Raw genomic sequence first — 144179 nt, forward strand, 5'->3', positions numbered from 1 at the left:
AAAATATAAAATAGTTACATATTCAGATTTGTCTGCAAACAGAGCAGTCTTTAAAGTTAAGTAGTAGGTACAAACCGTAGTTATCCCTGGCTCTGAGGGAGGATGACAGCATGATGCTTCAGAGGTCCAAAACAGTCAAATAAATACCTCAAAAAAATACAAAAGAAAGAAAAAATCACATTACCTTCCTGACCTAACTTTTCGCTCCCGACTCTGTGATAATATTGATTTGACTGTCCTTAACCTCATGAAAAATCGAGATGAAAATGTCATACATTAACATTTCCCATGATCCCAGTTCACAAACCACATGTTCCGTAAATCCAAATTCAAACACCACTATGTGGTTCTAATTAATCAATGTTACATGCACTATCAACACAATGATCAAATAATAAAAAAAAAAATCACAATCAGAATCTTTCATGAACGGACCACACGTATTCATTGTCTTTGAAAACCATGTGGGGTGCATTATCATACATTAATGATACTTCCCTGGAATTAGTTACGACTTCAGACGTGAAAGAAAGATTGTGTGCTTACTAGCAGAGAGTCACAGCAGAGCAGCATATTTAAAAGTGGCCGAAAAAACTCTGGGGATATTGTACCTGAAATAGCTGTTTCCCATCAGTGGAAACATATGAAGGTTTCACTTCCATGATAAAGGTGTCCATTTCTGAGAACTCATTTTGGACCTTCTTTAAGATGAACTAGATCTATTTACAACAAATTAAATCAAACAAAACAGATCTTTGAATTTATAAAGTCTTATGTTCTGGAGGGAAAAAAACACATCCAGAAATCACCACAGAGCGGCAGCAGTGAGCGATAACTGGAAGGGAAAGAAAAGGGGAAGGTAAAAGATCCATCCAAATGAATGAAGCACATTCGTAAAAATGGCACGTCATCATTCATTTATATCGTCCTCTTAAAAGGAAGCAAAATTATGTCTGTACAATTAACGGTCATGCCAATGAATTTCAGGCACCGTCTCTTGCGCTGACCTTACGTTGCAGTGTCACTTGGCAGACTCTGTGTCATTCATCAGCTTTTCTGGCCTCCTGTCAACAAAGTCTAAGTGACGGCAGAGTAACAGCATGTTACGGATCAGAAACAGCAGTGCATCTGAAAGGGCTTGTTCTGATCCTTTCAAGGTCTATGGTCACACCTATTGAACGAATGTTAGGTCGGCATGAATGTTAATGTTGTTGTGCACTCCAGCTCATATAAATAGACCATTACAGGGAATTCAGATAGTTAATTCTGGCGGATATAAATTGTATGGATTCACATTTGTATTATATTTTTGTATTCCTGTCGGGAAGAATAACAAATGAAAGCTTGTCCTTTTGTTATGGTTGCTTCCATATATGGTATAAATTCCTCCAAAACCAGGTACCGAGAGCCCAAAGGGGAGGGCTAAGATGTTTGAAGTATAAAATGGAACAAGGATCTTTAAAAGGAAGAATGTGCAACATTTCACTCATAAATACAGAAGAAATCAAGTACATCCTCTGTTTTTATCTAAAGCAGTTAGCTGTATTATTGTCGGATTGTCATGTTGTTGTGTTTACATCATGTTTACTTAGTCAAAAGAAATTAAAAATTACATCATCTCCTCCCTGCTTATTTGGATTTCACGCAATACGAAGCTATGAGTTAACCAAAGTGTGCTAACATTAGCCTGCTAACACAACAATTGCAGCTCGAGCAAAGGACAGGATTTTCTTCGCCGCTTGTGTTTAATGGTGCTTTGTTATGATGTGTTCTAATTTTTAACTCTTTCGCGCGAGTGGAGACGGGTTGGAGGAGAGCTGAGGCTTCGGAGTAGCGGAGGAGTCACCAAAACAGTAGTTTGTTTTGGTTTCACTCTTTTGCTCAAGAGCGACATCTAGTGGATCAAGAAAGTAGCACATCCTTCCCTTAAGCCCAGGGAGTTAATTAGAACAAGCCAGAATAGAGATGCGGTACTCAATAACATCTTCTTTACCCATTTATTGTTGTCCAGGTAAAGCTGTGGTTGTGTTGGTCTCCTCACTGATTGTTTTTTGCAACACAACCATGGTTAAGTGTTTACCAAACAGAGACCTAATAAACTAGAGTTACTGTATCCAGTGAGATGACCTGAGATTACACTTAACCAGTCAATACATTTTTCATGTATTGAGTTCTGATTGGCTTACAGTGTTTAAGTAAAATTAAAGTCCAGTGATATTTTTCTCTTAAAAAAAGATGTATACATTCCATCATATAGGATTCTATAGTGATTTCACACATTTAATTGGTTCTTGGTTCTGTAATTGAAGTTAGGGGTGATACATAAATTTTAACATAGGACATAGTCGCGCTCAACTTTTTTTGTTACCTATGCTTGTCTTTTGTTTTTTTAAATAAATGTAGTGATAGTTTGCTTTGTAAGCTTTAGACCTTAACAAAATTAAGAATTGAATGTATAACTCCCTCTTCCCATTGTGTGATTTAAAAAACAATGAAACAATATTGTTTTGTCCTAAGCTCCCTGGTCCACCCCTGATAGTCGAAAGCCTTTGAAACGTCTTTTTCATTTAGACTCTTTTATGCGCACACGTCTGAAAAGAATACAGCTACAATCTAAAAACGTCGAACCACCACATGAGAACAGCATTTATGACTTTTTTATATGCACTGGATCACTAATTTCACAGTATCACGCCTTCGGAGAAGTTATGTGTTTAAAGCATGGAGGCTGAAAGAGAAAAAAGCGGACTATTTGTCATAGAGTCCTCGAGCTAAAAGTAAGTTGTATTATGTTAAAAACACAAGTCCTGTAATACACAATAAGGCCGAATATACTGACACATAACTGGTGGACTTTGAACAAAACTTCAAGAGCACTATAAACACTTTTTATGATGTTTATCTGCTTCCACTTCAAAGCAAAACCCAAAATGAAGATTTGACTAAGTACATCTTGTGTCCTCATCAAGTCTATAGTTTGATAGAATGAGCTTGATGTCTGAGCTCATTCGTTCAGTCATGCCATGTTGTGCATCCAAACAGACTCAAAAAGAGCCAACAATCAAAAAGCACACAAGTGTGTTTGGTGACAGCTCAGTGTGTTCAGCTTTGACTGTCAGCAACATGGCTATCTTCTCATCTGTGTATGGTATAGATATGTAGTCCCAGAAACAAAAAGACTACCAGGGTCAGAAAGCTTTTGTTCCTCCCACTTTTGAGGGGGTCTCTTAATCTCATTGAATTTGTTCAATAAACCGGAAACCTATAGTTTAGGAGTCAGGCCTGTGTCACTTATCGTTAGAATAATGAACCCAGATTGGCCATTTTTCTGTGCAAGCCATGTGTGAATCTGCAACGGAGCCATAGTGGTTCACTTGTGAGCAAGAACCTCAATCCCCATTTCCACTAAGCGGTCCGGTATGGATCAGTACAGTTTGATACGGTTTGGTTCGGTAAAGCCTGATCCTGTTTGCATTTCCACGGCCAGCTGTGCCCTATTTAGTAAGCCGGATGCAGATAGCCGAGTCAGCTACGTAATAGCGTGATAATAGCAGCGCGACACAAGATGTACACTGCCAATAAATAAAACAAAGAAAAAAACAAGACACAGTAAACAAAGAACAACATACAGCAATTCATCTACTTTGTCATTGGCATGTGTTACAAAAAACGCAATCCAGCTTTGTTTCAGAGAAGGCTGTGAGCCGCGAGGAGAAATACAATAAACAATCGACTAGGTAAGTCGGGAAGTGACGATTCTTTCGACCAATCAACAAACTGCAGTGTTTAGCTCCACCATTTAGGGTCAGATCGTTTTTCTTGGCACTCCAACAGAAGAGTAGCGAAAAGTAGGACGGTACTGGTGTGTAATATGGAAATCTTTCCCGGTCACAAAATGCGTGCCGTACCGAGACGAACTGAACCGAACCGCTTGGTGGAAACGGGGCTTAGGATGAGTTAAGGTGAGGTATTAGGAAAGGGATTGTACTGTAGCCTGAAACACAAATCAAACAAAAAGGCATACTGTGACATTTTGAAAAATAGTCTCTTATGACCTCTCAAAGTTCAGAGGTTACTTCAGTTAGGACGAGAGTCTACTGCTAAATTAAGAAAAAAATGTTCATCCTGTACAGTCCCATAACGCTGGGATCAGAATACTGCTTCGGACATTATAAAGTGGTTTCGTACTACAAGTTTTCCAGCTAAAACGCAGCTATCACTGTGTTACTGTGAGCTAACACAACAAACAGAAACAGCCCTCTATAAAAAAAAAAAAGTAAAGTGCTAAAAAAAAACCCACACACAATTAAACAACTTGTTTAATTTGCCAGTTTGAACCGTGGCAAATTCAAAACGATGTATGCTGAAACCAAATGTTTAAAAACCTACATCCAAGTGCGTACCGATAAGGGAATATGTGGGACTCCACTTTGCTCTCCTGCTCATACAGTTGCAGCAAGGTTAAGAAGAGATTAAAAAAAGAGAGGAAGAAGGGGAGCTGAAAGACTAGCTGGCATTGATAGCTATGCTGGTTTAATGGAAGAGGCAAAAGAAAAAAATCCAAACAAGCTAAAAAAGCCCCCCCTGAAAAACTTTAACAAATCCCCCTACAGATTTCTTTTTTCTTTCATTGCCTCTTTGTCGTCTCCTCCTTCCCCTCCCCCCTTGGTTCTTCTCTTCTTTTCCCCTCTGGGCCCCTTCTCTGCCCCACCTCTACTTTCACTCCTCGGCTGTTTTGAGGACAGAGTCGTCTCCCAGGATTTTGCACAGCTCGTTCAGGCGATGCTGCATCTCGGGAATGCCAGCCAGCTGGGCCTCCAGTCGCTGTTTCTCCTCGGTGAGGGAGAGGCGCGTCGCCGTGTCCAGCTGCTCGAAGCGCCAGCCTCCCTCCCCGTCGAACTGTAGCAGGTGGGTGTGGTACTTCCTAGAGGCAGAGAGAGGACGAATTAAAGCAGGACAGTGCAAACTCTATCTGGTGCACAGAATTAATTCTGGATTAATGAGGAGTTGAAAGGCCGATCTTAATAGAAGTTGTACTTCACTGTAGCTTCTTTGTTAATAACTGTAGAAAAGAAAGGATTGAAGGATTGTTCTTACCACAGTGAAGGTCTGTGCGTGATGGACAGCAAAGAGATGCCGGCATCCTTAGCAGCCTGGAAAATTTTTCCCTCCACGTCAATACTCACAGCGCTGGTACACTCATCCAACAGTGCGTACTTAGGCCTGAAACACAAAGAGGGAGGGAAAATGTTACTCTCTTACCACCCGATCTCCAGAACTCACTCCCCAAAAAAACATCACAGACCCCCCTTCACTCGCCACCTTCAACAAATCCCTTAAAACTCACCTCCTCAACATCTCCTTTAACAGCTAACTAACTCTGGACTCTCTCTCTAGCGTGGATTGCAGACGACAAACATGCTGTATGTTCTTACCTGTGGTAGAACATACGGGCCATGCCCATCCGTTGCTTCTCGCCTCCTGACAGAACATCCTTCCAATCCAGTTCAGTGTCCCAGCCTGGATGCAAAAGCAGACACCGATGCGTGATATGATTTGCTACAAAAAGGTGTTACATTTTTGGATCACAAGTTTTAACAGTTGACATTTTTCCAGTTTTATCCAGCACAGAACGGGGATCAAATCTCAAGTATTTCAGTACTGGATATCCTGCAGTACGTTAGGTCTGAACATTTAAAATGAGAGTAAAATACATTCTGATCAATGTAAAGAAGCAATACATTTGAACAGATTGGGTTTGCAGCCTTTCACAACCAATTCAACACCAATGACCGGTGTTTCCTAAAAGGTTTAGAGTGTGACGTTTTTATAGACGTAACTGAATAAAAAATCAAAGCAGTGCTGAAACATGTGTGTCTACATGACTGATGATCACGTGTGTGATCCTGTTTCATGTGCAGTCAAGACCTTTCCCACCTTTTTAAGGCCATTCATTAACTAAACCCACTTTAAGCCTTACGCTTGTACAGTAGTTTGAAAGCAAAACAAAGGGCCTCTTGATTTGAAACTGAGAGGAGAGCGGCTACCAATTAGCCTCAGGCTAAAGGTCAGCAAACACAAGTAATAACCAATTACATAAGATGAAGCCTCTTGTATACCACTTGCAGCTCATAATGCATCATCCTGCTCTTCTTGCTTTTGCAGAAGTCCCAGAAACTGAAATCACTGATAGCACATAAAACATTGGATTGTAGTCTGACCACAAATTCCACCAATCTTTAACGAGAGTTTGGACATTTGAATTATATGGAATGCTATCGATATAAATATTTATGATCAGAAAATTGTCCAGGTGAATACAAAGACATCCACTCCTCAAATTGTGTTTGAAAACTCAGCAACAGTAACATAGCATTGTCACTGCTATTCACTGTGTGTAAACTACATTTTAGTCAGGAGCACTTTGTCAAAATGGATACTTTGAGGCATTTATTTAGATTTGGCGGTATGACCTCCCTGCGACTTCCACGTGCTTTTATGGAAGAGCTGGAACTCCTGGACTCATCTTTCATTTTTCTTCTCTCACTTCTCCTCCGCACTGCTGTCCTAAGAGTCAACGTCTAGTTGGTTATTTGACAATCACTTTATTTTTTGGCACCTTTCATGTTTGGACACTTTCACAACAATCACTTTAATTAACCTTAATGTCTGCACTGACTGTTTCATGTCTGTTCTCACACCTCTTGCAAAGACCCCCACCTTAAACACCACTGTACATGTATAGACAAAACATACTTTCAGAAGGTCAACCCTCTTCAGTTGTTATGCACAGGTCTAATAACCAAGGTTCGTTGAATGTTTAGTTTAAATCTCTCTCTCTCTCTCTCTCTATTATTAGGCAGGGAGAGCACACATCCCTGCCCTTTCCGTGCATACAAAGAAAGCTATACAGCAGGGAGATAAGCAGCAAATCCAAACAGAGCAAGCATCAATGACAAGCATGACGTTGATTAACTACATGACGCTATTTTATTTGAGACTATAAATATTTGTATTTTTGGTTTTACCTGATCATGACTTAAACCCGCCGTTAACTTTAGCTTTCTGTCTGTCTGTCTGTCTGTCTGTCTGTCTGTCTGTCTGTCTGTCTGTCTGTCTGTCTGTCTGTCTGTCTGTCTGTCTGTCTGTCTGTCTGCCTGTCTGCCTGTCTGCCTGTCTGTCTGTCAGAACGTGTTACCTCATTTTTATTTGCGCATGTCATTCGTTTCCTTGTTTTCATTTGAAACACAAATGAAAACAAACACTCCACACCTTTAAAAAAGTGTCTCCCTTGCTGCCTTACCTCCCTCTCTAGTGACAATGTGTTTCAGGTTGACAATGTCCAGGATAGCATCCAGGTCCTTGTCACTGAGGCCTCTGGCAGACATGTCCTCCACAGAGTCTGGGTAGATCACCTGGTCCCGCAGTGAACCCAGGGACATGTACGGCCTGGAGGAGCACACAGACACATCAAACACATCAAAGCGTCACTCTGCTAACTGCTCATTGCATTAAGTGCTCTGGATGTTATGAAGCTGAACCTGTGGAACCTGGACACACTCAAAGAAAAACATGCTATGGGACATCCATTAAAGCCTCTATTCTTACTAATGAACAACGCATTGGATTCTGTTACAGCTGACAGGTGGCTGTGTCATCATATATATAAAATATTCACCACTCTGTAGGAGGGAGTCTGCAGCCTTAAGCAGCACCTGGGTAAGATTACAATGGACACTCTTTGAGTCATTCTGTGCATTTCTGTTCAGTTAACAGGCTGAAGTGTGACATAAATGGTGCTTTGATTTCCTAAAAACTCACGAGCAACACTTTGGAAAGCCTGAGACCTTTAATCCTTGAGTAGAGAGTTATCATGATTAACTTAAGTAAAAGATGTAATTTTGGGAGACACATTTTTTTTTTCTATCTGAGCTCTCTCTCCGATAAAATAACTGTTTACCATCAGACATGATGTCAAAAGGTAAATAAAATGAACTAATAATGCATTTTATTTAAAAGTGCCTTTAAAAACGCTTAAGTTCACCTTAAAAGCAACATAACAAATACATCAATAATCAATAATAAAAATCAATAAAATGACCATTAAAAACATTAAAAAGACAAATTACAGGATGTAATATGAGACGGGAATGATCAGACTGAATATGCCATTTATGTCGCATTCCTACATTTTTAGAAATCCTCCAGGAGAATAACAAAGCATCGGATGTAAATGAAAGTATTTCAAAGCTTGGGTGGCGGTGGTGAATATTTCACTGTGGCCAAGGCTCTGGTTTCCTGCCGTCTGTCCCACACACACACTCTGCTCCTGTTACAATGGATTCTGTTACTGAGAGGGAACGAAAAACTGAACCCTCCAGTCGGCTCTTCTCACCCGTACGGACCATTGGAATAAGTTATGTGTGAGGAGTTGTTTGTGTGTATTACCTCTGAGGGATGTAGAACATGTGTTGAGGAGAGGGTTTGTGTAGCTGCCCGCTGTACACAGGCCACAAGCCGCTGAGGATCCTGAACAGAGAGCTTTTTCCACAGCCATTAGGACCTGTGATCAGCAGATGCATGCCCTCTTCTACCTGAAATAGAGAGAACATGCATTAAACCCCCTTAATCCAAGTCACCCCTCACTATAATCACATAGTCCTGCAGTGATAGAAAGCATCAATGGACATGTAGCTTAAGATTAGCAGCATTTGCCTGGTATTAAACGCATGAAACTGACATGTTCAAACTGGAAATCTCCAGGGAGATCCTTGCTTTTTGAAAAGAGTATGTGGTGTTTTAGTTTCTGAGCAACAGCTAAACTCAAATTTAGAGACGTCACTAAATTGACGTCTCTATTGTAGAGGGAGGACAATGTGGTCAGAGTCAAAAATCAGGGAGAGAGCGACGGGGGAATGACATGCAGGAAAGAAAACACAGGCCCCCGACGCCCCGTCATCTATTTGCATTTGAAAGAAATTAAGATGTCTATCTCATCTGAACACACTGTAACTGTTTAAGTGTAATAATCACATGTGCATAAAAGGAAGAAGTAGCTGATCCATTGATGAATAATACTTAGCCTTCTATAGGAATACGATTGTTGGTGTAGGCAGCGTGTCAACATATTTTTGCCATCTACTAACTCAGTGAGTCTGTTGACCTTAAATCAATGTTTAACTGAGGTCGGTCAGCATGAACTGCTAAAATTGAGGGAGCTTTGAAATATCAACAAACATTCTTTCTTGGTACATCTTAGCATAAAAGGTAATAAGAGCGGTTTAACATGAACACACCAAGTTGAGATTGGAAAAGAATTGAAATGTCAAAGCACTTTCACTTTTTGCAAATTTCAGCTCATCGCTCTGGCAACAATTTTAAGTGAACTTTAAATCCAGCTTTGAGGAAGTGAAAAAGTCCAGATATTGGCCAAACGATCTACAACAGCAGCAGGACAACGCAATAATCCAATGGAAAGAATATGACACTGGCATCTGCAACCTCCCTCCCAGATCATGCAGTGAGTTGCAACTCGTCAAAATGAGGTTTGCAAATTTCTATCCATGAGGCTCACGAGAGCCAAGGTATAACTCAAACTGCAAATATGAAAATGTATCGTCGTAATGACAATGGAAAGGTTGAAGAAGTGATGTTTTTCTCTTTGACATCATTACAGTGGACGGTAAATGGAATAAAATACACACTCTGATGGCAGAGGTTGCCATGTAACGACACCATCAAAAGTAACTGATCCCGTTCATAGCAGCAGGTTCAGTTTGGGGTTAAGCGTCTTGCCCAAAGGCAGGAGCTGGGGATTGAACCTCTGACCTTCTGATTGAGTGAGGACGACTCTATCGATGGAGCAACGGCAGCCCGCAGAATGAGGGGTTTAACACCTTGACACCCAAGGGAGATATCTGATTCATAATGAGACTGCAAAGGATTTCTTAAAGAACGCTAATAAACACCATATATGGACCATAAAGACACCCAGGGGTGCTGTTGGTGAAGTTGGATTCGGAAGCACATCTTAAACGGTAGTCAAGCAAATATATATGTTAACACTGATGGGTAATACTGAGCAGAGTTTGATGATCTCAAGAATATTGTGGGGCATTTTTTATTACCAATTATTTGATTTCACCAATTAATTGATTTTACTATTTTTTTATCGTGCAGACAATCAACAGACAAAATAGCAACGGTCAGTCTTACCTTAAAATTCAGACAAGACACGACCACGTCCCCATTCGGTGTTATAATTGGAACGTTCTCACACACGATGCCATTTTCCACATCTATCACTTCACCTGAGAAAACAGAAGGGAGCAAAAGCACAATGACAGAACCAAACACGAGATATTACTTGTAGAATCATTTCTGAATGGGTTCAATTGGGGGTAGGAATTAAAAATATTTTTTACTTCTTCCTTCTCCTTTTTGAACATGTGTACTTAAAATTTATTTAAATACATATATAAATGTATATATACATATGTGACATATGACATTCATTGTTCTTTTCATTTAATTGTATTTATACAAACGAATATATATGTACATTTTTGATTGTTTTCTTGTGTGAATACTCTGTTCTGTACACATAATTCAAAATAAACTTCAAACTTCAAATGAATGTTCGTTCAAGATTTTTCATCACTTTTCATAAAATGTGATGTTGGGGAAAATGTAACAAAACACCAACTTTGACCAGAGAAAACGTCAAAACTTGAACTAGTCTCTCACTAATTGAGATCTTTTTTGGACCTTTCACCAATATGTCGATGACAGAGTATAGAATAGTAAGCTGGGGATTACTTTGGTCCTGTTTTGTTGTTTTAAATTCAGTGGGAGGTGTAAGTATGTACAATAGAACAGGGTACCCTGTATCTCCAGTGGTCCGTCTATGTGCATCTCAGGCTTGCTCTTCTTCTCGGCTCCTGCTGTGGCTGATAGAGAGGAGCGTTTGTAGACGCCCCTCTGGACATCCTCAAACACCAGAAACATGTTGTGAACCCGTGCAGTGTAACCTGCCAGCTCTGTGACCTGTCCATACAAACACACAGGGATGAAAGGTCATCACGAGGTAAAGACAGACGTACGTTAAAAACAATCTCTTTCAAAAAACGTCCAGTACTGAGTCACATGTTGACACCTGAGCACTACCTGTTGTGATTGACAGTTTGTGTAAACAAGTAGAAACATTAAGCAGAGAGATCTTCAGTATTGGCAAAAAAGGAAAGTGAGTGAAATAGCTTGCATTGTTCCTAAATTAAACTAAGTATAATTTGGCTCTTGAAATAGCCCCAACAAATATGGATGAATGACTGAAATACTTTAAAAAATGGAGTGGATAAGTCATTAAATGATTAAAAATCAAATAATTGATGAAAATAGTGAAAAATGTTGAAATACTGAGCTAAATGTAAAAATGGATTCACAAGCCACTACAAACAGTTCCTATCGTTAGCTTAGCTAGTTAGGGTTTATCTACAACCTTGAAGTATTAGATAATAGAAGTAGTAAAAAAATAATCAATTCATGCAGATATAGCAACAAGAAATTCAGCTCGTCTCACAGGTGGCTTGAGTAGATCCTGAAGTATGTACCGATCTAAAAACAGACTTTTACTCCATGAATCAAAAAATCCAGAATCGTTTTAAATCAAAAATCAATTCTGGATCAGAATCAAATGATAAATAGTTACAATTGTAATTAATAAGTAGTTGATACGGTTAGCTTAATAATGGATACGTTTGGATGATTAGCTTAAAGAAATAAAAGGATGACTGAAGCACATTTTAAAGTAAGGGTCGTCTCTTTTTACAAAAATGTTTAAATGTGCTTTACTCTTTTGGTTTCTGTATCAAAGATGCGATTTTGATAAAAGCTGTTCTCAATGAGTTTAAATGCTGTGGATTTATTTGATTGCATGCTTGCCATTTTGATTCGCTTTTTAAAAGACTTCGGTAAATGTTTAATAAAGTACCTCGTCATCTCTGTCTCTCTCTTTTACCACGAGTTGGGATCGGTTTTGACTCGGGGTGTAATCGTGAGGCAGTGAAAAAATGGACTCCAAAGGTGTCATGATTGATATGGGCTCTAATATGGTGAGCGTCAGCTTGTTTTAACAAGCTTTGTCTCCAGACCAAGGACAGCAACAGTTCTTCCTGATGTCTGCAGGGATGTTTGGGAAGACGTGTTAACTCCAAGCTCCTAGACATCACAGATTAGTCTAGGTGGCTCAATGTGACACTACCCTGATAATGATAATATCTTTCAGAATATATATGCACAGCCTTAGCATGACGTTGAATCATGTCTCCTACCTCAAGTATTATAAACTTTCACCAACGTAAACCATCTGAGTCTAAGGAGTCTTATTGTGTGGAGTCAGGTTTTGATGATTTCCTCCACAGTTATCATAGCAGCTGTGGAGGCCAAACCACAGTCTATGATACTGACAGCCACACTCGCCCAAGCGAGAAAAAAAAAAAAAAAAAGAGGCAAAGAGATTACAAGATGCACTGGTGTTTTCATAAAAAAAAGGAAAAAGGAATCTTTTTCAGTCGTCTTATAATTTGTCATCAGTCTCATTTTGTGAAAAAAAATCATTAGCGAATCCCACCATGAATCCAGTATCGTATTGTGAGTTGCTCAGGGATGCAAAGATTAATCATGAGGCGGTCAAAAATCAAGTCCAAGTCCAGGCTTCCCCAATAAAAAGGAAATGAAAGAGGGGGAGAAGACGACGGATGAGACAAAAAACTGCGTGCTCATATTCCAACAACGCAGAGAAGTACAACCAACATGATGCGGCATTTCATCAACAGCACAACGAGAAGCTCAAATCCCCTCTCGATTCTATCAAAATACTTTATAGAATCGCATCGTGCATGGTCGCGTGAGTTGAGTGAATCGTTATATCCCTTATTTTGACACAACCGAATCATGAACATACAAAATGAACTCAGAAATGGACAGCAGAGTAAAACAAAGCAGCATGTCGAGAAGTCTTCTCACATATCAAATAATGAGACTCATCAGGACAAATGAGGATAAACCACAGGGGGAAGTTCCCTCCTTATCCCCCTGTTGCACCCTGCAGCGAGGCAGTGCAGGCTGTTGACACAGCTTGATAGTACAAAACAAACATTTCTGGGAATTCCACATCCTCACGTCAAGAGCTTCAGCAGCATGTTGCAGAACTGTATCAGTCATCTGAAAAACATCATCATCCCTTTGATAGAGATTTGGAAAACCTAACCGAACCCTAACACCTACACCTGTCACAATGACTACCTCAGTGTCCTCCTGTAAGCATTCTAAAAACACACTTTGAATGAATGCTTTAGATTAACAAACGATACAAAAAAGGTGCTACGTTTATGTATATCTGCTGATGTTCCAGTGCATATATGAAAAGAAACATTTCATAGTTGTCCACTAACGTTTGCCCAAAAAGATTTTGAGTGCGTGTCTGAGAAAAAAAAAAAAAGAAGAGAGAGAGAGAGAGAGAGAGAGAGAGAGAGAGAGAGAGAGAGAGAGAGAGAGAGAGAGAGAGAGAGAGAGAAAATGAGAAGGAGACACAGAAGTGCAGCGGGTAAGATCAACAGATGGAGGATTATTCACAGCTCGGATAAGCCCTGAGGGAAGGAGTGCTGAACACACACACACACACACACACACAACACCAGGATCCACTGCTGGCTGACCTACACTGAAACAAAAATGGCAGTAGATTGAATCTTCAGGAGGACTTAATGCCTATAAACGGTTTCTGTGTTCACCACCCCCCCCCCCCCCATGATTAGATCTCACATCATCAGATAACACTCTGCTCTGTTGTGTTGTGAAATCATAACCAAAAGAAAATGGAAAATAAAAAACAATAGTTACTTTTAAAAAATACTAAAAAAGTTTAAATGTTCAAAAGTTAGCTCACTTTTTCCACACTTCCTTTAGAACATGAATACTCTTTTGAAGAACAATTGTTTCTTTTATAGCTAACAACGACAAGGCGACTGCGCCATACGTCTTAACTTAACCCTTGGATCGCGTAGCTTCAATTATTTTTGACACATTTTGCAGAAAGATGTATTTAGCCGTCGAGTAAAAAGAGAAAAAAAAAGCGTCAATTAAAACGAGAAAAAGGAAGGGCACATTTCCAAAACTGGATAACACCGGCATTCCAAAAAAGACGTTGAGCAACAAACACCAGCTGTGACACGTCATAAGGCTCTAAACACACACACACTCATAACAAACAAACACACACACTGTACACCGTGATATGAAATGGGCAGAGCTTCTCGAGGCGTGAGCAGGGCACACTGCCTGAGGAATGTCCCTGTTTAATTGCACACACACACACATTCACACACCTCTCTGCCTCGCATGCAGTGGCTTGCTGCAGCACGCAAACGCTGTAGAGATAGTGGGCACGAGCTTGTATCCTCCAGGAGAGTTATTTTGAGCCAAAGTACTGTCGTGAAATCCCAACAATCCTTTGCGCCAAAGATGGTGCCCTCGGGCCTCCCGTCTCAAACGTTCTTTCTTACACATATGAAAGACTCTTTTTTTTTTTCTTGTATACTTCAATAATCTTTGGTTATTAGTCGTGCATGTCCTTGAGAGTTTAGTGGTAGAAAAAGGACGTGTTTTAGAAGAGATGACTCATGCAAAGAGAAGGAGGAAACCTACTCACTTCTCTTAACAGAGAAGCAATTTGCACTCCTCACTACAGCACTGCAGGCTGGGAAAAAAAAACTCTCCTCGAAGAAACGAGTTACACAGAGACTCACAACATGCTCTGGGAGTTCACCTGACTCTTTCTCAAAACACATGTGTGAACATATGATTTAAAGTAGACGAACCAGCTGTATTGTGATACAGCTTTTACCAACAACCACGCTGCAGCCAAAATCCTCTTACAAGGCCTCGAAAACGAAGGCCGAGAGAGAGAACGCATGAATGGCTCTGGCTATGTTTTTCTTTCTTTTTTTTTTTCTTCTTTCGGATTAAAATGCAAAGAGAGATCAGGGATTTGGCCCTCAATGAACAAGGCCTTTCATTCACTGATTTCTTTCTTTGCTTTTTTTTTTTTTTTAAGTCAGGACTAAAACTGCTGAGCATGCATGCCGAGCTTTTCATGGGGAAGTCCTGAAAGATGAATCTACTGTTGCATCTGCCAATAAAGGAGTGGATCTGTGCAGTCTTATACCATCCCATCTGTTGGAACACTTGTACATTTAAGCCTCGACCATTGAAAGGCCGGATCAAACATGCTAATGCGTCACATGTGGATATCTCAAAGTGGAGCCTGAAACGTATGCATTCTTTAGATAACACTGTATAAAATGCCTCTTCTTTAGGGAAGCTTTAAGAAAAAGATTGTCAGGTCAACAGAATGTTTTTTTTATTAAAATGTGTAATTTATTGTTAATGTGATTTATTGGGTTCATATCTGTTATTTCAGATTTGGTGGAGTTGTGCACTGGGACTCTCTCCCAGTAAAACAGAGATGAGTACAAACCAAAGTTTCAGGTATTCAAGTTTCACTTATGTTGCCAATTTTAACACCAAATATCTGAAAGTCTCTGCATGTAAGTGAGCACAGCTATAGAAAATGTACAGCTGTCACATCACACCTGTACAATCTACTGGAATATATAGCACAGGTATCAGATTGTTAGTAGGGAAGAAAAACTCCACGGTCATCATGTTGTTTCAATTATAAAAAAATGTACAGTTATGTACGTCATAAAAAAATAAAGGAACCAGTTAGATGCAGAGGAAGTGAGAAAGAGCGTATTGCTCTTCTTTTTTTTTTCTTTGAAGTTTTCTACATTGAGTTCAGGTAAGACCATTACCACACTATTTGACCACGAGGCAGTTGACACATTACCATCACACTCATATTAGCTTTTTCCACCTCCCGGTGAAGAGTTATGGTCATTAACACGGGATTAAACCCTCTTTGCGACTTCAACAGCTGCCACTCTTCTGGAAAGGCTTTCATAACAGTTTCATGGAGTGTGTCATTCAGCCAAAGGCGCATTTATGAGGTCAGGCACTGCTAGTGAAAGAGAGGGACCGGCACGCAACACACGTTCTAATTGTTCCCGGAGGTGTTCAATGGGGTCAGGACTCGGTGGAACCCTGTCTGTCCGTCCGTCCATCCATCCAAGTTAGCTTAAATGTGGAGCTAAACTTGTAGCATCCATACATTTCTTCACAGACACCAGGCGGCCTTTTTCCATTGCTGGGTCAAGGTGGGATATTAAATCCCCTGTAATTCCTTGTCTTCAGGGAACGACACAGACGCGTAACGGTGCGACCGCCAAGTCCTCCAATCACATTCGAGGTAGCGGCGAGACAACGTTAAAAGGAGGAACTGCGAGGACGGTGTGTTCATGTCAGAGTGAGTGTGTGTTTGAAGCTCCCACGATGTGTTTACATGTTGTGCATCTCGCTGTACTGCAACATAAAAATGCAAACTGGGACGCCGACATTACGCCATTAAGAATGGATAAAAAAAATGATAGAAAGTAAAAATACAAAGGCCTATGGAAAGCAGAGCTTCGTTACAGTGCTGTTGCTGAATCCCTTTCTATAACGATTGAGTCATTCATGACCTGCTTGCTGCCCCCATTTACACACACATCAACTTGACTCAGCTACTCTCTAAGCTGCCAGTTCAGTGGCAAACTGGCACTGACTTCTTTTTTTCATCTCTGTAACTTTTATTCATAAAGGCAAGGAGGAGTAATGCGGGGGAATAGTTGTTCTGATTCTTTCAGGCAAAGTCGTAATGACCTCCCAACAGTTCCCTCACCTCCTTATAGGAAGACATGATTCTCTCGATAGCATCGGCTCCTGAGGCCAGCAGGTTACGGGCGGTGGTGAAAGCCTCTGTCCTCTCACTGACCATCACGTGTGTGCGCCCGTCTGCTGTTTCTACGGTTTTGGAAAGAGAGAAGAAAGAGTGTGAGACATCTGATTTAAGAAACTGTAATCCTGCATGTTTACTCAAGAATAAAAAAAAAACTGCATCAGCATTTGTAATGTGACTTTAGGTGAGTGTATCAGTACTGGGAGACCGCAGCACACGCTCTCACACTGGCACCTGTGGAAATTAAAATAGCATGGAAATAAGTTATTTAAATATCAGGAGTTACAATGGCGTGTTAGTCGTACTCAGCAGGAAACACAAGGATCCGTCTGTGCTTTCTTTTTGATGCAACCTGAAATCTCCTCAGGGCGATGTGGGAGGCAGCCAATCACAGTTGCTCATCAGCCCCTGCTTGAGCAGGAAGCAATAGCTATTGGTTTTGGAATTGTTAATGAGCCTCATGTGCAGCGAGAAATCAGAGAGAAACTGTTACACTAGCACTGTGCGGTTTGCTACGAATCCAAAACAACATGATACAGTAAGTTTAACACATCCAAGAATTATTTAATCGTCTTCCAAATGTTTAACTGCTGCCTTACCATTGTCTGCGAAGCCTGTGGCTGTTATGATTGGCACAGCCACCATGACGAGCCCACTGCTGCTCCACACGTACTTCATGAGGAACTGCTCGATCATGATGTACCAGAGACGTTTGGACAGGATCAGGTTCATCTGGTCTGCCAGAGCTCGGTAACACTTCTGCAGCTGACGCATCTCCACCTGCCAAGGACAGTGCATCAGAACACAATGCAACCCATTAGTAACTGCACGTTCAGTTCCTCCGAGCTTGAATCTGTTCTGACTGAAGTCAAATCTATCACCAAATGGCCCGTTTATGTGTTTACCACCAATCTATGCATGTTATGATATTATGAAAATGGAGTAATTTGAGCTGAAATGGCAGATTTATTATCAATACTATTCTGATATCGGAACAAAACACTCAATAGATTATTAATTATGAGCTATAATTGGCTTTTACCCAATGTTTCACTGATAAGAAAATGCAATACAAACTAAGGTTTGATTTCTTGATTCTCCTATAGTGGCCTATAATATCTGAAAACAAATACTTGTTAGTGCTTGTTTTCAGTCAGGATTTAGAATCTCATTTTTGTCAGTCACTTTATTTCTACCACTAGAAATAAAGATTGGAAGTGTGTTGAATTGTCGTGCTTTTTTGTATTTAAACTATCAAACATGTGATCTATAAATAAAGAATGCAGATGTACTTTTATGGTTGTTTACATACATGTATATGACATTATGTCGTCATCCTCCCCCTGCATACCTTATGTCCCCTGTAGAAAGCTATTTCCTCAGCATTGGCGATGATCCTGGAGTGCACATAGCGCAGGTAGCCTTTCCTATGAGCCTCCTCGGCCACCAGCTTGCCAAATTTTGGCGAGCAGGCACGCAGGATCTTAGCTGTGACAAAGACTACCAGCCCAGCCAGTAAGGTCGGCCCGCTGGCGTTGGCCCCTCTGGACCTGGCGGTCTGGATCAACGTGTAGGAGGTCAGCATCACGTCCAGTATGGGCTTGGTGAGGTTAGAATAGAGGTGGGCCACCGACTGGGAAAACATCATGACATCTTCAGTGAGAGACTGGTCCGGGTTGGCGAGCCTCCCGTCCATGTTGCTTACTTTGTAGTAGGTTTGATCGGTGAAGTAGGTCCGGTAGGCATGGTTCACTAACCGGGTACGAAAGGCTAGAGCTAGTTTGCACTCCAGGTACCGGATGGCGCTGTTGACGAATGTAGCCGGGATGGCGATGAGGAGCCATTTGATCAGCTGAAGGATGAAGCGCTTAGGTCTTTTTTCAACGATCGTTTTTACAATCTTTCCGTCGAGGCTGGCCACATAAATAGACAAGAATGTCCGAGATATCAGAGCAACCGAGTGCAGAGAGAGTAAGCCGAGCTCTTTGGAAACAAGCTTGGGGAAAAGGATTTTACCAAGTTCGAGTATCTGCTTGAAAAATTCTGCATTCACCCCCGGGGATGTCTTCTTGAGATTCGCGACATCATTTGACGTTTTTATCAAACAGGTGGAACCATTCTCCGCCTTTGAAAGCCGTCCATTATTCCTGGGATCTTTGTTTTTGCTCAGCTGCTTCCAGATGATGGGGTACAGTGTTTTGACACCGTAGGCAGCAGCCGCAAGAAACACGGCTCGCTTCGCCGCAGTCGTCCGGTCCCATCTCACTTTGGACGCTGCATCGAGGATGTTAGACATTTTATTTTTAATGTTCGTCGTCTCTGCTGACAATCCCTACTACAGCCATCTTTCAAGCCCCAATGCAATCGACACCCATCGACATTAAAAGCAAGGTCCTCTGTTGGTTTGATTGATGTGAAGCAAGCCCCGATGCATGTACCGCTACATCCTGCTTCTTTTTTGTACCAGTGTCAAAGAGGCTACTCTACATTAACAACACTTCCGGTTGTACTTGTCGAAATAAAACTATCAAGCCCACCTACCCCAGCGAAACCACGTGAAAAACACGATAACCGTTCAGGGCAGTTTCTGGTTTTATTTTTTTAAAAATTGATCGCGTAGCATCTGAATCATTTCCGCCTACTGCCCGCTTGACGTACTTGTTTCCGCCTGACGTTAGTGGCTGTCTCATTGGTCGCACCCCCGGTGAAACACGAGCGGTTGGGAGATAGGCGTCTAGCAACACATTCCGGTTTATAAACCAGTGTAATACGTTTTATACCCAGTAAAAAAAATTATTTGAATATATATACATTTAACAACAAGCGACATAAACTGCTGCAGCTTTAACAGGGTGCCTGTAGACACATTTAACAAGTTTATAAAGATTTTAAAAGGGTGCTTGAAAGCAGTAGTGCTGCATTTAAGTGTTGCTCAGGTGATCCAAGATTCCAAATGTGGAAGTTGTTCTTCCGACTTGTATGTTCACATGATTTCAGTTGGCGTGTTCACATGATTTGAACATCACTGAAATGTAACTGTTTAAAGTTGGAGTTAATGTTTTGTTCCCCACTTGATGACGATTTCGACGTCAGCAGGTGTTCGTGTGCATTTTAAAACTGGGAGAGTCGTTTTGCTGTTATGTCCGACACCACTTGAATGCACCATTGTTCCTCGCGCATCTCTACATATTAAAACATTTAGGTAGTGAACGTTAAAAAGCTACCCAGCTAAATGTTTAGTTAAGTAGCGTGTTTTTAGTCCACTGTTACTCTGACTCAGTTTATATTACTTCTCGAAAAAGTAACGTTACAGCCGTTCAAAATGAACTGGGTCGGGGGCACAAGGTAAGAGGGTTGAAGTAGCTATTTAACGCGAAAGCATAATTGTTTTATATAATGGCAAATTTGAGCGAAACTAGATAACGTTAACATACTGATTCATTGCAGAAATCGCTTAGTGATGAGAAATGATGCGAAAAAGCAAAAGGTAAGAGCCTATTTTATCCTATGATGCTTTACATTACAAGTAATAACACTTGCTGGTGTTACTCTTCTTCCAGGAATTCTTTGAAAGGAGAAAAATGCAACAGAAACTGAAAAACTTGGGTATTGCTCTGCCAGCTTCACCTCGAGGCACCACCTCCGGTAGTATGGACCTTGTGACTCTGTTTATCGTCAACCAGATTGCTGCAAAGAAAGAACATACAGGTGATGAATAAAGTTTGAGTACTGGGAAAAGGAAATAAGATACAATTGACATAACGATGATCAAAAACTATTGATTGATGGAAGGAAAAGCTTCATCAGGTCAGGACAACAATCCTGTCATCATTGCTAGTACTATATATATATATATATATATATATATATATATATATATATATATATATATATATAATAAGATTATATAATTATGGTAAACAATATATGATTAAAACTTTGTAATCACTACTAAAGCGCTGAGTGCTCATGTTCATATACCTCTGTGTGACAAAATATGTTGATGTGTTTCAGACCCTCCTAAAGTGGCAGTTCTTGGCGGCTATAAAGGAGGATCTAAGTACAAGAGGAATGAAGCGCTGGTTCTTCCAATGAGTCCCTGCTCGCCATCACAGCTGGAGCTTGTTGATAGTCAGTCTCAGTTTAGGTACAGTACAGTTGGAGGGTTTTTTTCTAACAAAAGCAACGTCAGATCCACTTGTCCTGTTTTTGAACAATTATTTTAATAACCGGAGTATCGACCAACCAGCAAAATGTGAAATAAACCCATCCAGTCCTTTGTTTGTGGTATAAGTTTTAGAACACAGAGAAAATGCTCTATTTCAAATGTGCTCCCCTTGTGATGTCACACAGGGATTTGGGTATAAAATAAATACCCCTCTCTTCTAGACTCTTCCTCCAGCCTAGAGCAAAACTTTTGCACATGTCTGCCACTTTTATTCTCGTTAGTAAAGGAGTGATGCCTACCGGGAAAACTCAGCGGGACTCATTGCATTTAAAGAGACGCAAGAGAGCTGGTTTCTACAGGGTCACAAACGTCCTCTGCTGCTTGAGTCATGTTATATTTTGACCAAATTAAAGCACAGATGCTTCCATTCAGACCACATGGGACTGTTTGAAAAGGGGGATAAATGTCCTCTTTAAAAATCATAATCTTGCAACCCATAAACTCCTTGATTACCACTGAATACCTTTTTCATCAAGCGCAAACTTGCAACATTTATTTGATGTATTATTTGTCAATGTGTAGCATTCAAGGAACAAGAAAAGGAAAAAACGTTATCCCTCAAGGATTCAAAAGTCGACAGGTGAGTCTCCTCAAAGCCACTCATATGCACCTTTTTTTCTTCAAAACATTTTTGTCTATGGAACTTTTGCCAATCATGGATAAATGGAAAACAATGAGACTTTATATAAGACTATTTATGTGGAACATTTCTTTGAATCTTAGTCCACAATCCTATTTATAGCCATAGATAGATACTTTATTGATCCCGAGGGAAAATTCAAGTATCACAATCTATAACTTTGTTATGGGCCAAGGCAGGATTGCTCCTTCCCTAGCCCCTCAGAGTATGCTTCTTTATTGTCTGCTTTCCTCTAAATGGGAAAGTAATTTACAGCATAAACATTATGCTGCATTGAATAAGGCTTTTAACTAGCAGTTGAGATCATCAACTTATTAAGAAAATGTTAACTGTGAGGAAAAATCAAGTGAGAAGCAAGGTCAATTACGAGGGTCAATGGTTCCTTACGATTTTTGCAACCACTTCAGTCCCTTCTGAATTCACTGAAACTAGACGCTGCATCCACTCTTTTAAACAGTTTATGGTTTGGACCCTTCTGCTCACTTTCTTTCGCCCCCTCTAAGCTGTCACCAGTGCTGGAGTCAGCTTTCTCAGACAACAGTGCATCCGACTACCTGCCACCCACAACTGACCCGTTCTCCTCAAGCTCATCAGCTTCCTCAGGTCAGACCTCCTGAATCATTTTTACAACGGTTCCTTCACATTGTTTGGTTTGAAAAGTCAATCAATTGAGGCCGATCGGCCATGGTTTCCCCAGGAATGTTCTCACTGCAACAGGCTCAGTTACCTCTGCACTATTCCTCTCCGACCTGGGACAAGTCAACGCTGGAGCAGAACAAGGTACAATGAAGAAAATAAAAATGTGTTGAAGAAAGGTTTCACGTTTATACAAGCATTATAGGCTATGTTTACAGTTGCAACTATGACACAGGCATTTAAAGGCAGGGTTGGTCATTCCCTCCAGATACACATTTAAAGATTTTGGTTGAAATTGTCTTTAGGGCCTGACAGTAATTAATTATTCATGTGTCTAAAATTATACAGGAAAAAAAATCTGTCATCTGTAGCAGCTGTAAGCCAGTTGATGGGAAATATCTGTGAGCTTTAAGGACGCTTCGAGCCTTAACATTGACATTGTCCTTTAAAGAAAAATGATTAGCATGATATTTAATCTGAATATATTTTGCTAGTTTCAGCCTTTTTCTCAGGCCAGAGGCATGATGGACAGAACCCCCTGGACCAATAAATCAAACCCACCCCTCTACCAACTGGAGACACCCACAGTAGCCCAAGCCCTGTTTGGAAGTCCAGAGAACTTGTGAGAAAAACTACAAAGGGAGTTTTTTTTCCCCTTCCTGTGGTTGAATTAAAACACTTAAAGCATACGCATGTTATCGCAGTATCCCAGAGGTCAGAGACCGTGCAGAACAGCAGGCCACCTTCTCTCTAAACCAACCGAAGGAGACAGAACCCTTGCTGGGTTTCACTCTTCAACAGGCAGAGACGGAACAGCAGTTTCAGGAAGACTTCTTTGGGGGCTTCAGCACTGAGGAATGTGGAGGAGACGGTGAATACTGCAACTTTTAAGTAACCACAGTGACCTTTTTAAAAAAAAAAAAAAGATTAATCGAAAGTTTGATTTCAGTTTGTCATGTTGGGAGGGGAACATCAAAGATCTATCTCAGAGATGAAACACCTGTCACAGATTCAACACCACAGTAGGTGTTTGTCCATGAAAATGAATGTATGTGTTTATTATCTTTTATATGTTATGTTCTGTGATTGTGTCCACATGTTGTTTGTTGACCTCACTTATAGAACTGTACCTGACTCACCAGACATGGAAGTACAGGTAAGCTGTAATGAATTGTGTGTGTGTGTGCGTGTGTGCGTGTGCGTGTTAGCCTTCAGTGACCACAGATCAGGAGAGTTTGTTTTTGTCATTGAATAAACACTAAATTTGAAAGGAAGAATATTCACCTGGAAGTAAATGATTAATAACATTTCATCATCATCATGAGGATTATTAATGGGCATGATGTGCTTTTGATGTATGGTTCATGTTGTTGTATCTACAGCTCTCCAACTGCACAGATGTTAACTGTTGTAAGTGTCTGAAGCATCACTGCTTATATATATTATTATTATCAATTCATTCATGTGTACATGTAAAACTGCAGTAAAATTAAGAGATGTTTGTCGTTTCTATATAACAGCTTGTCTTCAACACAACTATTGTCCAATGAGTTGCTGTCACGTGTCACCAGGTTACCTCAGTTCTGATTCAGAGGAAGTAAGTTTGGGATATTTTGCTCTTGTGTTGTATCTATAAATGTAACACAGTCAAAGTTTTGTGTGAATTTTGTAACTCGTATGACTGTTCCTTTGAATTATTGCAACACCCTGAACACATACATGCACACTGCTTCTCAACAAGTGATCTCACAGTCCCAATCAACAATTGCCAGAAATATGCAATGGAAGATGGCAAATGCGCATTTCACAGTACCATTGAGAAAATACGTTTCCCGTGACACATCGGATCACCCTGGACAGATTGTGAACTGTGCAAAAAAAAAAAAATTGTTGATGTTGAATATTTTTAATCAATATCCAATATTAAAATATCAATTTGTTGTTTTTCCACTGTATTTTAGGCTCAACAGTGCTATCATTCTTGTCCCACTGCTGTTCATTCATATATGGATCAAATCTTCTGCGGGGGTTCAACCCTCGGCTTACATGACGATGAACACATCCATCCAAGGCTTCCCACCCCTTCTTTAAAACCCCAAACGAACCTCCTAGATAATCAGGAAGTTATAGAGTATATGGCTAGCTCAGATAAAGGTGTAGGAAGTACTGGACAACAGACAGGAAGAAGCACAGATCGCTTTGGAACGGAGCTGTGCAAGTGCAAGAAAACATCCAATGACAGTCAGGATGTGGCAACTCAAACTGATGACAAACCCATGGCTGAAACATGCGATGCCTCGACTCAGTGCAGCTTTGTTTTACACGATGTAAGCAAAGCCACTGCTTTCAACTTGTTCCTGCCGCCTTTGGATCTGTCAGTAAAACATCCGGCCACAAGGAGGCAGACTAATACTACTTCAGAGCCAAATACACAGGCAGTGTCAACAGGCAATGGATGGAATGGAGGGAAGCACGTGCCCTGGAGCGACAACATATCCAGGACTAGTTCCCTATTAAAAAACAAGATTATAAACAAATTCCCTGCTGTCAACAGTGAGGAAAAAGGGATCCCACAGAGACCCAGAAACCCCTTTGGAGATGTGCTGAGCATGACTGATGGCAAAGGTATAATGTCAAAGAATAAGAAATAATAATTAGTGGAATTAAAGTGATGCAGATTCCTCTGATAAAGACAACAGATCCTGGATGTTTAATTGAATTCTCATCTTCTCTCTTATTTTTACTGACTTAGGCGAGGAGAATAGAGAGGGCAAAGATGAGAGAGGGCTTGAAGAAGATGGCCGGCTGATGAGGGAGGAGGTCACATGTGCCACAAAGGTAAACAGACTCCCAGAACAGACCGAAACACTTCAGGAGATAGCCGACATTTTACTCCTGCTCAAGCAGAGGAAAGACGAGTGACGGTGAGAAGGGACGAAGTAAGCAAGGCAGAGGAATATTTCTCCATCACATTATTAAAGTTTATTGTGTACGTATTTAACTCTTGGTGTGCTACGTTTTTGAATAAAGAAATAAAGCGTTACTATGATTCATCCGTTTATTTCTTTCCCAATATACATATTCAAGTGTCATGAAGATTTATTTTCTTTAGAATATAAAGTCTAGCAAAACATTTACAGCTTGAACATTAATCAAATATACTATACATCACTTTTTTGTTTTTACTTTTGTAACAGTAGAAACACACATGGTTGATTCACATTGAAAAAAATTGCAACCTTCCACTATAAATACACATTTAATACTCCCTCTGCCGCAGAGAGGAGGAGTTACACAACTTGTTAACGGCTGAACAGCACATAATATCTTGACAAGAAGCAGCCTGGAACAGCTATACTAAATATTAGGCCAACACAACTGTCAGTGAACTATAGTGTTATGGAGATTTGTCTGCGCGTGTTAACTATAGTCATACTTTGAAGTATTAAAGAAGTTTGTGTGGTGTTTACAAAGCTCAACCTGGATGGATCATTCCGACAGTGGAAACAATACCTTCAAACGGAATTGTTTAGAGCTACTTTTATGAAGCTTTAAGCTAGACTGCATTTGTATGAAATGTAAACAAGCCCATTTTAGGACATTTGAAGACACTGTTAAATCTTTAAAACTAACTTATATCATGAAGAAATTATGTCAGTCTCTATGTCCATTTCTTTTTTCTGATGGTTTCAGACAGAGCAAAAGAAATATCACAATCATTGATGCTAGTGCTTCATTCTACTTTGAGGAGTTACTACATTGAATAAACCGTGTATTTAACATTGGTATTATATCCCACCAGTTTATCATTGATTGAGACCAGTTTGCCCACTTTAAGAACTGTCCATTACGTCAGTGGTTCTCAACTGGTGTATCCTCAGGACCCACCACCAACTGCTTCATGACAAACGTGACATATTTCTGATATTTTTCCACCAATCAGATTACCTAATGAAACATTGTGCAGATTTGTCCTTAACACGGTACAAAACATGTGACATAGAGCTATGAAATGAAGTGATACAAATTGACTTTAAAACAGTTTTTTGTTTTTTTTCCAGGCACACTTTAGGGACCCACTACACAGTTCTGCCACCTGCTTTTGGGTCCTGACCCGCCAGTTGATAACTACTGCTTTACATGATATGATATGTTAGAGAGACCAGTTTATTGGACACAGTTACAGCTCAGCCTGATGATGCCTTATATACCTTATCTGTATTGTTACACAAAGGTACTGTGTAGTCTAATTTCAAACGTTTTTGGGACAAAGAAACATGAATATCTGACTAAAAGATGTTACCTCACAAAGCTATACAAATTTACAAAACAACATTGCAAATTACCCTAAAGCTTACTCCTTGAATTTCTGACACGAAAACCACGTAGATATGCTTTGCTTTTTGTACATAAGGCTATGGAGGAAGACAAAACTCTAAAAACATGAAATCATGAAATCATAGTAAAAAAATAATATTTCATCACACATAAAGTTGCATTCATGTACATGTCAAATAAATATAAAAGCTATGTAAACACAATTCTCATAACACACAGGACATATCATGACATAATACATCAACTTCAGGGATTGGTACTCAAAAAGCGGCCACTAGGCACCTTCACAATACACAGGCACTAATATTATAATGTTTAAGGTGTAATGAAATACTAAAATACAAGTCTCAATCAGGGAAAAAAAATGGTTTAGTCAGTTAGTCAACCACTTTCTTTGCTGGACATCCTACAATGTATCCTGCAATAACAACCTCCAACCATGAGTGGTTCATGACATATAGAGGAGTCTGACATGGGTTCATGATATAACACAAGAACACTCCATCCATCGTATGAGGTTAAAAACTGACAAAGGGGTTAAAGATCTAACCCTGAGAAATCTAGGGTTAAATAGATGAGTGATTTGTTGCAAAGATATCATATAAATAACACTTTTTTTTTTAAATAGACGGATAATAAAACCAAAGCAACCAACCCTGTTTCTTTCAGTGCTACTAGGTTGGTGAGTGGTTTTGCTCAGGCACCAACTAACATTTCTCGTTTTCTAAACTTCATCTATATACTGTACATCTCTGGTGTTTGCTTTTCATGAAGAAATATCAGTGACCACAAACTACGACTGTCATCAGATGAAGAACTAACATTAGTGTGCTAAACTAAAAGCATGATGAACATTTGTATGTGTAATGTATTTCTCATAGAAAGGCATAATGGTAGCTTAGATTAACCGTAGTCACAACTTCTGTGGATGCACAGACCTGGTTTTGAAAGACTGCATTGACCAACAATTTTTGGATGGAGCTCTAAATGGAAACATTCTTAACATAACGCTAGGATGTGTCATCTTTCAACTGTTGTAATGCATGTATAGAAACATTAATAAATCTAAGTAGAGCATATTATCATCTGTGTTCAAGAGAGAGGGAAGTGTGGTGTATACGTGTACATCAAGTTTGTGTTCAACAGTCATGTTTCCACTGTTCGACAGTTATGGACTGTAGATATTTGATGAACATGGCTGATCAATGATGCAAAATCTGGAGTCAGTTTGCCCTCAATTTAAAGAAAATACTAATAAAATATTCATACTCATTCTACTAGCTGATAAAAGCATTGTCATTGGATTTGAATTCCTGAATTGAAAGTGAACTCACTCACATTCCTGATACAAGCAAAATGCCTTATACACTGATTCTTTAGCGCATAATAAGAGTGAGCAAGAGGAAAAATCAATCAGACAACAAATTAGCATGTTTCAGTAATCACCAAAGTGAAAGAAACACCCACAAGTCTATTGATACGGAAAACACTCTAGTCTACATCAGATGCATCGTTGTCCGATAGATGGTAGTTTGAACCTTTGACTCTAATGTATTCAACCTGCCGTCCCTCGTCTGAATCTGAGGCGCCGCAGGAACAAAGCTGGTTTTCAAAGAGTGCCTCAATCTCCTCCAGACGCCGGCCTTTTGTCTCCGGCAGGCACCCGAACACGAAGAAGAAACCCAGCAAAGCCAAGCTGGAATAGAGGAAAAAAGCTCCTGGGGAGATGGAAAAAAACCAAAAAAAAAACAAGAGCACACTTGTCACTGAGGACAGCCACCCACAAGCAGAAGAAACAAATAGCTGCAGTTTTCAAGAGCAGTGTCGCTTGTTATTTACAGGATCTGTAGTCATTTCTCGAGAGGAAAGGAAACACTGGTGGTCACAGCAGATCCTGAGGGCAGCTTATATTGGATGTTGACTGCTCATGAACTTCTATGGACAAGTGTGCACTTTCAAACGGAATTGTTTTACCAATCTGAAGTATTCCTTCCAAGCTGCTTGTCAGCACGTGTTAAATAGTAATATGCGTCCTGTCAACATGCCATCATGGCAAGGTTAACGGGAGATGGATACACAGAGAAAAGCTAAGAAGAATTCATACAGAAACATTCTTGACAGAGGTTTAATTAGATTTCCTGACCTCTGTGATCTCTATTTGCGACCCCTCAAAGCAGAATGGTATTTGAAAACTACAGCCAAGTATGCTAACGAACATAACCTTTTCTTTTACATCATAATGTTTCTTCAGCTCTAAACCTGTTTGTCATTGTTGGTGAAAATGTTTTGCACACTAGACGAATGGATGATTAACTTAAACAGGTAATTAACCTGCCGCATCTCTGGATGGCTCCACAATCACCCCTGATGGATCGATTACCAGCTCTACAAAAGGTCAGTTCCTTCCTGTCTGAGGAGAAACCTGCTGTTGTAGCCCATTGACTGAGGATGTATGGAAGAGGGTCTGGAATAAAAGGTTGCTAACACCTCAGGATATCCGTCACCTTTTCTCATGTTATGAAAGATCTGATGGGGGGGAGGGGGGCGTCATCAGAAATTGGATGATGATTGACAGCATTCATTATTGGAAGTAATTGTTTGACCTGAATGCAATTAAGTGCAGATTTCACATTGGGTGTATAAAAATAGTTTCCCTGCTTTGTCTTGATCCACAATTACAATAAAGATAATTTGGTTAAGTTAAAAAAGCAGACCCTGACCATAGTAAGTGAAGTACTGTGCCAAGTGGAGGAAGGTGACAGACACAAGGATGTTGAAGGTCCAGTTGACTCCGGCTGCACAAGCATTCCCTGTGCTCCTTGCCCACAGAGGGTAGATCTCTGAATTAATGGTCCAGGGCATCGGACCCATCCCTGATAGAAAAATCAACGATTACATCATGAGGACATAAAGACAAGGACAAACAAATGGGCCAGCAGTGTAGTTCTGACCATGCCATTTTCTCATGATATAAAGGCTTATGCTCATATGTTTGACATGTGTTTCTTGTATAAATAGAAATAATGAAGTTAATGCCTATGTATGTTTGCATTCCTTTTCAAAATAAAACTTACATTTATTGTTTACCTTGTATTGTTTTATACCTACAATTATTCAAAAATGTGGAAAACAATAAAAACAAAGAAAAACCCTTCTTTTAGTAGATGTGCACTACATACAGCTTACACTAGCTATATTATAATAATATAGTATACTGTATCATTGATAATGCTGTTATTGTCGTGTGTCCAAACTTTTCACTGGTAGAGTATCTTAAAAAACACAAAAGTTAAACCTTATGCTGAAGAGTGAAAAGTATGATCGTAAGATATTTCATGCTTTATTGTCAATATACAAGTACAATGAAGCACTGTTAGAGCAATCTTGTAAATGTCATCAAAAAAAGTATATTAGAAAACACTATAACCCAGAAAACTCTAATGTCAGAGAACTAAGGTGTAAACACCCACCTGGAGCAAAAGCAGCCAGGTAGAGCACAAGACCCAGTAAAACCAGCCATGAGAACGAGGTGGGACAGTAGTTGTAGGCCCAGTACGTCTGATCTTTCATCAAGCTGGAGTTGGAGCATCTAACAGAGGGAGGCACACTCATTGTTTTTATAGGTCACATTTGTAACTCCCAATTTAATCTGAAAGGTGTCGTTTCCCATCAAAAGCTTTACCTTTAACACAATTCATTCATACATACAACGTAATCCGAAGTTCTCCCACTACATTCAAACCCCCCTCAGTTGCATCCTTAACAACTTCACATACTCACACAGCATCCTGTGACTCACCTGCCCCATGCTGCGTGCTCAGTGGTGGCCTTATTGATTGGAACACAGGAGGAGGTGAGGAGTGCTGAGCCATTCTCACGGTAACAGAAACCACACCTCGGGTCCAGCATGCAGGGCTCACACATCCTGCACGCAAATCAGCGAAAAGAACAAAATGAGCTATAATTTAAGTGAACACAATCATGATGTGTAGCAGCCCTCCAATTCACATTGTATTGTTGTTTTCTTTCTTTTTTTTGCTGATTTCTAGACTAATGACAAACTTTGGAAGTATAGTATGATGTTGTTGACACAATCAAGCCTATTTAATACAATTGCACGAGATGATAGATAGATAGATAGATAGATAGATGGATACTTTATTGATCCCGAGGGAAATTCAAGTACACTGACAGAAAAAAAACCTTTTTAAATCCCCATATAAAGACTTTCATATAGAATTGCCTCATTACCAAAAGTAGTGTTAATGAATGCATGGGACGTTCCCCACGCTCTTGACAAAAATGTGAAATCAAAAACAAAACTAATTCAATCGAATTCATTCCACCTTCATCTAGTTTTAAGTCTTTATTCATTAAAGAAAGAACATTTTGTCAGTTAATTTACTGGGACATGTGAGAGGAATGGGTGTGAAATGCTGATTTACTGATCATCATTTTTAAAGGAGCACACTCAGTGTCACCGTGTGTTGTTAAAGCGCTTGTATGATGTGCAGTGATTGTGTATTTTCAGAGGTCTATATGTATGCAGTCTGCTGACATTCTGATTACAGGACACCTTTCTCTGAAAAAAAAAAAAAAAAAAAAAAAAGCTTCCACCAATATCAGAGGGTGGCAAAAGCAAATACTGTAGCATGAAGAGAAGAATCACAGATACCATTCAAACAATGCAATTTTAAACAAGGGTGAATATTCTTTACATGCATTTCTTCACCAGGTATAACATCAATTTAAAAAAAAACAGCAACATAAAACATAATAATAAAAAATGCATCACTAACAACACTAACAAAAAAACAGCATCTTGTAGCGTCTTCCTTTTCTCGATATGAAATGGTATAAAATTGAAACTCTGTCATATTTAACTCACCTCTAAACTGCAACACAAATGATACTTTCATGTCTTCTTCATCTTAATGGATCATTAACTAGCAATACATTTGAACTGTTTTACTTTTTTTCCACATGCATTTCACATTTCATTATCCATCCACCCATGCATATTCTAGACAGTTTTGGTGCTAAAATTGTTTATGTGTAGGTCAGTGAAAAATATGGAAACATAACGAATAAAATAAGGCAGCAGCTATTATTTCAGCTGGCAAATTATTTCTGATGGCCTCAACAAGGGGCCGTGCTTTGATCTCTTTGTGTCTTCTTAGCTGCAATGCATGAATGGACATTTTATTGAGAAGCAACCCCATAAGTAACATCGTAAACTCCACTGGAGACATCTGAAGAAAGAATTCTACTATGGTGCGTCAATCAATGGACTCGAGTGGCCTGTGGTGGCCGCGATGCTTCCATGCAGCCTCGGTCAGTGGGACAGTGTGTGTGGGCTCATGTGAAATAAAGTGAACTCAATGAAACCACTACAGTACAGTGTGGTAAAAGCTCTCATCTCTTCAAATTACTGCTCTGTTTGTGTTGGTGTGGTGGTATGTGTTATAGTGAGTGGGTGCTGGGCAGCCAGTCCATTACGTGCTGTTTGTTGTCATGATGAAAGACCGTCGATACACACAAGTTTCAACTTGTGTATGTGTAAGTGATAATGAACTAGGTCACAGAGTTACATGAAAACACACTCAGGGTGTCTGCGTGTGTTTGCCCTTTGTTGCCAACAGAGACGATAACGAGAACTGTAGTGAATTTAGCCTTAAAGCTCGAGAGGTTAATAGATAACAATATAAACACAGTAATGCATCAATGGCAAACCATTGCTTTAACCCTCTATCGCACCTAAGCACTTTTTGGTGTTTTGACTTTTTATTTCTAGCATATTTTATCCTTTTTTCATGCATATTGTTGATGATTTCTTTAAGGTTGTGCATTTTTGAGTGTTCTATAATTTTGTCATGTATTTTCTATTTTTAGCATTTTGTAAAAAATATAGCATGAAAAACTCATTTTACGCATCCTTCGCACATAAATGTGCGCATTGAAACCCATTCAAATCATTATTTTTGATCCTGCTTGAATATAAAGTATAAAACATGCATCTTCTCATTCCTCCCCTTCATTTGAAGCATGGGGCTTTAAGTGTGTGCTCTGAGGGATTCATTTCCTGATGATGTCATTTTTACCAAATATGGTAAATACTCACAGTGTGAGTATTTGACGCTGAACAAAAAATAATAATGCATATAAATAAATGTTGCTGCGAATCTTTCACATATACCAGGCTGCAATGATCAAGCCATAAATAATCAAGTTTTCATTAAGTATATTGAAAATTAATCAGTTATTGTGAATTTTAGATCATAAAATAGGGTTGCATCATGACAAAAACATGGCAATTTAAGGGTTAAAAAACAAACTAATTCATTAACATTTAATATGTATGATTAGGACTGATGCAGATTCATAACATTATAAAAAAAACACTATAATTTATAAAAAATTTATAGCTTGAGTTTTTTGGTGCGAAGGTTACATAATGTAAATATTTTAAAGGTGCATCTAAGGGTTAAATAACCATTGATATTCAATTAGGTAAAACAAGAAATAAATGTTGTCTTCAATAATATGATTCTAATTCACAGATGCATATGTTCATAATGGTATTAAAACACAGAGAACATATTCAATATCAAACCTGTCATCAGAAAAACTTGGCATATTAGTGCTGGCTTACAGCTGAAGTAGTGCACCAAAAAAAGTTTAAACATAGTAAAAGTGTATTAATGTACAGTATGTGTGAGTGCAATATCTTCAACAAAATAAGATTTACATCTCCTGAAGCTCAACGTCACTTTCTTCCTGCACTCTGGATTAATATTCTGAGATTGCAAAATATTAAGGGCTTTACTCAGAAGAAGGGTAGAGTGAAAAGACTCATACACAGTCATCAGAAACTTCTCAAGCTGTAATTTTTCTTTAACCCTCTGCAAAGTCTTTTTTTGTATCGTGCAATTACAATTGGGAGTTTGAGGGCTCAAAACAATAAACTTAGAATGTGATATGTAGCATATAATGGGCTCTAATTAACCAATATGTTTTGCCATGTTTAGCAATAAAGGCAGGCCATAAGGACTAATACTAAGCCTTGTGGTTGCTCAGCACCCATGCAGGTTAATGAACGCTTATTGGATGCATTTACTCACTGGTATTTGGAGCAGGTTGTGTTGGCCAATGATGGGTCCAAGGGATGGAAGGTGACAGGAGGACTGTACTGGGCAGACATCAAAAAACCGATGGCCAAGAGACTCAAGCTCAAACATGTACCTGTCAGAAAACATGTCAATTTGTTGAGAATCAGAATGGTTGCTTCATTACTTAAACAGTGCATCTGATTCATCCAATGTAATTGTGATGTTCATGTCGAATAAAGACGGTTATTAGGATTTGTAAGGGTGAAGACCTGATGTGGAGCCGATTACCTATGAGACTGCCCAGGGTGAGCTTCCTGCGCCCCACCCTGTCCACCATCCACACTCCCAGCAGGGTAAAAAGGAAGTTGGTGAGGGTGGTGAGTCCAGCTAGCCAGATTGCAAGCCTGTCGTCCCGCACTCCTGACATCTGCAGGATGGTGGCACTGTAGTACCTATGGGAAACAAGGACAGCAGAAATGTAACCACTTCACTCCCTCAGGGAGTGCATATAATTTGGCATCAGCACACTGAACATAAAATCCCATATGAAATGTTAATGCTGTAGATGTAGTTATTTATTGTAGATAATGTGGATTATTTTAAACTATCTTGAGCACTACGTTTGTGAGAACTTGTAGGGTGTAAGGGCTCCTTTCACGTGGACGATGTAAGGAAACTGCTGGGATGTGTTTTTGTTTTCTTTCTGGTGCAGGTAAACAGAGTTACCCAGATATCTGTATGCAGGGAAACCTGTGTAATTCGCAAGCTGCTTCAACATTATAAAAGAGCAGCAAGGGACCTGTTATAATTACAAGAAACCTTTTGAACCTATGGCATGGGTGAGCCAGTGTAATGTGGCAACAATGAAAACAAATGTTTGTGTGCCACATAAGTGAACTTAAAGCTTTCCATTTTTTTTATGTGCCTTTAAGGCAGGCATATTTGGCACGCTTCCCTTTCACCATAATATACCATTCTTAATATTCAAGCTGAAAAGGAGTGCAACCATTTAGGTCATTTTACTAGGTGCAAACGCAAATCTTAATCTTTGACGCAAATCTTTACTCTGCCCAGATTTGCGTCTCCTGCAGGTTAGACAGTCATGCAGGCTAGCCTGTTAAGCTGCTTTCTCAGACGTTCATTGTCAGTGCACATCCTAGGCAGAGTGAGATGTGTGAGGTGGTGTCCTGGTCACCTGATTGCATCATCTCAAGGCTTGGTACATGCAATAAATGGGGACTCAGAGGTTGCTTACATGTCACTTTGTCAATAAAGCATGGCCGTCATTCATGCAACAACGTGTGACAAACCTATCAGTGGCAGAAGATGTATAAATATTATTGACATTCACAAAACATCTTCTGTATATTTGCAGTAATATAACACATAGGAAATAATATTAATGAATGCAAAACATTGTCAAGAGAAGTCAACCATCCAACAAAAACTGCAAAAATTCATTCAAAGTCCACGGAAATGTAGCTTCTCCTACTCCTAACATGTAACACTCGTCCCTCGCCCCCCTCGTTGAAAATGGGTTTGTGACATCACAAAACCATGATGTCACTGATACAAGCCCATTGGCTCATTGTAGCAAGCACAACCTCCCTTCGAACTGACTGTAGCATTCCAAATATGCTAAAAGGGGCTGGAGATATTGAAAACAAAGTCAATCGACTGGCCAATTACGAGAGAGCAGATCGACCGACCAATAAGATCAGACTTGGCACAGTGGGGACCCTTTTTTTGTTGTTGTTTGTATTTTTCTTCGTGGGGGATTCTGAGCATTAGAAACACAGGCAGATGAGAGCGCCTGCATGGGAGTGATTGTGAACGTACTTTAGCAGACATACAATAGATAAATGAACCCCAAAAAAGGGCATCACATTGGACCTTTAACATCTCTTTTTCTCTTCTCACACAGTATATTTATGCTTGCAATCCTGGCACCATGTTGCTCATATAGGCAGATTACCTCCAATCACCATCAACATAGCTCTACACAGGCTGTGGTCAACAATACAGACACCTGCATGGGGTCCATTTCCCACTTCATTATAATTTGATGCGAGTATGATCGAGGGAATTACATGAACACATAAGATGGCAACACCAACGCACCTGCAGGACTCTCTATAAAGTGTGATTATGGAAATGATATGATGAAAGATGGAATTTAAAGAAACACTTTCTCTCACACGTTGCAAAGCAGCTTGTAAAAAAAAACCCAAACTTCAGCAGATTCCAAAAACCCACAGAGAATGCCACACAAAACAAAGAAGGTATAACTCATTAAAGAAAAAAGCCAAAATAAAAAAAGTGTCCCGCATTGTCTGCCTCTCTGTGTCTCTACAGGCCGCTCAGAATAAGCATCCTGCTTTTCATCTTTTCAAAGGAACTATCTCCCTCTTGCTTTCTCCCGTTGCAAAAACAAAGACATCCATTTAAGGGATTTACATAATAACTCTTTATTTTCGTTGCCTTGGCATCTAGGGAGACAGAGAAAGAACAGGAGAAAAAGAGATTTTTTAAAAACTTTTTGTTCAGGTTTTGGCACTTGATGTACCATATGTATATTAACAGAATGTTTTATGAGTCATCAGCCAACTTTGTTACTTAAAAAAAAAAGAGATGAGCAGGCACAAAGGCAAACATGCCTTGGACATAATCAAATACACTCAAAAAGAAAATAGTTGGTTTCAGCATCAGCAGGAGTAAAAGCTCTATTTTTGTTCTTAACAGTGCAGCCTGCTGTGTTCCATGTCCAGCCTGCACTTACTGATTGTAACACACGCTCACAAGTGCGTGCGCACACACACACACACACACACACACACACACACACACACACACACACACACACACACACACACACACACACACACACACACACACACACACACACACACACACACACACACACACACACACACACACACACACACAGAGAAAAACAGAAAAGACTATGTTCTGTCTTAAAATACACTTTCAATAACAGCCGGCATGAAATTAAGTAATCACATTTCTGACTAATGTGCCAAGAACTTTTTTTGTGTTAAATAAAAGAAGGGGGAATCTCACACTTCCAAGCCTGGAGTGTGCATACAAAAAAGTTGAACATGAATACGTCTGTCTACTTCTTTAAAAACTATAATTATCTGTTCCATCGAGTCCTCCTGGAAAAAGTACCAATGCGATATATATTTTTAAAGATTTAGCTTCTTTGAGCTTTATTTGAAAGGACAGATATAGAGTGGAAAACGTTGGAAGAGAGAATGATACGCACTAAACAGCGTCAGGATCAAGAGTGAAAACGGAACATGGGGTGGCTGCTCGACCAACTGAGCTAAAATGGCAACCCACCATGCTGTTATTCTAATAACAAGAAACTGAAGTAGCTGGAGCAGAATTAAAGAATGCAACAACAAGAAAATATAACAATGTGTCGTTTCATTTCTGCCTGTGTGAATTCCTTGCGTCTCCTTGTAGATCTACAGCTTTGGTTCTGCTTCCTTGCTCGTCATCTCACTGCTAAAGGGGAATATACACTCAACAAAAATATAAACGCAACACTTTTGTTTTTGCTCCCATTTGTCATGAGATGGACTCAAAGATCTAAAATTCATTCCAGATACACAATATTACCATTTCTCTCAAACATTGTTCATAAATCTGTCTAAATGTGTGATAGTGAGCACTTTTGCTTTGCTGAGACAATCCATCCCACCTCACAGGTGTGCCACATCAAGATGCTCATCAGACACCATGATTAGTGCACAGGTGTACCTTATACTGCCCACAATAAAAGGCCACTCTGAAATGTGCAGTTTTGTCTCACAGCAAAATGCCACAGATGGCGCAAGCATTGAGGGAGCGTGCAATTGGCATGCTGACAGCAGGAATGTCAACCAGATCTGTTGCTCGGGCATTGAATGTTCATTTCTCCACCATAAGCCGTCTCCAAAGGCGTTTCAGAGAATATGGCAGTACATCCAACCGGCCTCACAACCGCAGACCACGTGTAACCACACCAGCCCAGGACCTCCACATCCAGCAGGTTCACCTCCAAGATCGTCTGAGACCAGCTACTCAGACAGCTGCTGAAACAATTGGTTTGCATAACCAAAGAATTTCTGCACAAACTGTCAGAAACCGTCTCAGGGAAGCTCAACTGCATGCTCGTCGTCCTCATCGGGGTCTTAACCTGACTCCAGATCGTCGCCGTAACAGACTTGAGTGGGCAAATGCTCACATTCGATGGCGTCTGGCACGTTGGAGAGGTGTTCTCTTCACGGATGAATCTCGGTTTACATTGTTCAGGGCAGATGGCAGACAGCGTGTGTGGCGTCGTGTGGGTGAGCGCTTTGCTGATGTCAATGTTGTGGATCGAGTGGCCCATGGTGGTGGTGGGGTTATGGTATGGGCAGGCATCTGTTATGGACGAAGAACACAGGTGCATTTTATTGATGGCATTTTGAATGCACAGAGATACCGTGATGAGATCCTGAGGCCCATTGTTGTGCCATACATCCATGAACATCACCTCATGTTTCAGCAAGATAATGCACGGCCCCATGTTGCAAGGATCTGTACACAATTCTTGGAAGCTGAAAATGTCCCAGTTCTTGCATGGCCAGCATACTCACCGGACATGTCACCCATTGAGCATGTTTGGGATGTGCTTGACCGGCGTATACGACAGCGCGTACCAGTTCCCACTAATATCCAGCAACTTCGCACAGCCATTGAAGAGGAGTGGACCAACATTCCACAGGCCACAATTGACAATCTGATAAACTCTATGCGAAGAAGATGTGTTGCACTGCATGAGGCAAATGGTGGTCACACCAGATACTGACTGGTTCTGAGTCCCCAGACCCTCAATAAAGCAAAAACTGCACATTTCAGGGTGGCCTTTTATTGTGGACAGTCTAAGGTACACCTATGCACTAATCATGGTGTCTGATGAGCATCTTGATGTGGCACACCTGTGAGGTGGGATGGATTGTCTCAGCAAAGCAAAAGTGCTCACTATCACACATTTAGACAGATTTATGAACAATGTTTGAGAGAAATGGTAATATTGTGTATCTGGAATGAATTTTAGATCTTTGAGTCCATCTCATGACAAATGGGAGCAAAAACAAAAGTGTTGCGTTTATATTTTTGTTGAGTATATTAATAGACAAACGGAAATAATCATGCATCTTATTTCATGGAATCATGAAAATGGTTACACACAGAACATCCCAGAAATGTCTTTCAAGGAAAAAAGTGCTGAGTGTATTTTTCCTGTAGTGACTGTAGTGACTTGTCGCATTGTTTTTGTATTTTTCCCCCCATTATACAGAATATTGATGAGCATTTCATTGAAGTTATTTTTTTTGCTGTGCTGTGGGCCTGAAAAGAAAGGTTTAATCGGTCACCCCTGATAGACAGTGACACCTCCTTAAACACCCCTTGCTTGTCAAATATGAACACACACTGCAAAGTGACAAGTGTCAAAAATGATTGGAAGCAGTCAAGCAGAAGCTGAGTGAAAAAGCACTAGAGGTGGTTCTGGTCTTATACTAAGCTCTATATATTTTACCTGCAGTTAAGTGTTTTATCCCAACAACAGTGTACACTAGAAATGTTACTATTGTTTAGTGTTTTAACTGTTTTTAAATTGGCTTTTAAGTTTCTTTATGATGATTGGATGTAATTTGTTGTGCCAAACTTACTGTACAGCACCTTGGTCTGCCTTGGCTTCTATAAATGTGCTATATAATACAGTTGACTTGACTAAAAGGTAACTTCAAGCTAACAGGATATGAGAAAAAACATATATTAGTACATGTTGCAACAAGGGCCCTTTAAATGCAATGAGGCCCTCCTGAGTTTTTTTCTGGGGGTTGAGTCCATGGGAGGAGATACCAGGGGAGGGGAGGGTATTGTCTTACCAGAATCCAACTTGTGATGTCACAAACTGAGAAAATCTGAAACTGAGCATTTTTCTCTGTGTGGTAAGACTTAAGACCACAAACAAAAGACTGAATGGATTTATTTCAAATTCAAATTTTGTGAGTCAAAAGACACTCAAGTTACCCAAATAAATGTTCATGTTTTCACAATATGTCCCCTTTAAGAGTTAAACTTAACTGGCCTGTAACTTGCTGCTTCTGACTTATTTAGCAAAATACCTGAGTTTGCAAAAAAGTTTTTGTTTTTCACCATTACATTTCTCCAAGTAAATCTCTGTGTGGCAGATAGCTCGCTTACTTTTTATCTGACTGCATTAAAAGAGAGTAAAAGCATGGACAATTCACCCAGTCCTTTATCAAAAATGTTGAATGTTTGCAAGCTGAATGACCAAAGCATGGCTTATTTTTTTTTTAAATCATTTTTTAATTAACTGTGCAGCCTTTATTCAGGGTCTACCCTTTATTTTTTTTATTTTTTTGAATGGAAGCATGTCACTATGACCCAGGCATAAAGCATGTATCTAGCTATAAGTAACAATGGCACAACCTTCCACATTTTTCATTTTATACTCCATTAAAAGGAGAGAAAAAATGAGCTTTGAATCCTAGTTTTCCTTTCACACAGCAACACAGTGTCCTTGTCATAATCCACAGTGTCCTTGTTTGATGACCAAACTGAAGTAATTTTAGCTTGGTTTAAAGACCTGTACAGTGAGGATTATACAAGTAAATGGGGAGTTTTACAGTCTTTTACAGAGCTGTGATAATATTTAGTATGTGCTTCTTATTTGATATTTTTCCTGAAGAGTTCTGATGAGCATTTTATCACAACTTCACAGTTTATTGAGGAAAAATATTTTTACCTTGAGAATAACTGGCAGTTATATTGATATGAATACAATCATAAATTGTAGACCTTCTCCATTGAGTGCGCACACATTATTGAGACAGACTTAATCTTTCTGTTCCTCAAACACACACAGACACACCCACATGCTCAAACCCACCCACTGTGTTTTACATAAGCGACCCTGTGGAGCGTCGGTGCAAAGCAAACACAGGATGGTGTGATCTGGCCCTGACCCCAGTCTGAAAATGGAAACATGGATCCACACTCCTGTCACGCTTCTAGTCCCATCTTCACATTAAAGCACAGCCCAGCTTTCTCACTTAGGGAGTGAGAAAGCTGGAAGAGGAAAAGAGAAAAGAGAGACACAAGAAGAAGGCAGTCGCGAAGACAGTGACTGAGAAAGTTATTTCTGTACAGATAGTCTACGTTTTATCTCAAGTTATTCTGTGTAATGTCACCAAGTTTTCAGGTAGTTATTCACACCCTTCAACAAGTACAGAGGAATAAATCTAATGCCTGAACAAGACCCAAGAGAAATCTTGCATATTTTGTGGAGGTGTTTAGAAAATGTCACTCTTTCTTCTTTTTTTTTTCAACTTTGTGCAGAAAACTAGTGCACAAGTTAAACACTTTCTACACTCTCCCTCTTGCATTTGGGCTCCCAACTCTCACTATGGGTGTCGGTGAGAGGAAGCGACTGACTCATTGTTGACATTTACTTGCACATTACTGGACCATCTAATGGTTACTAACTCTTGGGTGGAAACAACATATGGTCCAAAAGGAGGGAACAATAGACTTTGTGGGGTTTTTTTTAGAAAAATCCCATACACGACATTTCTGCAGTCTGCTTATCAAAGTATCCCGTATTTTATTCGTCCACCATTCAAACCAAGATGTTTGACATTTGCCACCAGTTCCGTCGGAGTGCCGTACGCAACAAGTTCCGGCAGGGCGCCGTCAGTTCAGGCCGCCCACCTGAACTGCCAGGACCTTTCGCCTGAAGCTCCTCTCAAACTCCAGGTCTAAAATAATTTCTTATGGTTAAAATACAGTCACTACTGAGGGAAGTGGAAGTGCCATAAGCCAACTTTACATCAATATGGTACTGCGGCTTTAAAATGATTGTGTTTTAAGGTCATGATGTTGCTGGAGCAGATAACAATGAGTGACCACAAATCAGTAACAGCGTGTGAGGGTGTGAAAGACAAGCTGGGAAGATTTCCCTTGCCTATAAGATGGTAGGCTCTAACAGCATGCTACTAATTGGCAAACGGCTGATTTAATTAGGTAACTAAATGGTAGAGGTTGACGGCAACAGAGAGAAGACTCAACAGTAAGGGTCAAAGTGAGAGAAGTCAATCGAGAGAGCAAACATGTTTCAGGGAACGTGTGTGAGCGGGCATGGAGTAAGTTACTGGGTGCAGATAAACGAGCAGACGCTTGCGTGTGAGCGAGTTACCGACTCACTGAGTAACAGACTACGTGACAAGAGAAAATACAGAGAGGTAGAAGAACAGGGAAGTAATTGAGAAAAGAAGTGAAATAAGAAGAGAGAAGTGAATGGTTGAAGTAAACAGAGAAGGAAAGGCGTGGGTGTAAAAACGAGATCGAGTGGACAGACAGAGAAAGATGTTGCTATAGGGAAAGAAACAGACCGAAAGACATCTCCACGGAACTGGCCTATTTTTCAAATGAATGCATATGAACACTGAATTTCAGTTTCAGCACATTTATGCACAAACAATCTCAGCCTAAAGAAGTAAACTTCATCCATTTGCATCAAGCTTTGTATCATTAGCAACCTGGTAGTATTTTTTAATTGTTCATCTTGCCCTCACTTTCCCCTACAACAGGAAAGCTCTGTATTTCTTGTCTGAAAGACAGCCTCTGATGACGCAAAAATCACTATTTTCCGAGGCTGTTTTGATTAGCAGGGGTTAAACTACATTGTTAGTTCCTCATATTTTCAAAGGAAACTTATCGTCACTTGAGGTGCTGCTTTAGTGGTCCAAGTTTCCCAGTTTAGAAGAAAACTTGAGTGTTCACGACTGTGGTAACAGGCAAAGAGGTAGAGTTAGGGTCTTTAGTTTCTGGCAAACCTATAATCAAAACAGATAACTTAAAAAAAATCCCTGTCCATACTGTGTGTACAAATTGAGAACAATGCTATAGAGACCAACATATATTTGTACTAGGCCTCAAACTTGGATTTGTTCTGTAAAAATATGCATTTTAACATGGGACCTGATGGGGATTCCTGGACTTTTGCAGACAGCCTTCAGTGGTCACTGGAGGAAGAAAATGACAAATGGACTTCAACTTGTTTAGGGCTTTTATAGTCTTCAAACAACTCCAAGCGTTTTTTACACCTCAGGTCACATCACCGATTCACACAATGATGGCAGCAGCTGCTATGTAAAGTGACCATCAGAAGAAACTAATCTCATGTGTACACATTCATACACCACAGAAGAATCAGTGGAAGCAACTTGTGGTTAAGTGTCTCGCCCAAGGACACATCAGACATGTAGCTGTAGGAGCTAGGGAACTGAACCCAGGTGAGGAAATGACCAACTCTCCCAACTGAGCCACTAAGATTTTATTTTGGACAGTTGTTCCTTGACCTAGCAAAGGTTGGAAACTCCATGTCAAAATCAAGCTGTATTCAGAGAAATTGTATTATTCATGAATGCCTTTTTCAAATCCCCTCTTTTTTTTAAATCCTTTTTAGGCATTACACAATTAACATTTAAAACATCTGTTAAGAATGTATGCATATTTAGTATTAATGTACCTCAAAAGAATTATTTTCTAGATTTAATTCCCAACGTGCTTTATATTGCTACATAGTAAAATTAGGTATTTATCTGAACATGTGCACACAAACATATCAGAGAAGGCTTTGCCAGCTCCTCGCAGGTCTACAAGCAGATTGAGCATGTTAAAAAAAAAAGTGTTTTGTGACATTTCCAACATGACATTTGTCTGTGTCCATCTGTGAGAGCCAACTGGCCTGTGTCCACTGCCCAATGACAACAATACATACTCATCATATCACATCTTTGATTTTCTAGTATAAATAAAATAATCCTTTTTTTTTGTTAAGATTAACTTTGAATGTTTTTCCTTTTCATCATGTTTTTTTAATACCTTAAAAACCTCACTATATACTCCCCTTGTGAATTTTAAATGCCTTAAAAAAGGTTAGCGCTTTGCTTTTTTTTATTGCGTTTGAAAAACAGACTTTCTTCTATGATTCAAAATTCAGTGAAAACAGTCCACAGATAAAGAATACTTTCATTCTCATACTCAGTATATTTTGCAACTTTTCTCCTCTATAAATCTATCTAATCATCCCTCTGCCAATCATATTCATTGGTCCCTCTGCACAACTGCCTCCACCTCATATCCATCAATGTCTCGTCTCTTCAACCCCATCCGTCTGTTTTTCCTCTCATCTCCTGCTCAATTTTTCTCTTTCAGTCTTCTTTTCCTCTCTTTCTCTCCACGGCTTTGTCATCATAGTCCACTGACCTGCCCTGACAAGATACAAATACACACACACACAGCAGTCTCCACAAGCCCACAGTGACCTTTACATGCTAGATTATGTGGCTAATTGAATCAAAATGATCCAGTGGCTAATGGGGAGGGATGATATCTAATTTAAACCACTGCTGTATCACATTTTTTATATATATTTATGACTCATACACAGAGAATGACAGGATCATGAAGAAGAAGAAAATGTAAAAAATGTATTTATCTATGTGAAATCTATACATCCATCCATCTGTCTGTTGGCAGGCAGTCAAGGGGGAAGGAATCAGGGACACTAACTCAAGCAGGCAGAAAAACAAGCAGACTGGATGTTTTATTGACAAACTCATCCCTCATCACACAGGCTTCACTGACAAGCCCACCGTGTGTGTGAGCTAAAGGGCAGGGAGGTTATTCATATAACAACCAGAGTGAGTGAGTCTGACATATGAACTCCTGCTGAATCAACCTGCTGTAAAAAAAAAAAAAAAACAATAGCTGTGTGATTATTTGTATTTTCCCAAATGGCTGTCATGTAGCCTATTATTCTGCAATTTTGAATAGAGACCATGTGGGTAAAAAAAAAATCATTTTATGTGCATGCAAAGAGCTCACTAATCAATCCTGCTGTTTCTTCAATGATCCCCTCAATCAAAGATCCCATATGAGGTTATCCAGTGACCTATTTTTCTTTTCTTGCAATGAAATGCGTTACACACATGGCACAACTATCTCTTCATAGAGCTTCATCATCAGACACAACTATTATTTTGTTTGTGAGCTTGGTTTTTCTCCACATAATGCCTGCAGATTGAATAACATTGTTAATCAGTAACGCTTTGGAAAATGTTTACCTTAAGCCCGATTTACAGATTCAGAAAACTCCTGACAATTTCCTAAAACCTTTGTCTTTTTAGGGGACAAGGGGAGGGGGGACAGCGGGTGTGTATTGTAACTAATGTCTTGTGTAACTAATGTCTTGTGTCCTGCCTGTCTGTATACTGCTACTGGATGCCTTGAATTTCCCTCGGGATCAATAAAGTATCTATCTATCTATCTATCTATCTATCTATCTATCTATCTATCTATCTATCTATCTTGTAAAAGCACTTTGTGACCTTGTGCTGTGAAAGGTGCTATATAAATAAACTTTACTTACTTACTCCCTCGGGATCAATAAAGTATCTATCTATCTATCTTCTATAAAAACAAAAGAGTTTCTTCATCCGACCATAAAAAAAAAGCCTTCTCTAAGAACTTTAGTTATGTTGTTTTAATAAGCTGCTTTTTTCTGCTGCTTTACAAACTAGCTGATGTATCTCCTCTGATGTAATCGTGGCTGTAATCTCTGATGTAATTCAGATCATGAAAACTCTAAACATGAGAACACAACCAACAAGTGAAGGTTTCAAAGGTTTCATTCAGTGGCTGTGGGGTTTATTGTGTGTGTATCAATGATAAACCAAAAGATTTTGGATGTTGTTCTTGTCTGCATAAATGAATGCTTATTAGACAGTACCGCCACCACTGGGGAGACTAATTTGCATGCGAGAATGTGATGGTGCCCTGCCCTGAGTGCAATTTGCAAATAAGTTGCAGCTGAACATGCCCTGATCAACTCACCAGCACGTTTGAGTGAGTTTTCTGTTAATTATGTTGGGCTGAGATTAAGTTCATGAAGTTCAGCGGCAATATTTTGAAAGCTCATTTTGGTCAAATGAGCTGTATGTTAAATCTGAGAGAAGCTCAGGACCAGAGGAGCATACTTTGTGATAAGAGGCAACCTGATTCAAATCAGTTCGTGCTCTTATTCCAAGCCTCTTTGTCACATCTTTTTCTCCACCAGCCCCTGTGCACCCAATTAAAAATGTGTGACCTGGACCGAGAATCAAACGTCCATTGAACTTTAAAAATAGCTCAAAGTCTTTTCGAGTTTGTGCAAACATCTAAATTAACTTCATGGGGTTTCACATTATGATTTAGTAACAATTTTGTAGATGCAGTATTTCCGCAACAACTCTTAATGGAAAACCAATTCCAAAACCATTTCATATTAAAACATTTCTCAGTCACTGAAAATAAGGTTTGGTTGCAAAGCAAACCAACACTTTATCATTTAGCTATGTTCATATTGTTAGTTAAGTTAACCATCAACATGTAAGTAATTTCTTTAAACCCGCTTCCTTCCTTGCTTGACTAGAACTTTTTCCAAGGCTGTATAGTGGGACAAAGTGCTAATATAAACTCAAATTGTCCCTTCAGCTGGAGCATATTTGATTTAGAGGGGGAAAAAATCAGTGAAGTCCATCATTCCACTCCTGGAGAGTTCCCAAATTTAGAGAGCGGCCTGTTAAAGAAGAATGACAGACAATGTGTGCTTCTCCAGTATGGTTTGAATTTTTTTCTTCTATATTATTCGCCAGTCTTGCCATCTTCTCTTTCTGCCCTTTTCCTTCTCTCTCCGTGCCAACATGCTGGTTTAATCAGGAAAAGCAGCTGGGGACGAGAAGAGTGGCGCTTGCCTCTAAGCCCGGCTGATTTAGCGGCTGCCTAGACCTCCTTTATTGCTCACTCGCTAATAGGGCTGGACTGGCAGCCTCACATGGTAACACACACACACAAAAAAAACTGATGGTAAATTCACAAGCTCGCAAAGAGGTAAGAAGCACAAAGGATGAGTGACATTTCTGCTGGGAAGGAAACAGAAAGCTGTTGAGGATAACTTAAACATAAAACAGCGACATAAATGGGAGATTACATCGTGAAGAAAGATCACTTGAAAAGCAAATTACTTTCCGTTTATGTTATTAATTTTCATTGAAAAACAGCCACAGTCAAATGCTGTTCCAGTCTCATAATGATTTCACTAGTTTTACACAGGGTAATTTTGCCTTTTGAAACAATTTGGGATACTTTCACATGGAGTTCAGAGGATCTGGAGATCAAACGTCTAAGCTAGTTTGGCTTGAGGACAACCCCCTTCATGTTTTAGAAACAGCTGCTTTATTCACTAGGATTGGGTACATTGATTGATGACCATCTCCTATATAATATACTTAGACAGCTGTTCTGTATTGTTGAGATGAACAGCAGAATTATTTTAAGGATCCTTTAACTTAACACACTTCAATTCAGGTCCTCAGAGATCCTAGAAATACATTTAAAAAAATTAATCCCAGAGCTATGGCCAGAGGCGCTGCTTGTCAACAGGCAAGGCCAGCAACTGCTTGGGACCCCAGGCCAGTAGGGGGGCCCCTAAAAAAACTAACAAACTTTAAACCACAGCATTGCCTCAAATGTGCAAATTTTGCAATGACAGTAGGAAACTTCCCTTAAAGCACTTCCTCTCAAGCGTTGTGTTCATTATTAATGTGAAAATAATAATGGTTGGAGGGGCCCCCGATGAATGTTTGCCTCGGGCCCCAACAGACCCTCAAGGTGCCCCTTTGGTCTTATTGTCAACCTACCACACGGTAATTGTCTTTAAAAACTGTCATCTAAGCTTTGCTGCCATATCGATTCTGTAACATGTATTTGGAAAGTGTTCATGATCTTAAAACCATATTGATATTTTGAGAACAGCCCTACTATCCACCCTGCCCAACTGTGTGTCTTCTTGTCCTGGTATTTAGATGTTCCCAGGTCTGCCCCTCCATGGCCAAGCTGTCTGCTGCTCTGTACCTGTATAATTGTAACATTGACACTCAAATATGATAAGTTTCTTGAAATAAGACATTTCATCTTAATTGAAAAAAAAAAAAAAAAGCACAATATCTAGAAATGAGATGCTTTTCTGGACCTGTCAGGTGACTGTGGCATATATCAACGGTAATAAGATAAATCTGACTACAAACACTTTGCTGCATTGTAAACGGATCCAACTGAGATATTATTGTCAAAAATGGATTTCCAGCAGGATGAGGCCTTTGTGCCGATTCTGAAGGATGCAATTATCACCAAAGGAAGCCATGTTTCGTATTTCCTGAGTGAAAGGGCAATCAGATTCAATTTGTAAATGGTAGACACATTTTAATGCCAGGTGTAAGCATAACACGATCATCTTGATCAAAGACTTTGCTTCGTGTAAATGGGTCACTGCTGACAGAGATAAATGAGCATGCAGAGGTTTTCAGACCTGTAAGAGAGACAGAAAGACGGATGGAGAAAGATCTGTGAATCTTTGCATTCTCATCCTTCCATCCGTCTGTTAAAGATTCAAGCAAATATGTAAATGTCCTTCTCTGACATACTTCGCCACAAACTGACTCGCAAAAGTGCTCGTTAGCAAACGTGACACACGCCGACAAAGGTGCATGCGCATCAAATCACACATGCGTGTACACACACATTCACAGAAAGGGCTACACTCGCTCACACCGATCCTATGGCTCTCATCTCGGTTGCTAGGCAACAGCACATATCCACAGATTGTTTACAGAGCTTGTAATATAGTTCATCTCAAAGGGGAAGTGAGACAAAGACACATGACATGATCGTCCAGATGGAAAGATAAAAAGAAGAAAAAGAGGAAAGGTGCTCCGTCCCTTCACAGGCGAGTGAGCGCAGTAATGCGATGTGAAGGATCAGTCCTTGGTGTATGATGCGCTATGGAAGGGGATGGCAATGTTTTGTGATTTAATATTGTGTTGCTGAAAGTAATACATCTGTCAAGATCTATGTGATTTTGAAAGTGACAGCTGGTGAGGCAGAGATTCAGTACCATGTATCATCATTGTTCGGATTATCTGTAAGGGGAAGAAGGGATAAAAAACACATTTCATATTTACGCTTCAGTGGTAATGTGTTCTATATTAGAAACAGTGGATCTGTGCAGCCTCAGGGGGCACAAGTCTGATTAGTGATTAATAATAATAATAAATAGTAATGATTAATCTGATTGGATTCATTAATTCATAAGTGACTCAAAAAGGTTCAGGGACCAATATAAATAATCAGTTAGTTAAATATTTATACAGTCCATAACTCTAAAAGTCAAGCTATTACGAAAAAACACTTAACCATTTCTTTCTAACACTACTATGTGTCTCCCGTCTGTCTACACACACACCAAATGTAAAAAAAAGTTTATCATCCATCCATCTTTTGCCTGCTCCACTTTTCAGAAGATGTGAGTTCAAACAGGCTGTTTGGTGATTTTTCCTTCATGACATCACAAAGGGCAGTAACCATACCACATGATGGTGACACTCCCACAGCTACTGTAGGTGTTTGTTCTGTCCTCTGAGTCTGCCTTCTTAACAATAAGGCACGGTGCAAATAAAGCCCGAGCCACCCAAGCCCTTTGAGAGAAGGGCCCAGCTCATTCGCTGCATTTAAAGCTACAGGCACATGATAGGATTTTGGCTAATGGCCTCCATCTCATTTTCATATTCAGTTGAATATTAAGATTCAGTTAACAATTAGTAGGCTCCTTTTTTTTAAACGAGCTGCTCCGTGTGATTATGGAATTAGAGATGAAAAAAACTGCCTTAATGGAACACGTTTTCCCATTTTCATTTGCAACTCATCTCAAGTAACACCATTTAGATGATTAACTTAATGAGAAACTACTAACCACATGTTGCTCTTGTTTCTTAAGAACTTGTATTTATTTAATGACTGACCATGGCGCAACATTCAACAGAAGTTTGCTTCCCTTGCCAAATCAGGGATTACTGTAACTGTGTTAGGTGGCAGAGGTAAAGTTGAATGGATGTTTTCACTCACATGACTGTGTTTATTCCTGAAAGCTGCTGGAACATTTGAAGGCCACAGCCAACGACAAGGGCTCGCCGAGTGGGGGGGTAGGTCAGCATCCGCCAGATCACCGGCCCTTCTGAAAAGAGAAGGAAAGGAACGTCAGAAAATAAATTTAAACTCAGCCTAACCTTACACGACAAAATATAGAGGCATGAATAGAGCTCCTTTCATCCCAACATGAGTAAAACAGCCCAAGGTAAGGCCACGTTACTGTCAACAACATTTTTCATTTGGGGGTTTTAATGTTATGGTAGCTTGTTTCTGATATCTTACTTTGAAACTTCCTCTTGATTCAATGAGCCCCCTTATGAAAAGTTTATTTGATGGAACATACATTCTGAGAAAAATGAAGATATCCTGCACAGTTTGGTGTTTAAGTAACGCACACATTCTTACAGAGATTTGGATTAAAGAATTGGTTTTGTCTCTCCACTCTCCATTTTGTCTCTCTCCAAATTCACTGTACATGACATTATTACAATGATGATAGTGTGCTGATAATCACATCTAACTATAAGCAAGACATTGACTGATGGTAGATCGTGTCATTTAAGGAAAAAGAGTGCTAGGACCATGAGATGCTCCAAACTTTATAACAACATCGAGTGGCAAAAACTCTGGTCTCAAAAAATGAAAATAAAAGCAATGCAGAAAACTGCCGTTCCTCAAGGGTCCACTTAAGGCTGGCAGCAAAAGATAAGTCCTATGGTAAAAGGCTCATGTTATAAACAACAACAAAGGTTTATAGCCAGGTTTAAAAAAACTAATTGGAACCAATAACTCATATCTAATTGGTTCACATTGTATGGGGGCAACTCATCTGTTACTCAGGGTGTGGTTAGATTGACTGACATGTTGTAGCTGTTCGCCGCAACTTAACCTAAGTCTGTGTGCAGATTTAAAGTTATTGGAGCAAGTGTTTCCAATATGGTAACCCCCACTGTAGGGCTCCTCTTTAGAAACCAATTGACCAGTTGATGTCATTGAAAACAAGTCCATGTTTCATACAGGTTATGGTTAATATTTTAAAAGTAACGAGAGAGTAACTCATTTTGTTTCATTCAGGCCCAAGCTTCTGGCTTAATGCGTTACACTGTTCTCACATTGGTAAATTAAGGTTCTACGGTCTGCAACAACAACTGACTGAACCATTTAAATCTCTTTAAACAGGACTCTAATAATGTGTTTAGCTACTGATGTCCGATGTTTTAAAAATGATGTATTCTACTCTCAGGTTTCAGGAGTACAACTTGGCTTGGGAGCAGACTGTGATCTCCAACATACACGGACAAGCAGGTCCTTTAGTGAAATGTTAAGTCATAATAGGATGAGAGAGCAGCTGGACAGACATGGAGAGGTAGAAGAGAAGAGACACAGTGCCAAGAGATCAGACAAACAAGGCTGAACACACAGGTAAGAAATGTACTGCAGTGTGCGAGGACACACAAGTGACTTTGCAAACACAAGCACAAAGAATCATATCACACACAAGTAAACATGAGCCTGCACATGTGAGATGACACACAGGCAGGCTGGTTATTTGGGAGCAGCTGTGTGTGGGAGGACTCTGGATCAGTGAACATCTCATCTAGTTGTTTAGTTGAAAAAGCAGAGCAGACTTTGAAAGTAAGCACCCGCTGACACACAAATAAACTAAAGCCTTCTTTTTGATGACTACTCAGTCTTGCTATAGGGAGACATGATCATCTTAGATTCCTGTTGATTTGGAAATCTTGAGAAAAGCTTTTAAACTTTCACCCATATTGCACAGCAGCCACAAATTGTGCTTTTTAAAAGATAAAGAGGCAATGTTCCCAAATCTCAAGCAGTCAAAAAAAATACTTTAATTGGCCAATAACGCCTTGTTTGCATTTACGTACGTGTCCGCAGAACTGTAAATACTGTATATGGCCTGTGCGTTTCTTTACAGATAGATAGAAACCTGATAGAAACCACCTATAACTATGGAGGAAGGAGCAGAATCAGACTCATGTTCAACAGCCACCTGATGCTACTGTGTTGGGTTTGGAAAGTGGGATAGATGGAGAAACAGAAAGAAAAGACGGAAAGAGTCAAACAGCAATGGGGAGTAATTGTAATGATAATCACAGCAGGTGAAAACGAGCAGCTTATAATAATGATCATAGATGTCAGGCTGATATTAAATGTAGCAGTTGGAGTCAGGTAGCTCGCTGTCAGACAGTCTAGCTGAAATCCAAAAAGTTCCTTTTTTTTCTTTTCGTATTCCAGGGCAATTTCATGGCTGAAATATTACAAAGGAGAGGAGTTTTGCATGAACCAAATATCATGGAGATTCTCTTCGGTGTGGAAACAAGGCCTTAGGAAGTCAATCACAACATATACTTGCATTCCTTATATTCTAAGCCAAGCTAAAACACAATATAGTGAAACATAATGTCAGTTAGGTTTATAACAGTAATTTTCCATTTATTGTATTTTAAAGACATACTTTGACTGAGTGGTTGTGACACGCACACGCACACACACACACACACAGTGAATTAAAACAAATCTTTTTCCCTCTTGCTCTCTTTGGTTTCGAACAATAAAACATATATAACACATATATGTCCACATTTTTCCTCAAAAACACAAGCACACTAACTCATACAATAAATCAGTCTCACATATGTGTGCAAAGAAACAGACAAGCTCACAGAACACCCAGCTTCATTTCCTCAGCTGAACACCACCCAGCTGTAATTTAATCAGATGAGATATTGAGGAAGAAGGATGGTGATGAAAAAAAACAGACGAAAAGCTAAGAGCTAAGTCGCAGGCACGATGACTAATCCAGAAACACTGCAGTAATTGCACTTCAACATATTTCACAATGAACGTCACCAACCACTTCTGCCTCATTTATTTCAAGATTTGATTCAGTTTTATTCAGAATGCAAAGATCCTGAAATATGCAACATAGCCAGGTTTCACACAGATTCATATTTACAAGTGTCATTAAATAGCTCAGTTGTGCACTTTGTTTAGCAGGACTACAACCCAAAGAAAATTCTGTACTACAATTCAATACAATTGTTCTATTAATCTATATTTACAAATTCTACATAGAATTCTACACAGTCTGTGTGAACATTAAAAACAAGTCTAATGCAAATGACACGTTCGACTTGTTGTGTTGCAATGTTAATCACATTGTTTTGCTAATTGTGTATGAAATGTGCTATATAAATACAGCTGGAGTTGCTTTGACATTCCAGCTTCCATTAGCAGTAATGTCTCTATAAACAGATATCTGATGTGTTACCAGACCTGCCTGACAATGTCATTCCCCCAATTTGAATACATACGTATATGCATATAAATATATGAAATAAAAATAAAGAACTAAAAACCACCTTTCTGAATTGAATAGCACACTACTAACTGCAGGGCTATTGAGGCCAAGCCCCCTACATGGACTGTGCGTCATAGATATGTATAAACACTAGATGACTTACCCGCACTTTTCGTCAATGGGGAGCGACATAGCAATGTGGCGGCCATCTCACCACAGGCAGCTGGCTCTGCTTATGACATTGACGTCAATGGTGCATGTACTATTCAAATAACAACAATTTACAAACGTATTGATTTGTTATAAACGTCAGAGACATAGCTTTCCATTGTCCTGTTTTGGCCGGGAAAGTCCTGTATATGTACAAGCATCCTATGTCATTCTATGTATACTAAGGGTTGTAATAAAGCAAACCGTTTGTGAATCAGTCAATATTTCAAGGAGTTATGGGTATTTTTGTGGAAGATGATCGCTGGACTTTGTCACGACTAGCGCAGAAACACAGGGAGGAAGACCCAAGCGCAGAAACAACAAGATTTATTTAAACAAAAGGCAAAACTCACTAACAAAAAAAAAACTAAATCCAAAAAAGATGAGGAACAGAGAACAGCCAAACAATCCAACAGCAAGGCACATGAGACAAATGACAATGAACCAACACAGTAGTTAACAAAGACAGAGACTAAATAGACGTGAGGTAATTAGACACAGGTGAGGACAATCAGGGCAATCACACAGGCGGGAAACACAAGGAACACAAGACCAGAACACTTGAGGACAAGTAAAAAGTAAAACCCAACACTGACAACACCACCTAAACCAGATATTACAAACAAAAACAGGAAACACTAAAGACTAGACTTAAAACACAACACAGGAAATAAACTTACAGGTAACATAGGAGGACATAGGGAAACACTAAAGACTGACGTAAACACAAGACTATGAAACATTAAAACACACAAGGAAAACAACACCATGATCAGAGATGACAAAATAATACAGGTAACACTACACATCAAACTAGGAAATATTAAGACAAGAAAAACAGGCAACACTAGGGAAGAATAAAATAACAGAACTCAAACTCTGAAATAAAACATAAACAAGACTTAACAATGACAAGATTCCCCTCACTCTAATCAGCATTTGTCCCAATGTGTTGCCATCAACAAGAGTTTTACTATTACTCTATTAATTCGTAACATTCCCACAAAGTTCATTAGGCAGGAAGCATGTTAATCCCACTATTGACAGGAAGATCAACAATGCTGAAAAATAAATGAAATAAAACAAGATTCAGAGAAATAATCGAAAGAAGAAATCCTTTTAAGATGATGATATACAACACTGTTGATGGTCTCCTTTTTTTTGGAGTAAAGAGCGGGAAATCAGAGTACAGTATGGTTACTATGGTACGATAGGTGTTAGCTGGCATGAACAAAATATTTTTAATTTTTTTTGTGTCTTACAAATACAATTCCCATTGTTCAAATATACAGCCCACTTTCACTAGCTCCATTCCAGGTTATATTTGAGCTTAGCCTGATATTTCCAGTCTTTTAATAGTCTATTTTCTGAACTACTTTGAATTGAACTGACCACATTTTTTATTTGGATTTTGTCCAAGCTCCATTGACTTGTCTAAACTTAGTATCCTTGTTTTATTGTAAGTTTGAGGGTTTCTTTAGCCTTTGAACTGTGACACCCCTTGATAAGAGAGATGACCACTGAATCATCACCACTGAATAATCTCTATGACACTTTTACTGGTTAAATAAATTTCCAACAAAGCAAAGACAACAACAAAGCTCCCACACAAAATCACGACTGACTTTTTTTCTTTTTCTTACATCCTTCATACTGATTGATAGGGATGTAACGATTAACTCAACTCACGATACGATTCACGATTCTGGGTTCACGATACGATTATTTTTTTTTTTTTTAATAAAATGAGACAAAAATTATGACAAAAAAAGAGATGCCTTTAATTTTTGATGAAAGAGCCTATGCACCTCGTAATCTCTTTGGCTCTTAAACATGTTTGGTTGAACAGGGCTACAAACCTGCTTGCAGTCTTTGCAGCTACCATGGTAACGCCTGCTTGTTACAACCAACCACCTCTGCTCTACAGCTGCTGACGCTCACCACATTACTGACAGAGTCCCAAATAAACTTTTTGATTCACTGGTGAAGGTGGCAGGTAGATGAAACATACAGGCCAAACACGTTTTAATGGCTGAAATAACAAATAGTGTTTTTGTGTCACCTACACACCTGTTACAGTACATTTAATTGAGAAAGCATTATGTTCCGTTTTATCTATTACAGGTTTAAAATTCAATAATTTTATCAGATCAGGAAATTGAGAAATTTCAAATATATATTTGCCTTTATTTATTAAATGGGTAGTTCGCAGAACCCCCTGCTCTCTGATCCCCCTTGCATTAACATTACAGATTATTATTATTATTATTCCACTAAACAAGTTCTCTACTGATTTAGCTTTGACAACATTAGACCCTGCATAGAATCAGCCTGTTCATTATCAGACATGTATCTCTGGCTGCTCGTGCATTCAGCGAGACTACAGACTGTGAGAGGACGTTGCTATCGCTCTGTTAGCTGCAGACACGGAGAGAGTGAACTCAGAAAAGCTGACCGTTTGACCGGATCACGTGTTCCTGTCTCTGTCGTATGGGTCACGGATCAGCTGTGTGTTGATATAGACTAAAAGTGAAAAGAGGCGCGTAGGGCCTGTGTATGTGTGTCTGTGTGTGTGTGTGCGTTAGCGCTGAAGTGTTTGGTGTGTCAGACTCAGTGTGCAGCAGAGAGAGGAGCGGATAGCTGCAGCTACATTAAAACACGTTTAATTTTTAGGACTTTATGGTAACACAGTTACCTGCTCTGGGTCAGACAGCTCTCTGAAATGAACTCACGGAAAATCTACCTGCATTTGGCGCATTTCGGAGGCTGTTACTGCGATTAATGTTTTAAAGTAGCAACTTTGAATCGATTTTTAACTGCCCCCACGATTAATCTTTACATCCCTACTGATTGATGTTTTCCACTGTCATCAGCTGCTCTTCTCTAAGATGTAAAATCCTCTTTGATTTGACATATTTCCTCCATTCAACCTAGCATATACTGATAGGCTCATATATAAAACCATGTGTTTGCACAGTTAGCAGGGGAAGCATTGGATGGTATTTTAATGAGAACAAGGTCCCTGTGCCTTTTTATTCTGCTTCCTATCCTCTTTGATATACATGAAAAGAATTTCCAATTAAGTCTTTTCTCGAATACCACCTTTCAGGAAAACCCCCAATATCTGCTTCTGCCAATTAAAGTGCCCGTTTAGCATTGACACTACTGTCAGATGTGTCTCTTTTCCCATGTTTGAAACACATGCCTCTGCCATCTAAAGAAGCCCCGGCAGGAAGAGATAGAAGTATAGAAACGGAAGATCCAGACAGTAACTTGCTTTAAGGAACATTGGCAGACATCCATTCGGAGCACTTACGATTACTAATTTTCATATTGAATTCTCAGTCCGTTGAAAATCAGTGAACCGTATTTCTATCCATGGGTCAATACATGGTCAATAGTATCAAAGGAGGACATGCTGGTGCTGAAAAATAGCCAATCAAGAAAACAAGGAAGGTGGCTGATGGACCCACTACAGGGATTATAAAGATAGAAGTCACTTCATAGAAGAATATCTCTCTCTATCCATCTAATCACGGTGTCCTCTAGAAAATAAGTGCCTGGAAGTGGGCTTCACTTACATAACCAGACTGGCTGCAATCAAGGATTGAAGACTGAAACAGGCAAACCTCAACCCCCATCACTCCTCTAATTATTTCTTCTGCATATTTCCTCTCTTCTCTTCTTTCTCTCCTTCACTTCCTCATCAAAGGTGGCTCACTATACACTTGACTCTGTCAAGATCTGAGCAGAAGGTCAGGATCAATGTATCACTGCGATGCGTGTATATTTCCGCCTTTAATCAATGGGTTCTCGAGCCTTCAGCCGTACAGCATCCCATCCTCTTTCCCACAATCCATCTGACATGAACTCGCTCCCCACCTTCAAATCACAGCTCAAAACCTTTTTAGATTAGCACATTCTGTCTGACCGTGGACTTCTTACTGTTGCTGTTTTTGTTTTTATACAGTTTGATTGGGTTGTTTTTACTCTAATGTAAGGTGACCTTTAGTGACAAGAAAGGTAGCCACAAATAAAACATTATTTACCGTATTTCACCAAACACAGAGGTTATGTGATAATATTAGTCCCGTGTGAATCGGCATCTGGGTGATTTAGGGCCGTTTTTTTGTTAAAGGTTTTTTGTGTTCTCTGCGCCTTTTTTCTGCCTTCAAAAATAAACATTTTGACAGCTTTTTTCGATGCAAGTTCAGGAGCCTTATCTGGCTCGACAGCATGGCGACCCACTCGCAGAAAGAGCGAGCTCAAATCCATCAGAAGGGTTAACTCTCAGAAGATGATGATGGATTACATGCATGGCAGCATGCAGTAAGGAAAATATTTCTGTCTTTCAACAGGCACAACTGTTATGTGGTAACGTTAGGCAGATAACATCAGTTAGTTAGTTAGTTAGTTTCATTTATTATCCACGGTGTGGAAATTTGTCTTTGGTCTCATAAAAAACAACATGCAGAACACCAACAACAACAACACTTACACACAGACATCTTCAGGGCAAAAGGCAGGACAGCAATGACAGCTACATTACAACCCATAAACGGGATATGGTGTTCAGTGCCCCAATTGCATTGGGAATAAAGACATTTTTGAAAATATTGCAATTTGCCCGTGGCACTTTGTAACGTCTACCAGAGGGGAGAAGTTCAAACTCCCTATTGAGTGGATGGGAGGGATCGTTTGCTATTTTAACTTGCTTTTTTCCTCTTACATACAACTTAATTGTTTCTGTCTTGTCCCTATGATCTATATCAGCTAGCGATCAGGCACTTTCCAATCAATATTTCTGCATTGTGCTGTTCCAACGAGGGCTACACAGAGCCTTCATATTCAGGGGATCATGTCAGTAAATGAGGGTTAAAAACACTGACTTTGCTTCTCCCTGGCAAACGCGCCGCAAGAAAACAAAGATGTGGTGGGGTCATTTCTAAGTCACATGTGGTCCCCATGTAGTACTAGACGGTAGATAAACGTTGATCTGGAACTCATTCAGTTCAATTTCTAAATAGTTTCACATTCATGGACCTACTCATCTATTTATCTTTTCATGCATGTGTGTTTACATTTTTGATCATCAAACTTAGTGATAGATGGATGGATGGATGGATGGATGGATAGATGGATACATACATACATACATACATAATTGATCCAGAGGGAAATTCAAGCATTATGCCCATAAAGTTTAGACAATGTTTTCATCTGCAGATGAAATGTGACTCCAATTAGATTTGTAAAGTAAAGTCTCTTCTGGATGCTTTGGCCTCTAAAATCTAATCTTAAAATGATGAGATTAAATAAAGGGCGACGGAGGTGAGTCAGAGTAGCCGGGCAGTACAGAGCTGAATCCAGCAGGGTGATGTCGAGGAAGACAAAAAAAACCAAGGTGTGATTGAGAAGACCCGCTGCGAGACTTGACAGCACGATTGTTTGGATGGCAAGATGATGGATCTGTATTTGTTATGTCTCCGCGTCACCAGCCTCTGCAAGTGCTGACGCCTGTATCGTTGCCAAAGTAACACATACGGATAGGTTGGTGATGTCCGGCCAAAAAGTCTGTTCTCATCACTCAAAAAAAAAAAAAGTACAGTCTGCTTAAAGATCTGATTGGACAAATACCAGATTTGACTGTTGTTTGAACAAAGCCAAAGTACAGTAAGGGCATTATTACAGTAAAGGGAGAAGATGAAATACAAATAACTAAGGGAGGGGATGTCATGTACTTGTAGGAGACTTAGAGTTAGGGTTAGAAACTTTTTTAATAAGTTTGATGTTTTCATTCTACATTATTGATACCATTTAAGAAAGGTATTCTAGAGATTTAAAAGTAATTTTAACAGTTTTTAATGACAGGAAGGATTTCATCGCTTATGTCCTGAATGATTGAGAATCTCTCTGGACATGTAGCATCTGGAAAAACAAGCATTTTAATGAGAGCAAGATCAAATCTAGTCAGCAAACAGCCTTTTTGGCAGATGCAGGGGAGCAGCTGTGTTTATCAAAAAGGGCACAGGGGGGGTCAGACGCTCCTACGAGCCTCGCATGAAACACACTGAATGACAGGATTCAAACACAACAAAGAGACTGAAGCCTATACTATGTGTAATGTAACTCAGTTCACAGATTTCACCAACATTTTGCTCAGGACGAGTTACAAAATGAACAGTTCACCAAACAAACAATCAGACATAGATAGAAGGAAAACCAACAAGTGGAAAAATTATAATAAGAATAAATTATGCTCAAAGTGCTGTACAGAGCACAGAAAATACAGTTTAAAAACATTTCAGATAATTAAAACAAAATTAAACACACACCTGGACTCTGAGGGAAACAGACAGAGGACTCATACACAACAGTAAACAGTAATCTATAGCTTTGCTTTAAAAGCCTCAACAGAATAAGCCTGCCTGATGTCTAGAGGTAAACTGTTCCACTATGTCGGTGAGAAAAAAACCTGTCCACCAGGTGTCTTCATTTTGACCTTTGGGACACTCAGAAGACCCGTCTCCTGAGAATGCAGGGCTCGAGCAGGCACAGGGCCCCACTAGCTCTTTATGATACAATAGTGAGCTGCCATTAAATATTTCATAGGTTAGCAGCAATACCTCAAAGTCTGTCTCTGGCATGAACAGGGAGCCAATGGAGAGAGGATAGCACTGGCGTAATATGATCACATCTGGACATCTGGTCAGAACACGAGCTGCAGCATTCTGAATAGCAGAACAAGAACACCTTGACCAGTTGCTGTCTTAACAGTAAATGGTAAATGGGCTTGAGCTTGTATAGCACTTTCCTAGTCTTCTGACGGCTCAAAGCACTTCTACATCGCATGTCACACCTACCCATTCACACACTGATGGCAGAGGTTGCTATCTACTTTCTATGTAACTATGTAACTAGTTTCTAAAGGTCAGCACTTTGTTTCTCAGGCTCTTTTACTGTTTACAGGTCTCTTCTAACCAACACATGTTTTTCTCTCCTCACAGGTTATGTACATTATGCTATATTAGTTTTAAGTCTAACTGCTAATGCTAACTGCACAGGTTTAACATATAATTATGTTTATTCTTAGTCACATAGGGGCTGCTAAATCTTGTTTGGGGGATTATTGTATACAGGGGGGGCGGACAGCGGGTGTGTATTGTAACTAATGTCTTGTGTCCTGCCTGTCTGTATACTGCTACTGGATGCCTTGAATTTCCCTCGGGATCAATAAAGTATCTATCTATCTATCTATCTATCTATCTATCTGCCGGTTGAGATACGTCCACACTACCAACTGATCCACAGACGCCCATCTAACAATGTTCCACAAAGCTTAGAAGTCTTGGCGTAAACATCAACAAACCCCTATGTTTGCCTGTCACTTCCTTTTCCATAATTGCGTTTCATTTTTGTCCATTCCTGCAGCTTGGTGGCTTTAAGAAGCGTTTAATATGAAATAGGGGCAGAAAAAGCAAAGGGAGCCATTATTCGTTTTTCCCTTTTAATTAGAAAGTATCGAGAAGTCAGTGTTATGCAACGAAGAAATCAGATCACATATTAAGATACAGATTGCTACCTGAAATTTAGGGAAGGACAAGACGGAGGCACGTTCATTGTGCGACTCAGATTTGTTTTGTTTTGCAGTTTGACAGCTTTCACTGCAGACACAAAGCCTGTCATTAAATGTAAGTCTTACTACTTTTAATTTGTGAACATTTTCCTGCTCTCTTTGACTTCTCAGTGACCAAAAAAAAAAAACACCAGCTAAACATCCCCCCGTGCATACTAAAACAAATGTTGTACAAGAATGAGTTGAGGGGAAAAATTGCCGTGAGGCACGAGAAAAGAAATGTGTAATAGAGAGGAAAGGCGGCTGATAATCAAACTCATAAACACAGAAAGTCATTTATTTTCTTTATCATTATACAACAGTATTTAACTGGATACAAACATTGTAATATGCATGTTTAAAATAGCTCCAAGATGTGAAAATCTGTTTTTTGACTAATGAACAAATTGCACATTTACTTATTGTATTGCTTGTTTTCACACTTCCTGTCTTACCTGGCATGTGGGTATTTTCTTCAACAGACTGAGCCAACGTTAGCATTTGCAGAAATTTCATTATCACATTTTTTAAATCCAGCTGCCCCCCCAAGTACTGTGTTTGAGAGTGTGAATGAGGCTGATTACATCCATCTATCCTCGCAGGGCTTGTGACAGGTGCAGAGGGGGGATCGTCATAGATCTGTCATCACATAACTGCCCGGCCTCAATTATTAATAAGCTTCTTGAAGCCTACAGGGGGAACAGCGTAGTCGTGAGCTCTGGGAAAGAAGCTCTTGTATCCTTTATTTGCCACTGTTGCTTTTCCTTTGACCCACACAAACTTATCAGAGTTAATTCTAAGGTTCTTTACACTGGTTTGGAGAGGAAGAGGCAACACCTTGTTATGCCCTGATTCACTATTACTCATTATATTTGATTGCAGCATTCAAGCTTGACAAAGTATGTGCCAGGTTATAAGGTGAATTCTTTGACCTTCGTTTTTGCAGTGCTTTACGACTCTTGCTACAAAAAAAAGGAAATTATTTAAAATATCAAATTGTGTCTTTAAATGCATAAAGTGTGAATAGCTATGCTCCACGTTCCAACCCACCAGAAGATAACACACATTGACAAGCTCAATGTGCTCTCAAGGTTCATAGGATTTATTGTACCTGCAGCTGAAAACAAATCCAGGAGAAAGCAATGGTTCCTAGACTCTACTGCATGTCTTCTGGATTCATTTTCACAGTTTTATCACAAGTGGTGGTGAAAAAAAAAAAAAAAACATCAAGCAGATATCTACCCATTATTTTAATCCAAAATATTACATTGAAAGAAGCCGGACGACGTTATGCAAGCAGCCTGATTTGAATACACAAACCCTCAGGTCTTCTAAATCCATCCTTCCACCATCTGAAAACATTGGTTTGAATAGACCTCTTCTGTTGCATGGAGATTTGTATAGGCCTGGTAATTTGCAAAATATAAAAATCATACAATGACATTGGCAAAGCCATAACGCTCATTTCAGTTTTTTGGGTATGACGGGGCTTTAAAGATAGACTCGATGGACTCGTTTAGGAGTGTTTCTGTAGACATAAGCTAAAACCTCTGGGCCAAACACAGTACCCACCTGGGTTCCAAACCACATTTAGACAAAAATAAAGGTTATTAACACATTCCCAACATGTATGTACACTTGTTGTGTGTTATTTTTTTTTACTTCACCTGATACTTAACTCTAACTGCTTTTGGACAGTTCTATTCAACCCACCATCCAAAGTATTTGCAGCTGGTAGTACTTGTGTTATTATTTCTGCTGGCAATGGCCTGAAGAAGAGCACTTCATATCAACTGAGTCATTAACTTAGTGGAGCTGAATAAAAGTTCAAAAAAAAAAAAAAAAAAAAAAAAAAAAAGAATACAATTGAAACAACAGGTGGAATATATAGCTGAAAATACTTTCTAAACAGATGGCTCATACTTACTGAATGCAGACAATGGGTCCAATTTGTGCACCAGTCTGTGCAGAAAAAAAACACCAAAACACTTACTGAGTGATCAGTAATTCTAAAGGTAAGAGGGTCTGTTAAACAGCTTGAGCAAATATTCCCCATCCCATTTTCTCTTTGGTAACATAACAAAGAGTCAGGTCTCTTACCTGCTGCTTGTGAAGTTTCTCCAAATAAAAATTGTTACGACTTGGCGCTGATGAAAGATTGATTGATTGAAAACCCCCCCCACATTTTTAGCTTACATTAATGCAGTTTCACACCTACAGTAGTTTATCGGGAGGCTTGCTAGTTAATTGCAGACTCAACTAACGATACAGGTGTAACACTATCATTCTTTGTCCCAAACTGTCCTAGTTCAGAGGTCACGGTTTGATGCGTGCACGAAGACAATAAAAGGCAGTCACACATGGCGGTATGGGGATGCAACAATACAGTCAACTCATGGTTCAATACGTACCTTGGTTCAATATCAGTTTGGTTCGATTCTGTTAATTCTAACTTTGGATTTCTTTGTTTCTATCTTTATCTTGTTGTTTTTTTTAAAAAAGCCTCTCAATGTTACAGTAGAGACATTAAAGAAGCTAATGCATGTTTTCATATGTAATAGGACTCCGGCCTCAAGAGTGTATTTAAAGTGCTCAAGCCTTGTTGTATCCCGTCCCTCCCCTCTGCACATAAGCTAGTCCGTGGTCCTTTACTGGAGTTCAAGAGTGGGGACTGAGCATGAACCAACTTGCTACTGACAGCAGTAATACATCAAAAGAAAATCGGCTACCATGTGAAAATATCTGACGAGATGAAAAGGAAGGGAGAGATATTAAGAGGATTCGACTAAAAAGGAGAGAAAAGGGAAGCCAATCAGAATACAGAAAATAAAGGAGGGAAGCAGAGAAAGAAAATGAGAAAAGGGGAAACAATGCTGGTATAAAACTGGGTTAAGGGGAGAGCCACAAGGGGAAAAGGGATCTGTTGTCATTGGAAACAGCAGATGGTCCATCAACATAAAACCATGGCATACTACGCTGTTTTAGTTCAAAACAAAAACTGCAGGATACAAAAATGATCACGACTGAAAAGTTCACTAAAATTAAGAAAAACTTATTTGAGGCTTTTAAAAAAAAAAGACTTTAGTGACACAGCTGCTTTAACAGACGAAGCACCTCTTCCCTACCTCAAAGTGTTTACCAGGAGGCAACAGGAGGTCAGTAGAAAAAAAAGAACCTCTCACATACAATCTTGTCAAAATCTTTTAAATAAAGTCTGTGCTTTGAATGAGTCACTTTTCACCTCTTGTTTCAGCAGCCTTGAGACAAGCTGAGTGGGTAACTTGTAACAAACAGTATACGACACAGTGGAGAGATGCAGTTCAGTTTGTCGACTTTGTTTGCTGAAAAAGAAACTAACATAATAAATCAATGTTTGTCCATGTTTACCTATAGACACATTTTTTCAGGACTATAAATGGAGAAGACAAAGTGGCAATGGATAAGGAGAAACATGATTGTGTTATGATGGTAGCAAAAACACCATATAAAAATCTACAGTAACTGCAAGCTTGAGTGCGAATTAAATACTATTTTCACACCTCTCAAGTGCAGTGATTTGTGAGAGCCTGCAGCAATAAGATGTGAATGAAGAAAACAAAAGTGTGTTGAAGAGACAGCGAGATCTTCAAGAGTCCTGCAGGCAATCTATAAACTGCGCTACTGTGATGGAAGCGGTGAATTAGAGTGCGTCAAGATGAAATAACAAGGCAGATACCAGGAGCCTTAGGGAATTGTTTGAATTTCCTTAGATGTGATTATAATGAATACAGCTGAATGGGCTTTTTTGTTGTTTTGTAGCTTACTTAAACAGACTGCTGGAAGACACAGGCCTGGAGTAGGCTGTCCCATCCAACTTACAGCCTTCCTGACTGCATCTGATGATTCCAAAATGATGATTCCAAAATGATCCGGCATGTTTTTTTTTACGTCTAAAGATAAATATTATTACAAACAATAGCATGCAATCCACTTTGGATCAGAATATCCTTGTTTCCTCAATTAATCATTCATCAAGAAAATATTTCTCTGACATTGCTCCAAAACTGAAACCCTGGAAAGATGAACTGTACTACTATTTAAACATGGATAAGGCAATTGCCACTGAAAGGAACAAAGTAATGCAATTTGAAATCACATGGTGAAATGTTAAACAAGCACTAAAATCATCATTAAAAAAAAATCAGCTTGACATCTTGACATTTACTTTGCTGTGCAACACATTTTGTTGTTTCCTCAAATTGCCAGCGATGCTATAAAGAAACACACATGAACTGCTGTAAGCCATTTCATTTTATGGATGTCGAAATAAGAGTGGACTTATTATCTAATTGGCTTAATAGGATGAGTTTGATGGATTGGGAAAAATTATGACGTTGAGCTTGTGGTTTTATTTTTTGTTTTGTCCAAAAATATATGATTTTTTTCTTTTTTTCCATTTTTTTTAATGTTGATTTGTGGTGTGTATTATACAAAAAGGATTTTGTCACATTTCATGTGTTAGCATCCGCTGTTTCTTGTAAATTGAACAATTTATCATAAAAGGACTAAGGGCTGTAAAATGAAGACATTGCTATGGAAGACAAATAGACACAAGGTTAAATAAATAGCAAAGCTAATTCTGCATATCAAGTCATATCATGTGATCATGTCATTATAGTAAAAATGTTTGCTGATGTTCCTCAGGGTTTCATGTCACACCCATTAACCCATTCACACACTGTCGGCAGAGGTTGCTATGCAAAATGACGTCACATCGGAAGTAACTAATCCCATTTGTACACAGCAGGAGCCATTTAGGGTTAAGTGTATTGCCCAAGGACACGTCGGAACATGTTACTGGAAGGTTTGGGGGTTGAGAGACGACTGACTCGACCAACTGAGCCGCAGCCGCCCCGATCAGATGCTTTGAAATGTTGGTCAGATCTTGTTTTTCACATTTTAACACAATGGCAGATTTTCATTTAAAGCAGTTTTACATGAGTTATGACCCTTCCATTTAATAATCACAACACTCTCCTTTATCCTAACAGATGGTTTATCCAGTGTCTGCAGTTAGTTTTATATACGTTAAAAATAGAGCAACCATTCATTTCTCTTTTTTCATCATCGTCACAATGTCTCGTCCATCCTCTTATGACTGTTTTTAGGCTCAATGTCACAATCTCTTCAGCAAAATTGCTTTTTTTAAGAAGATATGTCTTCCCTGGTCATTCCACCAGTTGCAGTATTTCTGCTTGAGGTTGATGAAAATGTCGGCTGTTACGCTTCCATGTCACGTGTAAATAACAAATGATGAGGAAACAGATCTGATGTTTGATCACTGATTCGCATGTATTGCTCTAAGCCGGTGAAATGGAGCAGTCTTAACGAGTAAATTCCTCCTGCCATCGTCCTTTAAAGCACATACAACCCTCATCCATCCTCTTTTCCCAATGACCAGGTAATAAAATCTCTAGAGCCATTTTGAAGTCTGCATGTAATCAATTTTCTGAGTCATTGAGATTCATGACTTCCCAGTTGCACACCTGCTCCAATGCAAATGACAGCGGTATTCCTGAGGGAAACACACACGCACACACCAGAGATAGAGCCTCAAAGAAGCTTGTGTCAAATAGACAACAGAAGCGTGAGCAAAGTCACCTAGCTCATAATTGTCTCATTAATCTGGTTCTCATTAGGGATAATAATTTAGCCAAAGATAATTTACTGACCTAATAGACCCACATTTATGGATGAGTCATAGCCATTGCTGCGCTTGTTAATCTCACTCAGGGCATACACGTAGAGGCCTCTGTACCTAAAACATATACATTCAACAAGCATATTTTAATTGGATAATGCAACCTCGGAGGATTTAAAGGTTTATTGCTGTCTTTTCATGTGAGCACTGAATACTTTAGCAGATGGACATTGTTGCATGCGAGGAGGCTTCATTTCAATAGATGATAGTCTAACTGAATTAATAAAGGTCTCAGATGATTGGCAATGTGTTTAAAATCAAATCAACATTTTGGCTGTAGACTGCAAAACTGTAAATACATATTTGTACATTTAAAACTGAGAAAACTTGTAGACGCTTTAATTTCAAATGAAAAACTTGTGCTCACCCTTCTTTGGCTTGTTGAACTACAGAAAGAACAAGAGAGTCTGGAGGTGTGAGGAACTAGACAATTGGGTTCTAAGAAAGGCTGAACATAACAAACACACACACGGTCCAATGCTAGAATTTAATTGCCCCCCGGGGATAAATAAAGTTTTTTGAATTTGAATTAGAAACAACGAATGATGATAGTCATTATGCGTTGTCATAGTTTACAGTCAAACTACTAACTTGAGAAAGGACAAGGGAGGTAGAGTTGAGAGTTAGGCGGGGGGGGGGGGGGGTTATTAACTAAATCACCATTGAGGATTACATTCTGCCTGCTCTGCCCAGAAAACAAAAACTGGAACACATCCAACAGCAGAAATTATGTCATATGACAGTGACAGTCTTAATTTTAGATACGCATTTATCTGTTAATATCATTTTCGTTCAAGTATAAAAGAGTATTTTCCTCCACCTGAAATAACTGGGGTTGTCTTTACAGTGCATTTAAGATCTAGAGGTTTAAATGCCATGATACCTTTACAGCAATAGAGAGAGCATCTCCGTTTATGGCTCATGACTGCAGCCAGCTGTCACAACCTGGGGAGGCACGGTCACGGAAAACTGCATTTAGGCTGGCAAAAGAGCTCTGCAAGAGGAAAATTACAAAGTGACCAATAGCAGTTCTCCCTGCATGGTACAGTTGGCTAAATGAATGGCTGAGAAACATGTTAATTAATCTGCTCATCCAGCTGGTTGTCGGTCTGTGGGAAATACCAAGCCTGAATTTCATTACATTTTGCTAAAAAAATTTAATAGGTGTTAAAAACAACAACCTGCCTTATTTTATTCAGTGTGTTTTGTGTTATCCAAATGAAAATGTTTCCATTACATAACATTTAAAAGTGATGGGATTTGGGGTAAGTGTCATCTTGTAGTTGTGTCATCTAAAATTCAGACCAAAAGGGTAGACATAAGTTTAAAATTGATGACTCCACATGGGGAACAAATCGTATCATTATGTTTGACTTCAACTACAGGTGTGCTAATCTTTTTTTTTTTTGTTTGTTTAATCCTTAAACGAGCTAAACAAAGGCTTGTTTAATCCTTTTTGCAGTGCAATAAGCCTGCAGCTTCTCGTCCCTTTATGTTGTTGTTTCTACTTAACTCAAAATGATTACCAGGTATTCACCCTTTTTGTATCATCAGCAGCTAAACCTTTAATATTGACTTTAAACTTAGTGTGCTGATTTGTATTAGTCTACCTTTGCTAAAATAAAGAAAGTGTATTGATTTTTTAACAAAAACCAATCAACACTGGTGACACCTACAAAAGCCTGCTAATTAGAAGAAGCTAATCGACATTTTGCACCTGATGAATAATCACCTATTTGCAGCAGCAATGAAACATTGGAAGACAAGAATCAACAGCTGCATTCATACTATTTCATGTTGTAGTTGTTGCCTCACTTAAAGCAAGCTGGGCTATGTGGAAACCAATTACTGAAGTAAAGAGAAAGATAATTCCCTGGTCTCCCTTCTTTGCTTTTGTCACAAGCAGCTTGCCTAGCTTTGCATCCTCTGCTAATGCAGCCTCCACAATAATTTCCCATATGGGAATTTGGTCTCATTTCCTGCACTCCACCCTGCAACCCCCGCCAGCACACTGATGACAGCAAGGGCAGAAATCTGTCATTTCCATTAGTCTTATAGCAAAATATTTGTTCAAATTAACCATGTGAACATAATTGTCAGGCAGCTCATTTGGTTTGTTGACTCATGATACGAGAGGAGGAACAAGTAGTGGGAATAAAAAGCACCAGAGCAGAAAGCGCATTTATTGAAATGTTGATTAGCAGAGAAGACAATGCCTCTTGCATGTTTTAGATTTAATTACGTCTTCTATTAGCAGGAAGCATTGAACCAAGCTTGAGTCAGTAAAAAGGGATGCTTACAATTTTAAACCACTTGGTTTGACCAAACGGGGGCTCGAACCTTCAAGGCCATGGAGACAATGTTTAATGACAGTGATAGTTATTAATTTTTCAACAATAAAAAAATCTTTTAACTTTTTTTTTTTGAATGGATAAAGTCCTGCTTAAATGTGAAGCTACCTAAGAGGCTATAGTTTGGTGATTCAAAGCCCTTTTTTCCCCCAGCATAAAGCCTTGGTCCCATTACCATTTCCTAGTGGACTTAAACAACCACAGAGCAGCCGTGGAGTTTCATGAAATGTTCAAATATTCTGAATTATTAATGCTCAGTGGGTGTATTAGGACTGCAGTGGTGGTGAGCTTAAACTCCCTCAGACATCCACCAGGTGTGTGAGCCCTGTGTGTGTTTATAGGAAGAAGGAAACCAACCATTAAAAAAAAAAAGTGTCATAGGAACATGTACACGACTCGTCTGTTGATTGCCTTCAAAGTGAAACATTCAATTATCTGGGAATAAAAAAACAAGAAAGAGCTTAAAAGAATAGGAGGTTACGAGATGGCTTTTGGACTGCAGATGAATACAGGCAGAAATATAAATCTTGAAACGAACATGAATACAATTATAAAACTGGCTCTATGGAACACAATTTCTGATGCTGGGATTGTTGCATGAAATGGTACAGGGTCTTTCTGCTTCAAATTGGTCCGAACATTCTCTGCTATTACTGCTTTCAAATAAAGCCACGCTCATTTCTGAACAATACCCCCATTCATCTTGATTACCCACTGCGCCTGTTTGCCTACCAAGACGTTTTATGTAATGCAATGATTTCGTTGTGCTACAATGATGTCAAAAGTGCTTGGCATTGAGCGATTTCTTTCATCTTTCCTTTTGAAATCAAAGCTCATTTGTTCAGACTGGGTGAGCAGATTGACAGCACGCTAGTTTAAAAAAGCTGCATCCAAATTTCCAGCTTTATCATGCACTTTTTTTTAAGACTTTAAAATGGACTAGTGAGGCCGTTTACGATTCAGTTTTCCCTTCTTCAAAAAACAGAACACCAAAACAAAGCTGCAGGTGAAGAATATTAAACCTAACTGCCAATCAAAGGCGCTTATACTATGAATGGCTTGTGGCCAATCACCCACTAAGACAAGCTAAGTACCCACTTGGACCAGCATTCAAGAGTCTCTTATTCGCAAACAAACTCTCCCCCAGCTTATGAATGCATAGTAAGATTTTTCCAGCCTCCACATTTGATACATCAAATGTATCTGCGGCTGCCGAATGAACTGTGTTGCTATACTGAATCACCACAACACTATTACAAAATGGGAATCTGGAGATCATAACAAACCAATTCATTCAGGGCACGATTTACAAGAGGCGAGACTATTTTCCCTGTTTGTACAATATAGTATCTGTGTGGGCCTTTGTGTTGATAGTTAACTTGACAAAGCTGTCTCATTTGAAACTTGGTCGTGATCACTGATGCCAGATTATCAGGTTCAGATTTTGAAACGAATAGAGCGGCTGCAGGAGAAGTACATAATGGTTTACTGAGTTTCAGCACCATGGACAGCTCCACGTTCACCTCGGCATTCAGGGGGCCGTTCCAGTTGAACTGGGAAGTGGGAAATACCGAGTTCCCAGTGGGAGGTGTCAGCTGGAACACCCCCTGAAGTCGTACTTACTGGTTGAAAAGTTGGACGTGCATGAAGCTGTAATTATGTTTATTAGCCGCTTGTTCCTCTTTTTGTGTGAATAAATCAATCACACCAAAAGTTTTGTGCAAGTTCTCTCTGTGGACTATCACGTAGTGTGTTGCTATCGTCTGGTGTTAGCTAACAAAACAAAGTACTCCTGGGGGTGTCCATGTTGCTTTTCGGACTTCCAACTGGAACACGCTCAAGTCGTGTGTGAAGTCATTACCTTCTCTGTGGAAAATATAAGACAGATTAGGCCTACTGTATATTCTCTACTTTGGACTATATATCTGGTCTCTGTGGTTTTGGATGACAAATTACGTCTATGCTTTTGGTTAACGTGAGTCGTTGTCATTTATATGGTACTAACACTATTTGTATTGGTCCCGTGCCGTCATGGGTCGGGTGTGACGGTCCGTTCAATGCAGGCACACGCTGCGGTACTGCTCATATCAGTTTGCTAACCCTAATTAAATGACAGACAGAGAAGTAGAAGACGACAACAGAAAACTGTGGTAGAATTCTGTTTTTTTTTTTTTAAATCTTTCTTCTGTTATTGTTGTTTTTTCTTATAAAGCTGTTGACATTTTTTGAGGTTGCAGGTTTGGGACTCATCCCTATACTCCCGTAGCTTACAGAGGCTTAAAAGGGAACTGTCATCTTTATCAGGAACAATTGTTCTCCTTGCTTTTCTAGCTCAGAATCAATATTAGAAAATCTATCTTACGAGAGAAGGTATTGGTAGTAATAAAGGAGCCACCTGTTTGGCTTTGAGAACCTATTCTCCTCTTGTAGTCTACTGACCGCTGTTCAATAAAAGAAGAAACATGGCTGTAGCTCTGTGTGACAGAAATGTAATTTAGCTTTAGATAAAGTGCTCTACTGCTTGATACTGCCTCCATCCCTCATGTACTTTCATGCTTTGGTTCTTTGTAAGGTTACACCTCAGTCATGTTCTGTGTTGCTTGGACCAAGAATAGTTATGAACAAGCCTTGAAAAAAAAATATCAATGTGTTCCATACAGTGCTCTGTGAAGTTTCACATGAAGGATGGCGATATAAAGGCTGGCAGGGTGGAACACAATATTACCACAATATTGCTTCTCCATCATAATTGCTGCCCAGAAATCTCAATTTTCCACTTCACTTTCTCTTTCTCACTGACCTCTCCTCCCCTCCTCTGTTGACCTGCCTCATCCATGTCGTCCTCTCTCCATTCTCTACCTCTCAGGCTGATGTAAAAATGCAAAACTCAATCACTGATACAAACAGCTTCCTTAGAAATTATACATATAATAGATTTGATCAAGAGAGAGGACATAAAAGTCAAAACATTTAAATATACAGTTTTAAAAAAAAATCACACCTTGACCAACACTGTAATTATCTGAAATTACACAGACACATTTCTGATGCTATATGCGCACTTGTGTGAAAGAAAGGGGGAGAATCAAAGGTTTATACACACCATAATTATTGCTTAATCTGAAGTGAGAGGAAAAGAGAAGTGAAAAGTGTTGTTACCATGGTAACCTACATGTCAGTGTAGAAGCACAACCCGCCTTTGTTTTCATTTTATTTATTTTTTTTCTCCAGGTGAGAACACAATCAGACACAGTAAGGTGCTATGTAGATTTCTACATCTTTACAGAAGAGAAGAGTTATACCACTGATGGCAAGCCGGAGGGGACAAGGGTCAGTCACAGTGAGGGATTCTTAAACAAAAGACCAGACCAAGAGAAAATGGTTAAATAGACTGAACAAGATTTGCTCTGCAGTATTACATAAAGAAATCCAAAGGTCAACGGATGAACTGAGTGAAGCTTTTAAAAGAAACACACTGCGTTGCTAATCATTCAAATTAAACTTTCTATTGTTGTCAGTATTCTTGCATAATAGTAACTTCTGGCACTAATAAAATATGTTTTGAAATCTGTTAAGTATAGGGATTACCGTAAATTCCGTACTATTGAGCGCACCTGGATATAAACCGCACCGGCTAAAAATAAGTAAATAAATGTATTTGTACATATATAAGCCGCACTTGATTATAAGCCGCAGGTGTCCACGCTATAACAAGAGCTATTTACACAGACGTAGGCTACCGGTAACATCCGCAAATACTGTAGCGTCCGTACGGACGTTAAAGGACGACAAGAGCGTTCAAATAATAACTTTTACTTAACCCGATCACTGTCGGCCGTGACCACGCCGTTTACAGCAGAGAGCAACACACGTAACTTGCCGTAACAATCCAACTCTCTCCCCCAGCGTTCTCTCATACAGCCACTCAACACGTTCTCGCTGGTGCATTCACTGACTCTCCACATAATCGGAATTATGAACACATTATCAACTACTGACTTTACAACATGAACCGTTACAATACGAAGCCTAGCCGACGGTGTCTGTAACACGGCTGATGAAAAAGATGACCGTAATATATTTCACAAGAAAAAGTCCATCCATTCACTGCCTCAGAATGACTTCATTACTCACTTCCTCAGTCTCTGTTGTCGCTGTCAGTGTCATCTTAACGTGCAGCAGCTCTGTTAGCTTCTTTGACAGCCAGGTCGATCGCCTTTAACTTGAAAGCTGCATCATATGTATTTCTCCGTGTGTTTTCCATCATGAGGGTGCGTGCATGAAGCGCAAAATGACTGATATTAAGATCCGACGTGACGAAGTCAAATGTTTTTGCGGCAGAAGCTCATTGTCCCCCATAAAAAATCCATGCATTAGCCGCACCGGAGTAGAAGCCGCAGTGCTCGAAGTGTGAGAAAAAAGTAGCGGCTTATAGTCCGGAATTTACGGTATGTAATCTTCAACAATTAGTCAATCGAAATATTACAAGTATAAATTCAAAATGCAGCTGGACTGATTAAGGGTCTCCTCTGGTTGGAGCACCTTAAACAAGAACATACTTTTGATCCACTGACACTTAAACGGCTCTTTCCACTGGTCAGGCTAGAATTTCAGAGACACTTTGGAGGATAGGGATTAAGCCTTGACGTAATTTAAGTAGACTTTTTACTGCGAATTACAAGATTATGTATTTTTCTTTAAAGGTGCCTTGAATTTCCCTCGGGATCAATAAAGTATCTATCTATCTATCTATCTATCTATCTTTAACTTTAAAAAATACTGTGTTTTTAGTGATACCACATGGCTGTCAGGAGAACTGCACCAGTAAACCGTTGCTAGCTTTCCCTCGCGTGCACACGCGTGCTCGTATGTACACAAACGAGCATTAACATCACCCCTGAAACACTGGATATTTACCAGCATAATGTTAGCAGAGGAGGTTTCTGGTCATACGTGTGAGAGTCTGTAGGATGGAGAATGACACAGACAGACTCCTTCACAAACGACAGTCTCTGCAGACACTGCCTGAGAGCAGGAGTGTGTGATGAGTTTGTCCGCCTGTGAGAGCTCCGAGGACGGATAGAAGTGTGTGGAAGACGGCCTCTGGTTGTGCAGGTGAAGACCGGGAGTGTGTGATGAGTTTGAAGTTTGTACTGTAGATTTCTGTAAGCGGAGCGGACTGAGGAGGACGTTGAGAACGCAAATAAAATGACACAGGCTGGAGCTTGGGCAGAATCTGACCCGATTTCTTTTTTATACAGACAACACAGATAGACAGTTAACATTTACCTTTTTACTTGTGGCTATACTGTATATAAATCATTATGCCGTTAGGGAGTAAAGATGGAGCACGGAGAGAAGGCTACTTTCAAAATCATGTTGGTTTCCAAAATGACCAACCCTGCCTTTAAACACTGTAACACAGTGTAATTCAGCATGAGTTGTGAATGCCAGGCCAGCAATTATAGAATAGCAAATATTAATTTGTTTGAGATGAAACACAAGAACACATGCTATGAGGGAAATAAAATGGTTTTAGTATAAGACTCTTTAAATGAATCTTTTCAATTAATGTGTGTTAGATATGTTTGACTGACAAGGCCGGACTCGCCTTAAATCTCCTTGTTTTTGTCATTTAAATGTTACTCTCTGTCGTCAAGCAATGTTACGTTCCCATCTAAACAATAAAGTTGCTGCATTGTGTCACACACGCTTCCTTCAATAATACACTGAGCGTCCCTAAGGGCCTGGGGAAGATGCACTGAAGACAGGCATGTGTATGTATTGACTTTGCTTTTTTTTTGTTTTTGCTGCGCTTTTGACATGAATGCAGTTGTTTCAGATTTTTACAGCACGTTTCCTTCCTTTGCAGCGTGTTTCAGTCGCTGCATTCTTTTTGGACTATTCAGAATTTGCTTTTTGATTCAGAATTTGTTGCACGCATTTCCAAATGGAAGTCTTTCGGCCACTGCAGTCCGGTTGCATTTGCCAGTCACTGAATATTGAGCCTGGACAATCAAAATGAGCTTGTGGAACCTTATTACCTTATATGTTCTTATGGCAAATAAATTAAAATTATTCAAATATCCAGAGCTGTGCTTGAAACTACATACAGTATATATTATTTATAATTGATTTCAGATTTCAGATCTTCTAATTATTTCAAATAAATCTTCACAAAAGAAAAAAGCCCAGCATTGTCAGTCTCTGAGTTGAAGTCTACAGTTAATTGTAGAATTAAAGGGGATTTATTCTATATTAGATAAGAGACATTACACATTGTTATTCTTAAAATGATGATGATGAATCCAATATAAGAGCTGAGACATTATGGGCAAAGCTCCTGGGACAAAAGTGTTGACCCATCAGGAACGCTATCTTTGACAGACAGCTGACAGAGACGGAGGATGTGGAATAATGAGGGGAGCTGCAACTTTTCTCCATAGTGGGAAGACTTTGGCTAGTCTCTACACAGACTCTGTGTGATCACCTCTGCATGTCAACGGAGGATGCTGAATTCACAATATTCATAGAGACACTGAGCACAAAAGGAGGCCGTTGGGCTGCGATTTCCAACCGCCCTCACAAAACTACTTGAAGTCGTCACCCCTCCTCTCACAACTTCTTGTAGCTCTCGGAGCATCCATGAATACCAGTATATTCTCAAAAAAGGAAAACTTTTCCCTAGCCCCGTAACAAACAAACAAAACAAAACAAAATCTAGCTATGGATAAACATCCTCTCACACATGGCTGGATTGAATCAAGCAAATGAAGTACAAGCTGGGACTTTTGCTGGTGTTCATAATCTAACCATGGAAGTGGAGACACAATGACTATATTCACTGCAACAGGGATTTTGACGTGTGATTTCTGTCCACTGTGTGCAGTATTATTGAATATATAAACACCTTCTCTGCTGTTAAGAATAATGTTTAATTTCAAATAATAATCAAATAATGTTATGCAGTAATCGTGGTGCACTGTCAAGATGATGAAGTCCTTTTTAATAACGTTATAAGGATATTCATGGAAGCCTGAACAGGATTATTATAGGTTTTCGTGTAAAAAAGAAAAAAAGAAAAATGGAAATAGCTCTTCTGGTTAAACATATTGTATAGACTTTATATGCTTTAATTACCTGTTTAATTCTTAATGTGTTGTGTATTTTTTTATACAAGACCTCTGTCCTGTTTTCTCAAAAAGACAGCATACAAAGTGTGTACATGGCCACTGATTTCAACTGAGCTCATAAAAGAAGAATTGGCATGGATGTTTATTTCTTAGTTTAATCTTTATAGATTGATGACCTTAAAGAAGTATTCCAGTTTTCATGTTACTCACAGACTTCAAAGAGAGCTGCTAGTCTACAGTCGTAGACTAGTCGCTAGTCGTGTAGTCTACAAAAGATTGTGACACGTAGATTAGTTAAATCTGCTGAAACAAACCCATTGAAGCAAAAACTGTGCAGAAAACTAACGTTTGATTCTCTGCCATACTTATTGGAATAACAGATGAACCAATGTAACTTGCTTAATGAGATCACATTCAAAAGACATCTGTACAGCTTTCCCATTTAATATTGAAAGTAAGTGTTTAGTGCTAGCTACTGCTAAAAGATAAGCAGGCAGTGTGTGGTGCCTACTTGCTGTGTCTCCACTGCTTTACATTAACTGATGATGACTGCAAAGAGGACTTACAGTGAGGACAGGAGAGACATTGACATGAAAATGAAACAGCTGGACCCACACATGAAAGACATTTTGCCACGTATGTTTTTTTGAGTTGAGCCCAAATAGTTGAATATTCACTGATTCGTTCAAAAAGCCTCTCAGTCTCACAGTCTTACACCTGCTGATGGTGTTGAATGGATTGAATAGCGCTTTTCTAGTCTTACGATTTAAAGCGCTTTTAAACTGCAGGTCACACTTACCCATTAACCCCACAGTCAGGTCAGCATACTGTAGACTTAATGAGTGAGAAAAGGCTGGATCAACTCCTACCATAGAATCAATTATTATAAGTTTAAAAGACAGAGACCGAGAAAAAAAAACAAAAAAAAAAAACATTCGACATTCAACCTACTGCATGCAAAATATGAGCAGTCAAGAGTTAACTATGAAAATCCTTAGTTGGGGACAACCTCTAGTGTTTTAATACATCAGCTTGTGATAATGTCTGTGTGTGTTTTTGTGCGTGTGTTTTTGTGTGTGACTGAGGCTCCGCTTCGCTGCAGGCCACAGGGCCACAGGGCATGCCACTCCTTCAAGACACATGGAGCTCTCTGTTGTCAAGGTTGATTACTTGCAGAAAGCGTCTCTCTCCTTTCAGACGCTGCTCATTGCAGACGGGCTGAGATAAACTACAGCTCTTTGGAAAATGTTACGCAACAAAGAAACCTGAAAAAAAAGGAAGATAGTGTTCCTCTGATGTTCATGTGCTGGCACAGAAGTCAGAACTAACCAACACTTTCAATTGAAAGGTTTAATGAGAAATCGGGAAACTGCATCTAATGTTTAAATTGACTGAACAAGAAAATGATTCTATATTTTTAACTCTTCGAAGAGAATCTTAATGTAGCAAGGGTGATTGCAATGAAAAGCTGAGAAGCAATATGCAAAATGATAAGAGACTTGTATGAAGAAAAGATTGTCAAGAAACAGATGGAACCTTGAGAAGTGAACTGCAGCTGTTTAAATCCAGCTTTAGTTTGTGACTCTCTTTATCAATTAACATAATAGTTAACCCTAACACTAGCAAAAAATATGAAACAAATCTCTGAAAGGCACTTCCAGGCTTAGTGGCTTATCCTGCACAGCACAGTTGTCTTGTTTTATTTTTACACCATGCGTCATTTTTTAACTGGGAGACAGAAAACAACTGCCCATGTGACCTCTACAAGTTAGTAGAGCAGCATATTCTCCATGCACACTTCTCTGAATTTGTGTAGTTTGTTAAATGTGCACCCAAAAAAAAACATAAAGAGAAGAGCAATCTCATGCAACTGAGAGCTGGATGAGTCTTAGAAATAACAGACCGTGAATCGAGTCAACAGATAATAATACAGACTGGCCAATGTACGTGACTCCTTACTCACACATTGGAGAATAAACAGCCAAGGACTCCAGCAGAGATAATCTGACATCAACACACTTGTTGATCATGTGTGCTGTGTATTCAGGGTCACAATGACAAGAGAGAAGTTAAACGGTCCTGCAGGAGTTTCAGTCAATATCAGATAAAGACGGCAACCTGCCATGTAAAAAACAATGCATCAGCCTGCATCTGGCTCTTAAGGAATGAGAGCTGACTCTCTGATTGGTTTGCTTCGTGTTACACCAAAAACATACGCATGTATATTTAAGTGTCGTATTCCAACCACTTTTCATCCGGCGCCTCACTCCGTGTTTGTGCTCTGCGTAACAAACAACATGGCGGCAATATTTACACCCCAGGAAGCATGTTCAGTTAAAGCCTTCCAGTTTTATGGTTATTCCAATAATATACACAGCAACAATATTTTTCCAGCACTCACAATTGTGGCAATCAATTGATCAACCTTAGCTAGCTGATAAATCAGATTTAATGTAAGCTTGTTATTTGGTTGACTTGACTTTTTGATGTTTTCAGCATGGATTTGTTGAGAGGTTTGGCTATAATGAACAGGGCATTACTTACTATTACCTATAACTACACTAAAAAAACTACACATCTGGCTATTGAAATATTGCAGGTAAAGACAACAACTTTAGATGCTAAGCTAATTAGCTAATTCTTAAACTGACTTACCCCAACCCCCAACTAACTCAACCCACTAAAAGAAATCAAAGAAACACAAAAATCCTTCCAGGTTTGAATTTAAAGTAGCAAATTGTGACATTATGCTTTTTGTAAAGTGTCTCGAGATAACATCTGTTATGCATTGACGCTATACAAATAAAGATTGAGATTGAATATTAGCAATGCTTTCAATAAAGCCTCACAAACAACATCCATGTACTCAAGGTCAGAAAAACACAACAATTGACCATGAAAAGGGAAGTAATTTATATCAACTGCTGACTCATCTTGTTGAAAGATGATCACAGGAAACATGTGTGTAAAGCAGTGGGCGGTCATAAATAAATCACTCAAGAGGAATACTTTGTGACGACCAGGTCATGAAAGCCTTGACAACAACTTGTTCTCAAACTTTCACCGCGTGAGACTGCATTCAGCAAAGCCTGACAGGAAATGATGTTGTTCATGTTTCTGGCAGCAGCTGTTGTTCTTTTCTGAATCATCAGAAGACCTGTAAAGACATCATGAACACCGAAGGCCATGGTAGATAAAAAGACGCACGAAAAAGCTCCGACCACAGAAAAGCAAACCATGTCAACAGTGAAGAAAAGTTGTCAAGCCTTATTATTTTTCACAGGGGTTGATTGGCATATCACCATCGTCGCCCCAGGGACTAAGAGGGAAAGCGACAGGGCTTCTGAATGACTTATTGTTGCTTCAATGAGAGGGACTTCATCACACAGCAGGTGGGAAGCACGAAGTGTCTTATCAGCCTCACTGACGAGGACATCAAAGTGACTGGAAAACAGGCTGCTGCCTACATGGCTCAGGTTGTGACTCTGATAGCTGTGAAGTGTAAATAATTTGAGCCATAGAATTAGTCAGTTCTTTTCAAAAAAAAAATGTCTAATCTCCTTTCGAGGGTCTGACACTGCCATGAAGGACATATCATGATCTGGTCCAAAGAAAAAAATTGATTGACCTAGAATTCAGGGGTTAACCCAAGGACCAGTGTTGGGTTTCGTTACTCAAAAAAAGCAATGTTTGTGTCTCCAACTGTTAAAAGTGGCTTTACGCAGTGCAGGGTCTTCAGGAAAAGTCACACACAGCAACATGTTCTGCTCATGCCAATCCCCAACCGATCACTGCCCCCCCCCAAATACAAAAAGAAACATTTGACGTTAGTTTTGACTACATGTTACCTCAAAAAAATTGAAAAAAGGCTTTTGACACATAATGACCTAGTAGCACTGCGCCAGTCCCCATGTATTGAGGCTCAGTCCTTGAGCGGGCGGCCCGGCTTTGCGTCCCGGCTTTGCGTCCGGCCTGTCGCAGACTTTCCCGCATGTCTCTCCCCGCTCTCTCTCCCACCTTCCTACTCTATCCACTGTCCTCCACTACAATAAAGACTATAAAACACCCCAAAAAAATCTTAAAAAAAAATAAAAATCTGACCCCTACAATGTGTTTATATGTCGGTGTAATACCTTGATACTCCCCCAAAGCACATTTAACATTAAGCATTCTAGCTTGCAGTCTTCATCATCCCTGTTCTTGTCGTTTATGTGTAAGGTTTCTTGCCACACTGCTGACATAAAACATCAAACAGGCAGAAACTGTGAAATTGTCAACAGGAATGTAGATCTCATTGCTAGTTTACAGGGTCTTAAATTGGAACGTCAAGCCCAGTGTGCACTCACTTTTGCCTTGTATAAATCTACTGTACATACAAGGCAGCTGAACGTAATTTGAGCTGTAGAGCAGCTTTTTAATCGATGTATGCCGTGCGTTCTGCAAGGAAGCTTTACGCTTTCCAAACCATCTGTATCTAATCTTTGCTTAACCCTTTATAGGGCAAGTGACTAGTCTTGGTAATTTCCACAAACATTACATATGGCCAGCCTTCACCTGCACCTCAGTAAGGTCAAGAGGCATGTGATCCTCACTCAGCCAATCAGAAGAGATCACCCTACGTCACTGATCCTGCCATTTTGGCATTTGAACCAAATATGGTAACTTTGTCAATGTTTATTACAATTACAATTTTTCAAAAATGTTATAACAGAAATAAAGTTCTGTTATAACCCTGAATAACACTATGAGGTTGAATGTTTTAATTTCAAAGTATTTCAATGAGTGCCCTATAAAGGGTTAACTTGTACACAATTAAATTAAACAAACATCAGCCATCCACTGCAAAAAGGGAAACGATGAACAAAGAATGTTGGAGCTTCAAACACAAAGAAATACAAATGCCTATGGGGTTCTTTTTCCCAGCTTTACCTCCTCCGCTCTCCTCCTCATCGATGCTGTTCTTGATGCTGTCGTACTCCTCATCAATGTTCTGGTTGCCTCGGATCTGACTGAGGACACGACGGGCCTTCTGGGTCAGACCACACTGGATTAACCAGCGAGGGCTCTCTGGCAGGAACAAGAATCCGATGAACTGGAGCACGGCAGGAAACACAGACAGACCCAACATGTACCTGAAAACACAGGGAGGGGGTCACAAGGAGTGGCAATCTGAAAATCTGATCGGACTATTTCGCAAAATATAGGCAGCAAAAAGGTTGTCCCTTCATTCCGCTCTTAACCCTGAAAAGGAGAAGTAATTAATGAGTAAACATCCAGAGCAACACTAGGAATAATGCACAACATTTAAAGTGCATAATTAATTGACTAATGCATATTTAACTTTCATTTCTGACTGCAGACACGCATTATAAAGCCCTGATTTTAATAAAGCTAATAGAGGAACTTTCCTCTTTGTGTCAACTCTTTCAGACGAAAATCATTGAACAATTTTATGGGGAAAAAACACAAAATAACTACTAAAAGATAAATGTCTTATGGTATGAAAGCAAAGACTAAAAATGTGCACAAGAGAAAGGAATGAAAAAGATAAAATATTCACTTGTGATACAATGTTGGAAAGCACGGGAGGTTTTTGTTGTGAAGAAAAAGCAGATTGCCATATTATTCTTCAGAGAGTGAAGTGAACGCACAGACATGTGAGGCACAGAGAAAGATGTCAATCAGACAATATCAGAGTGTCAGAAAAAGCCGTCATTGTGTATGAATCACATCCATCTAAGGGCTTTTAAACAATCTCAGCTATCACGGTTAAAATCGCAGTAGAAGCAAATCCTTGCAAATATGAAGATTCTAATCGACAAGTCCTTACAGCTCGACATTCAAGCATCCTAGACTTTGTAAACCTGAATTCGGTGTGACAGCAAGACAGGGTGCAAATAGAAGCAGGAAAGAGTTACGAAAGGAACAGATAGAAGAAAGAAGAGAGACAGGCAGGCTGTGCATATATCTAATATGTACAGATCTGCAAATCTTAGGAGTTGACCCATGAATGTGTTGACATTTGGAATGAGGATCTGAGCCAACCTGACTTTTTCCTGGCATTTAATGTGATAAGAACCCAAGTAACAGGCTTATATCACAACTGGCTATAAGACCATCTATCAGCAACTGAGAAGCAGCCTTTGAAAAGTAGCTGAAGTGTAAACATTACCGGCAATATATTACTACATGTTCAAGGACGATCATAAGAGATAACTTTGCATGTGAATAGTCTTTGTCTCTGCGTCTGACCTCCATCCGTCGCGCTGCATGTAGCTGAAGGCGCCGTCAATGAGGCTGGCAGTGAACTGTCCACCAGTGATGAAAAGGGTGTTAACTGTCACCAGCCGACCCCTGAGGTGTGGAGGAGAGGCCTCAGCGATGTACACTGGCACTGTCATGGAGGCAATACCTACAGGACAGAGAAAAGAGAAGGAAAGGTCTGTTATTTAGCAGCTCAACATGTGGCACTATGGATTACTACTTGTACAGTGGAATTTCCTTTTCCTCATCATGAACAAAAGAAATAAAATTAGTCTTTAATGAAAACATAATTCACCATTACTATTATTTCATCAAGAAAGCAGTCACTTATTTTATAACGTGGATGCCATTACAGTTCAAAGACAGGGTAGGTAATTTTTAAAAACTAGCATGATTTTTAAAGTAGCGTCCTCTCCGTCTTCACCCTCCCCTTCCCCTCTGTGTTCTCTCAAAAGCCACGCCCCCTCACTTCCACGCACAAGCGCCATTGGTCCAGAAGTGGATTTCAGCTCATGCTTTGAGTGTGGGCCTGTGCATGCATGGGGTAGAGAACGAGACAGGGAGGTGTGATTGGTTCAAAAAACTTTTACCGAGTGCAGACATTGGTTGAAGTTTTTACGCGTTTACAACAGCGAGAGAAGATTTATTTTTCTTTTCAGAGCACATGAATTATTACTTTCTGTCAGGACTTGAAGACAATTTTAAACAAAATGTTAAAGTGTATCTGGACAAAATTACCTACCCTGCCTTTAATTGTTGTTTGTTAAACTAAAGCTAGCATTTCAGTGAAGTTGTACTTAGGGCAACAAATGCTTACTCTGTATACTTTTTTTATCACAATTAATCACGTCAATTTGTCCCTTTAGGCAACACCCTGGATAAGCCTCCACAGTGTCTCTCTGTAGTCACAGTGAAAGAAAAGAAAGACACGACAGCATCCTTTAAGACTTAATTCACTTTACTTTTCTTTAGTGATATCCACATTTTAACATCAAACATTGTATTTTTTACCATTGTTTTTAGATGTTTTCATCTAGTTTTCGATCTGCAATAAGTTGTTCAGTGTTTAAGAATGCCAACTTATTCTTTATTTCGCACCAAACAGAAAAAGAGAAGAGAGGGGCGTGCAAAATATCAATACTGATTTTCAGTCGTTTACTAAAGTTAATGTGAAAGGAGTTGCTTGGCCTGTACCTAAATGAACCACGCCACTTGGGAGCACAAAGGAATGTTCTGGCGTATTTTAGGTTATTTCACAGACATTGAAATAAATATAAAAGGTACACAACACATGCACTCTGTCACTCACATACAAAAGGGAAACAAACATGGAGGGTTTTTCCTGAATGTATCTGACGAGGTGACATGAGACCTCTGCTTTCTGCAGTTTGCTCCTGATAAGCTCTATTAATAGTCTGCTTCTCCTGTCTCCACACCCCTCCCCTTCCTACTGCCACACACCCTGCCCTTGATGGCCGACATGACTACGTGGCTACCGGTTGCTATGGCAACCACTAGCTGGGAAAGCAGCTGCGCCGTCTCAGAGCGGGCACCACACTGTGGCAGCTCTGGGGAAGGTAAATCAATAACGGTGAGCAAAGATTTTCCTTTTCTTTGTTTTCTATGAGACTGAAGAGACTAGAGCGGTTTGGAAAAAAGAAATCCCCGCCGTTAGCATATGAAAGCGAGTTTACATTTCTGTGAGTAAGAACACAGCTTCGCAACACACTTTCATCCACATGATGCAAGAGGTGCATTAAATAGTTGTGTTTAAAGTCCACTGTTCAACCCCCCTACTGATCTCCTTGGTGCTGAATGATCATAGCAGAAGCAGACTGTTGAAGCTGTACTGTTGTTGCGCCTGTTGTCTCCCTCAGAGATGCCAGACTTGTTTCTTGATTCATATTGATTTCCTCGACTGTTCAAACACACCCCAAGGATTTCAATTCGAGTATTTATTTTAGTTATGGCTTAAAAAAATGATTATCATCTGACAGCGGAAAACCCAAGATCCAGATCAGCACTGAAATCTAATCAACTGCTCTTGGCATTGAGGCTGTCTGCTGAGGAAAATCATGCTTGATGAAATCTATTCATGAGTGTTGGAGAGATGCTGCTGAAAGACAGGCATGAGGAAACCACACCTCTGTGACATAGGTTACGGTATAGTTTGATAGTGTACTATGACCTAAAACAGCAGTGGCTTCATTACATGGAGCATGTGTGACAAAACCAAAGATGTCTGAGGAGATTGTTAATGTGCAGTCTGCTTCGAAACGCTGCATGTTAAAGACTTTCACACTAGCGTTAACATTCAGCTTGAGAGTTTGCTCTCTGCTACGTACCTCGAAAGCATAAGCAGATAAACACTGCTCCGCAAATGCTTGCAACTTCAAACTTTGTGGAAACTGAATCTGGAGTATGTATGAAGACCTGTAAAACAAGCCCAACACAATGCAGTGTTTCATAAGGTAGGCTAATCGGGGGTTTTTTGGAAATGTTTGACACTGTTTAATACTCTCATGAACAGATTAACATTCTACATTTTTTCCGGTTTTTGAGTCCGGCCCAGTTCCTTCTGATTCTTAGCAGATCTTTTCTTAAGATTTGATTGATATTTAATTTGTATAGCACTTTATGCAGGAGCAGGTACAAGACCTTTATCTTCGTCATTTTATCTACAACATTAATCCAGCAAAGTTAGAGTGGCAAGGGAAAAACTGTTCAAACTAGTTCAAGACAACTGCTCGATCTTAAAAACAGTGTGATCAATGGATCTCTGTTCAAAAATAGAATCACTCGTCCTAAGCAGACTGGTGGATATTGATTTCTGCCTTTAAAAACATGAACAAACAAAACAAAACAAGAAAAAGAAGTTGATTTTCAGTTTGATCAGATTATTTCAGGGTGGTTACTGTTTGATGGTTGATTAAGAGGCAGCTCAGAGGGTAAGAAGTTCCTCTCCGCTTCAACATCAGTGAGAAAGAGAAAGGATAAATCCTTACTGCATATTATCCCCACTTTGTAAAGCACCTCGAGATAACTCTTGTTATGAATTGGTGCAATACAAATAATGATTGATTAATGGTCAGAAAACTGGTAAAAAAAAAGAATTAAAAAAAAAGTACTATACTAGTCCATGTCCATTTATGATTTATGTGAAACCTCACTTCCAGAGGAGCTGCTTGTCAACAGGCAAGGCAGGCAACTGCTTGGGGCCCCAGGCCAGTACCAACTTTAAACCACAGCATTGCCTTAAAATGTGCAAAGGAGGAAACCTCTCTAATGGGGCTCTTCTGACAGCACTCACTGTCACTGACTTGGTAAGTGTTGCATGCGTTATTGCTGTGAAAATAATAACGGACGCTGTTTGGAGTGGCCCCCAGTTAATGTTTGCCCAGGGCCCCCGATCACTTCCACCTCTCTCATTATTGAAACTATAATGTGACGTCCACAACCTCACAGTTCAACTTGATTTCAATTCTTTGGGTCACGATTTGATTCAAAATCGATTCGATATTGAGAAATAAGCTTCGATATCGGTTTAATAATAGATACAGATGACGGGATCACCCCGATAACTCATCACAGTACCTTCTGATATTTGTTAAATAATGAAGTTTGCATTGTTTGTAAAGGTTTAGAACAAACTGACTGAAAGATGTTTTTTTATGGTTGCATTATTCTTTAATAAACAAAGAATAAAACATTAAAGTACAGTATGATCTAAAGTGCAGATTTGTGTGAGCTGAATTTGTAGCAATAGTTTAAGAAATATAACCAGGCCAGAGGTAGAGTGGTTTACATATTACACTGTATCTTTGAGAGCAGCTAGATATGGCTTGTTTGTAAAGAGCTTTATCATGACATAAAAGATGAAAGGTCATTTTAATAGCCTGAAAGAGAAGAACATAGACAGCAAACATTAAAAGCCATGAAATCTGTTTTAGCTGCTTCGTGTTTGCATGTAAGATAGCATTATGCAGAGGCACAGGCGAAGATGGACATACGCCCAGATCACAGCACACTTAACCACAACAAAACAGATCCTTCAGTGTCTTAATGTCTCTATTTGTATTCACTCCATACAGACAGACCTCTTCATGTCATCTTCTATACATGTAGCTCATTTCCAACCATACTCCACTTGTATCCCTCTTAGCCATATGTGTAAGCAGCTTGTCTCTGTCCAAACCAAACCTGCTACCAGAGAAGCCCCATATGTCTACAAGTGAGACATTACAAATATGTGAAATATCTACACAGATAAACACGCTGGTGAGGTTGTTTCAGTACAGTGGGCTATATTTTGCAACAGAAATACTCAGGCAACAGGACATATTACACAACACAGTAATAGTACATCTCAACGACAGACAAACAATGTAGTCATTGCCTCAAACATTAGGGCAGATGGTTAAGCTTGCACGTAGTTTGAACAGTAGAATGTGGAGAAGATGAGAGACTGTTTGGTTTATTCCCATTTCAAATCTGGCTGCAGGTGGTGATGGGAAAATTGTGCCTAAGCCCTTTCAAGGTCGCACATGCACGCCAGTAAAGATGCAAAACACTTTAGGTTGCATCAATCTATCGAACTTTACATTAAAGGCAGGGTTGGAAAATTGTAAAAGCAATTTTTTTTTTTTTTAAAGTATCATTCCCGTCGTGTTCTGTCTTTACCCACCTCCTCTCCTCAAAAGCCACACCCCTCATTTACATACTAGCACCATTTGGTCCAGAAGGTCCACATTTCAGCTAATGCTTAGAGTGCATGCATTGGGTACAAAAGCAGGGAGACTGGGAGGCATGATTGGTTCCTAAATCCGTACTGAGTGCAGACATTGTTTGAAGTTTACATCTGCTACAGATGAGGGATTTTCTTTTTTTTTTTTTGTGGGGGGGGGGGGTGTTAGAGCAAATTAATTATTAATTTCCATCAGGACCTAAAAACTATTTTAAATGGAGTCTTAAAAAGTGTATCTGTGGAAAATTACCAACCCTGCCTTGAACTGTTTTTGGTAGAAATTCTAGAGTTAGTTTCAGTCAGTCAGTATGTTTACTAGAAGAGATTTAGAAGAAGAAGAAGAAGAAGAAATTGTTCTGATTAATACATGGACTTTAAAAAAAAGCATGCAAACTTGTTAGTAGGACTGAACTCCTACAATGTTGAATTGCTCAACCAACACACCTAGATAATAAGGTTTGAGACGGATTCACTCATGATCCAAGCTCGTCCAGGCATTCTGCACTTTGCTTAACAGTTTCCGTGCGTTGACCCAGATGGTGGACAGTATAATAATAATAATAATTTACACTTTATTAATCCCACGAGGGGAAATTCGGTTTACACTCTGTCTAACACACACATAGGCCGAGATACACACTCATGCACAAACAGGGTTCTAGTGACATGCATTAATGGAGAGGTCTCAGAGTGAGGGGGCTGCCCACAGCGAGTGCTCCAGAGCAGTTTTGCCGAGGGGCACCTCGGCAGTGCTCAGGAAATGGACTGGCACCTCTCCAGCTACCAGACCAGTTTCCGGACTTGGTCCGTGCCGGGACTTGAACCGGCGACCCTCCGGTTCCCAACCCAAGTCCCTACAGACTGAGCTACTGCCGCCCCAAATAAATAGCTTAACATAGCAAAAATCCTGATGTAATCTGCCTTCAGATGTGATTGTATATCAAAAATTAAATGGAAAGCATGCATTGCATTTGGATTTAAAAACACAGAATGAATGAAAAGTACAGAGCTTTAAAGTTATCTGTTGTCACAGTTTGACAAATAACACATTTTGCAAAGTTAACCAGTAAAAAATCCAACAGTAACTGTAGCCTAAAGAGGGTATACTATATTCTGTACTTGTATCTCAACCTAAATCAATTCTTCTCTGACGGTTGTATAGGACAAAGACCAGAGTCCATGTTTAATGGGCTAATCATGTTATAACCATAGCTTGACTCTCCTGTGATATCTTAAAACTAGTTTAGTCAAAAAAAAACCTTGCAGGAGTAGATCCTAAGCCAAGAGGTCAGTAAAAATAATGAATCAAAGGGGCTAGTGTCAGTTTGAACCCTGTCAGATAAAACACAAGCCTTTAAATTAATTCTTGACTTCTGAAAGCATATGATGCAGCCTACCGCCTGCCAAAATTTACATAGTTTATCCAAATCTCATTCACAAATCTTGTCAAGTGGCGAGCACAATTACAAATTACCAACAACATCTTGAAGTTATTACTTTACTTTCAGTGGGATTCGAAGCACAGTGTAAAATCTGTTTTCAAAACTAAAATTAATTAAGTAAAGATGTTTTAATTTACTTTTTAAAATCAATACAACTTTCCATTGGAATGTTTAAAATGTTCATTAATATTGCAAAGACTTAAAGAGAACCTGAATTTTCCAGGCTGCAGCCGTACACTCTTGAACTCTGTATGTCGATGCAACAGAAGCTATCACTAGCTTTTATATTTCTCTTGAATAACATGGAGCTGAAGCTGGACTGAAAAAAAAAAAAAAACTACACAACTTCAACAAACTGCTTTAAATTGCTTTAATGGGATTCCCTCCCAAACTCAGTTGCAGTATTTTCCTTTTCCTGTTAATGAGCTCTCCTTTAAGCACCAGGGACAGCTCTCAGCTCGAGCGTCATCACACAAACACACATTCACACACACACGCACTCTAAAGTCATCGTCTGCTCAGCCTCAAAGCAGCACTGCCCACTTAAACAAAGGGGTGTGTCTGTTCTTGTGAAGACATTCTCAAAGCACGTTATACAAAGCTCGGGACTGACTAACTCAATCAGAGTAAGTGAGAGATACTTCACGTGAACCCTCCGTCTCTGCGAGGAAGTAAAGGAACAGGCCAAACATTTTGCGGTTTTAAGTAGATGGTTGTGATGGAGGAGGCTAATTAGTGGCTAATGAAGGACCCTTGAAATTTGTAGGGTGCGAATGCGAGTGAGGACAAGATAAAGCCATGGATTATTTCTGAATGGGAGGTGAAGTGAGAAGTGATTAGCCTCAATAACAAAAGAAGGACATTTGTCCCCATTCTGATGAGATTAACAGGATACTTCACCCGTTGAAACATGAAGTATTAAAATTGGGTCAGATGTGAAGTCCAAATGTGAAATACATTTTGATGTCAGTGCCTTCTTGACTGAGAAAAAGGTAGAAAGTGTCTTTTTGGTTCACGTGGCTGATAGACATCTCCCAGAATGCACAGCACTGCAGGCGCCTCCCACTGAAGCTAGTGTGCTATATTTACAGTCTTTTTAAAAAAAAAATATAATCTATATTTACAGTCTTTACAGCCGTTTCCACAACTGCTTCCAAGATTTCTTCCAAAAGGAATTGGCATCTTAGAAATTTCTGGCAGTAAACGGACACTACGTCTGTGTCCATAGGCAAACAGTGAGAGCGCAGATATTACCAGCTCAAGACAGCTCCTCGTCCTCACCGCCGTTGACAGGTAGCAGCCACCTCCTGTTCCTTTATCAGCCTGAACCACTCTTCACTATATTGTGGCTCATAGAGGAAAGCCACAAACATCCTATTGTCGGTTCTTCTCAACTTTCTCCGAGATTATTTCACAGTAGATTTTGCAAACTGAGGTTCATTTGGTAAAAGGTACATTTTTAAATAATATACAATGGGACTTCAGTTTGGTGGTCTTCATGAGGTAACTATGGAGATAAGTCCAACATTTCTTGATCACTTAAAGAGATGTGACCTTCACATTAAAACAAAAAACATGCACAAAAATAAACGCCTCATTGAGTCTTTACTTGTCTTCTACCCTGATAGTAAGAAAATGTGGCTTAATTATATAAACCAACTTGTTAATCATGCAGCCTCCAGGTACAATTAAATGTTATCACAGTGTAATTAACTGCACTATTTTTAAAGCAGAGCCTTCATCTATTGCTTTCAAAGATTTATTTTTTTTAACTGTCGGAAAAACCTGATGAAACGCAATCTTTGAGGATAATTGTAAGCTTGTAGTTGTGTAATAGAAGGTTAGCGCAAGTGCACTGTCTACAGAGGCTACAGTCCTCATCGCAGCGGTGACAGGTTCGACTACCGGTCATGTCACTTCATGAATGTCTTTACCCACTTTCTCTCCCCACATTTTGCTGTCTCAGACATCTTAAAAATGAGTTGAAGGCTTTTTTTTCTTGGTCTATTTAACCCTCAGTTTTTTTTTCATCCCACTCTTTTTTTGGATTAGCCAATCACAGATTTTGGGGTGGTTGTGACTCAGTTCATATTGTCTCTGGGGTTCGATCCCCAGCTTCGCAAGCCACATGTCAGATACTATAAGTCTCTCCCTCTGCTTTGTGTTAAGCGTATGAACGGATTAGTTGCTCCTGATAGTCACTTTACATAGCAGCTTCTGCCATCAGTGTGTAAATAGGTTTGACTGATTTTTTTCAGATAAGCTAGGTGCAGAATCGTCATCACGTCATCATGAAAAGTCACATGTCAAAAAGAGCTGACAAGAGTAGAGCTCTCCTTCCAAAACTGAACCATCTTCCTTCAAATATCTAGTGCAGCATGAAACCTCTTAATTTAAAAAAAAAAAAAAAAAATTAAGTTGAAACTCCTTGTCAGCTCTGGTCTAATACTGTCTGTTTGCTCAGACAAAAAGCAGCATGTATCTCACAACAGTGTCCGTGTTCAGGCAAAGGTCAGATCAACAATAACTGTCCAGGAGCAGACAAACCACAGACACAGGCTTCTTGGATTGAAATACAGAGAGGCAGAGCCTGGCTATGGCCTTTCCTGGTTTGACAAACAGCTTCCATGACCTTTTAAGGCGAGTTCAGTTCAGAAATGCCAAGTAACTGGCTCTCTGGAGAAGAAGCGGTGGTCATGTTAATTTGATTGTGCAGGTGGTAGACACTTGCATACTTGCATGCGATGAAAAATGTTGCCCTGGTGTCTTTGATGGCTAATTGTTGTGCTAGAATGTGTTTCAGAGCTTGCTTGTACATGTTGGTGTAATATGGATGAAAAGGTGTAAATATTGTGATGGGGGGAGGGGAAGGGGATGCTTATAAAGAAAATGGCTCTTTAAATGTAACAGCTTAAATGACCCAGGGGATTTCTCCTTCATTAACAATTGGAGCTAGTGTTTGCAAATGAGCTGCAGCAGTATCTGTCCTCCTTCACTTGTTCTTTTGGGAAATATAATTTCCTGTGTTTCTCTGCAAATATTGATTCACTTCAGTTTTTCTTTCAATGTTGTCGATTCAGAACAAACATGCACTTGACTTGCGCTACTGTTATGATTGTCTGCGTTTATATAATTTTGTTGACTTGCTTCTTAATTAAAACAGCAACAGAGGGTCTATGACGTCTATAAAAAACTTGCGGTTGCAATATGCATATTAAATCTCCTGTGAGGAGATTTTGCTGGTTCTGACAAATGCTTATATTAATAATGATGCATTAGTTTCTGATCATTAACATTTCTGACAATAAATAATTCTGATCACTTTTGATAATTGTGATAATTTTCTGTCAATTTAAATGTCACTTTAACTGATTACTGATTAACTTCAAAAGCAATTGAGACAATCTGTAGTGATTGAACCCTTTTCTATTTTGTGTAGTGTTCCTATTGTGCGTTTGGTTTGGTCTACTGTTTTTTTTCTGTCAGAAGATAGGCGTGGCTGGGGCGCCGATAGCTCAGCGGCAGCGACAGCGCGCGTACCATGTTGCGAGGCCTTGCTCCTCGCGCGGGCGGCCCGGGTTCGCGTCCGGCCTGTGGCCACTTTCCCGCATGTCTCTCCCCACTCTCTCCCCCTTTCCGACTCTATCCACTGTCCTCTATCAATAAAGGCAAAAAGGCCAAAAAAAAAAAAAAAAGAAGATAGGCGTGGCTTATTGGGTGCTTGAGCTCTCTGCCATCACACACTTGATCGCCATCCCTAATGACCTGCTGCTGCATATAGAGGGCCAGAGGAATGAGTCCTAAAACCCGAAAGTGAGTTAGCATTTTAGCGCCATGGGTTCTAAACTCTAAAAGTCGATGGGGATATTAAATTGGTTTTAAGAGGTGTTGACGTTTTATTCGACGAGATGAACTAGATTAGCTAAGACCCCCCACTTTTGAATTTTAACGTTTATACGCTTCCTTAAAATGGCAGTCAAATGGCCAAATGAGACTACAGTGGTTGTCAGGACATTTAATGTCATCACGACGCTAACACTCAGCAGCCCGCCTTAGAGCCTTTAGTCACGTTTTTCAGTGCTCTTGCAAATATTAGCTTCATCAACAACTAGTTAAGCTACAGTTTTGATAGCTTGTCCAGACCACTGATTAGATCGATTAAGCGTAACGCAAAAAAAAAGAGGAAAATTCTCGTTAGAACCCATGACGAAGTTACTTCCGGGTTGGTCTACAAAAATACGTCATCACTTTTCCAGTATATATACCGTAAATTCCGTACTATTGAGCGCACCTGGATATAAGCCGCACCGGCTAAAAATAAGTAAATCAATGTATTTGTACATATATAAGCCGCACTTGATTATAAGCCGCAGGTGTCCACGCTATAACAAGAGCTATTTACACAGACGTAGGCTACCGGTAACATCCGCAAATACTGTAGCGTCCGTACGGACGTTAAAGGACGACGAGAGCGTTCAAACAATAACTTTTACTTAACCCGATCACTGTCGGCCGTGACCACGCCGTTTACAGCAGAGAGCAACACATAACTTGCCGTAACAATCCAACTCTCTCCCCCAGCGTTCTCTCATACAGCCACTCAACACGTTCGCGCTGGTGCATTCACTGACTCTCCACATAATCGGAATTATGAACACATTATCAACTACTGACTTTACAACATGAACTGTTACAATACGAAGCCTAGCCGACGGTGTCTGTAACACGGCTGATGAAAAAGATGACCGTAATATATTTCACAAGAAAAAGTCCATCCATTCACTGCCTCAGAATGACTTCATTACTCACTTCCTCAGTCTCTGTTGTCGCTGTCAGTGTCATCTTAACGTGCAGCAGCTCTGTTAGCTTCTTTGACAGCCAGGTCAATCGCCTTTAACTTGAAAGCTACATCATATGTATTTCTCCGTGTGTTTTCCATCATGAGGGTGCGTGCATGAAGCGCAAAATGACTGATATTAAGATCCGACGTGACGAAGTCAAATGTTTTTGCGGCAGAAGCTCATTGTCCCCCATAAAAAATCCATGCATTAGCCGCACCGGAGTAGAAGCCGCAGTGCTCGAAGTGTGAGAAAAAAGTAGCGGCTTATAGTCCGGAATTTACGGTACTTCTAAGATGGTCTAAGTTTTTCTAAGTGTGTTCACGCGATTTCAGTTCAGAAAAGTCAGAATGTTTTCAGCAACAATCCTTGTGGATGCTCCGAAGATGATGTGTGAAAGTCTCTTGTTACGAGTTATGTTTCAGATAAAAGTTGATATGCAATACGTGAATTCATAAAAAGTATCTCAACATTAACACGTTTTCACAAGTTGTTGTTACAACTTGAGCAGGAGTTTATGTGCATTTTACAACTAAGAAACTTGTTTTTCTTGTGTACAACACCAAATGAATGCTCCATTATACCCCGTTTCAACTATCCAAAAATGCCAAATCATTTCCGCCAACACTGTGGTAGACAAGTTTTTCAAGGGTTTCGGCTTACTTAAAACTACTGTGCTTTAGATTTTTTTTTCTGTTGCTCATACTCTGTCTTCTTTTTATTCAGAGTGCTTCCCACTAACGAGTTTGAGCGTCTCACCACCCAACCTCTCCTTCGAGCTTAAGCAGAATCCACCAGCCTCATGACTCCCTGACTTCAGCCTCAAGTCCACCAGTACCCATTGCTTCTTTTACAATAAACATCCCTCATATCTTTTGCTATGTCCCCCCACTTGCATTTGTGTCAACTTAAAAACCTTTAAATGTTATGAGACAAATCAACGAAATGGTTTTTTTTAAGATCTTAAAGTTATCTTTAATACTTAAACCTGCTGCCACAGGTTCTTGGTCAGACAAAGTGTTTAACTGCATGCAAGATTTTTTTTTTTTAAATTACTTACAGGAAAGATTCTTAATTCTCAATTTCAAAGAAACAGGGTGAGATTTTTATTTAAATTAAAAACACTACGAACACATGTTGTGGATTCATAACTTGGAAAAATCTTCATTTATTTTGGAGCTAATCAATCACTCCCTGCAAAGCTAAGTGCTAAGCTCTTTCACTCAGGAGAATGCCGAATGGAGCAACTAGAAATTCAAGTCTAACAGATGACTTGAGGAGTTCCTGAAATATGTTCTAATTCAAAATAGGCTTTGAATCATGAATCCAAAATCGTTTTCAATCAATAGATTCTGAATCAAATTGTGAACCCAACGATCTAAATTGAATGTTCTTGGGGTTTTTTTAACGTTGTACAAGTTGACTCAACAGTATATAAGGAGTCTATATAAAGCTGATGTTAATTTGTCAGTTCTTTAACAGCCATAAAGAAAACAACCTTAATAATAATAACCTTTAATAGAAGGCTATTTGTATTTGTCCTGAACCATCACAGTTCAAACATCTCCGTCTAGTCATACAACCAATATCTGAGTGGAGCAACAAGGCAATCACTCATGGCAATATATACAACCCAATCTAGGTCTGCCACAGAGGACTTTCAAAAGTCTCCTTTCCGAATATTACCCAACTGTGACTTTTAAACTGATATGGTTTCATTAAGGTGACTCAAACACTGCAAAAAGTGGATGAAAAGTAAAAGAAGACATGTTGGTGAGGGTTGAAGAGACAGCCAGCTCTTCAGTTTTGGTTATTTGAAATATTCAGACAAATATAGTTGTCAACTACTCAAAATTAAAGTAAATTAACTTTCATCAGAAAAAAATTATAGCAGTTTGTGTTATCTCTTATTTTCGACAGTGAGTGTCTTTGTAAAGAAGTGGAAGTGGTGAAAAGGAAAGCGAGCAACCAGAGTTGTAATCTTTACACAGAATTTGTTTAAGAGCTTTGTCCTGTGTGAACAGACATTTCCAAAAATAGTCCAAGCTGTATTCCCTTCAAATGAAAAAATCCCACATGTTTTCCATCGTCTGGTTTTCATAAGAGAAGGGGAGTTTTATAAAAATAAAAAAAAAAGCACTTCCAAACATTCTTGGTTTTTATTTATTTTATAGCTAGGAGAGACATTTAGTATTGATTCAGCTTTTGATAAAAAAAACTATTCTGGGAATCCTGCTAAGTAGATGTACACAGAAGCTGTGTGGAGTCTGAATTTCTCTTTCAATCACTCTGTTTTTACCAGCCATTTATCAAGCAGTGATAGCCTCACACCTCCTGGCCTTCAGCAGCAGCACATCCAGGAAGCCAGCTAAATATACGTGCTGATTTTAGCATGGCAAATTTGTTAATCACACAACAGGAAACCAAATGACTGCATTTATCTCCAAATCCATTTAAGGCTGCAAAAACAGAAAACTCTTATTTAAGAGCCATGCTTCCCCTCTTATCACAGTGGTGAGAAAATGGCTTGCAATTCCTCCAGGTATCACTGTTCTAAGCTCTTACTACTCTCAAAGAAGGCAGCAAATGTGTGCCATCATCATGGCACTCAGCCTGGAGGTCCTCAGAGGATGTGAGTCATGAGTAGCAGAAGCGAAGGCTGTGTAAATGATTTGGGGGGTACACAGAGTTCTGATCAGAAAGGAGCATCTCATGTTAAAGCATGCAGGGAGCGGAGGAAGGAACTGCTTAAAAGAGTGAGGATTCAAGAGAGGAGAAAGCAGAGAGTGGAAAATACTTGTGAAGGCAGTAGTAGAACCAAATATGCAAATATGTGCTGAAGGGGAGAAAGCAGAACAAAGTGTCATCCATTACGATAAACTAGCTCAGACATCAAAACAACTTGGCACTTCAGCCCTGTTTCCACCAAGTGGATCAGTTCGGTTCGTCTCGGTACGGCATGCATTTTGTGGTGTTTACAAAGACTAAAGCCAGGAAAGATCCCCAAATTATTGACCATACCGTCCTACTTTTTGCAACCCTTCTGTTGAGGTGCCAAGTATCGATCCAACCCGAAAAGGTGGAGCTAAACACTGCAGTCCGTTGATTGGTTGTAAGAATCGTCACTTCAAACACAACCCGCCATGTTTAAATACCCGGTCGAATTGGAGAAAATTACTTTCAAGTTTGTTTGTTTTTTAAGAAAATGGCAGCATGAAACAATGTTATAGTGTTTAATGTGGAGATGCAGACCACATGCCAATGATAAATTAGATGAATTGCTGGATGTCTTCCATCGTTGGTCTTTGTTTACTAGCTGATATGAGCCCCGTTTCCACACAGCAGTTTGGTACGGATCGGTACAGTTTGGTTCGATTAAACCCAATCTCGTTTGCGTTTCCACAGCCATCCGTGCCCTATTTGGTATAGGCGGCGTGTAAGCCGGATGGCGATAACCGCTATATAAATAGCGTCATATGATAGCAGCTAACAGCTAACCGATAACTAATAAATTCAATAAAAGGACAAAAACGCTACACAAACAAAACCAACAATGGAAGACATCCAGCAGTTCATCTACTGTCACTGACATGTGACTCTTTTTTTTTTAATAAAATCTCAATCAAGCATTGTTTCAGAGAAGGCTGTGTGCGGCAAGGAGAAATCCAGATGTAAACAATCAGCCAACGTAACATGGGAAGTAACAACTCTTTCAACCAGTCAACAGACTGCAGTGTTTAGCTCTACCTTTTCGGGTCGGCTCAACATTCTTGGCACCCCAACGGAAGGGTCCCAAAAAGTGGGACGCTACGGATCGGTTATTTATCGGTCTATGGAAACGCTGCAAAATGCGCGCCGTACCGAGACAAACCGAGCCGGACCGCTCGGTGGAAACGGGGCTAAGGTTACCTGCATCTGGCATACACACAGCCTACCAATAGGGCACCCCTTCACGAGCAAGAATAAAACTGGCAGACCTGCGCAAAAGTTTTGCTCTAGGCTGGTGGTGGAGTTCAAGGGTGGAGGGTTTTTTTTGTTGTTGATACTGTGATGTCACAGAGAGAGTAAATTTGAAACTGAGCATTTTTCTCTGTGTTATAAGACTTATGCAGGTCACAAACAAAGGACTCGATGGGTTTATTTCACATTTTGTGGGTCAGTAGAGGTAACCCAAATAGATGTTCAATATCTAAAAGTTGATTTTTCATTTGTCACCTTTAAAGTGTCCTTTGCAGCTTTATGTTTCTTCCCTGTTTTGGGGATAAAATGCGTCTCCTATTCACCATGGGTTTTCCTTCATCACTTCATCGGGCTGAATAAATCTAATATTTCTACTGATGATAATAATAAAGGAAGCATGCTGTGTAACAATTGTTGGTAGGCAGCCTGAACAAGCAAGGGCACACTGCTTGTAAACTGTAGGTAATTGCAAGTATCAGACTTGAGGCAGGGGTAGAGATGTAACCAAAGCATATCGGTTAACCAAACACATTTGCTATGGGTGAGAGGTTTGATCTTTGACCTATTAGTCTGATGCTGACCTTTGAACTTTCTGATGGACTGAGAGTGCAGATATCTGCCAACTTTCCCATTACCATTAGTAATGTAATGGTGTGAGTTAATTTCAGTGGTTTCCAGTAATGAGCTATTTGTCTTTACCACAGTGACACTGTTATGTATGGCTACTTAAATTGATATTTAAAAGCTAATGCAAGTGCTGAAACATTTTTTTTTTAAAAGCTTGTTCTCAGAGTCAAGGAAGCTTTTGAAAAACATTTCTTACCAAGTCCAACTCCCACGACGAGTCTCCCCGCTAAGAGCACCTTCTTGCCAGGCGCGGTGCTTAGGATGATACCCCCGACAGTGAAGAAGAAACTGGCCAACAGTATGCACACTCTGCGCCCGAAGAGCCCATTGAGGAAGCCACCCAGCAGGGCTGACAGGGCGGCTGCAGCCACAGTACTTGATATGAGCACCTCCTGCCACAGGGCGCTCAGATCCAGCTCTCTCTTCAGCAGAAGAATCGCTCCAGAGATCACCCCGGTGTCGTAGCCGAACAAGAACCCCCCCAGGGCGGAGAAGGCAGCCAGGACATAAACGAAGCCGGGCGTGACATCTTGCTGGAACTGCTTTCGGGCAGCCCTCTCTAGGTCCCCGGTGTTGGAGGAAGGTGCTGCGGAGGCAGTGGCGGTGGAAGCCGCGGCGGAGGCGCCCTGGCTGCTGATGCTGGCGTTGGACGGAGCCTTGATGAGACTCCGCTCCCCTCCATCGTTTACTTTCTTCCACCGCTCACCCATCAGGTTGCTCATACTACGGAGATTGTAGTCATGGTCGACCTGCTTTCGCGACATATGGGAAACACAATGATAGGGCTGCTGAGTTGTTTCAGTGCTTCAAAAAGAAAAAACAAAACAAACAAAACTAAAACACACCCACCCACTAAACTAAACCACCCCTTTTCCCTCCGATTTTAGAGTTAGAGAGCTACCACGTTTGTTCACAAGTAGGATAATCCCAAATAAAACGCTCATTGCCGTGTAAAGTTCTCCTTGCGTGTGTCCGTGTGTGTGTCACATCCCCGTATTCCTGATGGGAGAGTTGAAGAAGAGTGGTGAGGAAAAGGTAAGACAGGAGGAGTATAGTGGAGCAGCTCGTCACTACCAGCGTCGGAATGACGTAAAGAAAAATTGTTTTTGAAACGTGATGCTCAAGTGGGGACATTGTATGGTAGCCTACAATGTTGAGAATTTAGTAGGCCTATGCCGCAATTTAATTAAGTTCTGGAAATTGTATAGGCTAGTGGAAATAATATAGATAGGTTTAAAATTGTTGATAAAGAACACAATAATTTGCCATTTGGAATAGCCTATAATACAGGAATCCTGTCTGCATTCGTCATAAGATACCAGATGATCATAGAGGAATGCCGTGACAATGTTTCATGAGGCGACAAGAACATTTTCAATTTGACAATATTTTAATTGAGTTATGAAAGAAAAGTACACATTTAGATCAACGTAACGTCTACTTACATTATTAAATGTGTTTTGTACAGACTAATGCACTGTATTAATCAGAATGAAATTTTAAAGGATTCATAACACAATGTTTCACCTGTTACTGTTGGCTGCAGAAGCCTGCTTTGAGCATATGAGGGAAATGGCTGCCCCCTGCAGGACAGGCTGTAGCACTACAAGGCCCAGTTTCCATAGACCACTTACTTACAGTTGTTCTCAATTGTTTACACACAATTACTGGTACTTGAGACAAAATGGTGAAAAAGTGTAACTCATGCACCAACGCCCTGAACCAACCATCAATTTTCATGAAGAAAGTATCTTGTTTTCACAAGGATCACACTGTCATCCAAAATTCTAAATGTAATTGTCCCACTAAGCACACAGATTCATCACATGGGCAAACACCTGTCACGTAGTTTTACAATTAGCAATCAGAACTTCAGTATAAAAGGGCAACAGGTGAGCTATTCTGTTTTGGAGCAATGGAGGCCAACATTGAAAACAGAGGCAGAGCCAGAGCTAGAGGAGTGAGAGTAAGAGGATGAGGACGAGGGCGGCCAGGGACAGTCATCTCTGATGAAATCTAAGCAACTTTGGTTGGCATGTAGTCAACCATGGTCTAACATTGAGGAAGGCTGGGCAGAGAGTACAGCAGCATTTGAGCAGGCACACGGTTTCATCCCTCATCTGGACTTTTCGAAATGAGAATAGGTAAGAAATCTACTCTCTAGAAACTTGGAGTACTGCATATCAATACAATACAATACTCAATGAGCACAGTAGTACAGTATTGCCGGTGCACTGATCTGTAGGACTGTAAAAATAAAGTATGTTTCAAGTATTTGGAAAATGTATTCCTACACAGTAGGAATACAGAAACCCTTAGAGTATTTTACTTTTTTTTTTTTTTTGGCAGAACTGAAAGACTACCAGCTCAAGGTGGTCTGGAACGTCTTCTGTCTCCTGAATAGGAGACTGAAATAATGAACATGGTCCTAGAAAATAACGCCATAACATTAAGGCAAATACAAACAAAAATCATAGAAAACAATGAAATTTTTCCAAATATTGACAGATTAAGTTTATCAACACTGGACTTTGTGTTGCGGAGACACAATCTGAGGAATCTGAAGGACAATCTAAGTTTCCACTGGGCTGCTCTGGTTTGTAACTGTAACACTGCCCACCCATGCTTTAGTGGTTTATCTCCCTCCATATTTTCCATTCCTCAATCCTATTGAGGTTTTTTTTTTTCTGCCTGCAGATGGAAAGTGTATGACAGAAATCCCCAAACATATATACCCCTTCTCCAAGCTATGGAAGAGGCATGTGGGGATATAACAGCTGATGCTTTTCATGGCTGGATTCGCCATGCTAGGTGATATTTCCCCCACTGCTTGGCCAGGGAAAACATTGCTTGCGATGTGGATTAGGTGCTGTAGCCTGACAGAAATAGAAGACAGGATGCAGCATAGCATACTGTAATTGTATACATCAAGTTATTTTGTTTTGTATATGCAAGTTTGTGTTGGTTGGGATGTACAATGTATTTTTTTGTGGGAAAAATAAAATATATTTGTGTTCGGAGTATAAAAACAATATTCTCAAATATTTTATACTCCTGTATGTACTGTCTGTAGTAAATGTAACACTGAACAAAAAAGGCCTAAGCCATTATGATAAATGGAGAAGAAGTGTTTTCCATTCATTATAGTATTTTACATTGGGCACATTAGTGTTCAACTGGTTTGTATAAATGTCTAATCATATGATGGTTTGATTGTGCCATTTGAGAACAAAAGACTATTTTGAGAAGAAATTATTTGTTTTTGAATATGAAGTTTAATTTTGCAGGAGAATTGAGGGGTTTTGCCCAATTTGTGTTATTTTGGATTTGTGTTTGGAATTCTGAGAATATGAGGCATGCTTTAAGAAAATGTGTGTAAACAATCGAGAAAAACTGTAATATCTAGGCTTCACATATAGTGTAAGACGAAAATCTTACAGGTCTACATTTGTTTGAAAATTGCCCCTCTAAACCTTTACTTTTTATATAAAATATGTGAAATAGCCTAAATATATTTCAGTTCATTTTAAAAAAGGGAGACAGTCCAATATAGGCCCATTTGTAGAAAAAAGAATTATCCCATTAAAATCCAATTCACTATGGACATGAACAAGGCTGTCAAATGGAAAAATGATGTGGTTGTAATTGCATTCCTGTTTTCAGGGGATCAATTTGTGGACAGTGGTGTCACCAAAATGGAGAACAAGCTGTAAGGCACATAAGAAAGCCCATTAGAGATGGTGGATAATAATGGGACACACTTCCTGTACACATTGTGGTGGACATGGTTTCATAGAGAAAATCTATAATTTCTTCTAATGGAGAAATTAAACACGTCAGATTAGATAATTAATCTTAACTGGCCATCACTTTTCAATGAACAGTAAAAAGATTTTTAGGTTTGGTGCGACTGTGCAAAATTGGTTATATATCTGATATTGCTGTACTTAAATTGTCATGGTTTGGTTCTGTTTCATCTTGTTTTAGTTTTCATTCTGTCCTTAGTGTTATTTGTTTCCTAGTGTTGATTGTTTCCCTTGTGTGCTTTAATGTTTCATAGTCTTGTGTTTACTTTAGTCTTGAGTGTGTTTCCCTGTGTCCTCCTATGTTGCCTGTTAGTTTATTTCCTGTCTGGTCTTTGGTGTTTCCTGTTTTATTTTGTATATCTGGTTTTGGTTGTGTTGTCAGTGTTGAGTTTTACTTTGTACTTGTGTTCTGTGTTCCTTGTGTTTCCCTCCTGTCTGATTACCCTGATTGTCCTCACCTGTCTCGTTAGTCTCACCTGCGTCTGATTACCCCATGTCTATTTTGTCTCCGTGTTTTCCCTGAGTCTCTTGTCGGATCATTGTCTTATGTCGTTTGTCTCTTGTGCTGCTTGTTTGGATACTCCCTGCTCCTCGTTTTTGGATTTTGTTTCGAGTAAGTTTTTGCTTTTTTAGTTTAAATAAATTATTTTCTGCATTTGGGTCCTCCTCCCTGTATTCTGCCTGCTACAATGTGACATGGATCTTTGAATATGTAATATTGTGCTTTTTTATGCTCATTCCAATGAGCAATATTTATTTAACAACTTAACACTGTATGTGCTGTATCAATGTTCTTATGTGAATTGTTTTTAATACCATGCCAAATTTGGGGGCAATTGCAAAATTGTTTAAAAAAACAAAACAAACAAGGTAAATGACTGGTAGCTACGGCTGCCAAAGAAAACCATTTTCAAGAAAAATAACCTAAGTGCAAAAACAATACATTTACAGACAAATATACATTTTAATAAATTGATGTACATTTTTGACAAGCGCATTTAATTCAGCAAAGGGTCTGAGGTGTTCTGCTATTTGGGTGGGGGTTTTTTGTACTAGTTGTGTCGTTTTGAGAAAACGGGACCAGGTTTCAAAATCGTGCTTAAGCAATCGGAACGAAAACTACAGTATAAACAATCATGTGTTGGGCTGTGTTTTTACTGACTGGCTCATAGGTGTGGTAATTTGACAGTCAGTGCTTTGTATATTTTTGCCGTAATCTTTGCATCCAAATTTCCTACAGCATGAATAAAGTTTCATCTTTATCCATATATGATGTTTAATAGGCCTACTGCAGCTTTGACGTCAATGAGAAGCACAGCAATTTGCTACAAACTCACAAGGAAATATCTAGCCTGAAATATTTCAGGGTATTAGTTTGTCCTGAAAGCCTCCCGGTGACCACAATATCAAGAAATGCCAGGAAACAATGTTTGAAAGATTAAGATTTCAGCCAAAATGACATTTTCTACTTCACCTTAAAATCAATTCAAAGTAGGTCTGTGCAGAAATTTGAAGGCTGGTTAGCAAAGCACTATGAATTATCACCTATACCTCTGCAGCTCCACAGGGTGTTTTTAACTGTACACTGTGATTTTTACATGTAAAGTGCCTTTGAGCTCCTGTAAAAGCACTTACAAATAAAATGTATTATTACAAGCTTATTGTGTCACGGTTAGGTAACAAACAAAAAAAAAGGTAAACTCAATTGCAAAAACTAAATTAAAATATTTATGAAACAAAAATACAAAGGGCAATACAGAACATCAGAACTTACTTAAAAAATATCCAAACTGAAAAATACAAGACAATATACAGTATAAAGTCAAATTAAAAATAAAACGCATACATGATATGGAAAATTTAAATAGAGGGGGAAATTTGTTGTTCATTCAAAGGTGTGATTTCAGTTGTACCTTTAATTCTAGCTTAAAAAATGATTTGATTAATCAATGCTTGCTTGTTTTGGAAGTGCACATGAAGTGAGGTCTTACGGTCAATTTCGTACAGCACTGTGGGTAGTAGAACCATAGATATATATGAACATGATGACTCACTCACACAGTTTGTCGATGGGGAGCAACGTAGCGGTCATCTTGGGTCAGGCAGAGGAAGAAAACAGGGAACGAGGACCCAATTGCAGAAAACCAAATGTTTATTTAACAAATGGAGAAAACAAAAACTTACTCAAAACTTAGATCCAAAATGTCTCAAACACCGAGTGGAGAACTGAGGAAAAGACAGACTTAAGAGACAGGGTTAATTGAACACAGGTGAGACTAACGAGACAGGTGAGGACAATCAGGGTAATCAGACAGGAGGGAAACACAAAACACAAGACCAGAAAACTGAGGACAAGTACAAAGTAAAACCCAACACAGACAACACCATCAAAACCAGATATACAAATAAAACAGGAAACACTAAAGACTAGAATTAATACAATACAAGACTAGAAACATTAAAACACACAAGGCAAACAAACAGAACACTGAGGGAAACATGAAAACTAAAACAAGACGAAACACAGAAACAAAACCAAACCATGACAATTTTAACCATGATCTTTCATAGATATTAAACGGATAGCTAAAGCAATGACTACACACACAAGGCATTTATATTAAATTATTTATAACATTTAATTGTCCCAGGTATGTTACGTTAGTAACTTCTAGCATAATTATAACTAAATACATAACAGTGAAATATAGCCTCTGTATTTATTTTAGATAAACATCAGTATCATGTTACCGCTGGGTGGAGCAGAGAAGGAACAGCATTTGTTTCTGTTGTATTCTGGCTGGCCATGTGCTCTGAGCAAAGGACTCAGGCCTGTATCCCCTTTTGAAAGACTAATTAAAGTTCTTTTTGGAGGGAAAAACAGAATGGATTTTACATAGAACACCCCCCATGGCACCGAACAGTAGGTTTGAAAAAAGGAAAAGGGGGAGGGGTCTGAATTCTCTATCACAAATTCCAGTTGATGGTTGGATAAACATTAATGACAGTGTCCCCCATGCCTATCTCACAAAGCTCGTCCCTGGGTGGGGTCGAACCACCAACCTCTCGGTCAACAGCCGAGCGCGCTGGCCGATAGCGTCACAGAGACATGCTCGTGAGGCTTTCCCAGTCGCTGGCCCAATCCGACATGCCCTATAGTCTGAGTCCAAGAGTGGTTACTTGACGCATTAAAAAAACTGCTTTTGTTATGAAATCAATGTGTCCCCTCCAATCAGAGGGATCCACAGTGAAGTCGATCTCTGTTACACCCACCTGTAACAACAAATCACTTTTCAATGTACTGTGGAAGGGGTTGCCTTCCTTGGTTTGACCCTTGTCTTGCAGAGGCGCTTTGAGGTGAAAAGTAATAAAAAGTGCTGCTCCCAACATGAAAAATCCAAAGCTTTTATATCCAAGTGTCTGTATAAAGGCACTGTTGGGATTTGAACCCAGGATCTCCTGTTTACTAGACAGGCACTTTGACCAACTAAGCCACAGTGCCATCAGATGTTTTCCTTTGTCAATGTTTGACATTAAGTATGTAACTGAATTGAATCAGTGATATGTCCCTGTGCTTAAAAGAGGCCAGTAGAGGGTTGACCACAAGGCCAAGATGACAATCGCTCAAAAGTCATTTGATCACCCAGTTTTCACAGCCCCTCAGCATTCATGTTTGTTGGTCCAATTTTGGAAGAGATCTAAAGTGCCAAAATGAGCCCAATCTGACACTATACAGTATTTGGCGAGTCAATGCGGTCAGGATGGCCAAGCAGGCTAACCCTGCGTCTCACTTCCCTTATTTGCAGTCTCCTCGGTCTTCGGCCGAACCAGAAGTAGTTCCAAAGCCGCAATATTGAGGATCGTCCCAAAGCTCTTGTAGCGAATGGAGGAGAGAGGATCGAGGAGAGGGGAGGCTGATCCGAGGAACGATGACCGAGGAGACACGAGAGCCAACATAACGGGAGTATTTTCACTGACAGACACGCCTCCTTCTCGTCTATCACTCATTGGCTGAATCCCAAGTCCCTTATTTGCACCGAGTGTCCTCCGTGTTGTCTCCTCCACTTGCGTCTTAGTCCCACCCACCAGAGATGCACGGAGGAAACGTAGCCGAGGAGAGAGGACCGAGGAAATCAGCTTTAAGAGACATGAGACGTTGTTTCCTCAACAGCGTCACATGACGCGACATCAGCTGATCACGTTCAGCTGTCAATCAGCCGAACAGCTGTTTATGTACACAAACACACACACACACCTACACACACACACACACACACACACACACACACACACACACACACGCACACACTGTATTATTTCTCATCAAACACACACAGTTTGTGTTTCGTCTCTTTACCTGATAAAAAAAAACACCTCAAGAACAACCTGGAGTCTACTCATAACCAAAAGGAAAGTTTGTACTGACTAAAAGATTTCATTTTGAATTGTCTATAATTATTTATTATTATAATAAAGTTTTGACTTAACCTAGCCTGTATTTAGACAACGAACTCTGTGTTTTATGAACACAGATATCTATGTGTCAGGAATACTGAAAATGATTGATTCGAATCTAAATTAAGAAACTTTCAGAAGATAAATAAGTGAGAATATAGGAGAGGTCCCGGGTTCAATTCCCGGACGAGCCCGTCTAAATGAAATGTCTCTTTGACATTGTTGGCTGAAAATTTGCAACAATCCATGGTTCCCATGTTTCCTGATCAGGTCTCCAAATGGTTCCAATGAAGCTCACAATGTTCTGCAATGTCAATCTAACTGTGAGTGCAAGGTTCACCACACCGTTTAGAAGTTATGAATTTCCATCTTCAAAAATCACATACTTTCTGACCCATCTTTGAGTGTCACTGATAGTCAGAGCAATTGATCACTTGGAATTGAAAGTTGTGCAAATAAAAGTTTGGATGTGGTCACTGGTCTTCAACATGCTAGCTCTGTAAAAATGGAAATTTCTCAAGTTTTCTACGGAAAGTGGAAATTTGTGGCTCGTTGGTCTAGGAGTATGATTCTTGCTTAGGGTGCGAGAGGTCCCGGGTTCAATTCCCGGACAAGCCTGTCTAAGTTATCTGTCCCTTTGACGTTGTTAGCTGAAAACTTATAACAATTCGTTGTTACCAGGTGTCCTGATCAGGTCTCCATATGGTTCCAATGAAGCTCTCAATGTTCTGCAATGTCAATCTAACTGTGAGTGCAAGGTTCACCACACCGTTTAGGAGTTATGAATTTTCATCTTCAAAAATGACATACTTTCTGACCCATCTTTGAGTGTCACTGATTGTCATAGCAATAGATCACTTGGAATTGAAAGTTGTGCAAGAAAAAGTTTGGATGTGGTCACTGGTCTTCAACACGCTAGCTTTATGAAAATGGAAATTTCTCAAGTTTTCTCAGGAAAGTGGAAAGTTGTGGCTCGTTGGTCTAGGAGTATGATTCTCGCTTTGGGTGCGAGAGGTCCCGGGTTCAATTCCCGGACAAGTCCGTCTAAGTGATCTGTCTCTTTGACGTTGTTGGCTGAAAATTTATAAAAAATCATTGTTACCAGGTGTCCTGATCAGGTCTCCATATGGTTCCAATGAAGCTCACAATGTTCTGCAATGTCAATATAACTGTTAGTGCAAGGTTCACCACACCGTTTAGGAGTTATGAATTTTCATCTTCAAAAATCACATACTTTCTGACCCATCTTTGAGTGTCACTGATAGTCATAGCAATTGATCACTTGGAATTGAAAGTTGTGCAATTAAAAGTGTGGATGTGGTCACTGGTCTTCAACATGCTAGCTCTGTAAAAATGGAAATTTCTCAAGTTTTCTCAGGAAAGTGGAAATTCGTGGCTCGTTGGTCTAGGAGTATGATTCTCGCTTTGGGTGCGAGAGGTCCCGGGTTCAATTCCCGGACAAGCCCGTCTAAGTGATCTGTCTCTTTGACGTTGTTGGCTGAAAATTTATAAAAAATCATTGTGACCAGGTGTCCTGATCAGGTCTCCATATGGTTCCAATGAAGCTCACAATGTTTTGCAATGTCAATCTAACTGTGAGTGCAAGGTTCACCACACCGTTTAGGAGTTATGAATTTTCATCTTCAAAAATGACATACTTTCTGACCCATCTTTGAGTGTCACTGATAGTCATAGCAATTGATCACTTGGAATTGAAAGTTGTGCAAGAAAAAGTTTGGATGTGGTCACTCGTCTTCAACACGCTAGCTTTATGAAAATGGAAATTTCTCAAGTTTTCTCAGGAAAGTGGAAATTCGTGGCTCGTTGTTCTAGGAGTATGATTCTCGCTTTGGGTGCGAGAGGTCCCGGGTTCAATTCCCGGAAGAGCCCGTCTAAGTGATCTGTCTCTTTGACGTTGTTGGCTAAAAATTTATAAAAAATCATTGTTACCATGTGTCCTGATCAGGTCTCCATATGGTTCCAATGAAGCTCACAATGTTCTGCAATGTCAATCTAACTGTGAGTGCAAGGTTCACCACACCGTTTAGGAGTTATGAATTTTCATCTTCAAAAATGACATACTTTCTGACCCATCTTTGAGTGTCACTGATAATCATAGCAATTGATCACTTGGACTTGAAAGTTGTGCAAATAAAAGTTTGGATGTGGTCACTCGTCTTCAACACGCTAGCTTTATGAAAATGGAAATTTCGCAAGTTTTCTAAGGAAAGTGGAAATTCGTGGCTCGTTGGTCTAGGAGTATGATTCTCGCTTAGGGTGCGAGAGGTCCTGGGTTCAATTCCCAGATGAGCCTGTCGAAATGAAATATCTCTTTGACATTGTTGGCTGAAACTTTGCAAAAATCCATGGTTCACAGGTGTCCTGATCAGGTCTCCATATGGTTCCAATGAAGCTCACAATGTTCTGCAATGTCAATCTAACTGTGAGTGCAAGGTTCACCACACCGTTTAGGAGTTACGAATTTTCATCTCCAAAAATGACATACTTTCTGACCCATCTTTGAGTGTCACTGATAGTCATAGCAATTGATCACTTGGAATTGAAAGTTGTGCAAGAAAAAGTTTGGATGTGGTCACTGGTCTTCAACACGCTAGCTTTATGAAAATGGAAATTTCTCAAGTTTTCTCAGGAAAGTGGAAATTCGTGGCTCGTTGGTCTAGGAGTATGATTCTCGCTTTGGGTGCGAGAGGTCCCGGGTTCAATTCCCGGACGAGCCCGTCTAAGTGATCCGTCTCTTTGACGTTGTTGGCTGAAAATTTATAAAAAATCATTGTTACCAGGTGTCCTGATCAGGTCTCCATATGGTTCCAATGAAGCTCACAATGTTTTGCAATGTCAATCTAACTGTGAGTGCAAGGTTCACCACACCGTTTAGGAGTTATGAATTTTCATCTTCAAAAATGACATACTTTCTGACCCATCTTTGAGTGTCACTGATAGTCATAGCAATTGATCACTTGGAATTGAAAGTTGTGCAAGAAAAAGTTTGGATGTGGTCACTGGTCTTCAACACGCTAGCTTTATGAAAATGGAAATTTCTCAAGTTTTCTCAGGAAAGTGGAAATTCGTGGCTCGTTGGTCTAGGAGTATGATTCTCGCTTTGGGTGCGAGAGGTCCCGGGTTCAATTCCCGGACGAGCCCGTCTAAGTGATCTGTCTCTTTGATGTTGTTGGCTGAAAATTTATAAAAAATCATTGTTACCAGGTGTCCTGATCAGGTCTCCATATGGTTCCAATGAAGCTCACAATGTTCTGCAATGTCAATCTAACTGTGAGTGCAAGGTTCACCACACCGTTTAGGAGTTATGAATTTTCATCTTCAAAAATGACATACTTTCTGACCCATCTTTGAGTGTCACTGATAGTCATAGCAATTGATCACTTGGAATTGAAAGTTGTGCAAGAAAAAGTTTGGATGTGGTCACTGGTCTTCAACACGCTAGCTTTATGAAAATGGAAATTTCTCAAGTTTTCTAAGGAAAGTGGAAATTCGTGGCTCGTTGGTCTAGGAGTATGATTCTCGCTTAGGGTGCGAGAGGTCCTGGGTTCAATTCCCAGATGAGCCTGTCGAAATGATATATCTCTTTGACATTGTTGGCTGAAACTTTGCAAAAATCCATGGTTCACAGGTGTCCTGATCAGGTCTCCATATGGTTCCAATGAAGCTCACAATGTTCTGCAATGTCAATCTAACTGTGAGTGCAAGGTCCACCACACCGTTTAGGAGTTATGAATTTTCATCTTCAAAAATGACATATTTTCTGACCCATCTTTGAGTGTCACTGATAGTCATAGCAATTGATCACTTGGAATTGAAAGTTGTGCAAGAAAAAGTTTGGATGTGGTCACTGGTCTTCAACATGCTAGCTCTGTAAAAATGGAAATTTCTCAAGTTTTCTCAGGAAAGTGGAAATTCGTGGCTCGTTGGTCTAGGAGTATGATTCTCGCTTTGGGTGCGAGAGGTCCCGGGTTCAATTCCCGGACGAGCCCGTCTAAGTGATCCGTCTCTTTGACGTTGTTGGCTGAAAATTTATAAAAAATCATTGTTACCAGGTGTCCTGATCAGGTCTCCATATGGTTCCAATGAAGCCCACAATGTTTTGCAATGTCAATCTAACTGTGAGTGCAAGGTTCACCACACCGTTTAGGAGTTATGAATTTTCATCTTCAAAAATGACATACTTTCTGACCCATCTTTGAGTGTCACTGATAGTCATAGCAATTGATCACTTGGAATTGAAAGTTGTGCAAGAAAAAGTTTGGATGTGGTCACTGGTCTTCAACACGCTAGCTTTATGAAAATGGAAATTTCTCAAGTTTTCTCAGGAAAGTGGAAATTCGTGGCTCGTTGGTCTAGGAGTATGATTCTCGCTTTGTGTGCGAGAGGTCCCGGGTTCAATTCCCGGACGAGCCCGTCTAAGTGATCTGTCTCTTTGACGTTGTTGGCTGAAAATTTATAAAAAATCATTGTTACCAGGTGTCCTGATCAGGTCTCCATATGGTTCCAATGAAGCTCACAATGTTCTGCAATGTCAATCTAACTGTGAGTGCAAGGTTCACCACACCGTTTAGGAGTTATGAATTTTCATCTTCAAAAATGACATACTTTCTGACCCATCTTTGAGTGTCACTGATAATCATAGCAATTGATCACTTGGACTTGAAAGTTGTGCAAAAAAAAGTTTGGATGTGGTCACTGGTCTTCAACACGCTAGCTTTATGAAAATGGAAATTTCTCAAGTTTTCTAAGGAAAGTGGAAATTCGTGGCTCGTTGGTCTAGGAGTATGATTCTCGCTTAGGGTGCGAGAGGTCCTGGGTTCAATTCCCAGATGAGCCCGTCGAAATGAAATATCTCTTTGACATTGTTGGCTGAAACTTTGCAAAAATCCATGGTTCACAGGTGTCCTGATCAGGTCTCCATATGGTTCCAATGAAGCTCACAATGTTCTGCAATGTCAATCTAACTGTGAGTGCAAGGTCCACCACACCGTTTAGGAGTTATGAATTTTCATCTTCAAAAATGACATATTTTCTGACCCATCTTTGAGTGTCACTGATAGTCATAGCAATTGATCACTTGGAATTGAAAGTTGTGCAAGAAAAAGTTTGGATGTGGTCACTGGTCTTCAACATGCTAGCTCTGTAAAAATGGAAATTTCTCAAGTTTTCTCAGGAAAGTGGAAATTCGTGGCTCGTTGGTCTAGGAGTATGATTCTCGCTTTGGGTGCGAGAGGTCCCGGGTTCAATTCCCGGACGAGCCCGTCTAAGTGATCCGTCTCTTTGACGTTGTTGGCTGAAAATTTATAAAAAATCATTGTTACCAGGTGTCCTGATCAGGTCTCCATATGGTTCCAATGAAGCTCACAATGTTTTGCAATGTCAATCTAACTGTGATTGCAAGGTTCACCACACCGTTTAGGAGTTATGAATTTTCATCTTCAAAAATGACATACTTTCTGACCCATCTTTGAGTGTCACTGATAGTCATAGCAATTGATCACTTGGAATTGAAAGTTGTGCAAGAAAAAGTTTGGATGTGGTCACTGGTCTTCAACACGCTAGCTTTATGAAAATGGAAATTTCTCAAGTTTTCTCAGGAAAGTGGAAATTCGTGGCTCGTTGGTCTAGGAGTATGATTCTCGCTTTGGGTGCGAGAGGTCCTGGGTTCAATTCACGGACGAGCCCGTCTAAGTGATTTGTCTCTTTGACGTTGTTGGCTGAAAATTTATAAAAAATCATTGTTACCAGGTGTCCTGATCAGGTCTCCATATGGTTCCAATGAAGCTCACAATGTTCTGCAATGTCAATCTAACTGTGAGTGCAAGGTTCACCACACCGTTTAGGAGTTATGAATTTTCATCTTCAAAAATGACATACTTTCTGACCCATCTTTGAGTGTCACTGATAGTCATAGCAAATGATCACTTGGAATTGAAAGTTGTGCAAGAAAAAGTTTGGATGTGGTCACTGGTCTTCAACATGCTAGCTCTGTAAAAATGGAAATTTCTCAAGTTTTCTCAGGAAAGTGGAAATTCGTGGCTCGTTGATCTAGGAGTATGATTCTCGCTTTGGGTGCTAGAGGTCCCGGGTTCAATTCCCGGACGAGCCTGTCTAAGTGATCTGTCTCTTTGATGTTGTTGGCTAAAAATTTATAAAAAATCATTGTTACCATGTGTCCTGATCAGGTCTCCATATGGTTCCAATGAAGCTCACAATGTTCTGCAATGTCAATCTAACTGTGAGTGCAAGGTCCACCACACCGTTTAGGAGTTATGAATTTTCATCTTCAAAAATGACATATTTTCTGACCCATCTTTGAGTGTCACTGATAGTCATAGCAATTGATCACTTGGAATTGAAAGTTGTGCAAGAAAAAGTTTGGATGTGGTCACTGGTCTTCAACACGCTAGCTTTATGAAAATGGAAATTTCTCAAGTTTTCTCAGGAAAGTGGAAATTCGTGGCTCGTTGGTCTAGGAGTATGATTCTCGCTTTGGGTGCGAGAGGTCCCGGGTTTAATTCCCGGACGAGCCCGTCTAAGTGATCTGTCTCTTTGACGTTGTTGGCTGAAAATTTATAAAAAATCATTGTTACCAGGTGTCCTGATCAGGTCTCCATATGGTTCCAATGAAGCTCACAATGTTCTGCAATGTCAATCTAACTGTGAGTGCAAGGTTCACCACACCGTTTAGGAGTTATGAATTTTCATCTTCAAAAATGACATACTTTCTGACCCATCTTTGAGTGTCAGTGATAATCATAGCAATTGATCACTTGGACTTGAAAGTTGTGCAAATAAAAGTTTGGATGTGGTCACTGGTCTTCAACATGCTAGCTCTGTAAAAATGGAAATTTCTCAAGTTTTCTCAGGAAAGTGGAAATTCGTGGCTCGTTGGTCTAGGAGTATGATTCTCGCTTTGGGTGCGAGAGGTCCAGGGTTCAATTCCCGGACGAGCCTGTCTTAGTGATCTGTCTCTTTGATGTTGTTGGCTAAAATTAAAAAAAAAATCATTGTTACCATGTGTCCTGATCAGGTCTCCATATGGTTCCAATGAAGCTCACAATGTTCTGCAATGTCAATCTAACTGTGAGTGCAAGGTCCACCACACCGTTTAGGAGTTATGAATTTTCATCTTCAAAAATGACATATTTTCTGACCCATCTTTGAGTGTCACTGATAGTCATAGCAATTGATCACTTGGAATTGAAAGTTGTGCAAGAAAAAGTTTGGATGTGGTCACTGGTCTTCAACACGCTAGCTTTATGAAAATGGAAATTTCTCAAGTTTTCTCAGGAAAGTGGAAATTCGTGGCTCGTTGGTCTAGGAGTATGATTCTCGCTTTGGGTGCGAGAGGTCCCGGGTTCAATTCCCGGACGAGCCCGTCTAAGTGATCTGTCTCTTTGATGTTGTTGGCTGAAAATTTATAAAAAATCATTGTTACCAGGTGTCCTGATCAGGTCTCCATATGGTTCCAATGAAGCTCACAATGTTCTGCAATGTCAATCTAACTGTGAGTGCAAGGTTCACCACACCGTTTAGGAGTTATGAATTTTCATCTTCAAAAATGACATACTTTCTGACCCATCTTTGAGTGTCACTGATAGTCATAGCAATTGATCACTTGGAATTGAAAGTTGTGCAAGAAAAAGTTTGGATGTGGTCACTGGTCTTCAACATGCTAGCTCTGTAAAAATGGAAATTTCTCAAGTTATATTCAGGAAAGTGGAAATTCGTGGCTCGTTGGTCTAGGAGTATGATTCTCGCTTTGGGTGCGAGAGGTCCCGGGTTCAATTCCCGGACGAGCCCGTCTAAGTGATCTGTCTCTTTGACGTTGTTGGCTGAAAATTTATAAAAAATCATTATTACCAGGTGTCCTGATCAGGTCTCCATATGGTTCCAATGAAGCTCACAATGTTTTGCAATGTCAATCTAACTGTGAGTGCAAGGTTCACCACACCGTTTAGGAGTTATGAATTTTCATCTTCAAAAATGACATACTTTCTGACCCATCTTTGAGTGTCACTGATAGTCATAGCAATTGATCACTTGGAATTGAAAGTTGTGCAAATAAAAGTTTGGATGTGGTCACTGGTCTTCAACATGCTAGCTCTGTAAAAATGGAAATTTCTCAAGTTTTCTCAGGAAAGTGGAAATTCGTGGCTCGTTGGTCTAGGAGTATGATTCTCGCTTTGGGTGCGAGAGGTCCAGGGTTCAATTCCCGGACGAGCCTGTCTTAGTGATCTGTCTCTTTGATGTTGTTGGCTAAAATTTAAAAAAAAATCATTGTTACCATGTGTCCTGATCAGGTCTCCATATGGTTCCAATGAAGCTCACAATGTTCTGCAATGTCAATCTAACTGTGAGTGCAAGGTCCACCACACCGTTTAGGAGTTATGAATTTTCATCTTCAAAAATGACATATTTTCTGACCCATCTTTGAGTGTCACTGATAGTCATAGCAATTGATCACTTGGAATTGAAAGTTGTGCAAGAAAAAGTTTGGATGTGGTCACTGGTCTTCAACACGCTAGCTTTATGAAAATGGAAATTTCTCAAGTTTTCTCAGGAAAGTGGAAATTCGTGGCTCGTTGGTCTAGGAGTATGATTCTCGCTTTGGGTGCGAGAGGTCCCGGGTTCAATTCCCGGACGAGCCTGTCTAAGTGATCTGTCTCTTTGACGTTGTTGGCTGAAAATTTATAAAAAATCATTGTTACCAGGTGTCCTGATCAGGTCTCCATATGGTTCCAATGAAGCTCACAATGTTCTGCAATGTCAATCTAACTGTGAGTGCAAGGTTCACCACACCGTTTAGGAGTTATGAATTTTCATCTTCAAAAATGACATACTTTCTGACCCATCTTTGAGTGTCACTGATAGTCATAGCAATTGATCACTTGGAATTGAAAGTTGTGCAAGAAAAAGTTTGGATGTGGTCACTGGTCTTCAACATGCTAGCTCTGTAAAAATGGAAATTTCTCAAGTTATTTTCAGGAAAGCGGAAATTCGTGGCTCGTTGGTCTAGGAGTATGATTCTCGCTTTGGGTGCGAGAGGTCCCGGGTTCAATTCCCGGACGAGCCCGTCTAAGTGATCTGTCTCTTTGACGTTGTTGGCTGAAAATTTATAAAAAATCATTGTTACCAGGTGTCCTGATCAGGTCTCCATATGGTTCCAATGAAGCTCACAATGTTTTGCAATGTCAATCTAACTGTGAGTGCAAGGTTCACCACACCGTTTAGGAGTTATGAATTTTCATCTTCAAAAATGACATACTTTCTGACCCATCTTTGAGTGTCACTGATAGTCATAGCAATTGATCACTTGGAATTGAAAGTTGTGCAAGAAAAAGTTTGGATGTGGTCACTGGTCTTCAACATGCTAGCTCTGTAAAAATGGAAATTTCTCAAGTTTTCTCAGGAAAGTGGAAATTCGTGGCTCGTTGGTCCAGGAGTATGATTTTCGCTTTGGGTGCGAGAGGTCCCGGGTTCAATTCCCGGACGAGCCCGTCTAAGTGATCCGTCTCTTTGACGCTGTTGGCTGAAAATTTATAAAAAATCATTGTTACCAGGTGTCCTGATCAGGTCTCCATATGGTTCCAATGAAGCTCACAATGTTTTGCAATGTCAATCTAACTGTGAGTGCAAGGTTCACCACACCGTTTAGGAGTTATGAATTTTCATCTTCAAAAATGACATACTTTCTGACCCATCTTTGAGTGTCACTGATAGTCATAGCAATTGATCACTTGGAATTGAAAGTTGTGCAAGAAAAAGTTTGGATGTGGTCACTGTTCTTCAACATGCTAGCTTTATGAAAATGGAAATTTCTCAAGTTTTCTCAGGAAAGTGGAAATACGTGGCTCATTGGTCTAGGAGTATGATTCTCGCTTTGGGTGCGAGAGGTCCCGGGTTCAATTCCCGGACGAGCCCGTCTAAGTGATCTGTCTCTTTGACTTTGTTGGCTGAAAATTTATAAAAAATCATTGTTACCAGGTGTCCTGATCAGGTCTCCATATGGTTCCAATGAAGCTCACAATGTTCTGCAATGTCAATCTAACTGTGAGTGCAAGGTTCACCACACCGTTTAGGAGTTATGAATTTTCATCTTCAAAAATGACATACTTTCTGACCCATCTTTGAGTGTCACTGATAGTCATAGCAATTGATCACTTGGAATTGAAAGTTGTGCAAGAAAAAGTTTGGATGTGGTCACTGGTCTTCAACACGCTAGCTTTATGAAAATGGAAATTTCTCAAGTTTTCTCAGGAAAGTGGAAATTCGTGGCTCGTTGGTCTAGGAGTATGATTCTCGCTTTGGGTGCGAGAGGTCCCGGGTTTAATTCCCGGACGAGCCCGTCTAAGTGATCTGTCTCTTTGACGTTGTTGGCTGAAAATTTATAAAAAATCATTGTTACCAGGTGTCCTGATCAGGTCTCCATATGGTTCCAATGAAGCTCACAATGTTCTGCAATGTCAATCTAACTGTGAGTGCAAGGTTCACCACACCGTTTAGGAGTTATGAATTTTCATCTTCAAAAATGACATACTTTCTGACCCATCTTTGAGTGTCAGTGATAATCATAGCAATTGATCACTTGGACTTGAAAGTTGTGCAAATAAAAGTTTGGATGTGGTCACTGGTCTTCAACATGCTAGCTCTGTAAAAATGGAAATTTCTCAAGTTTTCTCAGGAAAGTGGTAATTCGTGGCTCGTTGGTCTAGGAGTATGATTCTCGCTTTGGGTGCGAGAGGTCCAGGGTTCAATTCCCGGACGAGCCTGTCTTAGTCATCTGTCTCTTTGATGTTGTTGGCTAAAATTTTAAAAAAAATCATTGTTACCATGTGTCCTGATCAGGTCTCCATATGGTTCCAATGAAGCTCACAATGTTCTGCAATGTCAATCTAACTGTGAGTGCAAGGTCCACCACACCGTTTAGGAGTTATGAATTTTCATCTTCAAAAATGACATATTTTCTGACCCATCTTTGAGTGTCACTGATAGTCATAGCAATTGATCACTTGGAATTGAAAGTTGTGCAAGAAAAAGTTTGGATGTGGTCACTGGTCTTCAACACGCTAGCTTTATGAAAATGGAAATTTCTCAAGTTTTCTCAGGAAAGTGGAAATTCGTGGCTCGTTGGTCTAGGAGTATGATTCTCGCTTTGGGTGCGAGAGGTCCCGGGTTCAATTCCCGGACGAGCCCGTCTAAGTGATCTGTCTCTTTGACGTTGTTGGCTAAAAATTTATAAAAAATCATTGTTACCATGTGTCCTGATCAGGTCTCCATATGGTTCCAATGAAGCTCACAATGTTCTGCAATGTCAATCTAACTGTGAGTGCAAGGTTCACCACACCGTTTAGGAGTTATGAATTTTCATCTTCAAAAATGACATACTTTCTGACCCATCTTTGAGTGTCACTGATAATCATAGCAATTGATCACTTGGACTTGAAAGTTGTGCAAAAAAAAGTTTGGATGTGGTCACTGGTCTTCAACACGCTAGCTTTATGAAAATGGAAATTTCTCAAGTTTTCTAAGGAAAGTGGAAATTCGTGGCTCATTGGTCTAGGAGTATGATTCTCGCTTAGGGTGCGAGAGGTCCTGGGTTCAATTCCCAGATGAGCCCGTCGAAATGAAATATCTCTTTGACATTGTTGGCTGAAACTTTGCAAAAATCCATGGTTCACAGGTGTCCTGATCAGGTCTCCATATGGTTCCAATGAAGCTCACAATGTTCTGCAATGTCAATCTAACTGTGAGTGCAAGGTTCACCACACCGTTTAGGAGTTATGAATTTTCATCTTAACAAAAATCACATACTTTCTGACCCATCTTTGAGTGTCACTGATAGTCATAGCAATTGATCACTTGGAATTGAAAGTTGTGCACGAAAAAGTTTGGATGTGGTCACTGGTCTTCAACACGCTAGCTTTATGAAAATGGAAATTTCTCAAGTTTTCTAAGGAAAGTGGAAATTCGTGGCTCGTTGGTCTAGGAGTATGATTCTCGCTTAGGGTGCGAGAGGTCCCGGGTTCAATTCCCGGACGAGCCCGTCTAAGTGATCCGTCTCTTTGACGTTGTTGGCTGAAACTTTGCAAAAATCCATGGTTCACAGGTGTCCTGATCAGGTCTCCATATGGTTCCAATGAAGCTCACAATGTTCTGCAATGTCAATCTAACTGTGAGTGCAAGGTTCACCACACCGTTTAGGAGTTATGAATTTCCATCTTCAAAAATCACATACTTTCTGGCCCATCTTTGAGTGTCACTGATTGTCATAGCAATAGATCACGTGGAATTGAAAGTTGTGCAAGAAAATGTTTGGATGTGGTCACTGGTCTTCAACATGCTAGCTCTGTAAAATTGGAAATTTCTCAAGTTTTCTCAGGAAAGTGGAAATTCGTGGCTCGTTGGTCTAGGAGTATGATTCTCGCTTTGGGTGCGAGAGGTCCCGGGTTCAATTCCCGGACGAGCCCGTCTAAGTGATCCGTCTCTTTGACGTTGTTGGCTGAAAATTTATAAAAAATCATTGTTACCAGGTGTCCTGATCAGGTCTCCATATGGTTCCAATGAAGCTCACAATGTTTTGCAATGTCAATCTAACTGTGAGTGCAAGGTTCACCACACCGTTTAGGAGTTATGAATTTTCATCTTCAAAAATGACATACTTTCTGACCCATCTTTGAGTGTCACTGATAATCATAGCAATTGATCACTTGGACTTGAAAGTTGTGCAAATAAAAGTTTGGATGTGGTCACTGGTCTTCAACACGCTAGCTTTATGAAAATGGAAATTTCTCAAGTTTTCTAAGGAAAGTGGAAATTTGTGGCTCGTTGGTCTAGGAGTATGATTCTCGCTTAGGGTGCGAGAGGTCCTGGGTTCAATTCCCAGATGAGCCCATCGAAATGAAATATCTCTTTGACATTGTTGGCTGAAACTTTGCAAAAATCCATGGTTCACAGGTGTCCTGATCAGGTCTCCATATGGTTCCAATGAAGCTCACAATGTTCTGCAATGTCAATATAACTGTTAGTGCAAGGTTCACCACACCGTTTAGGAGTTATGAATTTTCATCTTCAAAAATGACATACTTTCTGACCCATCTTTGAGTGTCACTGATAGTCATAGCAATTGATCACTTGGAATTGAAAGTTGTGCAATTAAAAGTGTGGATGTGGTCACTGGTCTTCAACATGCTAGCTCTGTAAAAATGGAAATTTCTCAAGTTTTCTCAGGAAAGTGGAAATTCGTGGCTCGTTGGTCTAGGAGTATGATTCTCGCTTTGGGTGCGAGAGGTCCCGGGTTCAATTCCTGGACAAGCCCGTCTAAGTGATCCGTCTCTTTGACGTTGTTGGCTGAAAATTTATAAAAAATCATTGTGACCAGGTGTCCTGATCAGGTCTCCATATGGTTCCAATGAAGCTCACAATGTTTTGCAATGTCAATCTAACTGTGAGTGCAAGGTTCACCACACCGTTTAGGAGTTATGAATTTTCATCTTCAAAAATGACATACTTTCTGACCCATCTTTGAGTGTCACTGATAGTCATAGCAATTGATCACTTGGAATTGAAAGTTGTGCAAGAAAAAGTTTGGATGTGGTCACTCGTCTTCAACACGCTAGCTTTATGAAAATGGAAATTTCGCAAGTTTTCTAAGGAAAGAGGAAATTCGTGGCTCGTTGGTCTAGGAGTATGATTCTCGCTTAGGGTGCGAGAGGTCCTGGGTTCAATTCCCAGATGAGCCTGTCGAAATGAAATATCTCTTTGACATTGTTGGCTGAAACTTTGCAAAAATCCATGGTTCACAGGTGTCCTGATCAGGTCTCCATATGGTTCCAATGAAGCTCACAATGTTCTGCAATGTCAATCTAACTGTGAGTGCAAGGTTCACCACACCGTTTAGGAGTTATGAATTTTCATCTTAACAAAAATCACATACTTTCTGACCCATCTTTGAGTGTCACTGATAGTCATAGCAATTGATCACTTGGAATTGAAAGTTGTGCACGAAAAAGTTTGGATGTGGTCACTGGTCTTCAACACGCTAGCTTTATGAAAATGGAAATTTCTCAAGTTTTCTAAGGAAAGTGGAAATTCGTGGCTCGTTGGTCTAGGAGTATGATTCTCGCTTAGGGTGCGAGAGGTCCCGGGTTCAATTCCCGGACGAGCCCGTCTAAGTGATCCGTCTCTTTGACGTTGTTGGCTGAAACTTTGCAAAAATCCATGGTTCACAGGTGTCCTGATCAGGTCTCCATATGGTTCCAATGAAGCTCACAATGTTCTGCAATGTCAATCTAACTGTGAGTGCAAGGTTCACCACACCGTTTAGGAGTTATGAATTTCCATCTTCAAAAATCACATACTTTCTGACCCATCTTTGAGTGTCACTGATTGTCATAGCAATAGATCACGTGGAATTGAAAGTTGTGCAAGAAAATGTTTGGATGTGGTCACTGGTCTTCAACATGCTAGCTCTGTAAAAATGGAAATTTCTCAAGTTTTCTCAGGAAAGTGGAAATTCGTGGCTCGTTGGTCTAGGAGTATGATTCTCGCTTTGGGTGCGAGAGGTCCCGCGTTCAATTCCCGGACGAGCCCGTCTAAGTGATCTGTCTCTTTGACGTTGTTGGCTAAAAATTTATAAAAAATCATTGTTACCATGTGTCCTGATCAGGTCTCCATATGGTTCCAATGAAGCTCACAATGTTCTGCAATGTCAATCTAACTGTGAGTGCAAGGTTCACCACACCGTTTAGGAGTTATGAATTTTCATCTTCAAAAATGACATACTTTCTGACCCATCTTTGAGTGTCACTGATAATCATAGCAATTGATCACTTGGACTTGAAAGTTGTGCAAAAAAAAGTTTGGATGTGGTCACTGGTCTTCAACACGCTAGCTTTATGAAAATGGAAATTTCTCAAGTTTTCTAAGGAAAGTGGAAATTCGTGGCTCGTTGGTCTAGGAGTATGATTCTCGCTTAGGGTGCGAGAGGTCCTGGGTTCAATTCCCAGATGAGCCCGTCGAAATGAAATATCTCTTTGACATTGTTGGCTGAAACTTTGCAAAAATCCATGGTTCACAGGTGTCCTGATCAGGTCTCCATATGGTTCCAATGAAGCTCACAATGTTCTGCAATGTCAATCTAACTGTGAGTGCAAGGTTCACCACACCGTTTAGGAGTTATGAATTTTCATCTTAACAAAAATCACATACTTTCTGACCCATCTTTGAGTGTCACTGATAGTCATAGCAATTGATCACTTGGAATTGAAAGTTGTGCACGAAAAAGTTTGGATGTGGTCACTGGTCTTCAACACGCTAGCTTTATGAAAATGGAAATTTCTCAAGTTTTCTAAGGAAAGTGGAAATTCATGGCTCGTTGGTCTAGGAGTATGATTCTCGCTTAGGGTGCGAGAGGTCCCGGGTTCAATTCCCGGACGAGCCCGTCTAAGTGATCCGTCTCTTTGACGTTGTTGGCTGAAACTTTGCAAAAATCCATGGTTCACAGGTGTCCTGATCAGGTCTCCATATGGTTCCAATGAAGCTCACAATGTTCTGCAATGTCAATCTAACTGTGAGTGCAAGGTTCACCACACCGTTTAGGAGTTATGAATTTCCATCTTCAAAAATCACATACTTTCTGGCCCATCTTTGAGTGTCACTGATTGTCATAGCAATAGATCACGTGGAATTGAAAGTTGTGCAAGAAAATGTTTGGATGTGGTCACTGGTCTTCAACATGCTAGCTCTGTAAAATTGGAAATTTCTCAAGTTTTCTCAGGAAAGTGGAAATTCGTGGCTCGTTGGTCTAGGAGTATGATTCTCGCTTTGGGTGCGAGAGGTCCCGGGTTCAATTCCCGGACGAGCCCGTCTAAGTGATCCGTCTCTTTGACGTTGTTGGCTGAAAATTTATAAAAAATCATTGTTACCAGGTGTCCTGATCAGGTCTCCATATGGTTCCAATGAAGCTCACAATGTTTTGCAATGTCAATCTAACTGTGAGTGCAAGGTTCACCACACCGTTTAGGAGTTATGAATTTTCATCTTCAAAAATGACATACTTTCTGACCCATCTTTGAGTGTCACTGATAATCATAGCAATTGATCACTTGGACTTGAAAGTTGTGCAAATAAAAGTTTGGATGTGGTCACTGGTCTTCAACACGCTAGCTTTATGAAAATGGAAATTTCTCAAGTTTTCTAAGGAAAGTGGAAATTTGTGGCTCGTTGGTCTAGGAGTATGATTCTCGCTTAGGGTGCGAGAGGTCCTGGGTTCAATTCCCAGATGAGCCCGTCGAAATGAAATATCTCTTTGACATTGTTGGCTGAAACTTTGCAAAAATCCATGGTTCACAGGTGTCCTGATCAGGTCTCCATATGGTTCCAATGAAGCTCACAATGTTCTGCAATGTCAATATAACTGTTAGTGCAAGGTTCACCACACCGTTTAGGAGTTATGAATTTTCATCTTCAAAAATGACATACTTTCTGACCCATCTTTGAGTGTCACTGATAGTCATAGCAATTGATCACTTGGAATTGAAAGTTGTGCAATTAAAAGTGTGGATGTGGTCACTGGTCTTCAACATGCTAGCTCTGTAAAAATGGAAATTTCTCAAGTTTTCTCAGGAAAGTGGAAATTTGTGGCTCGTTGGTCTAGGAGTATGATTCTCGCTTTGGGTGCGAGAGGTCCCGGGTTCAATTCCTGGACAAGCCCGTCTAAGTGATCCGTCTCTTTGACGTTGTTGGCTGAAAATTTATAAAAAATCATTGTGACCAGGTGTCCTGATCAGGTCTCCATATGGTTCCAATGAAGCTCACAATGTTTTGCAATGTCAATCTAACTGTGAGTGCAAGGTTCACCACACCGTTTAGGAGTTATGAATTTTCATCTTCAAAAATGACATACTTTCTGACCCATCTTTGAGTGTCACTGATAGTCATAGCAATTGATCACTTGGAATTGAAAGTTGTGCAAGAAAAAGTTTGGATGTGGTCACTCGTCTTCAACACGCTAGCTTTATGAAAATGGAAATTTCGCAAGTTTTCTAAGGAAAGAGGAAATTCGTGGCTCGTTGGTCTAGGAGTATGATTCTCGCTTAGGGTGCGAGAGGTCCTGGGTTCAATTCCCAGATGAGCCTGTCGAAATGAAATATCTCTTTGACATTGTTGGCTGAAACTTTGCAAAAATCCATGGTTCACAGGTGTCCTGATCAGGTCTCCATATGGTTCCAATGAAGCTCACAATGTTCTGCAATGTCAATCTAACTGTGAGTGCAAGGTTCACCACACCGTTTAGGAGTTATGAATTTCCATCTTCAAAAATCACATACTTTCTGACCCATCTTTGAGTGTCACTGATTGTCATAGCAATAGATCACGTGGAATTGAAAGTTGTGCAAGAAAATGTTTGGATGTGGTCACTGGTCTTCAACATGCTAGCTCTGTAAAAATGGAAATTTCTCAAGTTTTCTCAGGAAAGTGGAAATTCGTGGCTCGTTGGTCTAGGAGTATGATTCTCGCTTTGGGTGCGAGAGGTCCCGCGTTCAATTCCCGGACGAGCCCGTCTAAGTGATCCGTCTCTTTGACGTTGTTGGCTGAAAATTGATGAAAAATCATTGTTACCAGGTGTCCTGATCAGGTCTCCATATGGTTCCAATGAAGCTCACAATGTTTTGCAATGTCAATCTAACTGTGAGTGCAAGGTTCACCACACCGTTTAGGAGTTATGAATTTTCATCTTCAAAAATGACATACTTTCTGACCCATCTTTGAGTGTCACTGATAGTCATAGCAATTGATCACTTGGAATTGAAAGTTGTGCAAGAAAAAGTTTGGATGTGGTCACTGGTCTTCAACAATCTAGCTCTGTAAAAATGGAAATTTCTCAAGTTTTCTCAGGAAAGTGGAAATTTGTGGCTCGTTGGTCTAGGAGTATGATTCTCGCTTTGGGTGCGAGAGGTCCCGGGTTCAATTCCCGGACGAGCCCGTATAAGTCATCCGTCTCTTTGACGTTGTTGGCTGAAACTTTGCAAAAATCCATGGTTCACAGGTGTCCTGATCAGGTCTCCATATGGTTCCAATGAAGCTCACAATGTTCTGCAATGTCAATCTAACTGTGAGTGCAAGGTTCACCACACCGTTTAGGAGTTATGAATTTCCATCTTCAAAAATCACATACTTTCTGGCCCATCTTTGAGTGTCACTGATTGTCATAGCAATAGATCACGTGGAATTGAAAGTTGTGCAAGAAAATGTTTGGATGTGGTCACTGGTCTTCAACATGCTAGCTCTGTAAAAATGGAAATTTCTCAAGTTTTCTCAGGAAAGTGGTAATTCGTGGCTCGTTGGTCTAGGAGTATGATTCTCGCTTTGGGTGCGAGAGGTCCAGGGTTCAATTCCCGGACGAGCCTGTCTTAGTCATCTGTCTCTTTGATGTTGTTGGCTAAAATTTTTAAAAAAATCATTGTTACCATGTGTCCTGATCAGGTCTCCATATGGTTCCAATGAAGCTCACAATGTTCTGCAATGTCAATCTAACTGTGAGTGCAAGGTCCACCACACCGTTTAGGAGTTATGAATTTTCATCTTCAAAAATGACATATTTTCTGACCCATCTTTGAGTGTCACTGATAGTCATAGCAATTGATCACTTGGAATTGAAAGTTGTGCAAGAAAAAGTTTGGATGTGGTCACTGGTCTTCAACACGCTAGCTTTATGAAAATGGAAATTTCTCAAGTTTTCTCAGGAAAGTGGAAATTCGTGGCTCGTTGGTCTAGGAGTATGATTCTCGCTTTGGGTGCGAGAGGTCCCGGGTTCAATTCCCGGACGAGCCCGTCTAAGTGATCTGTCTCTTTGACGTTGTTGGCTAAAAATTTATAAAAAATCATTGTTACCATGTGTCCTGATCAGGTCTCCATATGGTTCCAATGAAGCTCACAATGTTCTGCAATGTCAATCTAACTGTGAGTGCAAGGTTCACCACACCGTTTAGGAGTTATGAATTTTCATCTTCAAAAATGACATACTTTCTGACCCATCTTTGAGTGTCACTGATAATCATAGCAATTGATCACTTGGACTTGAAAGTTGTGCAAAAAAAAGTTTGGATGTGGTCACTGGTCTTCAACACGCTAGCTTTATGAAAATGGAAATTTCTCAAGTTTTCTAAGGAAAATGGAAATTCGTGGCTCGTTGGTCTAGGAGTATGATTCTCGCTTAGGGTGCGAGAGGTCCTGGGTTCAATTCCCAGATGAGCCCGTCGAAATGAAATATCTCTTTGACATTGTTGGCTGAAACTTTGCAAAAATCCATGGTTCACAGGTGTCCTGATCAGGTCTCCATATGGTTCCAATGAAGCTCACAATGTTCTGCAATGTCAATCTAACTGTGAGTGCAAGGTTCACCACACCGTTTAGGAGTTATGAATTTTCATCTTAACAAAAATCACATACTTTCTGACCCATCTTTGAGTGTCACTGATAGTCATAGCAATTGATCACTTGGAATTGAAAGTTGTGCACGAAAAAGTTTGGATGTGGTCACTGGTCTTCAACACGCTAGCTTTATGAAAATGGAAATTTCTCAAGTTTTCTAAGGAAAGTGGAAATTCGTGGCTCGTTGGTCTAGGAGTATGATTCTCGCTTAGGGTGCGAGAGGTCCCGGGTTCAATTCCCGGACGAGCCCGTCTAAGTGATCCGTCTCTTTGACGTTGTTGGCTGAAACTTTGCAAAAATCCATGGTTCACAGGTGTCCTGATCAGGTCTCCATATGGTTCCAATGAAGCTCACAATGTTCTGCAATGTCAATCTAACTGTGAGTGCAAGGTTCACCACACCGTTTAGGAGTTATGAATTTTCATCTTCAAAAATGACATACTTTCTGACCCATCTTTGAGTGTCACTGATAGTCATAGCAATTGATCACTTGGAATTGAAAGTTGTGCAAGAAAAAGTTTGGATGTGGTCACTGGTCTTCAACATGCTAGCTTTATGAAAATGGAAATTTCTCAAGTTTTCTCAGGAAAGTGGAAATACGTGGCTCATTGGTCTAGGAGTATGATTCTCGCTTTGGGTGCGAGAGGTCCCGGGTTCAATTCCCGGACGAGCCCGTCTAAGTGATCTGTCTATTTGACTTTGTTGGCTGAAAATTTATAAATAATCATTGTTACCAGGTGTCCTGATCAGGTCTCCATATGGTTCCAATGAAGCTCACAATGTTCTGCAATGTCAATATAACTGTGAGTGCAAGGTTCACCACACCGTTTAGGAGTTATGAATTTTCACCTTCAAAAATGACATACTTTCTGACCCATCTTTGAGTGTCACTGATAGTCATAGCAATTGATCACTTGGAATTGAAAGTTGTGCAAGAAAAAGTTTGGATGTGGTCACTGGTCTTCAACACGCTAGCTTTATGAAAATGGAAATTTCTCAAGTTTTCTCAGGAAAGTGGAAATTCGTGGCTCGTTGGTCTAGGAGTATGATTCTCGCTTTGGGTGCGAGAGGTCCCGGGTTTAATTCCCGGACGAGCCCGTCTAAGTGATCTGTCTCTTTGACGTTGTTGGCTGAAAATTTATAAAAAATCATTGTTACCAGGTGTCCTGATCAGGTCTCCATATGGTTCCAATGAAGCTCACAATGTTCTGCAATGTCAATCTAACTGTGAGTGCAAGGTTCACCACACCGTTTAGGAGTTATGAATTTTCATCTTCAAAAATGACATACTTTCTGACCCATCTTTGAGTGTCAGTGATAATCATAGCAATTGATCACTTGGACTTGAAAGTTGTGCAAATAAAAGTTTGGATGTGGTCACTGGTCTTCAACATGCTAGCTCTGTAAAAATGGAAATTTCTCAAGTTTTCTCAGGAAAGTGGAAATTTGTGGCTCGTTGGTCTAGGAGTATGATTCTCGCTTTGGGTGCGAGAGGTCCCGGGTTCAATTCCCGGACGAGCCCGTCTAAGTGATCTGTCTCTTTGACGTTGTTGGCTAAAAATGTATAAAAAATCATTGTTACCATGTGTCCTGATCAGGTCTCCATATGGTTCCAATGAAGCTCACAATGTTCTGCAATGTCAATCTAACTGTGAGTGCAAGGTTCACCACACCGTTTAGGAGTTATGAATTTTCATCTTCAAAAATGACATACTTTCTGACCCATCTTTGAGTGTCACTGATAATCATAGCAATTGATCACTTGGACTTGAAAGTTGTGCAAGAAAAAGTTTGGATGTGGTCACTGGTCTTCAACACGCTAGCTTTATGAAAATGGAAATTTCTCAAGTTTTCTCAGGAAAGTGGAAATTCGTGGCTCGTTGGTCTAGGAGTATGATTCTCGCTTTGGGTGCGAGAGGTCCCGGGTTTAATTCCCGGACGAGCCCGTCTAAGTGATCTGTCTCTTTGACGTTGTTGGCTGAAAATTTATAAAAAATCATTGTTACCAGGTGTCCTGATCAGGTCTCCATATGGTTCCAATGAAGCTCACAATGTTCTGCAATGTCAATCTAACTGTGAGTGCAAGGTTCACCACACCGTTTAGGAGTTATGAATTTTCATCTTCAAAAATGACATACTTTCTGACCCATCTTTGAGTGTCAGTGATAATCATAGCAATTGATCACTTGGACTTGAAAGTTGTGCAAATAAAAGTTTGGATGTGGTCACTGGTCTTCAACATGCTAGCTCTGTAAAAATGGAAATTTCTCAAGTTTTCTCAGGAAAGTGGTAATTCGTGGCTCGTTGGTCTAGGAGTATGATTCTCGCTTTGGGTGCGAGAGGTCCAGGGTTCAATTCCCGGACGAGCCTGTCTTAGTCATCTGTCTCTTTGATGTTGTTGGCTAAAATTTAATAAAAAATCATTGTTACCATGTGTCCTGATCAGGTCTCCATATGGTTCCAATGAAGCTCACAATGTTCTGCAATGTCAATCTAACTGTGAGTGCAAGGTCCACCACACCGTTTAGGAGTTATGAATTTTCATCTTCAAAAATGACATATTTTCTGACCCATCTTTGAGTGTCACTGATAGTCATAGCAATTGATCACTTGGAATTGAAAGTTGTGCAAGAAAAAGTTTGGATGTGGTCACTCGTCTTCAACACGCTAGCTTTATGAAAATGGAAATTTCGCAAGTTTTCTAAGGAAAGAGGAAATTCGTGGCTCGTTGGTCTAGGAGTATGATTCTCGCTTAGGGTGCGAGAGGTCCTGGGTTCAATTCCCAGATGAGCCTGTCGAAATGAAATATCTCTTTGACATTGTTGGCTGAAACTTTGCAAAAATCCATGGTTCACAGGTGTCCTGATCAGGTCTCCATATGGTTCCAATGAAGCTCACAATGTTCTGCAATGTCAATCTAACTGTGAGTGCAAGGTTCACCACACCGTTTAGGAGTTATGAATTTCCATCTTCAAAAATCACATACTTTCTGACCCATCTTTGAGTGTCACTGATTGTCATAGCAATAGATCACGTGGAATTGAAAGTTGTGCAAGAAAATGTTTGGATGTGGTCACTGGTCTTCAACATGCTAGCTCTGTAAAAATGGAAATTTCTCAAGTTTTCTCAGGAAAGTGGAAATTCGTGGCTCGTTGGTCTAGGAGTATGATTCTCGCTTTGGGTGCGAGAGGTCCCGCGTTCAATTCCCGGACGAGCCCGTCTAAGTGATCCGTCTCTTTGACGTTGTTGGCTGAAACTTTGCAAAAATCCATGGTTCACAGGTGTCCTGATCAGGTCTCCATATGGTTCCAATGAAGCTCACAATGTTCTGCAATGTCAATCTAACTGTGAGTGCAAGGTTCACCACACCGTTTAGGAGTTATGAATTTCCATCTTCAAAAATCACATACTTTCTGGCCCATCTTTGAGTGTCACTGATTGTCATAGCAATAGATCACGTGGAATTGAAAGTTGTGCAAGAAAATGTTTGGATGTGGTCACTGGTCTTCAACATGCTAGCTCTGTAAAAATGGAAATTTCTCAAGTTTTCTCAGGAAAGTGGTAATTCGTGGCTCGTTGGTCTAGGAGTATGATTCTCGCTTTGGGTGCGAGAGGTCCAGGGTTCAAATCCCGGACGAGCCTGTCTTAGTCATCTGTCTCTTTGATGTTGTTGGCTAAAATTTTTAAAAAAATCATTGTTACCATGTGTCCTGATCAGGTCTCCATATGGTTCCAATGAAGCTCACAATGTTCTGCAATGTCAATCTAACTGTGAGTGCAAGGTCCACCACACCGTTTAGGAGTTATGAATTTTCATCTTCAAAAATGACATATTTTCTGACCCATCTTTGAGTGTCACTGATAGTCATAGCAATTGATCACTTGGAATTGAAAGTTGTGCAAGAAAAAGTTTGGATGTGGTCACTGGTCTTCAACACGCTAGCTTTATGAAAATGGAAATTTCTCAAGTTTTCTCAGGAAAGTGGAAATTCGTGGCTCGTTGGTCTAGGAGTATGATTCTCGCTTTGGGTGCGAGAGGTCCCGGGTTCAATTCCCGGACGAGCCCGTCTAAGTGATCTGTCTCTTTGACGTTGTTGGCTAAAAATGTATAAAAAATCATTGTTACCATGTGTCCTGATCAGGTCTCCATATGGTTCCAATGAAGCTCACAATGTTCTGCAATGTCAATCTAACTGTGAGTGCAAGGTTCACCACACCGTTTAGGAGTTATGAATTTTCATCTTCAAAAATGACATACTTTCTGACCCATCTTTGAGTGTCACTGATAATCATAGCAATTGATCACTTGGACTTGAAAGTTGTGCAAGAAAAAGTTTGGATGTGGTCACTGGTCTTCAACACGCTAGCTTTATGAAAATGGAAATTTCTCAAGTTTTCTCAGGAAAGTGGAAATTCGTGGCTCGTTGGTCTAGGAGTATGATTCTCGCTTTGGGTGCGAGAGGTCCCGGGTTTAATTCCCGGACGAGCCCGTCTAAGTGATCTGTCTCTTTGACGTTGTTGGCTGAAAATTTATAAAAAATCATTGTTACCAGGTGTCCTGATCAGGTCTCCATATGGTTCCAATGAAGCTCACAATGTTCTGCAATGTCAATCTAACTGTGAGTGCAAGGTTCACCACACCGTTTAGGAGTTATGAATTTTCATCTTCAAAAATGACATACTTTCTGACCCATCTTTGAGTGTCAGTGATAATCATAGCAATTGATCACTTGGACTTGAAAGTTGTGCAAATAAAAGTTTGGATGTGGTCACTGGTCTTCAACATGCTAGCTCTGTAAAAATGGAAATTTCTCAAGTTTTCTCAGGAAAGTGGTAATTCGTGGCTCGTTGGTCTAGGAGTATGATTCTCGCTTTGGGTGCGAGAGGTCCAGGGTTCAATTCCCGGACGAGCCTGTCTTAGTCATCTGTCTCTTTGATGTTGTTGGCTAAAATTTAAAAAAAAATCATTGTTACCATGTGTCCTGATCAGGTCTCCATATGGTTCCAATGAAGCTCACAATGTTCTGCAATGTCAATCTAACTGTGAGTGCAAGGTCCACCACACCGTTTAGGAGTTATGAATTTTCATCTTCAAAAATGACATATTTTCTGACCCATCTTTGAGTGTCACTGATAGTCATAGCAATTGATCACTTGGAATTGAAAGTTGTGCAAGAAAAAGTTTGGATGTGGTCACTCGTCTTCAACACGCTAGCTTTATGAAAATGGAAATTTCGCAAGTTTTCTAAGGAAAGAGGAAATTCGTGGCTCGTTGGTCTAGGAGTATGATTCTCGCTTAGGGTGCGAGAGGTCCTGGGTTCAATTCCCAGATGAGCCTGTCGAAATGAAATATCTCTTTGACATTGTTGGCTGAAACTTTGCAAAAATCCATGGTTCACAGGTGTCCTGATCAGGTCTCCATATGGTTCCAATGAAGCTCACAATGTTCTGCAATGTCAATCTAACTGTGAGTGCAAGGTTCACCACACCGTTTAGGAGTTATGAATTTCCATCTTCAAAAATCACATACTTTCTGACCCATCTTTGAGTGTCACTGATTGTCATAGCAATAGATCACGTGGAATTGAAAGTTGTGCAAGAAAATGTTTGGATGTGGTCACTGGTCTTCAACATGCTAGCTCTGTAAAAATGGAAATTTCTCAAGTTTTCTCAGGAAAGTGGAAATTCGTGGCTCGTTGGTCTAGGAGTATGATTCTCGCTTTGGGTGCGAGAGGTCCCGCGTTCAATTCCCGGACGAGCCCGTCTAAGTGATCCGTCTCTTTGACGTTGTTGGCTGAAACTTTGCAAAAATCCATGGTTCACAGGTGTCCTGATCAGGTCTCCATATGGTTCCAATGAAGCTCACAATGTTCTGCAATGTCAATCTAACTGTGAGTGCAAGGTTCACCACACCGTTTAGGAGTTATGAATTTCCATCTTCAAAAATCACATACTTTCTGGCCCATCTTTGAGTGTCACTGATTGTCATAGCAATAGATCACGTGGAATTGAAAGTTGTGCAAGAAAATGTTTGGATGTGGTCACTGGTCTTCAACATGCTAGCTCTGTAAAAATGGAAATTTCTCAAGTTTTCTCAGGAAAGTGGTAATTCGTGGCTCGTTGGTCTAGGAGTATGATTCTCGCTTTGGGTGCGAGAGGTCCAGGGTTCAATTCCCGGACGAGCCTGTCTTAGTCATCTGTCTCTTTGATGTTGTTGGCTAAAATTTTTAAAAAAATCATTGTTACCATGTGTCCTGATCAGGTCTCCATATGGTTCCAATGAAGCTCACAATGTTCTGCAATGTCAATCTAACTGTGAGTGCAAGGTCCACCACACCGTTTAGGAGTTATGAATTTTCATCTTCAAAAATGACATATTTTCTGACCCATCTTTGAGTGTCACTGATAGTCATAGCAATTGATCACTTGGAATTGAAAGTTGTGCAAGAAAAAGTTTGGATGTGGTCACTGGTCTTCAACACGCTAGCTTTATGAAAATGGAAATTTCTCAAGTTTTCTCAGGAAAGTGGAAATTCGTGGCTCGTTGGTCTAGGAGTATGATTCTCGCTTTGGGTGCGAGAGGTCCCGGGTTCAATTCCCGGACGAGCCCGTCTAAGTGATCTGTCTCTTTGACGTTGTTGGCTAAAAATTTATAAAAAATCATTGTTACCATGTGTCCTGATCAGGTCTCCATATGGTTCCAATGAAGCTCACAATGTTCTGCAATGTCAATCTAACTGTGAGTGCAAGGTTCACCACACCGTTTAGGAGTTATGAATTTTCATCTTCAAAAATGACATACTTTCTGACCCATCTTTGAGTGTCACTGATAATCATTGCAATTGATCACTTGGACTTGAAAGTTGTGCAAAAAAAAGTTTGGATGTGGTCACTGGTCTTCAACACGCTAGCTTTATGAAAATGGAAATTTCTCAAGTTTTCTAAGGAAAATGGAAATTCGTGGCTCGTTGGTCTAGGAGTATGATTCTCGCTTAGGGTGCGAGAGGTCCTGGGTTCAATTCCCAGATGAGCCCGTCGAAATGAAATATCTCTTTGACATTGTTGGCTGAAACTTTGCAAAAATCCATGGTTCACAGGTGTCCTGATCAGGTCTCCATATGGTTCCAATGAAGCTCACAATGTTCTGCAATGTCAATCTAACTGTGAGTGCAAGGTTCACCACACCGTTTAGGAGTTATGAATTTTCATCTTAACAAAAATCACATACTTTCTGACCCATCTTTGAGTGTCACTGATAGTCATAGCAATTGATCACTTGGAATTGAAAGTTGTGCACGAAAAAGTTTGGATGTGGTCACTGGTCTTCAACACGCTAGCTTTATGAAAATGGAAATTTCTCAAGTTTTCTAAGGAAAGTGGAAATTCGTGGCTCGTTGGTCTAGGAGTATGATTCTCGCTTAGGGTGCGAGAGGTCCCGGGTTCAATTCCCGGACGAGCCCGTCTAAGTGATCCGTCTCTTTGACGTTGTTGGCTGAAACTTTGCAAAAATCCATGGTTCACAGGTGTCCTGATCAGGTCTCCATATGGTTCCAATGAAGCTCACAATGTTCTGCAATGTCAATCTAACTGTGAGTGCAAGGTTCACCACACCGTTTAGGAGTTATGAATTTTCATCTTCAAAAATGACATACTTTCTGACCCATCTTTGAGTGTCACTGATAGTCATAGCAATTGATCACTTGGAATTGAAAGTTGTGCAAGAAAAAGTTTGGATGTGGTCACTGGTCTTCAACATGCTAGCTTTATGAAAATGGAAATTTCTCAAGTTTTCTCAGGAAAGTGGAAATACGTGGCTCATTGGTCTAGGAGTATGATTCTCGCTTTGGGTGCGAGACGTCCCGGGTTCAATTCCCGGACGAGCCCGTCTAAGTGATCTGTCTATTTGACTTTTTTGGCTGAAAATTTATAAAAAATCATTGTTACCAGGTGTCCTGATCAGGTCTCCATATGGTTCCAATGAAGCTCACAATGTTCTGCAATGTCAATCTAACTGTGAGTGCAAGGTTCACCACACCGTTTAGGAGTTATGAATTTTCATCTTCAAAAATGACATACTTTCTGACCCATCTTTGAGTGTCACTGATAGTCATAGCAATTGATCACTTGGAATTGAAAGTTGTGCAAGAAAAAGTTTGGATGTGGTCACTGGTCTTCAACACGCTAGCTTTATGAAAATGGAAATTTCTCAAGTTTTCTCAGGAAAGTGGAAATTCGTGGCTCGTTGGTCTAGGAGTATGATTCTCGCTTTGGGTGCGAGAGGTCACGGGTTTAATTCCCGGACGAGCCCGTCTAAGTGATCTGTCTCTTTGACGTTGTTGGCTGAAAATTTATAAAAAATCATTGTTACCAGGTGTCCTGATCAGGTCTCCATATGGTTCCAATGAAGCTCACAATGTTCTGCAATGTCAATCTAACTGTGAGTGCAAGGTTCACCACACCGTTTAGGAGTTATGAATTTTCATCTTCAAAAATGACATACTTTCTGACCCATCTTTGAGTGTCAGTGATAATCATAGCAATTGATCACTTGGACTTGAAAGTTGTGCAAATAAAAGTTTGGATGTGGTCACTGGTCTTCAACATGCTAGCTCTGTAAAAATGGAAATTTCTCAAGTTTTCTCAGGAAAGTGGAAATTCGTGGCTCGTTGGTCTAGGAGTATGATTCTCGCTTTGGGTGCGAGAGGTCCCGGGTTCAATTCCCGGACGAGCCCGTCTAAGTGATCTGTCTCTTTGACGTTGTTGGCTAAAAATGTATAAAAAATCATTGTTACCATGTGTCCTGATCAGGTCTCCATATGGTTCCAATGAAGCTCACAATGTTCTGCAATGTCAATCTAACTGTGAGTGCAAGGTTCACCACACCGTTTAGGAGTTATGAATTTTCATCTTCAAAAATGACATACTTTCTGACCCATCTTTGAGTGTCACTGATAATCATAGCAATTGATCACTTGGACTTGAAAGTTGTGCAAGAAAAAGTTTGGATGTGGTCACTGGTCTTCAACACGCTAGCTTTATGAAAATGGAAATTTCTCAAGTTTTCTCAGGAAAGTGGAAATTCGTGGCTCGTTGGTCTAGGAGTATGATTCTCGCTTTGGGTGCGAGAGGTCCCGGGTTTAATTCCCGGACGAGCCCGTCTAAGTGATCTGTCTCTTTGACGTTGTTGGCTGAAAATTTATAAAAAATCATTGTTACCAGGTGTCCTGATCAGGTCTCCATATGGTTCCAATGAAGCTCACAATGTTCTGCAATGTCAATCTAACTGTGAGTGCAAGGTTCACCACACCGTTTAGGAGTTATGAATTTTCATCTTCAAAAATGACATACTTTCTGACCCATCTTTGAGTGTCAGTGATAATCATAGCAATTGATCACTTGGACTTGAAAGTTGTGCAAATAAAAGTTTGGATGTGGTCACTGGTCTTCAACATGCTAGCTCTGTAAAAATGGAAATTTCTCAAGTTTTCTCAGGAAAGTGGTAATTCGTGGCTCGTTGGTCTAGGAGTATGATTCTCGCTTTGGGTGCGAGAGGTCCAGGGTTCAATTCCCGGACGAGCCTGTCTTAGTCATCTGTCTCTTTGATGTTGTTGGCTAAAATTTAAAAAAAAATCATTGTTACCATGTGTCCTGATCAGGTCTCCATATGGTTCCAATGAAGCTCACAATGTTCTGCAATGTCAATCTAACTGTGAGTGCAAGGTCCACCACACCGTTTAGGAGTTATGAATTTTCATCTTCAAAAATGACATATTTTCTGACCCATCTTTGAGTGTCACTGATAGTCATAGCAATTGATCACTTGGAATTGAAAGTTGTGCAAGAAAAAGTTTGGATGTGGTCACTCGTCTTCAACACGCTAGCTTTATGAAAATGGAAATTTCGCAAGTTTTCTAAGGAAAGAGGAAATTCGTGGCTCGTTGGTCTAGGAGTATGATTCTCGCTTAGGGTGCGAGAGGTCCTGGGTTCAATTCCCAGATGAGCCTGTCGAAATGAAATATCTCTTTGACATTGTTGGCTGAAACTTTGCAAAAATCCATGGTTCACAGGTGTCCTGATCAGGTCTCCATATGGTTCCAATGAAGCTCACAATGTTCTGCAATGTCAATCTAACTGTGAGTGCAAGGTTCACCACACCGTTTAGGAGTTATGAATTTCCATCTTCAAAAATCACATACTTTCTGACCCATCTTTGAGTGTCACTGATTGTCATAGCAATAGATCACGTGGAATTGAAAGTTGTGCAAGAAAATGTTTGGATGTGGTCACTGGTCTTCAACATGCTAGCTCTGTAAAAATGGAAATTTCTCAAGTTTTCTCAGGAAAGTGGAAATTCGTGGCTCGTTGGTCTAGGAGTATGATTCTCGCTTTGGGTGCGAGAGGTCCCGCGTTCAATTCCCGGACGAGCCCGTCTAAGTGATCCGTCTCTTTGACGTTGTTGGCTGAAAATTGATGAAAAATCATTGTTACCAGGTGTCCTGATCAGGTCTCCATATGGTTCCAATGAAGCTCACAATGTTTTGCAATGTCAATCTAACTGTGAGTGCAAGGTTCACCACACCGTTTAGGAGTTATGAATTTTCATCTTCAAAAATGACATACTTTCTGACCCATCTTTGAGTGTCACTGATAGTCATAGCAATTGATCACTTGGAATTGAAAGTTGTGCAAGAAAAAGTTTGGATGTGGTCACTGGTCTTCAACAATCTAGCTCTGTAAAAATGGAAATTTCTCAAGTTTTCTCAGGAAAGTGGAAATTTGTGGCTCGTTGGTCTAGGAGTATGATTCTCGCTTTGGGTGCGAGAGGTCCCGGGTTCAATTCCCGGACGAGCCCGTCTAAGTGATCCGTCTCTTTGACGTTGTTGGCTGAAACTTTGCAAAAATCCATGGTTCACAGGTGTCCTGATCAGGTCTCCATATGGTTCCAATGAAGCTCACAATGTTCTGCAATGTCAATCTAACTGTGAGTGCAAGGTTCACCACACCGTTTAGGAGTTATGAATTTCCATCTTCAAAAATCACATACTTTCTGGCCCATCTTTGAGTGTCACTGATTGTCATAGCAATAGATCACGTGGAATTGAAAGTTGTGCAAGAAAATGTTTGGATGTGGTCACTGGTCTTCAACATGCTAGCTCTGTAAAATTGGAAATTTCTCAAGTTTTCTCAGGAAAGTGGAAATTAGTGGCTCGTTGGTCTAGGAGTATGATTCTCGCTTTGGGTGCGAGAGGTCCCGGGTTCAATTCCCGGACGAGCCCGTCTAAGTGATCTGTCTCTTTGACGTTGTTGGCTGAAAATTTATAAAAAATCATTGTTACCAGGTGTCCTGATCAGGTCTCCATATGGTTCCAATGAAGCTCACAATGTTCTGCAATGTCAATCTAACTGTGAGTGCAAGGTTCACCACACCGTTTAGGAGTTATGAATTTTCATCTTCAAAAATGACATACTTTCTGACCCATCTTTGAGTGTCACTGATAATCATAGCAATTGATCACTTGGAATTGAAAGTTGTGCAAGAAAAAGTTTGGATGTGGTCACTGGTCTTCAACATGCTAGCTCTGAAAAAATGGAAATTTCTCAAGTTTTCTCAGGAAAGTGGAAATTTGTGGCTCGTTGGTCTAGGAGTATGATTCTCGCTTTGGGTGCGAGAGGTCCCGGGTTCAATTCCCGGACGAGCCCGTCTAAGTGATCTGTCTCTTTGACGTTGTTGGCTAAAAATTTATAAAAAATCATTGTTACCATGTGTCCTGATCAGGTCTCCATATGGTTCCAATGAAGCTCACAATGTTCTGCAATGTCAATCTAACTGTGAGTGCAAGGTTCACCACACCGTTTAGGAGTTATGAATTTTCATCTTCAAAAATGACATACTTTCTGACCCATCTTTTAGTGTCACTGATAATCATAGCAATTGATCACTTGGACTTGAAAGTTGTGCAAAAAAAAGTTTGGATGTGGTCACTGGTCTTCAACACGCTAGCTTTATGAAAATGGAAATTTCTCAAGTTTTCTAAGGAAAGTGGAAATTCGTGGCTCGTTGGTCTAGGAGTATGATTCTCGCTTAGGGTGCGAGAGGTCCTGGGTTCAATTCCCAGATGAGCCCGTCGAAATGAAATACCTCTTTGACATTGTTGGCTGAAACTTTGCAAAAATCCATGGTTCACAGGTGTCCTGATCAGGTCTCCATATGGTTCCAATGAAGCTCACAATGTTCTGCAATGTCAATCTAACTGTGAGTGCAAGGTCCACCACACCGTTTAGGAGATATGAATTTTCATCTTCAAAAATGACATATTTTCTGACCCATCTTTGAGTGTCACTGATAGTCATAGCAATTGATCACTTGGAATTGAAAGTTGTGCAAGAAAAAGTTTGGATGTGGTCACTGGTCTTCAACATGCTAGCTCTGTAAAAATGGAAATTTCTCAAGTTTTCTCAGGAAAGTGGAAATTCGTGGCTCGTTGGTCTAGGAGTATGATTCTCGCTTTGGGTGCGAGAGGTCCCGGGTTCAATTCCCGGACGAGCCCGTCTAAGTGATCCGTCTCTTTGACGTTGTTGGCTGAAAATTTATAAAAAATCATTGTTACCAGGTGTCCTGATCAGGTCTCCATATGGTTCCAATGAAGCTCACAATGTTTTGCAATGTCAATCTAACTGTGAGTGCAAGGTTCACCACACCGTTTAGGAGTTATGAATTTTCATCTTCAAAAATGACATACTTTCTGACCCATCTTTGAGTGTCACTGATAGTCATAGCAATTGATCACTTGGAATTGAAAGTTGTGCAAGAAAAAGTTTGGATGTGGTCACTGGTCTTCAACACGCTAGCTTTATGAAAATGGAAATTTCTCAAGTTTTCTCAGGAAAGTGGAAATTCGTGGCTCGTTGGTCTAGGAGTATGATTCTCGCTTTGGGTGCGAGAGGTCCCGGGTTCAATTCCCGGACGAGCCCGTCTAAGTGATTTGTCTCTTTGACGTTGTTGGCTGAAAATTTATAAAAAATCATTGTTACCAGGTGTCCTGATCAGGTCTCCATATGGTTCCAATGAAGCTCACAATGTTCTGCAATGTCAATCTAACTGTGAGTGCAAGGTTCACCACACCGTTTAGGAGTTATGAATTTTCATCTTCAAAAATGACATACTTTCTGACCCATCTTTGAGTGTCACTGATAGTCATAGCAATTGATCACTTGGAATTGAAAGTTGTGCAAGAAAAAGTTTGGATGTGGTCACTGGTCTTCAACATGCTAGCTCTGTAAAAATGGAAATTTCTCAAGTTTTCTCAGGAAAGTGGAAATTCGTGGCTCGTTGATCTAGGAGTATGATTCTCGCTTTGGGTGCTAGAGGTCCCGGGTTCAATTCCCGGACGAGCCTGTCTAAGTGATCTGTCTCTTTGATGTTGTTGGCTAAAAATTTATAAAAAATCATTGTTACCATGTGTCCTGATCAGGTCTCCATATGGTTCCAATGAAGCTCACAATGTTCTGCAATGTCAATCTAACTGTGAGTGCAAGGTCCACCACACCGTTTAGGAGTTATGAATTTTCATCTTCGAAAATGACATATTTTCTGACCCATCTTTGAGTGTCACTGATAGTCATAGCAATTGATCACTTGGAATTGAAAGTTGTGCAAGAAAAAGTTTGGATGTGGTCACTGGTCTTCAACATGCTAGCTCTGTAAAAATGGAAATTTCTCAAGTTTTCTCAGGAAAGTGGAAATTGCTTGTTGGTCTAGGAGTATGATTCTCGCTTTGGGTGCGAGAGGTCCCGGGTTCAATTCCCGGACGAGCCCGTCTAAGTGATCCGTCTCTTTGACGTTGTTGGCTGAAAATTTATAAAAAATCATTGTTACCAGGTGTCCTGATTAGGTCTCCATATGGTTCCAATGAAGCTCACAATGTTTTGCAATGTCAATCTAACTGTGAGTGCAAGGTTCACCGCACCGTTTAGGAGTTATGAATTTTCATCTTCAAAAATGACATACTTTCTGACCCATCTTTGAGTGTCACTGATAGTCATAGCAATTGATCACTTGGAATTGAAAGTTGTGCAAGAAAAAGTTTGGATGTGGTCACTGGTCTTCAACACGCTAGCTTTATGAAAATGGAAATTTCTCAAGTTTTCTCAGGAAAGTGGAAATTCGTGGCTCGTTGGTCTAGGAGTATGATTCTCGCTTTGGGTGCGAGAGGTCCCGGGTTTAATTCCCGGACGAGCCCGTCTAAGTGATCTGTCTCTTTGACGTTGTTGGCTGAAAATTTATAAAAAATCATTGTTACCAGGTGTCCTGATCAGGTCTCCATATGGTTCCAATGAAGCTCACAATGTTCTGCAATGTCAATCTAACTGTGAGTGCAAGGTTCACCACACCGTTTAGGAGTTATGAATTTTCATCTTCAAAAATGACATACTTTCTGACCCATCTTTGAGTGTCACTGATAATCATAGCAATTGATCACTTGGAATTGAAAGTTGTGCAAGAAAAAGTTTGGATGTGGTCACTGGTCTTCAACATGCTAGCTCTGAAAAAATGGAAATTTCTCAAGTTTTCTCAGGAAAGTGGAAATTTGTGGCTCGTTGGTCTAGGAGTATGATTCTCGCTTTGGGTGCGAGAGGTCCCGGGTTCAATTCCCGGACGAGCCCGTCTAAGTGATCTGTCTCTTTGACGTTGTTGGCTAAAAATTTATAAAAAATCATTGTTACCATGTGTCCTGATCAGGTCTCCATATGGTTCCAATGAAGCTCACAATGTTCTGCAATGTCAATCTAACTGTGAGTGCAAGGTTCACCACACCGTTTAGGAGTTATGAATTTTCATCTTCAAAAATGACATACTTTCTGACCCATCTTTGAGTGTCAGTGATAATCATAGCAATTGATCACTTGGACTTGAAAGTTGTGCAAATAAAAGTTTGGATGTGGTCACTGGTCTTCAACATGCTAGCTCTGTAAAAATGGAAATTTCTCAAGTTTTCTCAGGAAAGTGGTAATTCGTGGCTCGTTGGTCTAGGAGTATGATTCTCGCTTTGGGTGCGAGAGGTCCAGGGTTCAATTCCCGGACGAGCCTGTCTTAGTCATCTGTCTCTTTGATGTTGTTGGCTAAAATTTAAAAAAAAATCATTGTTACCATGTGTCCTGATCAGGTCTCCATATGGTTCCAATGAAGCTCACAATGTTCTGCAATGTCAATCTAACTGTGAGTGCAAGGTCCACCACACCGTTTAGGAGTTATGAATTTTCATCTTCAAAAATGACATATTTTCTGACCCATCTTTGAGTGTCACTGATAGTCATAGCAATTGATCACTTGGAATTGAAAGTTGTGCAAGAAAAAGTTTGGATGTGGTCACTCGTCTTCAACACGCTAGCTTTATGAAAATGGAAATTTCGCAAGTTTTCTAAGGAAAGAGGAAATTCGTGGCTCGTTGGTCTAGGAGTATGATTCTCGCTTAGGGTGCGAGAGGTCCTGGGTTCAATTCCCAGATGAGCCTGTCGAAATGAAATATCTCTTTGACATTGTTGGCTGAAACTTTGCAAAAATCCATGGTTCACAGGTGTCCTGATCAGGTCTCCATATGGTTCCAATGAAGCTCACAATGTTCTGCAATGTCAATCTAACTGTGAGTGCAAGGTTCACCACACCGTTTAGGAGTTATGAATTTCCATCTTCAAAAATCACATACTTTCTGACCCATCTTTGAGTGTCACTGATTGTCATAGCAATAGATCACGTGGAATTGAAAGTTGTGCAAGAAAATGTTTGGATGTGGTCACTGGTCTTCAACATGCTAGCTCTGTAAAAATGGAAATTTCTCAAGTTTTCTCAGGAAAGTGGAAATTCGTGGCTCGTTGGTCTAGGAGTATGATTCTCGCTTTGGGTGCGAGAGGTCCCGCGTTCAATTCCCGGACGAGCCCGTCTAAGTGATCCGTCTCTTTGACGTTGTTGGCTGAAAATTGATGAAAAATCATTGTTACCAGGTGTCCTGATCAGGTCTCCATATGGTTCCAATGAAGCTCACAATGTTTTGCAATGTCAATCTAACTGTGAGTGCAAGGTTCACCACACCGTTTAGGAGTTATGAATTTTCATCTTCAAAAATGACATACTTTCTGACCCATCTTTGAGTGTCACTGATAGTCATAGCAATTGATCACTTGGAATTGAAAGTTGTGCAAGAAAAAGTTTGGATGTGGTCACTGGTCTTCAACAATCTAGCTCTGTAAAAATGGAAATTTCTCAAGTTTTCTCAGGAAAGTGGAAATTTGTGGCTCGTTGGTCTAGGAGTATGATTCTCGCTTTGGGTGCGAGAGGTCCCGGGTTCAATTCCCGGACGAGCCCGTCTAAGTGATCCGTCTCTTTGACGTTGTTGGCTGAAACTTTGCAAAAATCCATGGTTCACAGGTGTCCTGATCAGGTCTCCATATGGTTCCAATGAAGCTCACAATGTTCTGCAATGTCAATCTAACTGTGAGTGCAAGGTTCACCACACCGTTTAGGAGTTATGAATTTCCATCTTCAAAAATCACATACTTTCTGGCCCATCTTTGAGTGTCACTGATTGTCATAGCAATAGATCACGTGGAATTGAAAGTTGTGCAAGAAAATGTTTGGATGTGGTCACTGGTCTTCAACATGCTAGCTCTGTAAAATTGGAAATTTCTCAAGTTTTCTCAGGAAAGTGGAAATTAGTGGCTCGTTGGTCTAGGAGTATGATTCTCGCTTTGGGTGCGAGAGGTCCCGGGTTCAATTCCCGGACGAGCCCGTCTAAGTGATCTGTCTCTTTGACGTTGTTGGCTGAAAATTTATAAAAAAATCATTGTTACCAGGTGTCCTGATCAGGTCTCCATATGGTTCCAATGAAGCTCACAATGTTCTGCAATGTCAATCTAACTGTGAGTGCAAGGTTCACCACACCGTTTAGGAGTTATGAATTTTCATCTTCAAAAATGACATACTTTCTGACCCATCTTTGAGTGTCACTGATAATCATAGCAATTGATCACTTGGAATTGAAAGTTGTGCAAGAAAAAGTTTGGATGTGGTCACTGGTCTTCAACATGCTAGCTCTGAAAAAATGGAAATTTCTCAAGTTTTCTCAGGAAAGAGGAAATTTGTGGCTCGTTGGTCTAGGAGTATGATTCTCGCTTTGGGTGCGAGAGGTCCCGGGTTCAATTCCCGGACGAGCCCGTCTAAGTGATCTGTCTCTTTGACGTTGTTGGCTAAAAATTTATAAAAAATCATTGTTACCATGTGTCCTGATCAGGTCTCCATATGGTTCCAATGAAGCTCACAATGTTCTGCAATGTCAATCTAACTGTGAGTGCAAGGTTCACCACACCGTTTAGGAGTTATGAATTTTCATCTTCAAAAATGACATACTTTCTGACCCATCTTTTAGTGTCACTGATAATCATAGCAATTGATCACTTGGACTTGAAAGTTGTGCAAAAAAAAGTTTGGATGTGGTCACTGGTCTTCAACACGCTAGCTTTATGAAAATGGAAATTTCTCAAGTTTTCTAAGGAAAGTGGAAATTCGTGGCTCGTTGGTCTAGGAGTATGATTCTCGCTTAGGGTGCGAGAGGTCCTTGGTTCAATTCCCAGATGAGCCCGTCGAAATGAAATATCTCTTTGACATTGTTGGCTGAAACTTTGCAAAAATCCATGGTTCACAGGTGTCCTGATCAGGTCTCCATATGGTTCCAATGAAGCTCACAATGTTCTGCAATGTCAATCTAACTGTGAGTGCAAGGTCCACCACACCGTTTAGGAGATATGAATTTTCATCTTCAAAAATGACATATTTTCTGACCCATCTTTGAGTGTCACTGATAGTCATAGCAATTGATCACTTGGAATTGAAAGTTGTGCAAGAAAAAGTTTGGATGTGGTCACTGGTCTTCAACATGCTAGCTCTGTAAAAATGGAAATTTCTCAAGTTTTCTCAGGAAAGTGGAAATTCGTGGCTCGTTGGTCTAGGAGTATGATTCTCGCTTTGGGTGCGAGAGGTCCCGGGTTCAATTCCCGGACGAGCCCGTCTAAGTGATCCGTCTCTTTGACGTTGTTGGCTGAAAATTTATAAAAAATCATTGTTACCAGGTGTCCTGATCAGGTCTCCATATGGTTCCAATGAAGCTCACAATGTTTTGCAATGTCAATCTAACTGTGAGTGCAAGGTTCACCACACCGTTTAGGAGTTATGAATTTTCATCTTCAAAAATGACATACTTTCTGACCC

At 40.0% G+C, this 144179-nt stretch overlaps 3 protein-coding genes and 1 long non-coding RNA gene across 4 annotated transcripts; 2 read left to right on the top strand and 2 right to left on the bottom strand.

Moving 5' to 3' along the window:
- Positions 1 to 1738: 1738 nt before the first annotated feature.
- abcd2 (ATP-binding cassette, sub-family D (ALD), member 2) lies at positions 1739 to 19264 on the bottom strand. The gene is made up of 10 exons (XM_079335570.1): positions 18246 to 19264; positions 17494 to 17674; positions 16838 to 16959; positions 10884 to 11046; positions 10216 to 10310; positions 8449 to 8594; positions 7304 to 7449; positions 5436 to 5520; positions 5098 to 5223; positions 1739 to 4924 (listed from the first exon to the last, which is right to left on the bottom strand). Exons 1-10 carry the CDS (start codon positions 19188 to 19190, stop codon positions 4720 to 4722), a joined length of 2214 nt encoding a protein of 737 aa, XP_079191696.1. The 5' UTR covers positions 19191 to 19264; the 3' UTR covers positions 1739 to 4719.
- Positions 19265 to 20166: 902 nt separating this feature from the next.
- Positions 20167 to 25441, top strand: redic1 (regulator of DNA class I crossover intermediates 1). The gene is made up of 15 exons (XM_079334839.1): positions 20167 to 20239; positions 20342 to 20381; positions 20455 to 20602; positions 20909 to 21041; positions 21645 to 21702; positions 22266 to 22365; positions 22460 to 22542; positions 22893 to 23020; positions 23103 to 23269; positions 23348 to 23420; positions 23521 to 23554; positions 23781 to 23808; positions 23919 to 23995; positions 24360 to 25023; positions 25151 to 25441. The coding sequence occupies exons 1-15, from the start codon at positions 20217 to 20219 to the stop codon at positions 25318 to 25320; spliced, it is 1926 nt and encodes a 641-aa protein (XP_079190965.1). The 5' UTR covers positions 20167 to 20216; the 3' UTR covers positions 25321 to 25441.
- A 1-nt stretch (position 25442) lies between these two features.
- slc2a13a (solute carrier family 2 member 13a) lies at positions 25443 to 98965 on the bottom strand (the record flags this gene model as incomplete). Its single annotated transcript, XM_079334838.1, has 10 exons — positions 25443 to 28454; positions 29457 to 29609; positions 30207 to 30325; positions 30536 to 30661; positions 33858 to 33978; positions 34134 to 34297; positions 49929 to 50037; positions 81256 to 81458; positions 82579 to 82738; positions 98398 to 98965. The coding sequence occupies 10 exons, from the start codon at positions 98963 to 98965 to the stop codon at positions 28228 to 28230; spliced, it is 1950 nt and encodes a 649-aa protein (XP_079190964.1). The 3' UTR covers positions 25443 to 28227.
- LOC306817728 lies at positions 98853 to 104186 on the top strand. Its single transcript, XR_013778059.1, has 2 exons — positions 98853 to 98935; positions 104070 to 104186. It is a non-coding gene; the product is annotated as an uncharacterized lncRNA (long non-coding RNA).
- The last annotated feature ends 39993 nt before the right edge of the window (positions 104187 to 144179 follow it).

Source organism: Symphodus melops (assembly GCF_947650265.1).
Source record: "Symphodus melops genome assembly, chromosome: 22".
NCBI classification, from domain to species: Eukaryota; Metazoa; Chordata; class Actinopteri; order Labriformes; family Labridae; genus Symphodus; species Symphodus melops.

Coding starts and splice junctions, on each gene's coding strand:
- abcd2 (XM_079335570.1), bottom strand. CDS start 19,190: ATGTCTAACATCCTCGATGCAGCGTCCAAAGTGAGATGGGACCGGACG. Junction 11,047..16,837: donor TCATGTCTTCCTATAAGGAG/GTGAGGGAACTG, acceptor TTGTATGGACAG/GTCACAGAGCTGGCAGGTTA. Junction 5,521..7,303: donor CATTGTCACTAGAGAGGGAG/GTAAGGCAGCAA, acceptor TTTTGCATCCAG/GCTGGGACACTGAACTGGAT.
- redic1 (XM_079334839.1), top strand. CDS start 20,217: ATGAACTGGGTCGGGGGCACAAG. Junction 20,603..20,908: donor TGCAAAGAAAGAACATACAG/GTGATGAATAAA, acceptor GATGTGTTTCAG/ACCCTCCTAAAGTGGCAGTT. Junction 23,996..24,359: donor TCAGTTCTGATTCAGAGGAA/GTAAGTTTGGGA, acceptor ACTGTATTTTAG/GCTCAACAGTGCTATCATTC.